Source organism: Eleutherodactylus coqui, chromosome 4, assembly GCF_035609145.1.
Source record: "Eleutherodactylus coqui strain aEleCoq1 chromosome 4, aEleCoq1.hap1, whole genome shotgun sequence".
NCBI classification, from domain to species: domain Eukaryota; kingdom Metazoa; phylum Chordata; class Amphibia; order Anura; family Eleutherodactylidae; genus Eleutherodactylus; species Eleutherodactylus coqui.
Window position 1 is genome coordinate 271,640,429 of NC_089840.1, and position 144,179 is coordinate 271,784,607.

A 144,179-nucleotide genomic window follows, 5' to 3' on the forward strand; every position below is an offset into this window, starting at 1 on the left:
ACCTGAAGGTTGCAAGTTCAATCCCCGCATGCGTCAGGTAGCCGGCTCTAGGTTGACTCAGCGTTCCATCCTTCCGAGGTCGGTAAAATGAGAACCCAACTTGGTGGGGGGTAATAAGTAATTATTACCTGAAAGCGCTGCGGAATAAGTTGGTGCTATACAAATACCAAGATTTATTTATTTTTATTTATACACCGCATATTAACGAAATCTGCTGAAAAGGTGATACCCACTATGATAGCACAAAATGGTATCTATGCCCAGCTCTTAAGCTCACCTGGCTTTGATCATTCTCATAGTGGTCAGAACAATAGTGATGTGGAGGAATCCAGTGAAGAACTTAAAAAAAATTAAATAAATAAAAAGCCTGGCAGACATCATTAGGATGGACAGAAGTACTTCAATTATCTACTGTTGTTCGGGGTCAAGATAAGAAACAAAAGGGGGGAAATGTCAGGGCACAAAACTGTTGAGTTTCAGAATGCAATAAGTCTATGTATTTCTTATCTGATTGGACTATTGGCCCTTATATAGAAGACTAAAACCTATGCTTTGTAGTGCCGGCTATAAGGATTAAAAGATAAAGAGAAGTCAATAGGAAGAATAGCAATACTAAATTATGTTAACATAAAGACATAGTTAGTAAACAGAAATCGTGTATAATGCGACAATAATATCCTGACTGCAGTTATTTTCTTGTCTAGATGAATCCTAAAAGATTTTGAGACAGTTTTGTAGATGTCAATAAGCCTGATGATCCCTAATCTTTGTAACCTTTGTAATAGTAACCTTTATATGATAACGCCCTCTTTTTTCTGTAATAAAAACTGTCAATGTCTTCAATTAAACAGAATTCTCTTTGGCGTTCTCATGAGATGCATCTTGATATAACATGGAGCGTTTTCGTGTTATTCATAGATATTGCTGGCAAATGTCTCATCACGGGCTTCCATATCTACCAATTTGGCACCTGGCAACGAGGTCATCAGATCGGTATCGGTGTGGTCCGATAACAGCAGAAACGGAAGACATACATCATGTACAGAGGTGGTTACAGTGGGCAGAAGGTCACTCTATTACGTGGGAATATTTGTTCAGAGATGTGTTAAATCACCAATATGCGTATGCCAAATCTTAAGAGTGGTGAGGATATATTGTGAAACTGTCTATTAGCCTTACCCACTGCTGTCTCTGTATTGAAAGTAATATTCTCTGTCGTTCACAATGACACCAATGTGGAAGGAGATATTCAGGACTACATTAATATATATGAATACTGTTCTGGGTGCCTCCAGGTGGAACACACATGATGGACAAATATGGCTACATTCCAAGTTAGGCAGGTTGCCTAAACAGAGGTTTGTTACTAGTTCACATGTAATGGGTAAGAGATTGGAAAATGTCAGCAGATACAATAAGGTAGCATTAAGTCTACCAATGATTCAATGATATTGTGCAATAGGACAAAATATTAACATGTAGCAAATAACATGACTTGCAAACGTACTATAGCAAGCCCCAAACACATTAGACATGCTAATTTGCAAACAGGTTGGGTTTTCTCTTGCGGGAATACTATATATACATATATCCCCACCAATGTGCCAGGGGGCCCCTGCGCCTTGTCACGCCTGAGTGTTTTTATGTATCAGAAACCTGACTATAATTTTAGACAGAAAAGGGCTGGGTTTGGGGGTAGATACACCCCCGCCCCTCTGCAAGAGGAAGCTGTATTTCCTCAGTTTTGTCTGCCTGTGTTTGTGTCATGTCAGCCTGCAGCTTGCTGTGTGTGTTGTGTCTGGTCAGCTTGCAGCTTACTGGGTGTTTTGTGTCCTGTGCTGCCTATTTTCTGTCTTGCTAGAGTAGGGACCGCAAGACACGAGAAGCCTTGAGCGCAGCCTTATGGCTTAAGTTCATTGTCCAATGTACAAACTAATCCCTCGCTTTTATATTCAGCTCTACCATCTGCTTTAGTGTGCGAGGTTTGAGTGGTGAGTGTGTTCATCATCTGTCAGTTACCAGTTTGTGCATCGGGTTTGTCTGTACTTGTCCTGGTTCTATGTACCACCTATTCTGGGAGAGCCAGGGACGAGGTTCCAGCGTGGGGCTGCCTTTATCGAGGCGACTGCTCTACTTGTAGGTAGGGCCTAGTCATCTTCCCTGCAGCATAGGGTCAGTTCCCCCTAACCCATGTGTTTCGGGTCATGTTTGTGTGGGTCCAGTGCTTAGTTGCCCACACGAACGTAACTACACCTCCATTTGGGATCTGGTCATTGTTGCAGTATCAATATTGTGGCAGCTAACACAGATAGGTCAGGATGGTAATGTAGGAGTTGAAATTGATATGTAAAGCCCAGGACAAGCAGAGTTTTTGCATAATGTTGAGAGGGTCAAAGTGCAAGCTAGGGTAAGGACAGGAGAAGACAGGAAAGCTGGGTGAGTCAGGCATAGATCAAACCAGGAACCAGTCAAAATATGATACCATCTTTGCAAAACCATACAAAAATCAATAGCTTTGGCACCATGCAATGGGAGTATGATGCCGTAAGTAACCGAGGAGTTGTCTGGATTGGCTGGGTATTAAAAAACTGGGTGCGTGTGCTGGACCTTTAATAGGTGGGATGGGCACATGCACCTAATCTACAAATGGCAGTGATGTGAACCCTGATTAAAATTTTTGCCGTGTCCTGCATCTGATTATGAGAAGGTCAGGGGTCATGACTGTCAGATGATGGTAGGTGGAGCTGCCAACCACGCCCACCAACTATGACACCTTTAGGAACTAAACCATTATCTTAGGCAGTGGTGACCATCCAGCTAGGATGTTGAGAGTTGTAGTTTTGTGACATCTGAAAAGCTTCAGTTTAGAGAACACTAGTGTGAGATATAGAGGATCCAAACAAAGCATAGCTGGAGAAGGTGACCATGACAGGGCCATTAAGAAGGGGAGGAGATTGGTAGGAGTGGTAAGGGAGAGAGAAAGGAGGATGGAGGATGGAGGGGGATTTTAAGGCCTCTCCCAAAAAGTTGTAACAAGCTATTCTTTTTAACATTTCTAGTCTAGCTTATTTTGGGCTTCTACTGGGTGGTGTTCCTGAAAGTGGTACTATTAATTGTGGAGAGCCATCTGCAGTTGTGCATGGTACCTCCGAGTCTGTGAAGTTGCGATTCAGGGTAATTGCAGGTGGCGAGTAGTTTGGTTGCCAGATCTAGTAGCTCCAATGACTTCCCCCCCTCTGACGTATTTGTTTGTAGTAGGCTGTTTGAGTAAGTTGGCAGCAGATATGCAGTTAATTATATATGTATATACTTTGATACGGTTTTATAGTTTTGCAAATATTTGTTAATAAAACGGCTGTTGTGGCCAATTCATTCAACCTGCGGCGCCTGTGTCACTTTTTGTAAGATGGAAAGGAGAATAGTGTCTGTAAGGGGTTGGTCTCTAGGGCTGGGGTTGTAACAGACTGATCTCTGCTATGCTCGTGTCATGAATATTTTAGTGGTCTTTCATTGAAGACCTACAAAGTGAATAGAGCTCAAGGCTATATCACAACGCTCAAACTGGAAAGTTTTGCAAATGAGCAACTTTGTATTGATTGCAAATTAGAAAGCACCAGATTGTTGGAGTATTTTTGTGATGTTGTAATGATCAATATTGTATTTGCTTAGATTCATATAAATACATGCATATTAATAGAGATGAGCGAGCACCCAAATGCTCGAGTCCGCGTTATTCGAGTCAAGCTTTTCGTAAAATTGTAGAGCTCTACTCCAGTAATGAACCCCATAGACTGCAATGGGAGACTTGAGCATTTTTATATGTGGGACGCTGGGTGCCAAGCTTTTTTCCCCCTAGGTTTTCTCTCTCTCTCCGCTGCGTCGCGGCCGGGAAAAGCCAAAACAGGCACGCCAAAGCCAAAAACTGGGGCGCGGTCGAACACGGCTCCACCATCGACTGGACCATCGAGTGCATGAAGCTTGTCAGAGTATGTTCGCTCTACTCTACATCTATATATATAAAATTGAATGTATGCGTGTCTGTCTGTGCGTGTCTGTTTGTCCTTTATGCGCTACTACACCATTCATCCGATCGCCATGAAACTTTGGGAAGTTGTTGAGTACACTCCTGGGAAGATTATATGCATAGTATATTTATGCTACGATAAATGGCGCGCGTGCGAGGCTCGACAGTTACGACCCCCCCACGTAGATCGTTCGATTTCCATCATTGCCACTAATTCTCTCACTTCCCGATGTTGTAGAAACATGAAATTTGGCACGAGCATTGATTATGTCATAAATAGGAAAAGGTAATGGGTCCCAACTCGATTATTCAATTCTATGCGCCAAAGAATTAGCATCCAAATTTTACGTACGGAATGTAATTTTCTCACATAGAAACTTGAAATTTGGCACGGGCATTGATTATGCCATAAATAGGAAAAGTTAATGGGTCCCAAGTCGATTATTCAATTCTAAGCGCCAAAGAATTAGCGTCCAAATTTTACGTACGTAATCTAATTCTCTCACTTCCTGATATATATAAATGAATGTATGTCTGTCTGTCTGTCTGTCTGTCTGTCTGTCTGTCCTTTATGCATTACTACACCATTCATCCAATTGCCATGAGACTTTGGGAAGTTGTTGAGTACACTCCTGGGAAGATTACTGGCATAGTACACCTATCCTGCGAGAATCGTCGACAGTTATGCCCCCCAGACAAAGATCGTTTGATGTTCATCTCAAGCACGAAGGCAAAAGGCATTACGAGCAACGGGATGAGTGTTCAACCAGAAAATGATGCATCCGCCAAACGTTTCGCAAGACAATTGCTGGATATTGAGAATGCTGAGGTAAAATGAAAGCTGTGCTGTGATTGGTTGCTATTTCTTATACTGCTGGGGTAACATGAAAGCTGTGCTGTGATTGGTGGCTACTTCTCATACTACTGAGGTTGCATGAAAGCTGTGCTGCGATTCGTTGTTATATATTATACCGCTGAGGTAACATGAAAGCTGCGTTGTGATTGGTTGCTATATATAATACCGCAGAGGTAACATGAAAGCTGCGCTGTGATTGGTTGCTATTTTTTATATTGCTGAGGCAGAATAAAAGTTGCGCTGTGATTGGTTGTTATTTCTCTTACTGCTGAGGTAACATGAAAGCTGCGCTGTGATTGGTTGTTATATTTTATACTGCTAAGGTAACATGAAAGCTGCGCTGTGATTGGTTGTTATCTAGATATATAAAAACGAATGAATGTATGTCTGTCTGTCTTCGCAGCAACGCGCGACGGGTAAGCTAGTATGAAATATATTCAGTTCCTGCTTCGGTGGGTCGTGAATGATGAACTGCTGAGTTCAGGGAATGTTTTACTGTAGTTATATAGAGAGCTGAGCAGATAAAAGAGATTTTGCTGGCTAGATGTTAAGATTTAGTGCAAAGTCGGCATTTAAAAGGAATAGTGGAAGTGAGTGATGTACAAGGAAATCTGATCTTAAATTGTTTTATTCCATTTCACAGATATTTTGTGTTTCTCATTCCAACTAAATCTGATGTTTAATTGTTGGCGATGGTATCTTTAATCCAGGGCACATAATTGCACACTTGGGTGTAAACACCAGGTTTCCCACTTTGTGCACAACCAAATCCCCATGATATTATTCCTTCGAGTTCTCCATTGCAAACCAGTGGACCACCAGCGTCACCCTGAAAAAAATACAGTATACATCAGTTTGGATGTAACATTTTTGTTTGACGTTTAACATAATGGTCATGTTACTTCTAAAGCTGGCCATACATTTCAGATAATGTTCAGCCACTATGCAACGAATCACCTGTAGGGCTGTTCATACAAAAAAACGCCACTATCAACAGTAAGGCCTCCTTCCCACGAACAGATTTACGCCGCGTAAATTTGCGGCAAAAATCCGCTGCGTGGCCCCCTGCTATTAGGTTCTATTGAACCTAATAGCACAATGCTCACGATGAGTAATTCCACCGCGGAATTACGCACCGCGATTTCTCCCGTCCTCACCCGCAGCATGCTCTATTTGCTGCGGGTGAGGACGGGCTGTCCGCGCTGACGGCTTCCATTGCAGTCAATGGAAGCCGTCCTTTCACGCTATCTCCCGCTGTAACCAGCGGGAGATAGCGTGAAAAAACGCTTCCCCACCTACCGCCGCAGCATCATTTGACGCGGCCAGCGCGTCAAGTGACACTGCCGGCCGCGTCACGTGACGCGGTGGGCGTGTCGCACGACACGACGGCGGTGGGCGGGGAAGCGTTTTCACGCTATCTCCCGCAGGTAAGTATAGGGGCTCTGGGGGGCGCCGTGACGGGCTTCACTGCGTAATATTACGCGGCGGAGCCCGTCACGCTCGTGGGAAGGAGGCCTAAAGAGGGTTATCGCAGAATGGGGGGAAAAGGTTTAGAGTGGTGTAATAACAAAAAGAAGTAATAATCACCTGCCTGCCCTGCTCCCATTCATCTGGTGGCCAGTCCCCTGCTGGTCTTCACATCCAGATACACATCTGTTACATTTGTGCAGGCAGTTTGAACAACAACCTATATGAACGCAATCTCAATAGAAGTCTGCTTGGGAAACAAAAAGGAAACTGCACTCAAGCGGACACCCTACACAGTAAAAGAAACCGAAACATAAACCGAAAATGCATACAACACAGACAACAACAGGTGGCCAAATATTTCCCAAATGTACTAATAAACAAGCAGATGGTAATATGAACAAGTATGTACGAGGTATTGGTTTGTATTTTGGCCAAAACATGTAAGCTCACAAACGCACGTCAAGGGTCGTCATCTTGTAAGTCCCTACTCTAACAAGACAAATAAAACCACAAAGTGGGAACCCTGCCTAAAAGTGGGATGATCATCCCAATTACGATGGACCCACACTGGAACCTAGGGAATCCTGGCTTGCCCTATGGTAACAGGCAGGAACACCAGACAATGACAAAATACATAACAGGTCTGTATACCTACAATTCAAACATAGGACATTGTTCACCCAAGGCATCTACACACCTACAGATGGACAGCCTAACAAGACAAGGCCCAAGTGTCCACCTACCAACAGATGAAGGGGACTCAACAAGACAAGGCTCGGGCATCTGCCAATCAAAGGGCAGGTAGGACAAATAAACATGGACTGGGCATCCTACTACCAACGGACAGGTGGAACAGACACAGGACGCAGTTCAGACATAAACCAAAATAGAACTTTAGACGAAGTTCAGAGAAGAGAAATATAGAGAAACCAAACAGAACCACATGCATGCCGACCACAAAAGCAGATGGACACAACCAGACACAAAACAAAGACAGTATGCATCCTAACACCCAGGTTTATTTAGGAGATGTAAAAGGTAGAAAGTGAGCGGCACCCTCTTGCAAGAGCAGCTGGTATTTATGTGCACAGACCCATGAAGATTGCCTGGCTAGAGAAATCTACACTATCAGCAAGCCAAATCAACAGCAACTGCAGCTCTGCTCCTGGAAATCCATAGAACTACAGTTCTCATTAGCACAATGTGACAACATCATGATGGTCATGTGATCGCTGCAGCCAATCACTGGCTTTGCTGCAGCAATCACATTACCCTATGTCCGGATGTGCACCTGGAGGTAAAGACCAGTGGAGAACTAGCCATTGGAGGAATGAGAATAGTCATGGAGCGTGGGCAGGTGAGTATTACTAGTTTTAGTTAATTATAGAAATTTGATTGGCATGCCAATTTTCAACAGGATGTATCAGGTCTTTGGTAAACTATGGTCGGCCATCGTCCATCCAAAATGATCCTTTATGCTATCTTTTGAAACGATGGTCAGCTGAAATGTCCAAAATTGGCTATTTCGGGTGACTATCAACTCATATATATGGCCACAATAAGGGCTCATGCACAAGGGCGTATTGGAAATCCGTGTTGCACAGATCTGTAATGGGACGTAGAAATCCATTTCTCTGTCTGCCTCTGATTTCATACAGAATGGTATGGAGGTTTGCTGTATGAATATGTGAGAAATAACAATACGCAGCTTGTTCCATCACATGCCATATTCCAGAGGAATAGTCTACTACAAGCTCATATGGTGCCAAATGAAGTTCCTTCTACTCCTCAATACAGAACGGTGTACCTTTACCTCCTGCAAGAGGCCTCACTATGGGATATTATATATAGAGTGACCTACCAAGCAGGCATCTTTGCCACCTTCCAGGAATCCAGCACAGATCATGTTGTCAGTGATAAGTCCGGGATAGGAGTCCCTGCAGTCCTTGTCAGACAGGATGGGAATATCAAGACACTGCAGGAGATCTGGGAAGTTAACTAGAGAAGACAAGACATCTTATAAGTAACAGGATATTAGACATTAATTCATTTATTATATACTAGCTGATATACCCAGCTTCGCCCTAGTTAATTTGGTACTGGTGTTTATCTGGTGTTCACACGGAAATCTTGGTTACTTTAGAGATACCGGAAAAACACATGTTCACCATTTTGCATAGTTCTCTGTGTTACCCAGGAAACACCGCGGGAGGTAACCATGCGACGTTTCCTTCATATAAAATGACATCAGGAAGTGAGAGAATTAGATTCCATATGTAAAATGTGGACGCTAATTCTTTTGCGCTTAGAATTGAACAATTGAGGTGGGACCGATTAGCTTTTATTATTTATGACATAATCAATGCTCGTGCCAAATTTCACGTTTCTATGACACAGGAAAGTGAGAAAATTACATTCCGTACGTAAAATTTGGACGCTAATTATTTTGCGCTAGAATTGAATATTCGAGTTAGGACCAATTAGCTTTTCCTATTTATGACATAATCAATGCTCGTGCCAAATTTCACGTTTCTATGACACCGGAAAGTGAGAAAATTACATTCCGTACGTAAAAGTTGGACGCTAATTCTTTTGCGCATAGAATTGAATAATGGAGTTGGGACCCATTAGCTTTTCCTATTTATAACATAATCAATGCTCGTGCCAAATTTCACATTTCTATGACACTGGAAAGTGAGAAAAATACATTCCGTAAGTAAAATTTGGACGCTAATTCTTTTGCGCATAGAATTGAATAATCGAGTTCGGACCCACTACCTTTCCTATTTATGACATAATCAATGCTCCTGCCAAGTTTTAAGTTTCTATGACATTGGGAAGTGAGAGATTTTGATTATGTACGTTAAATTTCGACGTCAATTCTTTTGCGCTAGAATTGAATAATCGAGTTGGGACCCAATTACTTTTCCTATTTTGGAGATAATCTATGCTCGTGCCAAAATTCATGTTTCTACGACATCAGGAAGTTGGAGAACTTTTGGCGAGTCAGTGAGTGAGTCAGTGAGTCAGTCAGTCAGTCAGGGCTTTCAGCTTTATATATATAGATATTCAGTAAGGCAGATTCAGAATATGAACCATTGAAATACTGTACAATACATGGTCTGTTATATTACAAGTGAGTCATTCTGCATCATTCATTGTATTGTGTAACAGATGCGGAAAACGGAATATGCCGTTTATGGAAAGGTTTTGCACAAGTTCAGTTAACCCCTTAGTGACCAGGCTTTTTTTTGTTTTTCCATTTTTTGTATTTTCCTCCCTCCTTTATAAAAAAATCATAACTCCTTTCTTTATCAATCACCGTCGCTGTATGAGGGCTTGTTTTTTGCGGGACGAGTTGTTTTTATTTAATGGTGCTATTTAATGTACCATATAATGTACTGAAAAACTTAAAAAATTCTAAGTGGAGTAAAATAAAAGAAAAAAACGACATTCCGACATCTTTCAGTGCATCTTGCTTCTACGGCGCACAAACTGCAACAAAAATGACATACGTTTATTCTATGGGTCAGTATGATTAATAAGATATCAAACTAATGTAGATTTTTTTTTTTTTTGCTACATAGTACTTTTATTGTTTATCAAAGATATTTAATTTTTTTTTAAGTATTTTCTGCGCGCAATAACTTTTATTTTTCTGTCGACATAATTGCGCGAGGGCTCGTTTATTGTGGAATGTCCTGTCGTTTGCGTTGGTACTATTTTGGAATGCATGTGACTTTTTGATCGCTTTTTATTGCATTTTTTTCTTGGAGACAGGGTGATCAAAAAAGCCCATTTCTGGCGTTCTTTTCCTTTATTTTGGACAACGTTCACCGTGTGGAGTAACTAATATGGTCCTTTGACTTTAACGGACGCAGTGATACAAATATGTAGTTTTGTTTTATGATTTAGATTCTTTTATTATAAATAAGGCAAAAGGTTTTTTTTTTACTTTTGCTACTTTCTTTAATAATTAATAAACCTTTATTGTTCTTAAATTTATTTTTAATCCCCAGAGGGGTCAACAACTTGCGATGCTTTGATCGCTCCTGCAGTATCATATAATGCCATAGCATTACGTCATACTGCAATCTGACAGTCAGTCTATCAATCCCACCACATGAGCATTCAGGAGGCCCCATCGTGGGGGGCCGTATGGGACCACCAAACATCGTTCGGGGGATTTAAATGCCACTCTAAGAATTGACAGTGGCATTTAAAGGGTTAACAGCCCCGATGAGCCGCTCAGCTTATCGGGGCTGTTGCCACCAGGTGTCGGCTGTAAGAAACAACCGGCGCCTGCGATCTATGAAGGGAGGTCACCCCGCGATATCTCTTTATACATAGGCCGCCGATACAGGCTATCAGAAGGAATAGCAGTGGTCACGAATGGGTTAAACAAGCAATGCTTTACTAAGCATGTGATAAAAGAATGCTATGGCAAGAACATATAACAGTATTGTTTACACACAATGTAACAGGTTACTAATGATCAATTAACACTATAACTCTATAGTCCATATCCTATGAATGAGATGCACTTAACCCCTTCCCTCCCCATGACATAAGGGTACGTCATGGGAGCGGGGTACTTCCAGCAAAATTACGTACCCTTACGTCATAGGGATAGCAGGAGATCATAGCAAATCTCGCGCTATCCCGCAACGGGAGCTGGCTGTCCCTAGTAGCTGGCCTTCCGCTACTACTGACAGCTAAATCTGTCCCTGGAGCTTGGGCTGTGTCTGTCGGCAAATGCTGCTTAAATCAGTCTGGAGCAGGTCCATAGCCACTTGTTGTAACCCAAGCTGGCAGATAGCATGGTCAAGGAAAGCCAAGGGCCAGTAATGGTTTGGTTTCTTTTGCAGTACAAGGGAGCAGACAGGTAGTGTAGTCAGGATTTAGCCAGAAGTCGGTAACGGTAGCAGCAATTGTGTAGGGAGAAGCTGTAGGTAGTAAGCTTGACTAAAGACACAAAGCACAATAGTCTCGCTTTGATGCAGTGGAAAGGCCAGGCTTATATAGAAAGTTCAATCAGGAGCAGGGAGGAGCCAGGACAGAGAACTGGATCAGGGGTATGGGAACCAGGCTAAGGTTCAGCAGGGGAGCTGTCCAGAAGGCTGGATAGCTCAGCAAAGAGAGAGCCACCGCTTGGAGCACAGGAGCTTCTAGGTTTGAGCCCTGACAGTAGCCCCCTTCTTCTAGGATGGCCTCCGGACATCCCAGGGGCCGGTTTTCCTGGATACCTGCTGTGGAACTTCCCCATGAGCCTCAGAGCATGCACATTTTGGTCCAGCTCCCAAGAATTTTCTTCTGACCAATAATCCTTCCACTGTAAGAGATATTGCAGTCTACCTCTGTGCATTCTAGAATCCAGGATTTTTTTCCATTACACACTCCTCTATCCCTTGAACACTCAGTGGTAGAGGAGGTGTCTGGTTTCTTCCTAGAAAGGTGTTATCAACGAATGGTTTCAGCAGCACCACGTGAAACACAGCATGTATTTTCAGCTCACTAGGGAGTTCCAAGCAGAAGGCGACCTGACCAACTTTCACAGCAACCCAAAAAGGCCTGATAAATGTTTGGCCCAATTTGGGAAAGGGCAAATGCATCCTCAGGTTTCTGGTGGATAGCCAAATCTGATCACCGACCTGGAAGGTAGGGGAAGTTTTACGGTGTCTATCCGCTGCTCCCTTATAACTAGAGATGAGCGAACGTACTCGCCCGAGCTTGATACTCGGGCGAATATTAGCGTGTTCGGGATGCTCGGTACTCGTAACGAGTACCACGCGATGTTCTGGTTACTTTCAGTTTCCTCTCTGAGACGTTAGCGCGCTTTTCTGGCCAATTGAAAGACAGGGAAGGCATTACAACTTCCCCCTGTGACCTTCAAGCCCTATACCACCCCCCTTCTGTGAGGGGCTGGGGAGATCTGATGTCACCCGAGTATAAAAATCGGCCCCTCCCGCGGCTCGGCTCAGATGCCTTGTGAGTTAGCTGAGGGACAGTGGTATCGTGCTGGAGCTGCTGTAGGGAGAGCGTTAGGAGTTAGTGTAGGCTTCAAGAACCCCAACGGTCCTTCTCAGGGCCACATCTAATAGTGTGCAGTACTGTGTTAGCACTGTATTGTTTTTTTTTTTTTTCAAAATTGGATCTGCAGAGCATTGCGCCCTGCAATAGGGACAGAAGTGGTGGTTAGGCAAGGAGAGTGTTAGCAGTGAGTGTAGGCTTCAAGAACCCCAACGGTCCTTTCTAGGGCCACATCTATCCGTGTGCAGTACTGTCCAGGCTGCTGTTAGCAGTGTTGCATATTTTTTTTTTCTTCTCAAAACCGGCTGTGCAGACCATTGCACCCGGCATTAATACTACAGGGATAGAATTGTGTAGGCAGGGCCAGAAGACATACATTATTCATTGAATAGACGCAGTGTGGCTTTTCCTTTGAAAAACAAGGGAAAAAATTCTATTTCGCCTGCCTCTGACAGTCCTCAGGGCTCTGGGTACGTGTGTGCTGCGTGCAGAACGTTAAAAAAAATCAGACGCAGCCAGCTACGTTTTACTGCAGGCTTGCACCAATTTTTTTCCTGCATGGGAAAACCCTGATCTGCTGTAGCGAATAACTTTGCATCACTGCAGTTCTGTGACACATTTGCAGGGCCACAACACAGTTATTAAACTTAGTAGTATTCATTGAATACACGCAGTGTGGCTTGTCCTTTGAAAAACAAGGGAAAAAATTCTATTTTGGCTGCAGGCTTGCGCCAATTTCTTTCCTGGCTTGGAAATCACTGGTAATACAGCATGCTGAGGGGTAGGGGTAGGCCTAGAGGACGTGGACGCGGCCGAGGACGCGTAGGCCCAAGTGAGGGTGTGGGCACAGGCCGAGCTCCTGATCCAGGTGTGTCGCAGCCGACTGCTGCGCGATTAGGAGAGAGGCACGTTTCTGGCGTCCCCACATTCATCGCCCAATTAATGGGTCCACGCGGGAGACCTTTATTAGAAAATGAGCAGTGTGAGCAGGTCCTGTCGTGGATGGCAGAAAGTGCTTCGAGCAAGCTATCATCCACCCAGAGTTCTGCGCCGTCCAGTGCTGCAAATCCGAATCCTCTGTCTGCTGCTCCTCCTTCCTCCCAGCCTCCTCACTCCACTACAATGACACATGCTCAGGAGCGGGAACACTCCCAGGAACTGTTCTTGGGCCCCTGCTCAGATTGGGCAGCAGTGGTTCCTCTCCCACCAGAGGAGTTTATCGTCACTAATGCACAACCATTGGAAAGTTCCCGGGGTCCGGGGGATGAGGCTGGGGACTTCCGGCAACTGTCTCAAGACCTTTCAGTGGGTGAGGAGGACGATGACGATAAGACACAGTTGTCTTGCAGTGAGGTAGTAGTAAGGGCAGTAAGTCCGAGGGAGGAGCGCACAGAGGATTCGGAGGAAGAGCAGCAGCACGATGAGGTGCCTGACCCCACCTGGTGTGCAACGCCTACTCAGGACAGGTCTTCAGAGGGGCAGGCAAGGGCAGCAGCAGGGCAGGTTGCAAGAGGCAGTGCGGTGGCCAGGGGTGGAGGCAGGGCCAGACCGAATAATCCACCAACTGTTTCCCAAAGCGCACCCTCGCGCCATGCCACCCTGCAGAGGCCGAGGTGCTCTAAGGTCTGGCAGTTTTTCACAGAGACGCCTGACGACCGACGAACAGTGGTGTGCAACCTTTGTCGCGCCAAGATCAGCCGGGGAGCCACCACCAACAGCCTCACCACCACCAGCATGCGCAGACATATGATGGCCAAGCACCCCACAAGGTGGGACGAAGGCCGTTCACCGCCTCCGGTTTGCACCGCTGCCTCTCCCCCTGTGCCCCAACCTGCCACTGAGATCCAACCCCCCTCTCAGGACACAGGCACTACCGTCTCCTGGCCTGCACCCACACCCTCACCTCCGCTGTCCTCGGCCCCATCCACCAATGTCTCGCACCGCACAGTCCAGCCGTCGCTAGCGCAAGTGTTGGAGCGCAAGCGCAAGTACGCCGCCACGCACCCGCACGCTCAATCGTTAACCGTCCACATAGCCAAATTTATCAGCCTTGAGATGCTGCCGTATAGGGTTGTGGAAACGGAGGCTTTCAAAGCTATGATGGCGGCGGCGGCGGCCCCGCGCTACTCAGTTCCCAGTCGCCACTACTTTTCCCGATGTGCCGTCCCAGCCCTGCACGACTACGTCTCCCGCAACATTGTACGCACCCTCACCAATGCGGTTAGTGGCAAGGTCCACTTAACTACGGACACGTGGACAAGCACAGGCGGGCAGGGCCACTACATCTCCCTGACGGCACATTGGGTGAATTTAGTGGAGGCTGGGACAGAGTCAGAGCCTGGGACCGCTCACGTCCTACCCACCCCCAGAATTGCGGGCCCCAGCTCGGTGGTGGTATGTTCGGCGGTGTATGCTTCCTCCACTAAAGCACCCTCCTCCTCCTCCTCCTCAACCTCTGTCTCGCAATCTAGATGTGTCAGCAGCAGCAGGACGTCGCCAGCAGTCGGTGTCGCGCGGCGTGGCAGCACAGCGGTGGGCAAGCGTCATCAGGCCGTGCTGAAACTACTCAGCTTAGGAGATAGGAGGCACACGGCCCACGAACTGCTGCAGGGTCTGACAGAGCAGATCGACCGTTGGCTTGCGCCGCTGAGCCTCAAACCGGGCATGGTCGTGTGTGACAACGGCCGTAACCTGGTGGCGGCTCTGCAGCTCGGCAGTCTCACGCACGTGCCATGCCTGGCCCACGTCTTTAATTTGGTGGTTCAGCGCTTTCTGAAAAGCTACCCACGCTTGTCAGACCTGCTCGTAAAGGTGCGCCGCCTCTGCGCACATTTCCGCAAGTCCCATACGGACGTTGCCACCCTGCGCACCCTGCAACATCGGTTTAATCTGCCAGTGCACCGACTGCTGTGCGACGTGCCCACACGGTGGAACTCTACGCTCCACATGTTGGCTAGGCTCTATGAGCAGTGTAGAGCTATAGTGGAATACCAACTCCAACATGGGTGGCGCAGTGGGAGTCAGCCTCCTCAATTCTTTTCAGAAGAGTGGGCCTGGTTGGCAGACATCTGCCAGGTCCTTGGAAACTTTGAGCAGTCTACCCAGGTGGTGAGCGGCGATGCTGCAATCATTAGCGTCACCATTCCTCTGCTATGCCTCTTGAGAAGTTCCCTGCAAAGCATAAAGGCAGACGCTTTGCGCTCGGAAACAGAGCCGGGGGAAGACAGTATGTCGCTGGATAGTCAGAGCACCCTCCTGTCTATATCTCAGCGCGTTCAGGAGGAGGAGGAGGAGGAGGAGGGGGAAGAGACAGCTTGGCCCACTGCTGACGGTACCCATGCTGCTTGCCTGTCATCATTTCAGCGTGTATGGCCTGAGGAGGAGGAGGAGGAGGAGGAGGATCCTGAAAGTGATCTTCCTAGTGAAGACAGCCATGTGTTGCGTACAGGTACCCTGGCACACATGGCTGACTTCATGTTAGGATGCCTTTCTCGTGACCCTCGCGTTACACGCATTCTGGCCACTACGGATTACTGGGTGTACACACTGCTCGACTAACGCTATAAGGAGAACCTTCCCACTCTCATTCCCGAAGAGGAAAGGGGTTCGAGAGTGTTGCTATACCACAGGACCCTTGCGGACAAGCTGATGGTAAAATTCCCACCCGACAGCGCTAGTGGCAGAAGGCGCAGTTCCGAGGGCCAGGTAGCAGGGGAGGTGCGGAGATCGAGCAGCATGTACAGCCCAAACAGTGCAACAGTCTTTAAAGGCCTGGACAGCTTTATGGCTCCCCAGCAAGACTGTGTCACCGCTCCCCAGTCAAGGCTGAGTCGGCGGGAGCACTGTAAAAGGATGGTGAGGGAGTGCGTAGTCGATCGCACGACCGTCCTCCGTGACGCCTCTGCCACCTACAACTACTGGGTGTCGAAGCTGGACACGTGGCCTGAACTAGCGCTGTATGCCCTGGAGGTGCTTGCTTGTCCTGCGGCTAGCGTCTTGTCGGAGAGGGTGTTTTGTGCGGCTGGGGGAATCATCACAGATAAGCGTACCCGCCTGTCAACCGACAGTGCCGACAGGCTAACACTCATCAAGATGAACAAAGCCTGGATTTCCCCAGACTTCTCTTCTCCACCAGCGGACAGCAGCGATACCTAAGCAATACATAGGCTGCACCCGCGGATGGAAGCATAGTTCTCTCTCACCATCCAAAACGGGGACATTTCTGCTTCATCAATCTGTGTATAATATTCCTCCTCCTCCTGAAACCTCACGTAATCACGCTGAACGGGCAATTTTTCTTAGGCCCACAAGGCTCACTCATATAATTTTTCTAAAAATTTTTTATACGTTTCAATGCTCTTAAAAGCGTTGGAACTTTAACTTGAACCAATTTTTCATTAAACTGGGCTGCCTCCAGGCCTAGTTACCACTTAAGCCACATTAACCAAAGCGATTAATGAGTTTCACCTGCCATCTTGGTTGGGCATGGCCAATTTTTACAGAGGTACATTAGTACTGTTGGTGCACCAATTTTTTTGGGCCCTCACCTACAGTGTAATCATAGCAATTTCTATGTTCTTCGCCTGCACTCATGGTACAGAAAGGTGTGTGGGGTTGGCCTACACTTTAGCTACATAAATGTAACTTGGGCCTTGGCTATACTGCAGCTACTGAAATGGAACTAAGACTGCGCTCCCACTATACTGCTGCTTCGGAATTGTTCCTGGGGCCTGTGTAGGCTGCTACTATTACTTAAATGGAACTTAGACTATGCTCCTCCTATACTGCTGCTTCGGAATTGTTACTGGGGCCTGTCTTGAGTGCTACTATTACTGAAATGGAACTAATACTGTGCTCCCCCTATAATGCTGCTAGTGATATGTTAGTGGGGCCTGTCCTAATGCTACGGCTGAAATGTTACGAATTCTGGGCTCTGCCTATACCGCTGCTAATAGTATGTCTCTGGGGTGTGGAAACAGAGGCTTCCCAAAGACATGATGGCGGCGAGGCCATTTCCCACCAACGCGGTTACTGTTAAGGTGCATATAACCACGGACACGTGGAGAGGACACGTAGTGCCTCAAAAACATCCCCCTCCTCCTCCAACAATGAAAACATTCTTGGCAAATGCCTTTGCATTGGTTCGTCTGGTGGCAGTCCAAGAATTTCACCTTTACCGACACAACAAGAGAGCCCCCCCACCATCCCCCCGCCACGGCCCACTTAATCCTGGCCACATTCCGAAAACCAACAAAATACAACCGTGCTACTAGGTCCGCAGTCACCACCACATTACCACCAACGCGGTAACTGTTAAGGGACATATTACCAGTCTGACTGGGGCATACAGACACCTTGACAGAATGAATAGTGTGTGGCACATAGGTTCCCCATTGCTATGCCCACGTGTGCAGCTCCTGATGGAGGTGGCACAGGATTGGATTTCTCATTGCTTCTGTACAGCATTGTGGGCTATCGCCCCACCACTTTTAAAGAGGGTCGCTGCCTAGCCGTGCCAACCCTCTGCAGTGTGTGCCTGCAGTTCCTCCTCATGGCAGACGCACTTATAAATAGACATGAGGGTGGTGTGGCATGAGGGCAGCTGAAGGCTGCGCAGGGACAGTTTGGTGTGCGCTGTGGACACTGTGTCGTGCAGGGGGGAGGGGGGTTGGGCAGCATGTAACCCAGGAGAAGTGGCAGCGGAGTGTCATGCAGGCAGTGATTGTGCTTTGTTGTAGCTAGTGTGGTGCTTAGCTAAGGTATGCCATGCTAATGAGGGCTTTTCAGAAGTAAAAGTTGTTGGGAGGGGGGCGGGCCACTCTTGCCGCTATTGTGGCTTAATAGTGGGACCTGGGAACTTCAGATGCAGCCCAACATGTAGCCCCTCGCCTGCCCTATCCGTTTCTGTGTCGTTCCCATCACTTTCTTGAATTGCCTAGATTTTCACACATGAAAACCTTAGCGAGCATCGGCGAAATACAAAAATGCTCCGGTCGCCCATTGACCTCAATGGGGTTCGTTACTCGAAACGAACCCTCGAGCATCGCGATAAATTCGTCCTGAGTAACGAGCACCCGAGCATTTTGGTGCTCGCTCATCTCTACTTATAACATTCCAGGGCTTCATGTACCACCTCCTTTAGCTTCTCCTGGGTTTCCTGTAACATCATTAGCCTGTGAGCAACCGAAGGAGTGGTAGTATTCACCGGGAGATTGGGAATGAGCATCGGATGTAGACCAGAGTTGGCAAACTATGCTGAGAGTTATTATAGACAAATTCTGCTGTTGACATTTAGTTCACCCAATCATCCTGAAGGTAGGAAATGAAACAGTGGAAGAATTGTTCAATAGGCTGGTTCGTCCTTTCTGTCTGGCCATTGGACTAAGGATGGAAGGTAGAAAACAAATTGATAGTATTTCCTAAGGCAGTACAGAAGCTTTTCCAAAATCTTGAGGTAAAATGCACCCCTCTATCAGAAACTACATCCACAATAAAATCCATTGATATTAATGCCCAAGGTCTAGAAGTGGTTGAAGAAGTCCTAAAGAAGGGGATTGTGGTGTCTTGTTTTGTGCACATGTTACACAGGAGGTAATATATTTTTTCACATTGTTCTTACAATTAGTCTACCAGAATGAAAGAAGCAATAGTTCAAGAGTCTTCATGACTCCAAGATGACCTGCAAGTTTAGAATCATGGACAAGTTTAAGATCTTCGAATCGAATAGAACCAGAGTCTGTTTTCCTGCATCCAAAATCCCTCCTTGAAAGAGAAAAAAAGTGTCATTTTGGTATTAAAGGAGATGTCTCGAGGAAGCAGTGATTTTTTTTTTTTTTGCCCAATCCCCCTAATTAAACATACATTACTAATTACCCCTGTAAATGACTTTCCTAGCTGGTTTGTACTTACCGTTCCAGCGTTTCAGCAACTTATAAAAGTTTCCCCAAGATGGCCGCCGGCTCTTTCCCCGTCGCTCGCTGCAGCCCGACGTGCGCGCTCCCGAGACGCTGCCAGCTGTGTCTCCATGGCAATCGGACGCCCTGCAGCCGCCGACCAGACGCCGCGCAGCCGCCGACCAGACGCCCCGCAGCCGCCGACCAGACGCCCCGCAGCCGCCGACCAGTCACCCACCGCCAGGCAGCAGGTAACCGGCGCTAGCCCCCGGCTCCCCAGCGCTACGCTCCCGGCTCCCCAGCGCTAGACCCTCAGCCCAGGTGAAGGCCCCGGAGCCCAGCGCTGGGCTCCGGGGCCTTCACCTGTCAGTGAACATCACCCCCGACCCATCACTTACCCGCCTGGCCCAGCGCTAGTTCCCCCCAGCCTAGCGACAGCCCCCCCCATCGCAGCGACAGCCCCCCCCGGCCTAGCGACAGCCCCCCCATCGCAGCGACAGCCCCCCCCGGCCTAGCGACAGACCCCCCATCGCAGCGACAGCCCCCCCGGCCTAGCGACAGACCCCCCCGGCCTAGCGACAGACCCCCCATCGCAGCGGCAGCCCCCCCCGGCGCATCACAGTGACGACAGCCCCCCCCCGGTGCAGCGGCAGCCCCCCCCCCGGCCCATCACTTACCTGGACGGCAGGACAGCTGGGCGGCAGGACAGCTGGGCGGCTTCTCCGGACGGCAGCTCCAGTTTCTGCACCTTCCTCTAACAGAGGAAGGTACAGAATGGCCGCTCCAGCGCGCTCCCGAGCAGTGACAGCTCATCTGCGCATGCGCAGAAGAGCTGTAGCGGGGAGCACACTGAAGCGGCTCGTGCTGAAAGGGGAAGACCGGACTGCGCAAGCGCGTCTAAAAAAGCAAGCTGCCAGCGAATTTAGACGGAACCATGGAGACGAGGACGCTAGCAACGGAGCAGGTAAGTGAATAACTTCTGTATGGCTCATATTTAATGCACAATGTATATTACAAAGTGCATTAATATGGCCATACGGAAGTGTATACCCCCACTTGGTTTCGCGAGACCACCCCTTTAATCTTTGAATTTTGTAAAAAAAATTCCTTTGAGTCAAGTATCCCCCCAAAATTTGGGGAAGACAAAATAGTACAGTCTGTATTGGATCCCCCCTGGATAAGGCATCGGCCTCGCCATTTCTTGAACCAGGCTGATAAGAGATGGTAAAATTAAATCTGAAGAAGAATAGGGCCCCACATACTTGTCTTTATGACAGTCTTTTAACTGTGCGGATAAATTCTAGATTTTTGTGGTAAGGACAATTGCAGGATGATTGGCACCTCCAACAGATGTCTCCATTCGGAGAGGGCAACTTTAGTGGCTAACAGTTCTTTATTTCAAATATCATAGTTTCCATCAGCAGGTGACATGATATGAGATAGAAATGCACCTTGGTGCAGTTGCACCCTGTCTCCAACTCATTGAGACAAGCAGAATCAGAGGTGTTCACATTCAATACAAAGGTTAATTCCAGATTTTGATGAACCAGTACTGGGGCAGAAGTCAACAGAGTTTTTAGTTTTTCAAGGTCACTTTGCGCCTCTGGAGACGATTAATATGGTTTGGATTTCTTTGTGAGCAAAGTGATTGGTAAGATGATTTTTGAGAAGTCTTTCATGAACCTTCAATAGAAATTTGCAAATGCTATAAAGCATTGATCGTGTTTTAGGTTTTTAGGGTCCATACTCAGACCAGCTAGGGAGATGATATTCTGGTTTGTTCAAACTCACATTTTTCCAGTTTGATATGAAAATGATTCTTTTGGAGATGTTCCAAGACTAGCTAGACATGCCAGCAATATTCCTCCAAGCAGTCAGAAAATATAAGAATCTCAGTGAGGTAAGCTGCAAGAAATTGATCCAAAAAAATCTAAAAATATGTCATTAATAAAATGCTGAAAGGTGGCAGGGACATTGCAAAGGCCAAAAGACATAACCAAGTATTCAAAATGTCTATATTAGCCTCTCTCAGATCGAATTTGGTAAAGATCTTTGCAGAATTGAGTCTTTCCAGCAATTCCAGGGTTAAGGGGAGAGGATAGTTGTTTTTATCTTTAATTTTGGATCAGAAAGATTACAAATTCACTCGAATGGAATGGTTGTTCCAGGGAGCAATTGTATTGGACAATCCTATGGCTGATGAGGGGGTAGTTGGTCGAATTTTTTTTTGCTGCAGACTGTTAGGTTGTTCTGGATTTTGTTGTTCTACGGGGATTCCAGGAGCACACCTGCATAGGTGAGGGTTAATTGAGCTGGCTGGGTGTGGTTGCTCCGGTCAGCCAATTCCCTGGGTCTGGGTGTAGATATTTACTACAGCCCCTCTGCAAGAGGAAGCTGTTTCTCCTCGGTCTTGTCTGCCTGTGTTTGTGTCGTGTCAGCTTGCTGTGTGTTTGTGTCTGGTCAGCTTGCTGGGTGTTTTGTGTCCTGTGCTGCCTGGTTTGTGTTTTCAAGAGTAGGGACTGCAAGACATGAGGAGCCTTGATAGCATCCTTGCAGCTTAGGTTCATTGGCCAATGTACGAACTAATCCCTCGTATTTATATTCAGCATTACTACCTGCTTTAGCGTGCAAGGTTGTGTGGTAAGTGTGTTTGTGCATTGGGTTTGTCTGTGCTTGTCCTGGTTCCATGTAAGAACCTATTCTGGGAGAGCCAGGACCGAGGTTCCAGTGTGGGGCTGCCTTTATTTAGGCGATCTCTCTGCTTGTTAGGTACAATCTTGCCATCCTCCCTTCAGACAGGGTCAGTTTCCCCTTCTGTGTTTTGTATGCAAGTTCTGTCATTTTCCGCAATCTGTCGGTATGAGAGCTATTCCAAATCCCTGGCCTTTGGTCACATTTGTGTGGGCCTGGTGCTTATTTGCCCACACGAACATAACACAGATATTATTGAATTGCTGGTACTGAGGTGGCAGCTTATCAGAATTCTTCTGACAATCCTCAGAGGCTTGAGTATATTTGAGAGCGGGTAGTGACATCTGACACTTTCCCTTAAAGTACTCAGGAGGAAAGGCAATAGTTCTTAAGTCCCAGATGATGGAAGGATTATTGGTAGAAAACCAAGGGATTCCTAGGATAACTGTAAACTTGGGAGAAGAACAAAGATGGAAACTGACTGATTGTGATCTGGTTCAATAAAGATTTCAAGTTTAATTGTCTTATGAATTACAGGCCCACGACGACAACGATGATCTATTCACGGTTTCCATATTGATGGCTACAGGTTTGGTTCAGCTTGTAATGTAATTGTCAGGAACATATTTAAAGACCATGAAATTCCCTCCAGCTCCCGAATCTAACATAGTAGAGGATTGTAATTTTTGGTCCCCGATTAGAACCTGTACGGGAATGACAAAGTGAAGAGATGGTAGACATTGCTTAACTTTAACTTGCGTTGACTGAAAGAATAAGCAGGGTGGCTCCCAAAAACCCGCAGTTTCTCTTTCTTACATTCAATAAGTCTCTGATCAATTTGAATATACAACCGAACAAAGTCATCCAAATTGTAAGGGATCTTGACTCTGGCAAGCTCATCTTTTACTGGTTCGGATAGTCCTCATCGAAATTGACTCTTCTGGACGGCTACTTTTCATGTCGTTTCCGTTACCCAGCAACAAAATTCTGCCCATATATTCAGCAACAGAGCATTGGAACCTACCCTCTGCTATGGCATAGCAGTCTGGGTTATCAAAGACTTGGTCCATAGCCAGAGGCATAACTTCAAGCTTCTGGGCCCTAATGCAAAATGTGTAACAGGGCCCCCCAATAAAATGCTTTATTCATAGTACTGGGCTCTCTATATGGAGAAGAGAGGCCTTGAGGGCACCCTAAGGCTCCTGGGCCCAGGTGCAACAGCATTCCCTGCACCCACTATAGTTAGACCCCTGTCCATAGCAGTAGTGAAGGCAGTGAGACTGTCAAGGAGGTTACTGCTGGTTTTGACATACAGCAAGGCCCATGCAAGCGCCTCATCTGAGTAGATTTACAATAAATAATACCTTCTTCCTGTTGCTGGTAATGGAGTAGGTTGTATTTCGAAATAGATATGGCACTGGTTCAGGAATCCTCAATAGTGGCAATAATCTCTACCAAATTCCACTGGTAATGGCATGCACAGTTCTGTAACCCACATGTTTCTCTTTATAATTCAGCATTCTTTCCATGGCAGGTGGCACAAAACTCTTTGAGCTCAACTACCTGTTTACTCAGGGTGGTCACAATTGACTTTCCATGTTGGGTGAGATTATTCTGTTACAATCTAGAGTGGGTTTGAAGCCTTGTGTTGTAACCCAAGTGGACAGATAGCATGGCCAAGGAAAGCCAAGGGCCAGTAACGGGTAGGTATCTGTTGCAGTACAAGGGAGCAGGCAGGTAGCGTAATCAGGATTTAGCCTGAAGTTGGTAACGGGTAGCAGCAATCATGTAAAGAGGAGCTGTAGGCAGTAAGCTTGACTAAAGGCACAGAGCACAATAATCTCACAACTGTGCAGTGGAAGGGTCAGGCTTATATAGGAAGTCTAATTAGGAGCAGGTGAAACTAAGACAGGAAACTGTATCAGAGGTAGGAAGACCAGGCTAAGGTCCAGCAGGGAAGCTGTCCAGAAGGCTAAATAGCTCAGCAGGGAGAGCTACTGCTTGGAGCACAGGAGCTCCTGGGTTTGAGCCCTGACAGTTTTCCTCTCAGACTGAGCTCTGAACTCACTATTTCCTGGTTATTTGTATAGAGGTGTAAACTACTCATGAAGCAGCATTGGAAGGGTTGACACTCCCTATGCTATCACAAGTTGATGGTAATGGACTGTTAAAGGGGTTGTCCCGAGGCAGCAAGTGGGTCTATACACTTCTGTATGGCCATAATAATGCACTTTGTAATATACATTGTGCATTAATTATGAGCCATACAGAAGTTATAAAAAGTTTTATACTTACCTGCTCCGTTGCTAGCGTCCTCGTCTCCATGGTGCCGACTAATTTTTGGCCTCCGATGGCCAAATTAGCCGCGCTTGCGCAGTCCGGGTCTTCAGCAGTCTTCTATGGAGCCGCTCGTGCCAGAGAGCGGCTCCGTGTAGCTCCGCCCCGTCACGTGCCGATTCCAGCCAATCAGGAGGCTGGAATCGGCAGTGGACCGCACAGAAGAGCTGCGGTCCACGAAGACAGAGGATCCCGGCGGCCATCTTCAGCGGTAAGTATTGAAGTCACCGGAGCGCGGGGATTAAGGTAAGCGCTCCGGTAAACTTTCTTTACTTCCCTGCATCGGGGTTGTCTCGCGCCGAACGGGGGGGGGGGGGTTGAAAAAAAAAAAACCCGTTTCGGCGCGGGACAACCCCTTTAATACTGATGTTTTTTGGCAATAGGCCTGGTAGTGAGGGCAGCACATTAGGTTTAGATAGCAGGCAGATGGCCAACTGTTTATTTAAATGTCATGCACTGTGAAGTTTGTAACACAATATGAATATTATTGTGCTATGAAACAATAAAATACAGGAAAAGCCAGATTTTAAAGGAAAACTATATTGTGGACTTGAGTTCCTGGGAGTGTTGCCCCCATCTTCTGAGGAAAAGACAGCAATCCGAGTGTAATTAATCCCCAAATTGCCACAATACATTCATGGGAAACAAAAGGCACTGGGGCAGAGAAGTCTGAAAATTAATGGAAAGCCCTTCACATAATGTATGACTTTTATTGATATAGAAATTAAAATTTTGGGCTACGAAACTGACAACAGACTTCCCTGCCCCAGTGACTTTTGTTTCCTATGAATATATTATGGCAATACAGGGATACAAACTGTAACACCCAATAACGTAACTGGTAGAAGACAGTTTCAATATCTCTCTTACAATGATTAGCTCGAGACAAGACAAATACTTCACCAGCAGTTGGGTTTATTACAGTTATTACTCATCAGAAGACCCGATTGTACTTGCCCCACATCCTAGACTGTCTTAACACTGGGGCTAAAGCAGCAATAGACATTAGACTAATGACTACATTAGAAAGCCACAGCCTGTAGAGAAATGTATTCAGCTAGGGCAATGGCTAAACTCATTAGAAATTGTACTATAAATCAAAGTATGAACCGAAATTTGATGTCACAGGGTTACAAAACCAAAAGCCTGAATTACTGATATAAGAATAGTACTAATGATCCTGCAGAACTATAAAAGCAGCAGTGGAAATAGCAACCCTAATATAATAGCAAATTTAGCAAATGTCAGCCCTGATGGTAGACTGACAAGAAAGATAGAAAAATAACAAACAGTATAGCTGTCAGCCCTGATGGTGGACTGACACAGTAAGTGTAGCATCTATATTGAAACTGTCTTCTACCAGTTACATTATTGGGTATTACAGTTTGCACAGTTTGTATGTTTATGTGTTGTCAATTTTTATGGCCCAAAATTTTAATTCAATTTCTATATCAATAAAAATCATTTTTAGAAGTCGTACTTTCTGTGAAGGGCTCTCCAATATAATACTACTGTGTGCCATCTAGTGACCTAACCATGTAATTAAAGTACTTTACTTGACCTTAACACAGCTTTCAACTGAGTCAAGTCTACTGTTTCTTAATGGTTCTATGTCAAATACCCTTAGATAACCTTAAAGTACAACATACCTGCAATCATATAGTGTGCTGCTTATTATAAGCATGGCACAAATGTTCATGCACATCAGCACAAAACTTGCATGATACTGTATATCTAGATGGTTCTTTTAATACAAAGCTATACAGACGCTATGAACTGAAACCATGAGGACCTTCCATGATCTATCTCTTTATACTATCCTCATGGGCTAGCTAGTGAGGTGCAATCTGGAAATCAAGACATGTGTCCCACGTGCTGAACACCAAGGAAGTTTGTCAATAAGCCATTTTTTGGCTAGGGTATTTAGATACAGGGTGAAGGCAGGTGGAATGCCTTTGTAATGATGAAACAGCAGACAGAATAAGCGTGGTTAATTAACAAGCCGATGTTAGGAGAGGAGAAGATGGGAAAATCTGAGTGGAACAGGCATAGATTAAAAACCATTAGAACAACTAGACACATTTGCACACAATAGAGACCGATTGCTTAGCCACCATCTAGTGCGAGAAGTCACCTTAAATAGCCGAAGATCTAGCAGCATTGGCTGGGACTGGAAAGTATGGTGCACACGCTGTCTCTTTAAGAGGTGGATCAGGCATGTACAATACCCTATGGAAAACAGAGACAGACAGCCTGGGATGCAGGAGAATGTGGGATCTGCTGCCACTGACAGATGCAGGAGGCCTGGGACCATGACCACTGATAGGAGTAGACAAGGGAAATTACCAGTCTCCCCATGACATAATTATCATAGCATTGTATCATATACTCTAATCATAGAAGATGAGCACATTGAATAAAAGTAAGCCAAATACAAAACACGTGGCAAAAGTTAAACCTAAACTTTTTGGGTTAGAGAAGACAATATAGAGGATCATACCTACCTCCATTGATAAGAGTGTTTCCCCAACCAGCGATTACACACTGACTACCGGCCCCATCACATTGACTGGGCAGGCTGATAGGTTGGACCCAGTTACTCATTACAGCGGGCTTGGAAAGTTTAATCAACATGATGTTATTAGCAAGCGTATAGGATTTGTAGTCTGGATGACGAATTATCTTTGCAGAGGAGATGACCTGTTCTTTTTTCTCCACAACCTCAATGTTGTATTTTCCAAGTCTGAGCTGTATACGTCTATGAGTTTAGAGAGTTGAGATGTTCAGTTACATGAATGGAGATTATAATAAGGGCTGTATATCTTACTATATCACTTACGACTTGTAGCAGTGGGCAGCAGAGACCACCCATTGGTCATTAATCAGAGCTCCTCCGCAGAAGTGGTAACCAGCAGTCAGGGAGACTATGTAAGGAATAGAGTTCGCTCCACAGGTGAAGCCTCCTATGATCCTTGCTCCTTGATTGTTGGGGAAAGCCGCTGTATTTAAACAAAGCATGTAGATTTATAGCATATAAACCATTAAACAGGTTTTCCAGGACTAAGATATTGATCCCGGGAGATCAGTGGGGCACTACTCAGGTCTCCACCGATCAGCTGATTAAAGAGACCACGGTGATGGGGTCAATGCTGCATCCTCTTTTCTTGAAGTCAATGGAAGCCATCCATCCCACGGCCCCTCTGCAATTGCAGAATGGTCGCGGGAGCCACATTATCGCCATAGCAAAGGTGCGGCACTGGCATGCCGGCCGGCACATCTGCAGCAGAGAAGAGTAGGTGACAGTGAGGTACGCTGGGGTCGACTGCCGGGCACTGGGTCAGATCCCACTGCGAGATCCTGCATGCCGGGTCCGACCCGTCCGTGTGCAGGTGGCCTAATATCAGCTTAATCCAAATCAAGTGAATGGGATTGAACTCACAGGTTTACCGCTAGGGGTCGCAATTGTGACCTGGCCCCTGTGCTAAGGGGGCCAGCCATATTCAAAATGCATGATGCTGCCCATGTGATTGGTGCGACCGGCGGTGTGTGGTTGTTGGAGAAGGGGAGGTGGTAACACCAATACAGTGCATGGAGCGGAGCCGGATGATGATGTCATCATCCTGCGGCTCCTGGAGACCTAGTGGACGGCATCTGAGCGCCTTCCTTATGCTGCGGCTGGTCACTAGTGAACGGCCAGAGCAGTACAGAGCAGCGGTCCAGTTCCGTGGTCACGACTCCCATTTCAGGTATGGTGGCCCCAGGACTGTGTCCTTCATCATGTCCTAGTCTGATGGCCCTGCTTTGTGTGCATCGTGAAACAAAAAATCAGTCACCCCCCCAGGCTAATATTCAGAGGTGCAGGGATTACACCTTTGTCTAGGTTTACTACAGGTTATCTCCGATCCATAGAATAGGGGATAAGGTACTGATTGGTGGGCTCTCACACCACTGAGAGACCCCTGCTGATCTTAAGAACAGGGGTCCCATGGGCCCTGTCCTCACTGCAGTGTTTTTAGGGCCTATCCACATTAACGTATTTGCGCTGTGTATTGCTCACACAAAATTTGTGCGCACAGTACGCAGTGAATGGAACCCATGGATTTCAATTGGTTTGTTTACATGCACGTATTTTGTGTATACATTTCGTTTAGAGCATGCTGCATATTTTTTTGCACAGTTTCCTGCGCATTTGTTCGTAAAAATAGCACATATTTAACTATTTAAACTAATTGACGATTGCAATCAATAGGAGCAAGCACCGGTATCCTGCTAGGGTCCCTTAGCGAACATTAGCATGTATTGAACGGTATGTAATATCGCTTTTTGCAAAGATTTTGAAAAAAAGTCTGTACTGCGCATGACCAACGGCGGTCTTCTGCAATACAGAACTAGCAATACACCGGGTCCCTGGCCGGGATCACAGCCGGATTCCACTGCGGGTTCCTGCGTTTGGAATCTGGATCACTCCTATGCAACCGGCCTAGGGGGCTACAAACAAATTTTCATGTAGTCCAGAAAATAAGTAATGTCTGGAAAGCTTATGCCGAGGGGCTCCATCATGTATGTAAATATGTTTTGCAGCTGTATGCAGCACGGTTTGGGTATGAGCACCGCTACAGGTTGGGGGGCCACAAGCTGAACTTTTACACTCAGACCCCCGAGCCTCTAGCTACGCCCCTGATTGAACTACCATGTCAGCAGTAGAGCCCCTATAAAGTGCACAGAGCTGTGTCGGCTATGCAGTGAACTAACCCACCAGAGAGATGATCAGTGGGTTCCCAAGTAGCAGACCTCCACCTATCTGATGTTGATGACCCATCCTGAGGATAGATCATCAATATATAATAAGCTCTGGAAAATCCCTTTAAGGGGTTGTCCCGCGTCGAAACGGGTTTTTTTTTTTTCAATAGCCGCCCCCCCCCCCCCCCCCGTTCGGCGCGAGACAAACCCGATGCAGGGGTTAAAAAAGAAAACCGGATAGTGCTTACCTGAATCCCCGCACTCTGGTGACTTCTTACTTACCTTGTGAAGATGGCCGCCGGGATCTTCTCCCCTCGGTGGACCGCAGGTCTTCTGTGCGGTCCATTGCTGATTCCAGCCTCCTGATTGGCTGGAATCGGCACGTGACAGGGCGGAGCTACAAGGAGCCGCTCTCCGGCACGAGCGGCCCCATTCAGAAAAGAAGACCGGACTGCGCAAGCGCGTCTAATCGGTCGATTAGACGCTGAAAATTAGACGGCACCATGGAGACGAGGACGCCAGCAACGGAACAGGTAAGTGAATAACTTCTGTTTGGCTCATATTTAATGCACGATGTACATTACAAAGTGCATTAATATGGCCATACAGAAGTGTATACCCCCACTTTGTTTCGCGGGACAACCCCTTTAAGTACATAAAATACTAAATACTGTAAGCACCCAAAAGCCTTGCCTGCGGTATTTAAATACTGGCCTAAAGCTAATTTCACATGGGCGAGTGCCATATTGAGCCGTGAAACATGCCCTGATATCGCACTCGCCAACATAAGATTTTCCTCCTGATGCGAGGCGTTGGTAAAAAAACACCTCACATCAGAAAATAAGACCTACCCCAAAAACAAGCCCCTGCCTTTTTTGGGATTGTCGGGGTGGCTTGAATTATAAGCCGTACCCCTAAAATAAGCCCTAGTTGCATTACATAAAAAAAGAGGAATACTCAATTCATAAATTCAACCTCCACGAAATGACGGCTAGGATTGGCTCTTTGAGCACCATGGCTCAGCCAATCAATGCAGCGCTCACAGAACTAACCACAGCCATCACTTTGTGGAGGCAGTATTTATGAATCCTGGAACCAGGAAGTGATCCTGTGTGGGTGGGTGAGGATTACAGGAACCACCTTGTGGCTGTGGAGAACAGCGGGAAGGACCTGAATCGAGCCTGCTGCGTAAGTAAAATAAGGCATTCCCCCAAAACAGGCCCTAGTGCCTCTTTTGGAGCAAAGATTTAAACAAGACCCTGTCCTATTTTCGGAGAAACATGGTAGTTGCCAGCCGTGTCGGAGGATCACGGAGTGTTTCACATTGTTTTTAATGAGTAACCTTGCATTGCAGTTGCTTACACCTCGCACGCCGTGCGATGCTTGGCAGACCCCATTGAAAACAATGGGCGATGAGTTCTAAGGGAGCCCCAAAGATAGGATCTACCGCAATGCGGGAAAAAATAGTTCATGTATTTGATCCCATTGAAAAGAATAGAGTTCATATTTGTTCGAGATTTGTGCATTTCGCAACGCACAAATCTCACATGATTTTCACGGTCATGTAAAAGCGGCCTAAGGTGGCAAACTAAATAGCGCAGCTACAACTCTGCAAACAGATGTCCAGAGAGGAAAGAGTGAAAGTCTCTACTACTCACCGGCCAGTCCTAGGACTGAGAGGAGGAGAAGACACTTCATGTTGACTGATTGAGGACACTTGAGGTGCAGAGACACCTTTTATACTTCAACCACCTTGTCTTCAGACTCCGCCAAATGTCAGTTTTCACACACTGTGTCTCTTGTGCCAAACCCAGGAAATTATCTGTTTGAGGAAATTTAGCAGAAGTTGGACTTGGCGTTAATCCCCTCCCATTGCGAACAATTTTCAGTTTTTTTATTGCTCTTTTTCATCCGTGTTTCGATGAGCCAACTTTATAACTAGAGATGAGCAAGCACCAAAATGCTCGGGTGCTCGTTGCTCGAGTCGAGCTTTCCGCGATGCTTGAGAGTTCGTTTTGAGTAACGAACCCCATTGAAGTCAATGGGCGACTCGAGCATTTTTGTATATGACCCATGCTCGCTAAGGTTTTCATTTGTGAAAATCTCCAAAACCTACGAAAGTGATGGAAACGGCACAGAAACGGATAGGGCAGGCAAGGGGCAACATGCTGGGCTGCATCTCAGGTTCCCAGGTAACACTATTAAGCCACAATAGCGGCAAGAGTGCCCCCCCCCTAACAATTTTTATTTCGGACAAACCCTCATTAGCAATGCATACCTTAGCTAAGCACCACACTACCTCCAACTAAGCACAGGCACTGCCTGCGGGACACACCGCTGCCTCTTCTCCTGGGTTACATGCTGCCCAACCCCCCGCACGACCCTGCGTCCGCAGCGCACACAAAAGTGCCCCTGCGCAGCATTCAGCTGCTGTCATGCCACACGCTGGCCTCATAGCCACACCACCCTCATGTCTATTTCCACGTGTGTCTGCGATGAGGAGGAACCGGAGGCACACACTGCAAAGGGTTGGCAGGGCCAGGCAGCGACCATCTTTGAAAGGGGGGGCGATAGCCCACAATGCTGTTGAGAATTGATAATAGATTGACGTTCGATCTTCATTCCAATCCTGTGCCACCTCAGTCAGGAGCTGCAAACGTGCTGCCAGCCCAGCACTTGTACACTTCTCCACAATGCAGCAAAACTCGGTGTGGGAAGTATGTGAGCGGCCCTTGGCTAGGCTCGGTCCCAGCAAACACCTTGTGTGGCTCAAGGTGCTGCGAGTGACATAGCAATGGCAAATCCATGTGTCCACAAACTACTCTTTCTGTTTGGGTGTCGGATACCTCATCGACAACGCAAGGGGTAAACCATTTGCACTCTGCACCCTACCGAAGTCTGTCAGTGTTTTGGGGACAGATAGGTAAAACACCTCAATGGGAAGTCTGTGTGCACCCACAGCATGGGTGGCTATCAGGAACCCACAGACAGTACATAAAGAAATCCCATTGCAGTGCCCCGGATAGCTAAGGTTACATGCGAGAAAATACATGTTGGCTTCGGCCCACACTCCATGCCCTAGACATTGTTTTTTTTTAAAGTGCCAGGCCGGTACAACTCCGCTATGGCAAGTCTGTGTGCACCCACAGCATGGGTGGCTAGCAGGAACCCACAGACGGTACATAAAGAAATCCCATTGTAGTGTCCCGCATAGCTGTGGTAACATGAGAGAAAATACATGTTGGCCTCGGCCCACAATCCATGCCCTAGTCAGTCAGGGTTTTTTGGGGGGCTAGATAGGTAGAACACCGCGATGGGAAGACTTAGTGCACCCAAAGTATACACACACCCCTGTAATATTCCTGTAGCAAAGGTACAAGCTGACCCCAGTAACAGTTATGTTGCAGAAGTCTAGGGAGACCCCAGTAACATTTCTGTAGTAACAGTATAGACAGACCCCAGTAACATTTCATTAGCAGAAGTATAGGCAGACCCCTGTAACATTTGCGTGCCAGAAGTATAGGCAGAACCCCAGTAACATTTTAGTAGCAGCAATATTGGCAGACCCCTGTAACATTTCAGTAGCAGCAGTATATGCAGACCCCTGTAACATTTCAGTAGCAGCAGTACATGCAGAGCCCAGTATTTGTAACATTTCAGTAGTAACAGTATAGACAGACCCCAGTAAAATTTCTGTTGTAACAGTATAGACAGAGCCGAGTAACATTTCTGTAGCAGCAGTATAGGCAGACCCCTGTAACATTTCTGTAGCAGCAATAAAAGCAGATCCCTGTAACATTTCTGTAGCAGCAGTAAAAGCAGATCCCTGTAACATTTATGTAGCAGAAGCATAGGCAGACCCCTGTAACATGTCTGTAGTAGAAGTAAAGGCAGACCCCAGTAACATGTCTGTCGCCGCAGTATAAGCAGACCCCTGTAACATTTCTGTAGCAGAAGCATAGGCAGACCCCAGTACCATTTTTGTAGCAGAAGTATACACAGACCCACACTCTCACCCTCACTTGGACCTCCGCGTCCGAGCCTGCGTCCACGTCCTCTAGGCCTACCCCTACTGCTCAGCATGGTGTATTATGAATAGAGCAGACACAGAGCAGTCTGAATAATTATGCAATTATTGGCATGCAGTTGGAGGATCACAGCGGTTATGTAACGCACACTGCAGTCCGAAAAAAATTATACACAAGGCTGCAAAAAGGCCTAGCTGGGTAATAGTGAGCCACTACAACTGCCAGCAGCCACGCAGTAAATAACACGGTCACAGGTAGCCCTAAGAAGGACTGTTGGGGTTCTTTTAGACAGGATTCTACACTAGCACTGTCCCCGCTTCACCAGTACTGCCCCTATACACTGTATAATTGGCTGCAGACTGAGAACGCAATAGTCTGCAGAGCCCCAGATGGAAAAAAAAAAAAAAAAAATTGTGCAAAACTGCTCCCAGCAGCCACAACAGTACTGCACAGAGTAAGATGTGGCCCTATGAAGGACCGTTGGGGTTCTTGAAGACGCTAACAGTAGCCTAAACTCTCCCTCTAGCAGGAACAGCAGGAATAGCACTCTCCCTAATCTCTGCCAGTGTGTGTCTGAGGCGAGCCGCGGTCACTTGATCTCCCCAGCCACTCACTGCAGGGGGGTGGGATAGGGCTGGAACGTCACAGCAGGAAGTGGTAATGCCTTCCCTCCATGTCTATTGGCTAAAAAATGGCGCTAAACATGCAGGGAAGGAAATGGAATTGACTCGAATGCTGCGTGGTGCTCGTCTCGAGTAACGAGCATCTCGAGCACCCTAATACTCGAGCGAGCACCAAGCTCGCTCATCTCTATTTATAACATTTTCTGACAACATAACCATATGAGGGTTTGTTTTTTTGCACGACGAATTGTAGTTTGTCAGTAATACCATTTAATATACTGAAGAAGTTTAAAATATTTTTAAGCTAAAAAAAATGCAATTGCACCATTTTTTGGGGGGTGGGGGTTAGGCGGGGATTTGCCTTTGCTGTGTTCATGGTCAGGCAAAAATTACATGTTTATTTCATTATGCAAGCCAGTACGATTATGGTAAGGCCAATTTTATAAATTTTTTAATGATATTTTACTACATCCCCAGTTCCAAAAATTTTGGTACGCTGTATAAAATGTAAATGTCTGGGAAATGAGGAGACCAATTGTTGCGATTTTGGGAGACAAATATTGTTCCAGGCTTCTAGCTGCTCAACAATCCTGGGTCGCCATTGCTGGATTTTTGATTACATGATGCACCGAATGTTCTCTAGTGGTGGAAGGTCTGGACTGCAGGTGGCCAGTTCAGCCCCTGGACTCTTCTTCTCTGAAGCCATGCTGTTGTGATGGAAGCAGTTTGCGGTTTAGCATTATCTTGATGAAATATACAAGATCTTTCCTGATAGAGACTACATCTGGATGGGAATATGTTGTTCTAAAACATCTATATACTGATCAGCATTGATAGTGCCTTTCAGGATGTGTAAGCTGCCCATGCCATAGGCATTAATGCAACCCCATACCATCAGAGATACAGGGTTTTGAACTGTGCGCTGATAACAAGCTGAATGGTCTCTCCTCTTCAGTCCACAGAAGCCGGCATCCATAGTTTCCAAAAAGATTAAACCCCTTTATTTATTGTCATTGCATCAAAATAACAAATCTCGTCCAAATGATGCAGAAAAATTTAGTGCAAAATTAACTTCATTACAGATTTTAACCCCTTAGTGATGGCCCTATAGTGTTTTTACATCCTGCAGGTGCAGGACATGTACGAAGGGGAATTGCGAGTCAACCTTCCTTCATACATCCCGCGTGTCTGCTGCTTATTACAGCCGACACCAGGCGGCAACAGCTGCGATGAGCCATGTCCACCTCCCCTGCAATGAGATCGCACGGAGCCGTGCAGGTGTCATGGCAGCCGGGGGCATTCTGAAAGGCCCCAGGGCTGTCATGGCAGAATGCCTATTAAGCCATGCTGTTGGGTGGCTTGATAGAATGCCTGCCCGATTGCAGTGTGATGTAATGCTATGGCATGACATGATACTGCAGGAGCGATCAAAGCATCATTAGTTGTGGTCCCCTAGGTGGACTAAAAAAAAAAAGTGTCAAACTAGATCAATAAAATTTTACTAACTGCCAAAAAAATAAAAATAAATAAAAGTTTAAATCACCCCCTTTTGCCAAATGTATAATAAAAGATTCTAAATAATAAAACAAAAATATATATTTGGTATCGCTGCATCTGTAAAAAGTCTGATATATCAAAATAACGCATTATTTACTCCACGTGGTGATGAAAAAAAATAAACGCCAGAAATGCACTTATTTGGTCACCCTGACTTCAAGAAAAAAAATGCAAAAAAAAAAAGAAAGGATCAAAAAGTCTTATGTATTTCAAAATGGTACCAATGCAAACTACATGATATCCCACAAAAAACGTTTGCGGTCAGAAGATGGCGGCAGAAAATAATTTAAAAAAAATTAAGTATCTTTGAAAAAAAAGTAGTACAGCAAAAAAAAAAAAAAAAAAAAAAAGCTATACAAGTTTGGTATCGTAGTAATCGTACGGACCCAGAGAACAAAGTTATCAGGTCATTACTGTTGCTGCTTGTGAGCCAAAGAAACAAGATGCACCAAAAATGTTGTAATTTCATTTTTTTCCATTTCTCTGTACTTAGATTTTTTTTTACGTTTTTCAGTACATTATATGGTACTTTAAACAGTACCATTGAAAAATGCAACCCGTCACTAAGTAAAATCCACAGCCTGACAAATGTTGGCTATGGATTTGAGAGCAGATAGGAAAGGTCACCAATAGGAAAAGTCTGAAAAGTCGCGGACATCTCCCTTAACTAAGCACCAATTAACCCCTTAGAATCTCTTAGAATTGTTAGGTTTAAGATCGTTGATCCAAGACTCATTTTATCTAATAACTCCTTAACAGCCATTTCTGATGTGACCTTTAAAAAGTCGTCATTGGGTTAATAAAGTGATTGGCTCCCCACTGGTTTACCTGTCATGTAGAGTCGGCGATCTCTAGCGGTCCCATAACAATGAATAGAATGGTGGCTGTATGCGTGGCACTGAGTCTCAGCTGGATACTCTGCATGACAGGTAAAACCTGCCACGAGACAGACCTTTTTTTTTTTTAATCAAATCTTTATTTGAAGAACATTGCACGGTACAGTAGAGTGCAAAATGTAAAATTACAGGACTGAAACAGTATGAGTTATGCAAGAATAACCACCAATACAATGATAAGAAGTACTGCTAGGTGAGACGTAGGAAATAACACAACCAACGCAGGTGTTCTCAGGTTGCTGTCATAGCTACTTTGATCTATTTGGGAATAAGACTGAAACTAGAACTTCTAAGGAGACCAGGTATTGAGGAAGTAATTATGGTTCCTCAGGCTCCAACTACAGAATTCGTCTAATCGAGCAATTTGTGAAATAGCAGTGTCTGGGGGCTTTTATTGAACCAATGAAAGTGAATTAGGAGTTTGACAGCCATTATAAGGTGCGTAGAAAGAGATCTTTTTCCCTAAGAGACAATCCTCTGAGGGGAGATTTAAAAGAACTAGTTCATGAGTGAGTTCAATTTGGGATGAGCAAATCTCGGTTATTTTGCCTTCCACATTGTGCTAGAATGCCAATATTAATCGACAACTCCACCATAGGTGGTGCAGGGTATCCAGTTCTCGTTCGCACTTCTAACACATCTCAGTAACACCTGTATGCATGGGCGCTAGCTTCGTCAGGGTCTTAAACCAGCTGCTAACCACTTTAAAGGCATTCTCCTTGGTGGTAACGCACCACAAGAACCTGTGGGATCTTGAGAAAATTTGTGTGACCTTGTGTGGGAGAAATGTAGTGCCTTAGTCACTCTCCCACTCGGCCATGTAATAAGGCTTTGTCGGAACTTGTTTTGAGAGAATACTTGTTATAAGGTTATGAGATCAGGCATTTGGGCATAGATGACATTGCCATGAGGGTCTCGTAGCAGGTTAGGGCTCTCACAGGGTTCAGGACCTAAGGAAATCTGTGCACATTGAGACAAAGTGGCTATAGCGCAAGAGGGACCATATGGGAATATTGTAGTTGGTCTGAAGTTGTGCGATGGATGGAATGTTTTGGTTACTAAAGAATTCTCCAACTGGAATCCTATCCAAGCTGTTCCATACACCTAAGGGGTCAACAAAATCTGGTGTAATGCAGAGTAGGATTAGGTGGGCTGGCATAAATGGGGAAATCTCTTGGAAAGAAGGGGAGACTGAGTTGCTTTTGTTCCAAGTCTTTATCACACACCCAAATGCATTGTCTAATTTTGCTGGGACTGGAGTGGTGGGTTTCCATCAGGATATTAGTTTGGAGGTTTTAAATTGGAAGTGCTGCCTGCACATGAAGTTGGGTGTGTAAGAGGGGAGAAGTTCCATGTACAGACGAAGCTGGAAGGACTGTTAGATATTATATGACATTCACAGTTTTAAAGACTTCCATAGAAAAGGAAGAGAAAAGTTTTCTGATATTCCTGAAAAATGAAGATGGCTGTTTAATAGGAAGGGATTGGAGAAGGTAAATTAGTTTAGGGACAATATAAGTTTTAAGTAAGTTCTTTCTTGCCATCCAGGAGATCATTGGGCTATGTAATGTTTTTATTTGGGACTAGCTTACCCGTCGCGCGTTGCTGCGAAGACAGACAGACATACATTCGTTTTTATATATCTAGATAACAACCAATCACAGCGCAGCTTTTTTAGGTTACCTCAGTGGTATAATATATAACAACCAATCACAGCGCAGCTTTCATGTTACCTCAGCTTTATAATATATAACACCCAATCACAGCGCAGCTTATATGTTACCTCAGCAGTATAAAATATAACAACCAATCACAGTGCAGCTTTTATGTTACGTCAGCAGTAAGAAATAACAACCAATCACAGCACAACTTTTATTCTGCCTCAGCAATATAAAAAATAGCAACGAATCACAGCGCAGCATTCATTTTACCTCAGCGGTATAATATATTGCAACCAATCACAGCACAGCTTTTATTTTACCTCAGCATTCTCAATATCCAGGAATTGTCTTGTGATACGTTCGACGGATGCATCATTTTGTAGTTGAACACGCATCCCGTTGCTCGTAATGCCTTTTGCTTTTGTGCTTGAGATGGAAATCAAACGATCTTTGTCTGGGGGGGCATAACTGTCGACGACGCTCGCACACGCGCGCGCCACCTATCGTAGGATAGATGTACTATGCCAGTAATCTTCCCAGGAGTGTACTCAACAACTTCCCATTAACTTTTCCTATTTATGACATAATCAATGCTCGTGCCAAATTTCAAGTTTCTATTACATCGGGAAGCGCGAAAATTCGATTACGTACGTAAAATTTGGACGCCAATTGTTTTGCGCTTAAAATTGAATAATTGAGTTGGGACCCATTAACTTTTCCTATTTATGACATAATTAATGCTCGTGCCAAATTTCGAGTTTCTATGACATTGGGAAGCGAGAGAATTAGATTCCGTACGTAAAATTTGGACGCTAATTCTTTTGCGCTTAGAATTGAATAATCGAGTTGGGACCGATTAGCTTTTCCTATTTGTGACATATTCAATGCCCGTGCCAAATTTCAAGTTTCTATGTGAGAAAATTACATTCCGTACGCAAAATTGGGACGCTAACTCTTTTGCGCATAGAATTGAATAATCGAGTTGGGACCCATTAGCTTTTCCTATTTATGACATAATCAATGCTCCTGCCAAATTTCACGTTTCTATGACACCGGAAAGTGAGAAAATTCGATTCCATATGTAAAATTTGGACGCTAATTCTTTTGCGCATAGAATTAAATAATCGAGTTTGGACCCATATGCTTTTCCTATTTATGACATAATCAATGCTCGTGCCAAATTTCAAGTTTCTATGACATTGGGAAGCGAGAAAATTCGATTCCGTACGTAAAATTTGGACGCTTATTCTTTTGCGCATAGAATTAAATAATGGAGTTGGGACCCATTAGCTTTTCCTATTTATGACATAATCAATGCTCCTGCCAAATTTCACGTTTCTATTACATTGGGAAGCGAGAGAATTCGATTCCGTACGTAAATTTTGGACGCTAATTCTTTGGCGCATAGAATTGAATAATCGAGTTGGGACCCATTAGCGTTTCCTATTTATGACATTCAATGCCCGTGTCAAATTTCACGTTTCTATGACATTGGGAAGCGAGAAAATTAGTTTCCGTACGTAAAATTTGGACGCTAATTCTTTGGCGCTTAGAATTGAATAATCGAGTTGGGACCCATTAGCGTTTCCTATTTATGACATAATCAATGCTCCTGCCAAATTTCAAGTTTCTATGACATTGGGAAGCAAGAAAATTAGATTCCGTACGTAAAATTTGGACGCTAATTCTTTGGCGCTTAGAATTGAATAATCGAGTTGGGACCCATTAGCGTTTCCTATTTATGACATAATCAATACTCGTGCCAAATTTCATGTTTCTACGACATTGGGAAGTGAGAGAATTAGTGGCAGTGATGGAAATCGAACGATCTACGTGGGGGGGGGGCGTAACTTTCAACGACGCTTGCACGCGCGCCATTTATCGTAGGATATTTGTACTATGCCTATAATCTTCCCAGGAGTGTACTTAACAACTTCCCAAAGTTTCATGGCGATCGGATGAATGGTGTAGTAGAGCATAAAGGACAGACAGACACGCACGCTCGCACTCAATTTTATATATATAGATGTCATTTCTCAGGGGACTTGTAGATAGTTAAGGTAAAAGACGAGAGAAAGATTCTTAATAAAAACTGGAGTCGACCTTAGAAACACGTCCTGTGCCTCTTTAAGAAAAAGGGATTGTGCCTACATCAACATTTTTCCTACATTTATCAGAAGAAGTTAGGCTGCTTCCTTCAGAGGGTGGCGCCAATATTGATTGCCCAATTGGAACAAAAGTAAAATCATTTGATACTGTAAAGGTGAATTAATCTAATTGATTTGATTAATTGCCCAGTCCTAGCTGGACCTAGCTGCATTGTAATCAATATACCTGAAGCTAACTGTTCAACACCCCACAGGGGTGACCCTGGGCACCTGACTAACGTGAAGAGCTGGGAGGGATAAGTGCCATCTCATCAAGATGGCACTTACAATGCTCTGGTCCCTGAGGGATGCAACGTGGCCAAGGACACAAGAGGATCACAGGCCAGCTTCCCCTATGATAGGCAATGCCAATAAACAGGATTTTTGGGGGGGGGGGGGGGGGGTAGTAGTACTGCTTTTGTGATGGTATGGCGGGCCATCACATACGACAGTCGGTCCCCCCTAGTAGTGGTACGAGGGACAATGACAGCTCAGCGCTATGTTCAGGACATCCTGCACCCACACATATTCCTCTCATGGCGGCTTCCAGTAGGATAATGCTCGGCCGCACACACAGGGGGGGGGCACAGGAAGCCCCCACAACATTGTCACACTTTGATGGCTGCCCAGTTACCAGGTTTATCACCAATAAAACATGTATGGAACCGTTTAGGATGCTAACTTCAACAGCTTGAGTTTGCATGATCTAGATGCTCAGTTATAGTAGTTAACATGGACCAATATCCCACAGGATACCATACAGAAACTGTATGCCTCCATGCCCGCTCGGATCACATCTTGTATCCAAGCTACAGGAGGTACAACAGGGTACTAGAGCCTCCATGCCCACCCATATCACATCATGTATCCCAGCCAAAGGTGGTACAACAGATTAGAGCATCCATGCCCGCCTGTATCACACCTTGCATAAGCTAAAGGGGATAACAGGGTACGAGTCTTCCTTTATTGGGGAAAATTGAACCCTTAAATGATCCTTCTGCTCTGATATTGTAATCACTTACTTATATGAACATTACAGTCAAATAGAAATTTTCATTCCATTCCAACAACTCCTTCTAGGGGAGAGGTTTTGTTTTTAACAATGTGTGTGAGTGTACAAGCGCTCAGCAGAGTGCAGCAGGAAAAAGAAATGTTAAGAAATACAAAAAAGTGGTGTGTCTACAGACACTGGGACACCCCCACAGCTACAGGCCATAACTCATCATGCAGTCTCAATCAGACAGACTTCGATAAATGGCTGTCCCATCCAAACCGTAATATAGGTGCTAATGATATAAAGTGCGATACATTTCTGAGCTCCAGCACATCCTCCTTCATCAGGCATCACTATTTCTATACACAGTGCTAACTTTTACATTAGGGAGACAGTACATAAACCAACCTGGTCAGTGTGGTGTCACTATAATGGGTAAAGCGAACCAGAAGTCCAGGTAAAACCTCGGAACTTCTGGTGAGAGACTCCACAAGTGGTAACCATGATACAAATGGTTAACTGGCTAACTGGCTCAAGGCCAGTGCATTGAGGGGCCCATCATAATCGAGTTCTCTATACTGTGCACAGCCACAAAGGAGCTATCCAGGCAGCACCCGCGAGGAGACACCAGGGTGGAAGCTGAAACATTGCTCTTATCTCTGTAGAAGCCAGTGTTGAAATTACAGGTGTAACTTTCAATGAAATTACTAAGACTCCAGCCTGCATTCATGAATGGGTGAGTGTTGCCTCCGATTGGTCACAGTGCTCAAACAATCAGTGGCAGTCCATTTAAACTCACGGCTGCTGAATACTCCTCAGAGCAGTGCAGGAGAAGAGTCGGCTGGGCATGGCTGAGCCGCGGAAGCTGAAAAAAGGATGATAAAAAGGTTAATCACCCTTTTTCTTGTTTTTCAGGGAAGGGCTTATATTTAAAGCCCTTCCCTGAACAACAATTACAGGATGCCGGCAGCTGGATCCCCTACTGCAGCTGTCATCTGTAACAGCTGTGGTAGGGAATTCTTTATTCCCTGCAGGGATGAAGAATTCCTTTGCCGCATCTGTCACAGATGTGGAAGGGAATTATTTTTCCTTGCGGGAATGAAGGAAACATCTGCTGCATGTGGCAGATGTGTTCATCTCCCGGGGACAAGGCAGCGGTGGACAGGTAAGTAAATTTTTTTTTTTAAACACTAAAATTCTTGTCTTTCTGGGAAGAGCTTTACATGTAATGTCTTCCCTGAAAAACAATTCAGGGGTGCCGGCAGACCATTGCCTTCAATGCGGCTCCATTGAAGACAATGCGTGCATTCCCTATGGTGCATGCATGTCCTATCTTTACAGGCACGCACCTGTAAACACACCATAGGGAATGCATTGGTTCTGATAGAAGCGTGGTTTTGTGCGCGCGTATGCACGCACAAAAACACGGTCGTGTTAAGCAACCCTTAAGAGTGTGGCAATGCAGCGATATTTTTTTAAACATTTTTTTTCCCCATTTTGCACCTCTAAGAAATGTAAAAGTTATACAGCAGATTATCTGTACCCCAGAGTAGTGCCATTTAAAAATACAACTAGTCCCATGAAGAAAAAAATTCCTCATAGGGCTAGAAACATATGTTGTGGCCCCAATCTGCTTACAGGACACATGGCTAGGCCTGTAATGAAGGGAACACACCATTGGATTTCAGGGCACAACTGTATAAATTCCAGGCCCAAGTGCAGAATTATAGAGTTATCAAGCTGCTAAAACGATACTTACCCCCACAAATTTGTGCAGAAAAACAATTGACACTAAGAATACTGTTCTCTTTTGGCATTCCTTAAATCTTAAATGAAAATAATGTAAACTGTGGTATGTCTCAAAACAGGGGTAATCATGATGGCCTTGTTGGGCTGGACACATGGGCAACAAAACCAGGTATCCTTCCCCATGCTTGCTGCAAACCCAACACTTTTTGGGGGGACATTTCTTGACCTCAGTGGTAGGGATGGGGTGTAAAAACATAGCACTCTGAGCCTTCACATCTCTTCCGACTCGTAAGCTTGCTGAGGCGAGGTGGCCTCAAACAGAAGGCGCTCAACAAGCTGCTCCTGGAACTGCAGGAAGGTGAGAGTTGCCGGGGACTTTAAATTACATAGGCATTACAGGTAGCGATCTGAATAAGGTAGATCGCTACCGTTCTATACTAGGACTTGGTATGGCTGAAGCACCAGGTCAGACAGGTCTATACCCCCCATAAACACAGGGCCAACGTGTTCTCGTAGCCCAGCCACCTAGGATGTGAAAACATGTATGGGTGGTCACTAAGGAGTTAAGGACTATATTCAGCTCCCGCTGTGGTGGGTCATGGATGATGAATCTGCAAGGAACGTTTTAGTTGTACGGAGAACTATCAGATTTTGCAGGTTAGCTCTTACAATTGGGTACGAAGTCGGCCTGTAAAGGACGAGTGGAAATGACCAATATGCAAGTAATGTGAAATCAGATCTCAAGTTGTTTTATTGCACTTTACACTTCTATACATATATTGCGCTTCTCATTCCAATCAAATCTGATTCTTAATTTTCGTTGATGGTTTCCTTTATCCAAGTAACGTAGTTGCAAAATTTACTGTAAACACCAGGCTTCCCACCTGCACAGCCAAATGATGCTATTCCTTGGAGAACTCCATTGCAAACCAAAGGACCACCGGCAGCACCCTGGAAGATACATAAGATTCCATGTAGGTTATCTTTACTTATTACATCATGGCAGGCCTCCCAGCTGTCCTGGATTATTTTTTTGAGGGGGGGGGGGGGGGGGGGCAGGCGACAGCATCAGATTTGGGGCACAGACCTGCATTCATGAGTGTCGGGGGGGGGGGGGGGGGGTAGGTCAATATCTGGCATCCTCTTGCCATAGCAACCCATCAGTACACCATGATTAGATTGCAGCATGTAGGGGATTAACAATATGGATTGCTGTCTATCAACACTGTTGTAGCAGGAGGCTGGCTATCAGTAACAGCCAGTTCCTGCTGCGGGATGAAGTGGGCTTTGCTTCTGAACCCGTGCTATCCACAAGATGGTGTTAAAAAGTGGAAAAATTAGACTGTTTCAATTCTAAAAAGGACCCGATACATTTTAGCGATTTTACGCATGTGGCGGTTGTCGCCCTATTTTTCGTTTTGGTAGTCAAAATTTTCGCTGTATTAGTTTTTCCCGTCACATATTGATCTATTTTAATGCCTAATTTGTAGGTCATCTAGATAAGTAATATTGGTAATTCCTATTCCTGAGAAACCCATCAGGTCAATCATACCTTTGGAAAAAAAAACTCTAGGCGTAGTGATATACCAAAAAGGCAGACAGAAGTTGAAAATGGACGATTGTTGAACCCATTTTAACCGCAAATCCAAGATATTTTTGGTACGTCAAGTGGATGGGGATATGGTAGTATGCTTCTTTGAGGACAATTGTGCACATGACACTGCCCCAATTAATCAGGGAAATTGTAGACCTGATAGTCTCCAATTTAAACTTAAACTCAAAAATGTACTGATTAAGGGACTTTATATTAAGTATGGCACAATAGGAACCGTTGGGTTTGGCAACTAGAAGCAAGGAGATGTAATACAGTTATCCCATATGCTTTGAAGGAACAGTTTTTTGGTTAAGTGCAAACTCCCTGCTGTAATCTTTATTGGAGAAGAGGGGATTGGTCAGGTGCAACAAAAAAAACTTCTAGAGGGAAGGGACAAGCATTCTATTCTTTTCCCCTGGAGATGTAATCTGCAACACCCAACACCCAGGTATTCCCAGTTATCTGGTTCTATCACTTCCGAAAACAGAGAGCCCAACTCCCACTGGATTTAGCTGTCTTTGGGTAAAGAGGGAGCTCCTAACCTTGCCTTCTTTCAGGTAGTACCATCTACCCGTTTTGCCCTTGCCTTTATGAACCCTAGGCGGGCACACCTGCTTACAAAAGGAAAGATTCCTCTTGTGTAGGTAATAGGTGGGGAAACCTTTATCTCATGCTTTCTCAAGAATCTTGTCTAGTTCTGGCCCAAATAAATATCCCACCTGGAAAGTAATAGCCTATTTTTAGGCGATCAGTGGGGCTGTTACTTCCTCTCAGTAATCTGGATGTAAAGGACATATAACCCTCAGCACAGGCCCTTTTTGCTGATCTAGAGGGGCCTGGCAGAGGCTGGTTCCACTTTTAGTGCCTAAACTTCTTCTGACCATCTGACGGAGATTATCTATTAAGGATTCTTGCTCCTCCCGGACTATGTCGCACAGTCCACACACACACTCTTTGGTGGCCGCCTTCCTCTTATTTTGGTCTCAAAATCGGAAGCCTTAAAAAATACTTTCAGATCTCCTAAAGGATTGTGATGCCTGTATATAAGTTATCACAGCTCATCTAACATCCAGGTTATGCAACATTTTCTCCCTATGTGACGTCCGAGCCTAGTGCGCCAAGGTGTGGGAGACCACAAGGTCTGTAGAAGGGTTGTCACAGGTGGATCTATAACCTCTCCCAACAGTGGCGGTAATGGTGCTCTGCTTGGGGGGGGGGGGGGTTGTGCAGTGACCCATGGAATATACTGTAGTATGGGTGGCAGGAAGGCCTGTTTTGTCACGGTGATGCCAGTACTCCAACTGGACTCTCATGGTGGGTGGACTGACAATCAAATAAGTGAGTTGAGTACAGTAATACGTTAGTAGTCTGGGAGTACAGATTTACTGACTTTGGTATTTTGCAATATAATTGAATTCATAATTTTCCACAAAGATACTTTGAGCAGTTACATGAAGATTAAGTACTAGGCAGGCAATTGAATACAATGACAAATACAGTAATATTAACTTGTTTAGGACCTGACTTCAACACCCTCTCCTTTTTTTTTTTTCTTCTGAACTGATTTTGCAAGACAATTTGCCCACTAGCTGAAGGATTACTTTGAGTTTAGTGAAGTGTAGATGCAGCAAAGTGCAAAGTAGCTGTAAGGCTAATCCTGGCTTTGTGTTCACCGGGTAGCTATGACTTACTGTTAGTTGAAGGCCAACCCTCAGAAAGGCTCTCCCTCCCTCTATGGGGGATGCCACGAGAGTGGGTTTACGCCATGCTCAACCTTGGGAGAAGACGTGCTGCACTGCTGACCCGTTTCTGTATGAGTACCTCCTCTAACACGACTGACTGCAACTTCTCACACCTGTCTGAGTTTGCCCAAGTGCTCACTGTCACTCCCTTTTATCTTCTGTTTCTTTCCTGCACCTTTCATGTTCCTTCTACTTTTGCATAGGGACTTGTTTTGCTGCTTTCCCGCCCTTGGACTCTGCACCAGTGAGATTGAATCTGACTATCAGAAAATGAGACTGCATCAGGCTAAGCTCTAGGCTTTAGAGAGAAGGGGAGTGTGGGAGATGGCTGAGAGGTTTGCCATTTTGGTATATGTACTCTGTTAGCTGTGAAGATGTTAAGCTTGAGGACATTACTGGAACCTCTAGTTTCTAAGCTCTGGGTGAAGGGACCATCTCCCCCTCCTCCTCCCCCCCCCCCCCCCCCCCCATGTCCATTAAAGGAGCAGTGTATTGTGGCCAAAACAGGTCTGACTAGTTTTGACAAGTGGAAGACTTCTACAAGGGCGCCACTTACAGCTGCATGGCAAAAAGGAATGTCTTTAACACAAAGTATAGAAAATGACTGGCGAGAAACAGGAAGTATTCATTTTGGACAGCAAGTCAAGAATGACTAGAGCATGCTCAAAGGAGGCTCCTCCTCAGTAAATGAGCTCACAGCTACCTCACAAATACCTCTTTATGAGACTGACCTAGCAGCACACTAAATGTTATTATAATGTACCCACCTTTTCTGTGTTTGAAAAAAACTTATATAAAAGTTTTACCCGTCTAAATAAAGGTTAGATCCCTTTTGGTGTCCACTATGTAGACATGTGTCCATTGGGGGGGGGGGGGGGGGGGTTGGGAGGGTCTCTGGGCCTGCATAGAATTCAAGTCTAATATGGCACCCACAGTATATCAAATAGCGAAAATTGCGCTAACAGGAGAAACAGGGTCTTGCCTACAGATGGTACCTTCTTTGTCCATGGATGGCCCATAGACAGGTAGAACAGGACAAGTTTTGGTGTGAATGTTCTGTAGGACCTGCTGGGCCACTACACCTACTGTTTTTAAAGTTGACAGAGGGAGGGTGATATAATCTCCTGCTCTCTATGAAAAGAAGAATTCTTGGCATCAAAAGGAGGGTTTCAGTTTTAAAATTATACGGTCAGTCTGATGTAAGTGGCCTCTTAAACTCTTCCTGTCCCGGGAAGGTCAAAGGGCAACCTCCAGTAGTGCTGTTAGGATAGACAAAATGGAAAAAAGGAATGGTGTTCATGGTGCAGTGAAAAGGTCATGTTATATTTATGCCGTGGGTCAGTAAGATTCAAAGGATGTCCAAAAAAAATGAAAAAAAATATTAAGTACTACATTAAAAGAAACTAAAATACCTTTTAAAAAAAATGTTTTTTGTTGATAATTCTTGATCCCTGTACCTTTTATGTTGATGGGGTTGTGAGAGCTCACTTAGGTGACCGTAATTTTATCACTTTGGGGAACATACAGCCTTTTGATCACTTTTTATTCAGCTTTTTCCTTGGAGATAAGGTAAGCAAAAAATAAAATAAAATACAATTCTGGCATGGTGAGTTTTTTTTGGGCAGTGTTTCAATATGTTGGATTAATGATGTGATATTTTAATAAACTGAGCGTTTACAGACAGTGATAGTCAACGACTGAGAAAAGGAAAGGGGTGGATTTAAACATAATATTTTTTATTTTCTTAATTAAAAAATAAGTTCTTTATGTTACTAGATTACTTTTTTTAAAAAGTCTCGAACAGGACGCTTGCAATTGTTTTATCACTAACAGTATACTGCAATACCATAGTATTACTTTATACTGTATTCTGACAGGTATTCTATTAAGATGTGCTACAGGCATGTCTTAATATGCAATCAGTCTAAGCAACCCTAGGGGCCTTCAAAAGGCCCTAAGCTCTCATAACACCTACATGGCACCCTATAATCTCATCAACGAGGCTGTTTGGGACATCTGAGCCTGATTTAAATGAAACGGTCAGAGCTTATAGCAGCATTTTAATTGTTGAGAGCCATTATTGGGGTTATCACCGATTGCTGCTGTTCCTGCCAGGTGTTAGCTGTCAAAGATTGCTGGCACCTACCATGTATGAAGCGGGCTCAGGGGCTATGCCGGCTCCATAAAATGACAGCAACATAGGCGGTATAGGTCAAGTGCATGTAGTAAAGGGGGCTAATGGCACATAGAACTCTACTTCCCTGTATATATCCATTTCAGGCAGAAACATATGGAGGTTTTTTGGATGAACCTATGAGAAAGTAGCTGGTTCTAGAACGCCATATTACAGAGGAATAGTCTACAAGAAACTCTGAAAGAGTATGGTACCCAACTCCTTAATACAGAACCGAGTGGATTTGCGGTGTGCGTGAAGCTTCACCATGGGAGATATATAAAGTAGCTTTCTTACTTGGCAGGAATCCTTTCCCCCTTCCAGGAAACCAGCACAGATCATGTTACTAGTAATTTGTCCAGGATAGGCTTTGTTGCATTCACTGCTAGACAGAACGGTTGCTTCACCACACTGCAGGACATTTCTGGATTTATCTGGACAGGACAAGATGGAGTAACAGGATATTAGCCGCGGTGTGGACATTACACACACATACATGGGATGTACAGAAAATAGACCGGCGGAAATACAGGTTCTGTTATGTTAGAAGTGAGTCATCCTATATCACTCACTATATTGTACTATTACATGCCGTCAAGTGACCTGACCATATCAAAGGACTTCATTTATCCCCCACCACCAAAAAAATTGCTTCACAAGCACTCTGTACTACTCGATTGCTGCTAAGCAAGACTATTAAAAACCACCAAAAGTGTTTGATGCATTTTTTAATTGTGTGCAGTTATATACAGGTAGATGTATAACTTATACCAGCCGTAGATAGATACAAGCGTGAGATATGAGGTAGATCGCTATGGGAAAGAGAAAGATACGGATTACTTACCGGTAGTCCCATTTCCAGGAGTCATCCCGACGGCCCCATTACATATGGAGGTTGCCCTCTGACCCAGGTAGGGACAGGAAGAGTTTAAAAGCACCTCCCTTTCCACCCATGCTTTAGTGACTTATAAATTATTACAGTGGACAATGTTTACTAAACCAAATTTTACCTTTATTCAGTCATATTTACATTTGAACATAAACTAAAGGGAGGGAACTATGGGCCGTCGTGATGACTCCTGGAAATGGGACTACCGGTAAGTAATCCGTGTCTTTCCAGAGCGTCATCCCGACGGCCCCATTACATATGGAGTATACCAAATTATACGTGGCTCTAGGGTGGGACCACTGCCTGAAGGACTTTACGTCCGTAACTCAGGTCTTTGTCCGACTGGACGTTAACCCTGTAATGTCGGGTAAATGCATGTATACTAGACCAGGTGGCTGCTTTGCAAATCTGCTCGGCAGACGCCTGGCCTTTTTCTGCTCAAGAGGAGGAGAGAGAGCGTGTGCAGTGGGCTCTAATTTTCCCTGGAGGATCGAGACCCCTGGCTTTATATGCCTCTTGGATGGCGGTCTTGATCCACCTCGCAATGGTGCTCTTAGATGCCGTCTTTCCTTTTGCCGGCCCCCGAAATTGGATAGAGAGGTGGTTATTTTTACAGAAAGAACGGATGGCCTCTAGGTACGCTAGAACGGCTCTCCTAACGTCTAGGCTATGAAATGCTCTCTCGTTGCGGGGATTTTGACAGAAGGAGGGCAGAGTGATAGTCTGCTCTCTATGAAATTTTGACACTACCTTCGGAAGGAAGGCTGGGTCTAGTTTGAAGGTAATCCTGTCGCCTTGTATTACCATGTATGGTTCAATACAAAATAATGCTTGTAAATTCCCCTATTCTCCGAGCCAAAGTTATAGCAACTAAAAGGGTAACTTTTAGCGTGAGTAGTCTCAAGGAGAGTTGTGAGGGGTTCGAAGGGGGGGGGTTGGCAAAAGCTAGTTAAGACTATATTTAGGTCCCAGGTAGGAAAAGTTTCTCTAACAGAGGGTCGAAGCCGTTCTGCCCCTTTGAGAAACCTACGCACCCAGCGGTGTTCTGCCAAGGGGAAATCTAGGTAGGACCCTAGTGCTGCTGTATGAACTTTAAGGGTTCTAGGACCAAGGCCTTTTTCTAAGCCTGCCTGTAAAAATTCCAGGATTACAGGAATGTCAGTCCCTGGGATTTTCCCTGGCTCTATTTTACAGAAATCTGCGAATTTCTTCCATATCCTATCGTAAATAGCTGTCGTGATAGGTTTTTTGTCAGGGTAGTAATTACATTATGGGAGAGTCCCTTCCCACGCAGTATCATGCTTGTAGCATCAATGCTGCTAGCTTCAATTTCTCGACCCCCGGGTATGTTAGCGGGCCCTGGAGGAGGAGATCTTCCGCGGCAGGTAGTAGGAGTGGACCCCGGATCGTCAAGGCTTTTAGCAGGGGATACCAGGGCCTTTTGTCCCACATAGGGGCGACTAATATGACTAACGCCCGTCTGGTTTGGATTTTTCTGAGGGTGCGGGGGGGGGGGGGGGGGGATCAGTGGGAAGGGAGGGGGGGGGGGGGTTAAGGCGTAGGCTAGGTCCATGTCCCAGCTTTGGGACAGGGCATCTATCCTGCATGGATTGTCTCTGGGGTCCCGGAACTTTGAATTTTTCTTCGTGGTGAACAGGTCTATCTGCGGCTCTCCCCACTGGCAGATTAGTTGGTTGAAGACTCGCTGGTTCAGTCCCCATTCTCCTGGATGAATGCTCTGTCTGCTCAGGAAGTCGGCAGCGACGTTTGTGGACCCTTTTAAGTGGATCGCTGAGAGGGACAGCATGTTGGACTCCGCCCAGCGGAGTATCTTTGTTGCAGGTGTGGGTGTTGCGTTCCCCCCTGGTGACGAACAAATGACAGAGCTGTCATATTATCTGTTAGAATTTTGACATGCCTTCCTCTTATAAGGGGTTCTGCTGCCTGAAGGGCCTCCCAGATAGCCCTTAGTTCTCTGAAATTGGATGAGCGTTTAGCTACTTGGGGGTCCCAGATTCCCTGTAGATTTAGGTCGGCTACTTGCGCTCCCCATCCCGTTTTGCTGGCATCTGTTGTGATGGGTACAGTAGATTCTTGTGACCAAGAGGTACCTTTGCTTAGGTTCCTCTGTGAGGTCCACCAGCGTAGGGACTCTTTGACTCGGACGGACAGGCTCACCTTCTTATCCAGGGATGTCTGCCGTTTGTCCCAGTTGGCAAGGATAAATCCTTGTAGTTGCCGGGTATGGGCACAAGCCCATGGGACTATCTGAATGCCCAGCACCTTCATTGTTTCTCTAATGGAAACCGTCGTAGCCTGACAGAGGGAGTTTACTCTTTGGGTGAGATCTTCCTTCCTAGATGATGGAAGCTGGGATTCCTGGATGTGGGAGTCTAGTAATACACCCAGGTACACCTTCTGTGTACCAGGGTTCAAGTCGGACTTCTGTTTGTTGACTATCCACCCTAAACTGTTTAGGGTGGACAAGACCATGGATAGGTCTATACGCATGGTCTTCTCCATCCTTGACACCAACAAAAAGTCGTCCAGATATGGAAGTATGCGGATCTGGTTCCGCCTGAAGTAGGCTACCATCTCTTATGATTTTCGTGAACACCCGAGGGGCGGTGGAGATTCCGAATGGAAGGGCCGTGAATTGATAATGTTGGATCTTGTCTCCCTCCCACAGAGCAAATCTCAGGTGCTTGTGATGGGCTACAGTTATTGGGACGTGGTAATATGCATCTTTGAGATCTATGGTGCACATTACATTATCTCGGTTTATTAGTGAGACAATAGATCTTACTGTTTCCATCTTGAATTTTTTGTACTAGATAAATTTAGGGCTTTAAGATTAAATATAGTCCTAATGGAACCATTTGGTTTTTTGATTAGAAATACGGGGGAATAGAATCCCTCTCCCCTTTCGTAATCAGGGACTTGTGTAATGACCCCTAGGTCCTTGAGTTCCTGTACACCTTTTATGAGGTTCCCTTGTTCCTGTAGGGACCCGGGGGAGGTTATGAGGAATCTCCTAGGGGGTAGAGAGTGGAACTCAATTTGGTACCCTGCTTCAATTATTCGGAGTACCCAGGGGTTAGACGTTACCCCTTGCCACTGGCTTAGATAGCCCGCTAATCTACCCCCTGTTTGTTCAGGGGAGGGTTGGACTTCCTTACCCCGACCTCCCTTGGGGTACGACCATCTTCCAGTCTTCCCTTTAACTTCGGGAGGTGGCTGGCGTGTCCTCTTCGGGAAGGATGGTTTCCTGAAAGGTTGTCTGTTGGGCAGGGTCTTACTCTTGTCGCCGACTTTTTCCAGGCTTTTGTCCAGGACGGGCCCAAACATATATTCTCCTTGGAAGGGGATGGCACAGAGCTTGTTTTTTGATGTAATGTCTGCGGCCCAAGTCTTCAGCCATAATGCCCTTCTCGCTGAGTTGCTGAGGACTCCGGTTTTTGCCCCGTATCTCACCGTCTCCGCTGATGCGTCAGCCCGGAAGGCGGTAGCCATTTTTAGGAGGGGGGAGACAGCTGGCCAACTCCTCTCTGGGGCCCCGATCCTTTATGCAGGCTTCTAGCCTGTTTAGCCAGAGCACCATGGATCTAGCCACTGAGGTTGAGGCTATGTTAGCCTCGATGGTGAGGGATGTTGCCTCCCAGGCTTTCTTCATTAATCCGTCGATTTTTTTATCCATCGGATCGGATAGCTGGGAGGTGTCCTCGAAGGGCAAGAGGGTCCTCTTGGCCACTTTTGCAATTTGGATGTCCAGCTTAGGGGTCTCCCTGTACAGGCGGACGTCCTCGGTAGCGAATGCGAGCCGGTTTCGGATTTCTCTTGGAACCGTTATCCTTTTTTCCAGTTCCTGCCATTCGTCTGTAATCACTTACTGCAGGGTCTGGTTGACCGGGAACATGATCTTTCTCCTGGACCGGAGGCCGCCAAACATCTCATCTTGGATTGTCCTTGGCGGGTTATCCTCCTCGATTTGCATTGTTTCCCTCACCGCCTTGATGAGGTGCGCAATGTCGCTTGATGAGAAGTAATATTTCCTCTCATCTTCTATGGGAACTGGTGGGTCCTCCAATTCCCCTTCAGACGGGAGCTCCAGTGATTCACCGGAGATTGATCTCGCCGATTCGGTCTGTCTAGGTCTTTTAGGGACCCGTGACGGACCTGGCTGGGCCTGGGGAAGGGACGCCATGAAAGCCTGCAGCTCTTCCCTAATCATGCAGCGGATAACAGATTTGAATGCTGCTTTCTCTTCTGCGAGAATTTTCCCCGTGCATTCCTCGCATAGGGGTTTTTTATAGCTCTCCTCGAGCCTTTTGTTGCAGAGGACGCATTTTTTCGATTTTTTCCTCGGGTCCGTTTTCTTTGGACCCTCCTTATCCATCTATCCATGATAAGTGGGGGAGAGGGGAGAGAAGGAGAGCATATATGCATCTGCTGTACAAGTGATCATTTTGCGCATTCTTTTTTGGCATATAGCCTACTTACAGTTGGTAGGGTGTCAATCTCTCCCTCACGTGCTGAGCTGTCGCGGGTAGACATACTCACATACACTTGTCTGGCAGTCAGCAGGATCCTCCATGGAGTTTAGCCTGCTTATATGGGGAGGATTTTCAAATTTGGCGCCATTTCCGGGTTCTCGCCGGTAGCCACGCCCCCTATGTTGAGCGCGTGACATCACCGCGCCGGATGACGTCACCGCTATGCGCCCGAGGTCCAGAACATGCGATCCGCACGAGGGAGATCAGCGCTGCTGAGGCGACTTATTGCTCAGTCGGCGGCGCAGGTCGGGGGATGCAGGGACTCGTGAGTGTGCGGCCCCGACCTCTACCCCTCCAGGGGGACCGCACAGCGTGCGGTAAGTATTCCTTCGGTAGGTTTTTTCTTCCTCCGCAGCTGTCTGGAACTGCTCCTCTATCCCACCGTAGGGACAGGAAGACACTAAAGCATGGGTGGAAAGGGAGGTGCTTTTAAACTCTTCCTGTCCCTACCTGGGTCAGAGGGCAACCTCCATATGTAATGGGGCCGTCGGGATGACACTCTGGAAATGGATATTAGATAAATAGATACAGACAGATAGATACCCCAAGGTCCAATCAGCAGGAAGATTACATTATCATCCCCGCTTCACTCCATGCTGTGTCGTGTGTCTGCATCTCCCTTCCCTCCTTCCTGAGTCCTCCCTCCCTGACTCGTACTGTCAGCCCGGACCACACTAACCATGTCGACAACGAAACCTGAATGTGTATTTGTATATGGCGGAGGGTGGCCTTTGGGCCCCCTTAAGTGCAGGAGCCCGGTCGCCATTGTGACGCCTATGCTTTGTGTTACAACAGTGTTATATAGTGCCCTTCTGGGTCACCACACTACTTGTCAAAAGTTTTTGAATATCTAAATTCTTTGAGTTTTTATTGATATTTACAGTTTAAGGTCTCAAAACTACTTAACTACGCATGCAACAAATTGAGATGGAATAAAGATAATGGATTAACTTTGACTAAATTAAATCTAGATTTTTGACTCAAAGTAGCCTCCTCTAGCTGATATAACAGCTTTACACAATCAAGGCATTCTTTCTTCAGTTGCATTTAGATATTGTTCATAAGTTTCTTCTCAACGTTGTTGAAGTTGCTGCAATTGTAAGTTGCTTGGCTTTCATGCTTTTGTCCATTTTATCCCAAACAAGCTCAATGGGGTTTAAGTCAGGAGACTGTACAGCCCATTGCATTTTAAGTCTACTGAATCCTTCTTGTCTTTAGTAGTTCTAAAAATAACCTAGAAGTATGTTTTGGATCATTGTCTTCCTGCATTAGGAATCCCTGACCAACTAGGCGTACACCAGAGGGTATTGCATGGAATATCATAATGCTGTGATATGCCCTTTTTGTCCAGTGGGCCACTCATCCTATGCAAGTTGCCAACGATGGATGCAGCTGAAGAGCCCTAGACCATAATGCTTCCTCTATCCTTGACAGTTGGCGTCACACACAGGAGGCATCCTTGCACCTACTTGACAGAATACAAGAGCCCTATGTGTTGTACTAAAGATGTCAAATTTTGATTGTCCATAAGACCTTCTACTCTTCAGTAGTCCACTGCAGGTGCCGTTTGACCCAGGCAAGGCTTTTTATTGTACAATCTTAGCAGTCGCTTTTCTTACTTTGTCTGACCTGCAGATAGAAGTCTTCTCTTTACAGTTGAGATGGAAACTTATTTATCATTTGCTGCATTAAGCTGTGCTTAAAGATTTTGGGCTGTGAGGTGACGATCATGCAAACTATAGACCCTCAAAACCTTGTCATCCGATTCTGTAGTGGCATCTTCCTGTTAGTACGAACTCCTATACCCTCAAAAGGCACTTGGAAACTAAAGGAAACTCCCTTCCAACTTGGCTTTCTTGGTAAGTTCTCTTTAGGACAGATCTACACCTCCAAGGGTTACAATTGTCTTCGTTGCTTGGTTAATTGACCTTTTCTTGCCATTATGATGGCAATGCACTTTGTCCTGAAGGGCAAAACTGTCCAATCCTGCCTTAGAGGGAGTTGTAATGCAGCCTGATCCAACGCTGGTCATAGATTCATAGGGTTTGAAAGTAACATAAAAAAGTTGACACCTGTAGGAATAGTTTACATCCAATTTCAAACCATAATTTGATTTCTGTGCTGCAGAGCAGCTGTTCTTTATGATTTTAATCAAAGGGCTTTTTTCAAGGAACCCATGAATTGATGTTTTTTACTTTTCAAGTTATAATATTTAAGTTTAACGTACTTTTGAACTATCACATTTTATTGTCTGGATTTGAGCTATGTTTATGTCAAAACTGGAAAATTGAGGTGTTCTAAAATTTATAAAAGGTAGTGTATAGAGATGAGCGAACGCGTTCGTCCGAGCTTGATATTCGTGCGAATATTAGGGTGTTCGGGATGTTCGTTATTCGTGACGAACACCATGCGGTGTTCTGGTTACTTTCACTTCCTTCCCTGAGACGTTAGCGCGCTTTTCTGGCCAATTGAAAGACAGGGAAGGCATTACAACTTCCCCCTGCAACGTTTAAGCCCTATACCACCCCCCTGCTGTGAGTGGCTGGCGAGATCAGGTGTTCGCCTAATATAAAAGTCGGCCCCTCCCGCGGCTCGCCTCAGATGCGGTGTGAGTTAGATGAGGGACAGTGCTGTTTATACCGGAGCTGCTGTAGGGAAAGAATTGGTAGTTAGTGTAGGCTTCAAGACCCCCCAAAGGTCCTTATTAGGGCCACTGATAGCTGTGTGTTGGCTGCTGTTAGCAGTGGGATTTTTTTTTTTCTCAAAATCGCCTCTGCAGACCGTTGCACCTGGCATTAGGGACAGAAGTGCTGCATAGGCAGGGAGAGTGTTAGGAGTGAGTGTAGCCTTCAAGAACCTCAACGGTCCTTTCTAGGGCCATATTTATCCGTGTGCAGTACTGTCCAGGCTGCTGTTGGCTGTGCTGCATTTTTTTTGGGCTTCTCAAAATCGCCTCTGCAGAGCATTCCACCCTCCATTGATACTGCAGGGAAAGAATTGTATAGGCAGGGCCACAACACAGTTATTATTCATAGAATATACGCAGTGCTGCCTGTTGGTGGGAAAAAACTGAAAACAAATCTATTTGTCCAGCCTCTGTCCGTCCTTACGCCTGTGGAGACGTGTGAGCTGCGTGAAAAACATTGCTAAATCATACGCACCCAGCTACGCTTTACTGCTGGGTTCGCCATTTGCTTTCCTTAATTGGGAAAAAAAATACCTGCTCTCCAAGAGTTATAATAACTCTGCTACCCTCACGTTCTGTGACACATAAGCAGGGACACAGCACAGTTATTAAACTTAGATAATTCATTCACTAGAGGCAGTGGGGCCTTTCGTTTTCCAAAAAGGGCAAAAATTATATTTGGCCTGCAGTCTTGCGCCAATTTATTTCCTGCCTGTGAAATCAAATCACTGGTAATACAGCATGCTGAGGGGTAGGGGTAGGCCTAGAGGACGTGGACGCGGCCGAGGACGCGGAGGGCCAAGTCAGGGTGTGGGCACAGGCCAAGCTCCTGATCCAGGTGTGTCGCAGCCGACTGCTGCGCGATTAGGAGAGAGGCACGTTTCTGGCGTCCCCACATTCATCGCCCAATTAATGGGTCCACGCGGGAGACGGTTATTAGAAAATGAGCAGTGTGAGCAGGTCCTGTCCTGGATGGCAGAAAGTGCTTCGAGCAACCTATCGTCTACCCGCAGTTCTGCGCCGTCCACTGCTGCCAATCCGAATCCTCTGTCTGCTGCTCCTCCTTCCTCCCAGCCTCCTCACTCCACTACAATGACACCTGCTCAGGAGCGGGAACACTCCCAGGAACTGTTCTCGGGCCCCTGCTTAGATTGGGCAGCAGCGGTTCCTCTCCCACCAGAGGAGTTTATCGTCACTGATGCCCAACCATTCGAAAGTTCCCGGGGTCCGGGGGAAGAGGCTGGGGACTTCCGCCAACTGTCTCAACAACTTTCTGTGGGTGAGGAGGACGATGACGATCAGACACAGTTGTCTTGCAGTGAGGTAGTAGTAAGGGCAGTAAGTCCCAGGGAGCAGCGCACAGAGGATTCGGAGGAAGAGCAGCAGGACGATGAGGTGACTGACCCCACCTGGTGTGCAACGCTTACTCAGGAGGACAGGTCTTCAGAGGGGGAGTCAAGGGCATCAGCAGGGCAGGTTGCAAGAGGCAGTGCAGTGGCCAGGGGTAGAGGCAGGGCCAGACCGAATAATCCACCAAGTGTTTCCCAAAGCGCCCCCTCGCGCCATGCCACCCTGCGGAGGCCGAGGTGCTCTAAGGTCTGGCAGTTTTTCACAGAGACGCCTGACGACCGACGAACAGTGGTGTGCAACCTTTGTCGTGCAAAGCTCAGCCGGGGAGCCAACACCAACAGCCTCACCACCACCACCATGTGCAGACATATGATGGCCAAGCACCCCGCAAGGTGGGACAAAGGCCGTTCACCGCCTCCGGTTTGCACCCCTGCCTCTCCCCCTGTGCCCCAACCTGCCACTGAGATGCAACCCCCCTCTCAGGACACAGGCACTACCGCCTCATGGCCTGCACCCACACCCTCATCTCCGCTGTCCTCGGCCCCATCCAGCAGTGTAGTTCAGCGCACCGTTCAGCCGTCGCTTGCGCAAGTGTTCGAGCGCGAGCGCAAGCGCAAGTACGCCGCCACGCACCCGCACGCTCAAACGTTAACCGTCCGCATCGCAAAATTCATCAGCCTTGAGATGCTGCCGTATAGGGTTGTGGAAACGGAGTCCTTCAAAAGTATCATGGAGGCGGCGGCCCCGCGCTACTCAGTTCCCAGTCGCCACTACTTTTCCCGATGTGCCGTCCCAGCCCTGCACGACCACGTCTCCCGCAACATTGTGCGCGCCCTCACCAACGCGGTTACTGCCACGGTCCACTTAACTACGGACACGTGGACAAGCACAGGCGGGCAGGGCCACTACATCTCCCTGACGGCACATTGGGTGAATTTAGTGGAGGCTGGGACAGAGTCAGAGCCTGGGACCGCTCACGTCCTACCCACCCCCAGAATTGCGGGCCCCAGCTCGGTGCTGGTATCTGCGGAGGTGTATGCTTCCTCCACTAAAGCACCCTCCTCCTCCTCCTCCTCCTCTGTCTCACAATCTAGATGTGTTAGCAGCAGCATGTCGCCAGCAGTCGGTGTCACGCGGTGTGGCAGCACAGCGGTGGGCAAGCGTCAGCAGGCCGTGCTGAAACTACTCAGCTTAGGCGATAAGAGGCACACGGCCCACGAACTGCTGCAGGGTCTGACACAGCAGACCGACCGCTGGCTTGCGCCGCTGAGCCTCCAACCGGGCATGGTCGTGTGTGACAACGGCCGTAACCTGGTGGCGGCTCTGCAGCTCGGCAGCCTCACGCACGTGCCATGCCTGGCCCACGTCTTTAATTTGGTGGTTCAGCGGTTTCTGAAAAGCTACCCACGCTTGTCAGACCTGCTCGTAAAGGCGCGCCGGCTCTGCGCACATTTCCGCAAGTCCCACACGGACGCTGCCACCCTGCGCACCCTGCAACATCACTTTAAGCTGCCAGTGCACCGACTGCTGTGCGACGTGCCCACACGGTGGAACTCTACGCTCCACATGTTGGCCAGGCTCTATGAACAGCGTAGAGCTATAGTCGAATACCAACTCCAACATGGGCGGCGCAGTGGGAGTCAGCCTCCTCAATTCCTTTCAGAAGAGTGGGCCTGGTTGGCAGACATCTGCCATGTCCTTGGTAATTTTGAGGAGTCTACCCAGGTGGTGAGCGGCGATGCTACAATCATTAGCGTCACCATTCCTCTGCTATGCATCTTGAGAAATTCCCTGCAAACCATAAAGGCAGCTGCTTTGCGCTCGGAAACGGGGGCGGGGGAAGACAGTATGCCGCTGGATAGTCAGGGCACCCTCCTGTCTATTTCTCAGCGCGTACAGGAGGAGGAGGAGGAGCATGAGGAGGATGAGGAGGAGGGGGAAGAGACAGCTTGGCCCGCTGCTGACGGTACACCGGCTGATTGCCTGTCATCCTTTCAGCGTGTATGGCCTGAGGAGGAGGAGGAGGAGGAGGAGGAGGAGGATCCTGATAGTGATCTTCCTAGTGAAGACAGCCATGTGTTGCGTACAGGTACCCTGGCACACATGGCTGACTTCATGTTAGGATGCCTTTCTCGTGACCCTCGCGTTGCACGCATTCTGGCCACGACGGATTACTGGGTGTACACACTGCTCGATCCACGGTATAAGGAGAACCTGCCCACTCTGATTCCCGAAGAGGAAAGGGGTTCGAGAGTGTTGCTATACCACAGGACCCTTGCGGACAAGCTGATGGTAAAATTCCCAGCCGACAGCGCTAGTGGCAGAAGGCGCAGTTCCGAGGGCCATGTTGCAGGGGATGTGCGTAGATCGAGCAGCATGTACATCCCAGGCAGTGCAACAGTCTTTAAGGGCCTGGCCAGCTTTATGGCTCCCCACCAAGACTGTGTCACCGCTCCCCAGTCACGGCTGAGTCGGCGGGAGCACTGCAAAAGGATGGTGAGGGAGTACGTAGCGGATCGCACGACCATCCTTGGTGACGCCTCTGCCCCCTACAACTACTGGGTGTCGAAGCTGGACACGTGGCCTGAACTAGCCCTGTATGCCCTTGAGGTGCTTGCTTGTCCTGCGGCTAGCGTGTTGTCGGAGAGGGTGTTTAGTGCGGCTGGGGGAATCATCACAGATAAGCGTAGCCGCTTGTCAACCGACAGTGCCGACAGGCTAACACTCATCAAGATGAACAAAGGCTGGATTTCCCCAGACTTCTGTTCTCCACCAGCGGACAGCAGCGATACGTAAGCAATACGTAGGCTGCACCCGCGGATGGAAGCTACGTTCTCTCTCACCATCCAAAACGGGGACATTTCTGCTTCATCAATCTGTGTCTAATATTCCTCCTCCTCCTCCTCCTGCTCCACCTCCTGAAACCTCACGTAATCACGCTGAACGGGCAATTTTTCTTAGGGCCACAAGGCTCACTCAAATAATTTTTCAGAACAATTTTTATAAGTTTCAATGCGCTTAAAAGCATTGGAACTTTAACTTGAACCAATTTTTCGTTACACTGGGCTGCCTCCAGGCCTAGTTACCACTTAAGCCACATTAACCAAAGCGATTAATGGGTTTCACCTGCCCTCTTGGCTGGCCATGGCCAATTTTTGGGATGTACATTAGTACTGTTGATACAGCAATTTTTGTGGGCCCTCGCCTACAGTGTAATCAAATTAATTTTTAGCCCACCTGCATTACAGCTGACGTTACCTCAGCTGTGTTGGGCAATGCAATGGGATATTTCTATGTACCGCCGGTGGCTTCCTGGCACCCACCCAGGCAGTGGGTCCACAGGGAGTTAAACCTACATGTGTCCACTTGTAAAGAATCCCAGTCTGACTGGGGCATGCAGTGTGGGCCGAAGCCCACCTGTATTACGCACGACATTACTACCTCAGCTGTGTTGGGCAATGCAATGGGATATTTTTGTGTACCGCCGGTGGGTTCCAGGGAGCCACCCATGCTGTAGGTGCACACTGAGTTTTTAATACATCTGTACACTTCTAAAGAACCCGTCTGACTGGGGCATGCAGTGTGGGCCGAAGCCCACCTGTATTACGCACGACATTACTACCTCAGCTGTGTTGGGCAATGCAATGGGATATTTCTATGTACCGCCGGTGGCTTCCTGGCACCCACCCAGGCAGTGGGTCCACAGGGAGTTAAACCTACATGTGTCCACTTGTAAAGAATCCCAGTCTGACTGGGGCATGCAGTGTGGGCCGAAGCCCACCTGTATTACGCACGACATTACTACCTCAGCTGTGTTGGGCAATGCAATGGGATATTTTTGTGTACCGCCGGTGGGTTCCAGGGAGCCACCCATGCTGTAGGTGCACACTGAGTTTTTAATACATCTGTACACTTCTAAAGAACCCGTCTGACTGGGGCATGCAGTGTGGGCCGAAGCCCACCTGTATTACGCACGACATTACTACCTCAGCTGTGTTGGGCAATGCAATGGGATATTTCTATGTACCGCCGGTGGCTTCCTGGCACCCACCCAGGCAGTGGGTCCACAGGGAGTTAAACCTACATGTGTCCACTTGTAAAGAACCCCAGTCTGACTGGGGCATGCAGTGTGGGCCGAAGCCCACCTGTATTACGCACGACATTACTACCTCAGCTGTGTTGGGCAATGCAATGGGATATTTCTGTGTACCGCCGGTGGGTTCCAGGGAGCCACCCATGCTGTGGGTCGACAGGGACTTCACAATAGGGAGTTGTACCTGCCTGTGTCTATGAATTAAAAAGCCCGGTCTGACTGGGGCATGCAGACACCTTGACAGAATGAATAGTGTGTGGCACATAGGTTCCCCATTGCTATGCCCACGTGTGCAGCTCCTGATGGCGGTGGCACAGGATTCTATTTCTCATTGCTTCTGTACAGCATTGTGGGCTATCGCTCCGCCACTTTTAAAGAGGGTCGCTGCCTAGCCGTGCCAACCTCTGCAGTGTATGCCTGCGGTCCCTCGTCATGGCAGACGCAATTCTAAATAGACATGAGCGTGGTGTGGCATGAGGGCAGCTGAAGGCTGCGCAGGGACACTTTGGTGTGCGCTGTGGGGGGGAGGGGGTGCGGTTGGGCAGCATGTAACTCAGGAGAAGTGGCAGTGGAGTGTCATGCAGGCAGTGATTGTGCTTTGTTGGAGGTAGTGTGGGGCTTAGCAAAGGTATGCCATGCTAATGAGCGCTTTTCAGAAGTAAAAGTTGTTGGGAGGGGGGGGGGGGCCCACTCTTGCCGCTATTGTGGCTTAATAGTGGGACCTGTGAACTTAGGATGCAGCCCAACATGTAGCCCCTCGCCTGCCCTATCCGTCACTGTGTCATTCCCATCACTTTCCTGAATTGCCCAGATTTTCACACATGAAAACCTTAGCGAGCATCGGCGAAATACAAAAATGTTCTGGTCGCCCATTGACTTCAATGGGGTTCGTTGTTCGAAACGAACCCTCGAGCATCACGGGAAGTTCGTTACGAATAACGAACACCCGAACATTTTGGTGTTCGCTCATCTCTAGTAGTGTAGAGTGCTTCATGTAAAAGCACAGTATAAGGGATGAAGAACATTGGCATGAAATCTAATGGTAGTGTACTGTATGTATGGTTCCCTTAATACAGAGTCATATAATCTCAACAGGAATGGTGAATACCTTCCAAGATGAGGCAACTGATGTAAACTGGTAGACGTTTCTATGAGGTGGTACCAGAGGGTATAGTCAAAGATGTGGTCATAGAATAAAGCCAGGATCAGGACAGGCAGAACACCTTCATGCAAATTAACACAAAACTTGTATGACAATGTTTATATATCCTTTTAGTACAGAGCCATACAGATTATGAACTGAGATGAGGACCTTCCATTATCTATTACTTGGTACTATCTTCAGGGCCTAGCTAGTGGGGTGCAGTCAGGAATCAAGGCATGTATCCCAGGTGCTGGGCACCAAGGTTTGCCAACAACCCATTTTTTTTCTTGGCTAGGGTATTTAGGCAGATTGGGCATGCAAAAGAATCCTATGGAAGTCAGATAGGCAGCCTGGGGTCCAAGAGAATGTGGCATCTGCTGCCAATGATAGATGCATGGGGTCTGGGATGGTGACCACTGACAGGTGTAGACAACGGTGGTTACCAGTCACCCCATGACATAATCATAACATTGTGTCAAGTAGTCTAATAGAAGATGAGCACATTTAATCAAAGCAAGCCAAAGATTAACCTTTGCCATAGGTTCTCTTAACCATTTTGGGTTATAGAAAATCTAGAGGACCATACCTACCTCCATTGTGAAGTAGGTTTCCCCAACCAGAGGCTAAGCACTTGGTACCGGTCACACCACATTGACTGGGTAGGCTGATATTTTGGACCCAGTTATTGAGTATAGTGGGTAGGGAAAGTTTAATTAACATGATGTCATTCTCATGTCCAAAGGAATTGTATCCTGGATGACGAATTATCTTTGCAGCTGAAATTAACTGTTCTGTTCCTTCCACAACCCCAATGGTGTGTTCCACAAGTTTGACTTCGATGTGTCTACGAGTGAAGAGAATTGAGAGGTTTAGTGACAGGATTGGAGACTGTAATAAGGACAATATATCTTATATCACTTACGATTGGTAGCATTGGGCAGCAGAGACCACCCATTGGTTGTTAAACAAAGCTCCTCCGCAGGAGTAGGAACCAGCATTCAGGGAGACTAGATAGGGAATAGAGTTTGTGTCACAGGTCAAGCCTCCTGCGCTCCTTTTTTCTGCATTGTGGGGGAAAGCCGCTGTATGTAAACAAAACATCTAGATTTATATCATAAACCATTAAAGGGTCTTTCCAGGATGAAGAAATTGATCATAGCAGATCAGTGGGGACCCCTGCTGATCAGCTGATTGAAGAGGCCATTGGGTGAGTGCTTCAGCCCCTTAGGCATGTAATGTCACATTCATCAGTCACATGGCATAAGAGTAGCCCCATCACAATCAAGTCAATAGGATTGAACTGTAATGTCCTCAGCAGAGCCCCTATAAAGTGTACAGAGCTGTGCATGCTATGCAGTGCAGTTGCTGCAAAGCTCACCCACTTCAGACAGCTGATCAGTGGGGTCCCAAGCAGTGGACCTCCACCCTTCTGATGTTTATGACCCATCCTTATGATAGATCAGTATATTAGCTTTTGAAAACCCCTTTTAATAAAGTTCTACCAAACTGAATACTGTGATGCCCCTGTAAATACCCCAAAGCTTTCCTAGGATTCTTAAATACTTGCCTAAGGTGGCAAACTATATAGTGTAGCTGCAACTCTGCAAACAGATGTCCAGAGAGGAAAGAGTGAAAGTCTCTACTACTCACCAGCCAGTCCCAGGACTAAGAGGAGGAGAAGACACTTCATGTTGACTGATTGAGGACACTTGAGGTACAGAGATGCCTTTTATACTTGAACCACCTTGTCTTCAGATGCCGCCAAATGTCAGTTTTCACGCAGCAAGTCTCGTGCCAAACCCAGGAAATTATCTATTTGAAGAAATTAAGCAGAGGTTGGATTTGGCTTAATCCCCTCCCATTGCGAGCAATTTAGAGTTATTGGTTAAAGTTTGTTCATCCCAATTTTTTTTTTTTTACAATTATATAAGGGCTTGTTTTTTTTTTTTTGCAGAACCAAGTTGTATTTTGCAATGGTACCATTTAATGTACTAAGAAAAACAAAAAATAAACTTTAAAGTATTTCTAAGGCCCCAGTCCACAGACATGCATTCGCCGGCGGTAAACTGTCAGCGAATCACGCTAGCCGACGCTTTCCATAGCATTGCTATTCTCTGCTCGCAGCGGGCAATTCACAGCATGCTGCGAATTGCCCTGATTCTCCACAGCCAGCCTATCTATTAGATAGGGCTGACTTGCAGAGATTCGGCGACAACTCCTGCTCCCGGGCGGCAGAGCTCTGCCACAGGACTCCGCAACGCCTGTGTACAGCCGGCCTAAATTGGAATAAAATGCAGTGGCACCTTTTTTGGGTGGGGGTTGATTATGTAGAGTTCATGGTGAGGTAAAAATTACATGTCCATTTTATTCTGGAAGCCAGTATGATTAAATTTATGTTTTTTTACTTCGAAGCCAGTTCCAAATTTGTCATATTTTAGTCACAATATATCACAGAACACATCAGAAAGGAAAAAGTGAGACGTTTTTCCATTTCATAGGGAAAAAAAAAGTTGGGCCAGGTCTACCATGGTGCCAGTGTCCAGGAAGTGAGTTAGGGGTCATTTACACAGGACAATCACACAAATATCATGCAAGTTTGTTTGTTTTAATAAAATTTGTCACATCTAAATGCACAGCCACTATTTGATTACAGTTTATTGGTCTCATGTTCAGCATAAAAATCATTGCTGGATCGCTGACTGAAAACGTTTTTATGTAAAGCGCTGAGTGAGAAGCTGGAAAGTGACTTCCCCATCTAAATGCTCTGCACAAGCGCCAACTACCTAGCGGTGGTTTTGGGAGAGGAATGTTGTCCCTATTCTTGTCAGATGTAGGTTTCTCACTGCACAGCAGTCCTGGGTCATATGTGCCAGATTTTGTATTTTATAATGCATCAAATGTTCCCTATTAGTGAAGGGTCTGGACTGCAGGTGGCCGGTTCAGCCCCAGACTCGTCTGTGAAGCCATGCGCAACACTCCAGAGGGGTGACCCTGGGCACCTGGCTAACATGAAGAGCTGGGAGGGATGAGTGCCGTTTTGTCATGGCAGCACTTACCAGGCTCTGGTCCCAGAGGGATGAAATGCAGCCAAGGCCAAAGTGGGACTGTAGGCCAGCTTCGACACCTCTATGAAAGGGAATGCTGCCAATAAATGGGATGGGGAGTAGTAGCACTTATCATTCGTGACGCCACTGTTCCCACACACTGGTATGCTACGTGGTGGAGAAATGGACAGAGACTTGTATATAGGACTTTGGGTCTATAGGAACAGTTAGGGCTGGTATAACTTTAGATAAACTTTTTATAACAGGTAATGCAGATACAATTCACTGTAAAATGTTAGCAGGCTAAAGCTCAGAGGTAGCGAGGATACACGGGATGAATACGATCCTACAGTCCACATTATTTGTATGGCCTGCTCCTGCACTGGGAGCAGTCCAAAGGAGTAAGGGGGTGGGTAGGGTTCACTCAGCAGACAGTTATTAAAAAAGGATTAGCCAATAAACCCCCTCGCATGGCAGATGCGTGGGTGTCCAGTGAAGTACCTCTCTGCGGTGATCCTAACTATGGACGGCTGCAGAGAAATGCCTGTAGTGTGAACTGGTACCTTGTTTAGAACTTTTTGAAAGGCTCTCTGATGACGGGACTCACTCCTCTCACATCCACTCCAAACGCTACAGGATTTTGCTCCTCTTCCTCCATCTTCACCTACATGGAAGCTGAAGGTGCTTCCGTGTGAGCACTGTCGCAGGAAAGGTGGATCTCTTGCCGCTCTCAAACACACATTTATAACCTCACCTGTACCACATGACAAGACAAAGTGTACATCTACATGCAGGCAGTGATTTTATTACTGTTACCCTCTGAAGCACCTAGGGTTGCCACCTTTGTCACGAAAAACCACTGGCCATGATTAAAAGGGGGCATGGCTTGTGGCGTGGCCTATCACCGCATTTTTGCTGCATTAAGGCCCGGCACGAAGAGCTGGACACTCACCCTGTGCTCGGTCCCCTCACTGCAACACACACTGGATGTAACAGGACAAGGTTGCACAGAACATCTACATAAGACAAAACATGTATGACATTTATGGAGGGGACCAGGATGGTGTTCTGGGCCACTATACATGCTATTCTGATGGATGAAGTGTGGTTTAGCATTGTCTTACTGAAATATACAAGGCCTTCCCTGAAAGGGACGTTATCTGGATGGGAGCATATGTTCTAAAACCCCTATATACTGCTAAGCATGGATAGTGCCTTTCAACATGTGTCAGCTGCCGATGCCATAGGTATTAATGCAACCCCATACTATCAGAGATGCAGGCATTTGCACTATGTGCTGATATCAAGCTGGATGGCCCCTCACCTCTAGAGTAAGCAGAATGGAGTGTCTGGTTTCCAAAAAAAAAAAAAAAATTTAAAATTTTTATTAATCTGACCACAGAACAGTTTTCCACTTTGCCTCAGTCTTTTAACCCTTAATGATGTGGCCTTCCCAATATCCCCCCCCCCCTTTTTAAAAATCGTAACTCCTCTATTTATCTCGACGTAAATGGCTGAGGGCTTGTTTTTTTTGCGGGATGAGTTGCATTTTTTCAATGGTACTAATTAATGTACCATATGATGTACTGAAACTTTAAAAAAAAAATTCTAAGTCGAGTAAAATGGAGAAAAAAACCCCACGACATTCCGCCATCTTTCAGTGTGTCTTGTTTCTATGTCACACAAACTACACCAAAAACGACATGAAAACTTTATTTTATGGGTCAGTGTGATTGCTACGATGCTAAAAAAAAACCTTAATTTGCTGTATTACTTTTTATTTTTTTTCAAAGGCATTTAATTTTTTTTAATTATTTTCTGCCGCCATTTTCTGCGTGCAGTAGTCTATTTTTTTCTGTCGACAGTTGTGAGAGCGCTCATTTTTTGTGGGCATATCCTGTAATTTATGTTGGTACCATTTTTCATATACATCTGACTTTGATCGCTTTTTATTGCATTTTTTTTCTGGGAGACTGGGTGACCAAAAGTGCATTTCTGGCATATTTTATTTTCTTTTCAGACCACGTTCATCATGCGCAGTAAATAATGTGTCACTGATAGATTGGAGTTTTACAGACGCAGCAATACCAAAAATGTATTTTTGTTTTAGATTCTTTTATTATAAATATAGAAAAAGTTGTTATTTTTTCTTTAACCTTTATTTTTTTTAAATATTTGGTAAAGCTTTATTCTGATTTTCACCTTTTATTAGTCCCCACAGGGCACAACAACTAGCGATGCTTTGATAATCGCTCCTACAGTATGATGTAATGCTATAGCATTAAATCATATTGCGATAGGGCAGGCATTTTATCAAACCGCTCCACAGGGCAAACTATCTAATGTGTTGTGGATTTTCAGTTTTTCACACTTAGAATTGAATAAATCGAGTTGTGACCTTTACTTTTCCAATTTTGGACCTAAGGAATGGTTGTGCCAAATTTCAAGTTTGTACGACATCGGGAAGTTAGAGAATTAGTGTCGAGTCAGTCAGTGAAAAAAAAATGGCTGAGTATTAAATGGTTGAATTCCCGCTTGGCTGTCTTTTTGGTGAGTAAAAAACAAACACCCCTGAAAAAAAAAAAAAAAAAAAAAGCTTTCTGCCCCTTCCATGAAGTTGAATATATCGACTTGATAAAATCTGTTAGTGACTGCCATAGATCCGATATGCCCACCACCATATCTCTCATAGGTCTAAGGTTTACACACAAAAGATTTCCTACATCCGCTTCCACACCAAGGAGAAAAAGCTAAGTTGGTTTCATTTACATAATTTTTTACTTTTCTCCTCTTCACTCCTTGCTTTCAACTCCCCCTCCTTTGATAGTTCTACCACATGTTCATGAACTACTAAATCCTGCAGCAGAGAGGATACAGATTTTCAGCTTCACAGAGCAGATTCCAGCTGCCCCCAGAGGTTTATAGAGAGGCAAGATGTAGAGGGAGCAGAAGACTTCTTGTCATGATGACTCCCATACATAGCACACAGAGAAGGGGAGATCCTGCTCTCCCTACCTATCTGTAGCACACCCTCAGAAGTAAAAACAGTATCTTTGTAGGCATGTGCCTCTCTCCAGGTCTTCTTACTCCTCCTCCCTCCATCAACATCTGTAGTCAACATGTAACCTGATAACTCAGTGAACTGAAGTGTCTGTACAGATGTTATCAGTAAATTAAGTAAATAAAAAAAAAATTGCAGTTGGAGTGGAGTGAGCCTGATAAGCTATGGTACATTACAAATTTAATTGTCCCATGTAGTACTAGCGTTATTCTCAGTGCCGGCCATATGGACAGCAATTTACATGAATATAGTATATTTATGACAAAAGGGGAAGTGTATGCACACACAATCGGACACCATTTACACCTAACAAACCAAATATCCTATCACCTAAGAATAACAGAGGTTACACCAAACAGACTGAACATGCAGGGAAAGCAGGGCATCAGACCATACACCACACCAGTTAGACAAATACTTACCAATATACTAACACAAGGCAGCTGGGTATATTAAGTGTGAGATATTGGTTAGTATTTTGTACAAATTACATAAGCTCACAAGCCAACGTCAAGAGTCCTCATTACCCTGTGAGTCCCTACACTAACAAGATAACTAAGCCACAGGGGAAACCCTGCCTACAAACAGGGTCATAGTCCCAATAAGAACGGCCCCGCATAAAAACCTAAGGAACACCTGTCTCGCTTTAGATAGGAATAGGCACCAGATAAGGACATACCAGCAGGTGTCTGCACAGCTACAGACACTGAATAAGAACAAGACCTTGTTCACACCAGGTGTCTGCACACTTCAATAAGAGAAACCAAGTAATCCTGTACATATGATACATTTTAATGGCTAATAAATATATATGATGTTATAGCGAGCTTTCAGACCTCTCAGGATCCTTCTTCAGGCATAATGAAACCTGTCTGGACGGGGCATATATAAATACAAATGTAGACACGAAAAGGCACAGACATAGCGAGAATAATATGCAATTGAAATACTACCTGACGAGCAGAGAAATAAATACTTAATCAGTCCACTGTTGTGGAATGTGACAGTTTTGTAATCACTCAATTGGTGTGAAAGTCCCTCAAATTTGGAGGTTGCCAAGAACACAGAAGGGAAGGATGCAGCATATGGTATTCAGACAGTCATCCTTGGGTAGGTTATGATGGCATTTCTTTGTGGTTTTTCTTAGTACCTCTAGCTGTAAATTGTAGGTTACTATTGGAGGTACACAATTGTTTACCTACAGACACAGGGGAATCCCACCCTGAACCTCATGCATGTACACATTTACAGAAAAATACATAGTTAAAACATCCACACCCACAGATGTAAGGGACTAAGGTGTCAGTCAGATATCATGCCCATCCAATGGAGAAGGGACTAAGGCAGTGATGACGAACCTTTTAGAGATAGAGTGAAAAAACTGCAACCCAAAATTCACTTTATCACAAATTGACAACACATCAGGGGGCGCGGCTTATCACGACATATGATTTTACCTGTTATAAAAAGGACAGGGCTGTTTCAAAATAGACAGGGTGCAGATTTTGAATACAGGAATGCTGCAGAATTTGTCATGGAAATTTCTGCTGAGGACATTCTGCAGCATTTCTGCCATGTGTAATCATACCACAGCAGTAATAGTAACCCCCACAGCAGTCCCAACAGTAATAGTGACCCCCACAGTAATTTGTGAGCCCCAGTGGCCCCAACAGTAAAGCTATTAACTACTGGGGCCAATATAGGGGACACTATTACAAATAGTATCCCCTATATCAGCCCCAGTAGTAAGAGCACCACCCTGAGACCCACTGGCATACCGTGAGGGGAAGCAGGGGTTGCAATGGCGACCCGACCCTTGCGCTGAGGGGGCCTAGGGGCCCCGCTATATTCAACATGCACAATGTGTGCATTACCGGAGCTGTCAGCCGGAATCTAATTCTCTCACTTTCTGATGTCATTTTATATAAAGGAAACCTCCACCATAAACATGGTTACCTCCACGTGGCGTTTCCTGGGTAACGCAAAGAACCATGCAAAAATGGTAAACAGAACCGTATAGCGCTGGAAGGACTCCATATTTGGTGCCAGATCTGTGCTGGAATCTCCGTCCAGAGGTCCCAACACAGATGTGAGACCAGCCTTACACCAGCATGGCTGATATCACTGTATACAGGAGATGTATAGACTTATATACGGTATACCCAGGTTGTATATACTTATATACGGTATACCCAGGTTGTACCAGCTGTACATATATAATTATATACTTTACACATAACTGAAAAACATCAGAAACCTGCGTTCAGCTTAAAAACCACATGTGGTCTTTAACCCCCTAAATGACACGGCCCATTTTTTCTTTTTCCATTTTCATTTTTTCCTCCCCCCTTCAAGGGAAAAAAACAAAACAAAAACACACAACTCCTTTATTTATATTGTGCAGGACAAGTTGTATTTTTCAATCTTGCTATTAAGGGCTCCTTCCCACAGATGGATTTCCGCCGCATAATACGTGCCGAAAATCCGCAGCGTTGCCCGCAGCTATATGGTTCTATTGAACCTAATAGCACAATGCTTACGTTAAATCACCCGTCCTCACTGGCGGCATGCTCTATTTGCCGTGGGTGTATGCGCGGACGGCTTCCATTGCAGTCAATGGAAGCAATCCATCACGCTATCTTCCGCTGTAGCGTGAAACTGCTTCCCCGCCCGCTGCGTCATGACGCGGCCTGCACATCATGTGACGCTGTGGGCATGTCAAATGATGCGGCCGGCGCGTCACGCGTTCTATTGCGCATGCGCGCCGAAGCATCATGCGGGACAGAAGGCTCCGGAAGTATTGGGGTCTCGGGGGGGCGCCATGATGGGCTCCGCCGCGGAATTCCGCGACGGAACCCGTCACGGCCGTGTGCAGCCGGCCTTAAAGCACTATATAATGTACTGAAAAACTTTTAAAAAGTTCTAAGTGGAGTTAAAAAAAAAAAAAAACAAAAACAACGAAATTTCACCATCTTTCAGTGCGTCTTGTTTCTACGGCGCACGAACTGCAACAAAAGCGTCATAACTTTATTCTATGGGTCGGTACGATTAGTACGATACCAAACTTGTATAGGTTTTTCTTACTGCACTAGTCTTTTTTTCAAAGACATTTATTTTTTTTTCAATTATTTTCTGCGGTCATTTTGTGCGTGCAATAACTTTATTTTTCCGTCGACGTAGTTGTGCAAGGGCTCATTTTTTGCGGGATGTCCTGTAGTTTCCGATAGTATCAATTTGGAGTAAATACGACTTTGATCGCTTTTTATTGCGTTTTTTCTGGCAGACAGGGTAACTAAGAGTGCATTTCTGGCACTCTTTATTTTTTTTTCCGGACAACGTTCACCGTGCGGGAAAACTACTTTGATAGATTGGACTTTTACGGATGCGGCGATATCAAATATGTATTTTACGATTTAGATTTTTTTAATAGATATGGCAAAAGGAGGGCAATTTAAACTTTAAGTTTTTTTTAATTGTAAAAAAAAAAAAAAAAAAAAACTTATGACTTTACTTTAAAGTCCCCCTGGGGAACTTTAACATGCGATGCTTTGATTGCTCCTGCAGTATGGCATATAATACTGCCATTTAACAGAATGGGGTTCATATTCATGTGCGATTTGTGCGTCTTGCAACTCGCAATTTTTGCGGCCGTGTGAAAGCAGCCCAAGACATTACCAACAGATTTTTATGTAGTCAAGGAAAGGAGTCCTGATGAGAAGGCTTACGCCAAGGAGCTACATCATGTTTGTAAATTAGCACGGTTTAGGTACACATGGAGGAGACCCAGCTGGACTTTTGCACTCGGGCCCCTTAGCCTTTAGGTACGCCCCTGCTGAAACCCATATACTCACCCCCTCCTCCTGGTTGAAGTGCCGCTGCTCCTCTGCTGGCACTGATCCCAGATGCAGACTGATTTCCCCCCCCCCCCCCCCCCCCCCACGCGACGGAGCAGGGGCCAAGGCGCCAGCCAGCCAATCAGCCCCCCCCCCCCCCCACACACGACGGAGCAGGGGCCAAGGCGCCAGCCAGCCCCCACGCGATGGAGCAGGGGCCAAGGGGCTAAGGCGCCAGCCAGCCAATCAGCCCTCCCCCCCCCCCCCCACGCGACGGAGCAGGGGCCAAGACGCCAGCCAATCAGCCCCCCCCCCACGCGACGGAGCAGGGGCCAAGGCGCCAGCCAATCAGCCCCCCCCCCACGCGACGGAGCAGGGGCCAAGGCGCCAGCCAATCAGCCCCCCCCCCCCACGCGACGGAGCAGGGGCCAAGGCGCCAGCCAATCAGCCCCCCCCCCCCCCACGCGACGGAGCAGGGGCCAAGGCCCAGCCAATCAGCCCCCCCCCCCCCCACGCGACGGAGCAGGGGCCAAGGCGCCAGCCAATCAGCCCCCCCCCCCCCCCACGCGACGGAGCAGGGGCCAAGGCGCCAGCCAATCAGCCCCCCCCCCCCCCCCCACGCGACGGAGCAGGGGCCAAGGCGCCAGCCAATCAGCCCCCCCCCCCCCCCCACGCGACGGAGCAGGGGCCAAGGCGCCAGCCAATCAGCCCCCCCCCCCCCACGCGACGGAGCAGGGGCCAAGGCGCCAGCCAATCAGCCCCCCCCCCCCCACGCGACGGAGCAGGGGCCAAGGCGCCAGCCAATCAGCCCCCCTCCCCCCCCCCACGCGACGGAGCAGGGGCCAAGGCGCCAGCCAATCAGCCCCCCCCCCCCCCCACGCGACGGAGCAGGGGCCAAGGCGCCAGCCAATCAGCCCCCCCCCCCCCCCCCACGCGACGGAGCAGGGGCCAAGGCGCCAGCCAATCAGCCCCCCCCCCCCCACGCGACGGAGCAGGGGCCAAGGCGCCAGCCAATCAGCCCCCCCCCCCCCACGCGACGGAGCAGGGGCCAAGGCGCCAGCCAATCAGCCCCCCCCCCCCCCCACGCGACGGAGCAGGGGCCAAGGCGCCAGCCAATCAGCCCCCCCCCCCCCCCACGCGACGGAGCAGGGGCCAAGGCGCCAGCCAATCAGCCCCCCCCCCCCCCCCCACGCGACGGAGCAGGGGCCAAGGCGCCAGCCAATCAGCCCCCCCCCCCCCCCCCACGCGACGGAGCAGGGGCCAAGGCGCCAGCCAATCAGCCCCCCCCCCCCACGCGACGGAGCAGGGGCCAAGGCGCCAGCCAATCAGCCCCCCCCCCCCCCACGCGACGGAGCAGGGGCCAAGGCGCCAGCCAATCACCCCCCACGCGACGGAGCAGGGGCCAAGGCGCCAGCCAATCACCCCCCACGCGACGGAGCAGGGGCCAAGGCGCCAGCCAATCACCCCCCACGCGACGGAGCAGGGGCCAAGGCGCCAGCCAATCACCCATATGAAAGTATAAAGGGCAGCCAATGTCTGGAAACACACCTGACAGAGCAGTAATGGTGAAGGAGCCACAGGACATGCAAACAAGGGAATCAGGTGTCAAAATTATCTTAAGGCAGAGTGTGGGAGACCAGCACAAACTAACCTGACAGCATGCATGCCTCCAATCACCAGAGTTCTGAGAGAGAATGGCTAATAACCTGCACCCTCTAGCTGATACTTATGTGCACAGACCCGTGGTGATTGGCTGGTTCTCCAAATTAGCCACACCTACAGCAGTGAACTCCTGGAAGTACATAGTAGTACAGGTACAAGGAGCACAATGTGACAACTGGTTTATGCAAAGTTCTTTATATGGCCATGCACGCTCTGTGCTTGTCATTTTCCTTACGTTTCCCAATTTATGGTAGAGTTTATTGCAGAGTTAGAGGGTTTCACATGTTCACACATAACGATTTTCAAAAATGCCTTAAAAGTGAGTTTGTCTTCTGGCAGTAAGCCTCTCATTACAGGAGATTATAGTGTTAAAACATGCCAAGTATATGCTGAGGCCACCGTAATGCCTCGCTTGTCTTTGGATTCGGTCTGTTTAAGGCTGCATTCACACGAACGTATATCGGCTTGGTTTTCACGCCGAGCCGATATACGGCGTCTTCATCTGCAGGGGGGGGGGGGGATGGAAGAGCCAGGAGCAGGAACTGAGCTCCCTCCCCCTCTCTGCCTCCTCTCCGCCCCTCTGCACTATTTGCAATGAAAGGAGGCGGGTAGGGGGCAGGGCTAAGTTCTGAGAATTAGCCCCACCCCGTTCCGCCTCTCCCCATTGCAAATAGTGCAGAGGGGTGGAGAGGAGGCAGAGAGGGGGCGGGGGCTCAGTTCCTGCTCCTGGCTCTTCCATCCTCCCCCCCCCTGCAGATGAGGACAACGTATATCGGCTTGGCGTGAAAACCGAGCCGATATACATTCATGTGAATACACCCGAAAGCAGTTTTTGTTTCTACGTAAATAAAACGTAATCACTACATAAAAAAGCAAAATAACGATTAAACCCCTTTAATTCTAATCATTGCATCAAAATAACTAATCTTGTCCTTCTGTGCAGAATTAACTTCCTGCAGATTTTAAATCTTCAGCCTGACAATTCTTTGCTACAGACTTGAGAGAAGTTAGGATAGGTCATCAATAGGAAAAGTCCGCAAAGTCTGGACATCTTCTATACCTGAGCAGCGCATCCACCTCTACCGCAATTAACCCCTTATAATCTCTTAGAATCTTTAGGTCCAAAAAATATCAGAGCCGGGATCCATTTATCTGATGACCACTTAACAGCTATTTCTGATGCACGCTTTAAAAAGGGTTAATAAAGGGATTGACTCAAGACAGGTTTTACATGCATGCGTGGCACTGAGTCTCGGCTAGACATTCTGCAGGACAGGTAAGACCTGCGTGAGACAGCCCTTTAACCCCTTAGTACTGCAGCCTGTTTGCACCTTAAGGACCAACTAGTTTCTCAGTTTTCTTCATCGTCGCATTCCAGGAGCCATAATTTTTACATTTTTCCATCGACATACCTGTATAAGGGCTTGTTTTTGTGTTACATGTTGCTTTTTTAATCACATCATTTTGGGGTACAGATAATGTATTTAACTTTTATTATTTTTTAGGGTGCATTCACACGAACGTATATCGGCTCGGTTTTCACGCCGAGCCGATATACGTGGTCCTCATCTGCAGAGGGGGGAGGATGGAAGAGCCAGTAGCAGGAACTAAGCTCCCTCCTCCTCTCTGTCTCCTCTCCACCCCTCTGCACTATTTGCAATGGGAAGAGGCGGGACGGGGCATGGCTAATTCTCGAAACTTAGCCCTGCCCCCGTCCCACCTCCTTTCATTGCAAATAGTGCAGAGGGGCGGAGAGGAGGCAGAGGGAGCTCAGTTCCTGCTCCTGGCTCTTCCATCCCCCCCCCCTGCAGATGAGGACCACGTATATCGGCTCGGCGTGAAAACCGAGCCGATATACGTTCGTGTGACTTCACCCTAAGAGCCTTTTTATAGGCCAAAGGTGAAACCACTTTTAGGACCTCAGGTGACAAGACCATTCATCTAATCACCCCACAACTCTCATTATTTACTTATCTACTTATTTACTTATTTACTCTTATTTACTTATTGGTTTTTTGGATTTCATTTTTACGATGTTCAGCATACAGAGTAAATAACATGATAACATTATTCTCGGGGTCAGCAAGACTCCAGTGATACTGAGTTCATGTACTTTTTTATGTTTTGTTATTTTTGTATCTTAAAACCACTTTTTTTTTTTAAAGATAGCAACCCATCGGACCCCAAGATCATATTGCAGGGTCAGGAGGGTGACAGAGGTAGCCATCTCCCTTTGTCAGCCCTTTACGTGTCATGGTCACTTTGACTGTGGCGTGTAAAGGGTTAAGCAGTAAGGATCAGACGTTTCTTGCTGTTAGAGCAAGTTCCAGGCTATCTTCCGGCAGCTGAGCACCTGCTTCACCTGGTGCAGGAAGCCTGTGTCATACTGATGCAGTGACCGACCCAGACGTAGGAGGTACTGAGTAGAGAGGGGCGAAATGAAATGGTAGTCACAGTGGCTTTTCTGCTTCTTCTGGCAAAGTAGTAAAACTAAATGGCAGTCTTGGGGTCAGACTACAGCAGAGGTAAAAACAACAAATAAATAGAGATGAGCGAGCGTACTCGGAAAAGCACTACTCGCTCGAGTAATTTGCTTTATCCGAGTATCGCTGTGCTCGTCCCTGAAGATTCGGGTGCCGGCACGGGCGGGGAGCTGCAGGGGAGAGCGGGGAGGAACGGAGGGGAGATCTTTCTCTCCCTCTCTCCCGCCCGCTCTCCCCTGCTCCCCGCTGCGACTCACCTGTCAGCCGCAGCGGCACCCGAATCTTCAGGGACGAGCACAGCAATACTCGGATAAAGCACATTACTCGAGCGAGTAGTGCTTTTCCGAGTACGCTCGCTCATCTCTACAAATAAACTAATAAAAAATAAACATAAATATAGGTAGTTGCGGAATTTGATAGGGTAAGATGTTACTTTGTCGTAACGCCAGTCCATATATGGGTAGGGACCCATTCCAGATAAAAGCTAAAAATACAAAAAAAGGATAACTAAACAATAACAGACGCAGCAGTCCTTGTTCCTGAAGCGTTAGTGTGGTACCTCAGTGCAGGTTGTCGGTGATGAGAAGAGACATCAGACTGTAGATGGTGAAAACAACTTATATGCTTTTATTTGTAAGGAGACAGAGTCCTTGGTTGCTCAGTAGTTACATCGTTTGCATTATATTCACTTGAGGTAATACAGCGTCTCATAGAGTAACCCCAGACGCATGACATACGCTGAGGAGCTGGGAGGGTAAAGTGTTGGCTTGTCACAGCGGCACTTACCAGGCTCCCTCCCAGAGGGAAACATGTAGCCAAGGCCAGGGCAATGCAAGGCCTCTTCCAGACACCCCTGGCATGGGGATGCCCAATAAAGAGGGTAACAGGTGCAGAAGAATTTGTCACGTGTGACGCCACCATCCCGGTACCCTCCATTGGCGGGCAAATAAATGAGCCACAGACAGTTTAAGTACCTCAGGTCCCCAGGAACGATCAGGGTCTGGAAATAACTTTACTGGAAACTTTTTTTTAGTAGTACAAGGCATAAATTCACAAGCTATACTAGTGCAGGTAAAACAGAGGATTTGAGGTCAGGGAGGAAACTCAGGATGACACTGGTCCTGCTGTCCACGCTATCTGTCAGGTACCGCTCCTGGAAGGGAAACACTTCAGAGGAGGAAAGGGGTTAGGTCACTCCAGACACTCTGACAGAACAGTACCTCCACTGGCAGTCCCAGACTTCAGAACACGCGTGTGTGTAAGACAAATGATTGCATACCTCTGCACTAGGCCTTGACAGACTAGACTTGCTCTCTGCTCACTCTCTCTCTCTCTTTTTTTGAGGCTCACTTAGAATTGAAACTGAGGACATACATTCCGGGAAAACCTCTCCTCTTCTTCCATCTTCAACACATGAGGGGTGAAGGTGCCCCCATGTGCCTCTGTATTCGCTCTTTGGTAGGACTCAAGATGGAAGACCTTTTCCCGCTATCAAGCACTCACATTTATACCCCCTCTCATACCATGTGAAAAGATAGAATTTAAGCATTCACAGGCAGACAGCTCATATTTTGCAGTCATTAACCCATCACATGCTGCAGCAGTGCAATACACACAACAGAACGACAAGACATTTTGCACAGTGCATCAAGACAAGACATTACATGTATGACATTATGGAGGGGGGCAGGAAAGCATGTACTGGGCCACTACAGTAGGTCATAGACTTTAATTACACTTGCAGACACCAAATGTTGCTGAATCTTTTCTTGGGAATCTGACATTAGATTCCAGCTTTTCCTCCCAGGCTTTGACTATTACTTGACCCTGGGATTACTGACTCGATTTCTCTTCTCCCTCTGTCTCTCTCTTCTCTCTCCCTCTCTGTCCTTTTCATTCCTCTGCCAACTCTGCATCAGAACTTGGTATAGTACTCACACTTTAGATGTTACTTCCCACACCACTGGCTAGAGTAGATGGTCGCCTTCTTCCTCCCCGGTCTCTATCTTAGGTTCCTCTGGACTAGACTTTCTCCAGGCCTGGAATAGACTCTCTTTAGAAGACTTTGTTAAAAATGTTCTCCTTGTAACTCCCCATCTCTGGCTGTCTACTCTCCATGGACTCCAGGACCTTACTGTCTAACCCCACCCACTCTCTATCCTTTATACCTCTACTGTCTACAATCCTAAACTAAAGGTAGGCTAACTAGCCAATCCCTATACTAGCAAGGGGTGACTGACAGGTATTGGAGCAGGTTAGGGTGAATCGTGTACAGTCATACAGTACTAGGTAGTGAGAACACCAAACATTAACACATTGTTGACCATTCAAAGTCATAAACCCATAATTATACACATTTATACATATATACACATAGATTTACATTACATAATACTAGAAATGCTGTGGGACCCCAACTCTGGGCTACTACACTGATGAGGTAGCAACGTTAAAAGGTGCATGCATCAGAATAAAGACCCTTTACAACTGCTGTCAAAAGTAGCATGGGCAGTGGTTAAAGGGGTTTACAGGCTGTACAGTTAGCAAATAGTTAACAAACTGACTCTCCTTTGTGGTACTGCTGTCTCAGAGTGGCTTCAGACGATCGTGTATTTTGTACGTGCATACCCACGCACAAAAGCACGCGTCTATTAGCCCCAATTCATTCCTTATGGTGTGTGCACATATTTGTGTTTTACAGGTGTATGCCTGCAAAGATAGGACATGCATGCACCATAGTGAATGCACGCAGTGTTTTCAATGGAGCCGCAGCTGCTGCCGGCTGCTCCATTGAAAACAATGGTCTGCTGGCACCCATGCATTGTTTTTCATGGAAGGACTTTACATCTTAGCCCTTCCCTGAAAAACAAAAATTTATGAGTAAAAAAAAATAAAAATTTAAAAATAAAATATAAACTTACCTGTCCCCTGCTGCCATGTTACCCGCGGGGATGAAGAACACATCTGCCACATGCAGCAGATGTTTCCTTCATCCCTGCTAGTAAAAAGAATTCCCTGCTTCTAAATCTGCCACATCTGTGACAGATGCAGCAGAGGAATTCTTCAATTCTCTACCGCAGCTGTCACACATGAAAGCTGCGGTAGTGGATTCTCCTGCTGGCACCCCATCAATTGATTTCAAAGAAGGGCTTTAAATATAAGCCCTTCCCTGAAAATCCAGAAAAAGTGCTGTAAAAGACAAAAAAATAGATATCTTGCTTCAGTTGCTTCAGTTGTGGTACAGGCAACCCCCAAATTTGAGAAACTCTATAATTAGGAGTGCATAGCCCTCCGACACACAAATAGGAATGTATCCCTGTAATGTTAGGAGCTGTAGGACTTGCTCACATGTACTGACCGTGGACAGGATACGGATCCCCAACACACAGCAGGACTATAAGATCCCAGGGACATTCACATATTCCACATCTGATGTTGTATATCTGATCCTGTGCAGGTAATGTCCTGTTGGGGGCCTTTATGTCAGAGAAACAGGACAAAAACTGAAAGCCAGGATGAGATCTCATCGCCACACGATTAAACAGAGAAAGACAGAATTCCCTGTGGCCAAGCACTTTTGTAGTCACGGATGATAGGGGCCAAAAGGGGCTGAAGGAGTTAATATATGTTGCTTATCTAAATGAATACATTGCAAATATATTTTCATGTGTAACAGAACTCATGACTATTGAGAAACAGGCCTGCAGACTGACCTAGTGGAATCAGGAAGTTCACAAGAGCAGGTGTCCTGGAATTTAGCAAGAGATGGCTTAACCACAAAAGAGAATTATCAGCAATTTCTTAAAGATGTGTTTGTCTCAGTCATATATCACAAGTCTAAGGTGTATGTAAAAGTCATGAGTTTAAGATGTATGTAAAATCACGAGTTTTTCCTTGTTTAGCCACGAGGGGGACTGGCTATAAAAACTAAGAGATACAGACAATAAACAGAGTTCATTGCTTCACCATATACCGTGTGTAATGGTCAATGCTTTGCCTCTCAAAAGAGCGCTCAATCTGATACCTAGGTCAATTTGGAACCGGACAACATCCCTGACCAGTCTGTTTGTGCAGACTAACCCTCGACACGGACACAACATAGAACACATGAAAGTTATTATACTTTGACCCAATGTCCACGGGCAGGTTCGATTTGAAGTCAATGAAAGCCGTCCAATACCCGACACACCCACAGCTGACATTGCGGACGTGCCACGGATCCACGGGACAGCAGGAGTATTTAAAAAAAAACAAAAAAAAACGTACTGTGCATGTTGGACAACGAGCCATGAGGACCATGTGCAGTACAACAAAACCGAAAGTGAAGAGATCTCCATGGACGCTGCCGGCAGGAAAATTCAGATACGCAGGGCTCACTGGCTGTGGGCAGGAATCCAACCCGCCCGTGGACATGAGGCCTTAAAGGCAAATCACAAAGCCATGGAAAGATTTGGGAGTACAAATTCATAACAACTTTTGACACTTTCAACAGAGGGTTAAATTGTTTAAGGGATTCATGCGTAAATAGGAAGTATGAGACATCTATCGCACAAAGAACACTCTGGGCTGTTGACCCCCAAATGGGGCCCCTCCATAATGTTATATGTCTGTCTCGTGACATTGTCTTCTCAGTGTCTTGTTTGTGTTATGCATCAGATTTATGTGTATTGAATGTTTGCAGGACTTAAAAGGTTAATGTCTGGTATGTTCTGTCCTGTTTGGAAAATGTAACGTTTTGTGTGTATCGTTTTTAGTCATGTGATTGTGCCGTGTGTGTGTGTGTGTGTGTGTATATATATGTGTGTGTTTGCAAGAATGCAAGGAGTGAAGTAGGGTTAAGTAGGGGGGAGTAGGCATGGAGGAGGCCGAGTGATGGCCTGATGCTCAGCCTGGGCTTAACCAACCCAGGAATCATCTGCACTTCTGGTGAGTGCTGGGAGTGAAGCCAATCACTCCATAGTGAGAAGACGAAGAAACAGTAGAGAGAGAGAGAGTGGGAATCACACAGATAACTTGGACTGTGGATTGTCCGAATACCCTGAGAATCCTCCCTGTTGCACCACTTTGGCTTGTTATATCTGTACCAGGACTATTTGTTGGAATTTAAGCTCAAGAGTTTGCAGTAAACGGACAGAGCCGGCCATTCCCGATTCTCATCCATCCTGTGTGTGGACTATTTTATTACATCTGGGAGATCTGCTGCAAATGACGGAACGGTGGAGTTACAACTGACAACTGGACTACAGGTAACCTCCAGTTACTTTCCCTGTGATCTCCACCAGCAGCACTTTAGTTGGTTCCCGAGCTACCCCCAGGGGAGGAGATGGGACAGCCCTGTGACAAGGCCTTTCTCTACCCCGCTTTCTGTGGGCCCGCGCCTCAGACGCTGCATTAGCCTTAAAAAGGTATTATATCTATAGGATTACTTGGTTTCTCTTGCTGGGAACAATCCCATAGTACAAACACACATGGCTTCGCCAATGTACTTTTTACTGCATTTTATATTGCCACAGAACTGTCCCGTGTGAACGGAGCTTTCACACGTCTATGTGAGGATTTTGAAGCATGATTCAAATGGCTTAAATCAACTGCAATTCTGCATCAAAATCCTCAATGAGACTTGCGGGTTTTGTTGCGGAATTTACAGTGGCAGAAAAATCTTATAATAATTCTGCCCCATGTGAAAATGTCCTAATACTATGTCACAACCAAGATGTAAAGGGTTAACATGCTGACCTGCTGTGCCTGGGTTAAACCACCAAAGCTGGACCGTCCTGGCGTTCTATATCATCAGTACCTGCTGCTATGTTTGCAGGTAGTGGTACAGCGGCGTCACCACCCACGGAACAGGTTTCACCAGGGAGGCTGTCCAAGAGAGCTGAGCTCCAAGGCACACATAGCAGGTCAGAATGACAGCCCTTAGGTAAAGTTGGGAGAGGCCAATATTGATTGCATAATTGGGACAAAAAACAAAATTATGTGACACTGCAAAAGTGAATAAATCCAATTAATTTTGATTAGTTGGAAATAACTCCTAACTGGAGGTTACTGCACTGTAATCACTATCACTGAAAGTAAAACACAAGATTTTGCAGCGACTTGGTTGCGACTTTCTCTCATTCATGCAATTTTTGGTCACAATGCGGGCAGACGAGATTCACAACACCCATGTGAAAGAAGCCTTATAGGAAGCAGGGTTTCTACTGGTAGCACATAGACATTGTGCAATCAACAAAACAAGCACTTGACTGTCAAGGGGCTAACTAAACAGCAGTGATCATACTATTAACATGCAGCAATGGTCAGCAAACAGCAGAAGCCCACCAGCATAGATGTGCTGACGCCAGACTCTGACTACCTGAACTTGCAGTCTTTAATGTCCCAGTGATTATCTCAGTGGACCCAATTGAGCTCACTGGGACTTAGAAGGAAGATCTGTGATAGAGTTTTATCTCACCCAAGCTGAGCATTTGGGTGAAATGTACACTCCTTCCAGTACTTTTCCTTGTACATGTCTACATATCCCCCCTCTTCTCCAGACCAGAGGGCTGGCCAACTCTAGCCACCATGCAGAGCACCCTAGATAAGGCATCAGCATTACCCTGAGACTTGCCGGGTCTACACTCAAGGGCAAAATTAAAGTTCTGTAGTGACAAGAACCATCTTGGCATCCTTGCGTTTTTCGCTTTGCTTTGCTTCATCCAGGTTAAGGGGGCATGGTCAGAAATCAACCAAATTTTCTACCCAGGAGATAGTATTTTAATGCTTTCATTTACCACTTAACTGCTAAACACTCCCGTTCCACGATGGTGTAATTTTTCTCGGCAAGCGAAGCTTCCGACCTAAATATATATAATTAGATGTTCTTCACCATTTATCGATGGGATAACCCTGCACCCGTACCCGTGTCAGAAGTTTCTGTCTGCCCTATAAACTCTTTGGTGAAGTCAGGGGTGATTAGCACTGGCTGTTGACACCAAGTGGACTTCAGGTTCTGAAAGGCCTTCTCTGTCTCTGGAAACCACATTACCATCACTGACCTCCGACCTTTAGTCAAGTCAGTCAATGATGTAGCTATGGAGGCAAACTTTGGCACAAACCTATGATAATACCTTGTGATGCCCAGAAAAGCTCTGACCTGCTTCTTAGTGAAAGGTCTCGGCCAACTCTGTATGGTGTCCATTTTATTGACCCATGGTTTGATTACACCTCTGCCAATGATGTAGCCAAGTTATTTGGCTTCCTCCAAGCCTAAAGCGCATTTTTTCAGATTTACGGCCAGGCCCGCATCTACTGTTGCATCCAAGACCGTCTGTACTTTGCAAAGGTGACTTTCGCAATCTGCACTGTAAATGACCACATTTTCCAGGTTTACAGCGGAATAGTTACGATGTGGCCTCAAAATCCGGTCCATTAACTTCTGAAAAGTAGCCGGCGCCTGTGCAATCTGAATGGCATGTTTTTGTATTGGAACAGACCATCAGGGGTGGCAAATGCGGTTTTCTCAAGGTGTTTCCCAGTATAGTGTATATAGAACACCATATGTGGGTAGTACTCATAGAATAAACTAACTGAATTTAAAAGAAGGGACTACTCTATATATAAAAATAATAATATATGGTTAGTTATGGGGATTATAGAATAAAGTTAGCATGTCTTTTTTGTTACAGTGTGTACGCCATAGAAACAGGACGCACCGAAAGATGGCAGAATTTTCAGTACATTATATGGTACATTAAGTAGTACCATTGAAGAAAAAGAAATGTCTGACAAAAACAAGCCCTCAGCCATCTACATTGATGGATATGTAAAAGAGTTATGATTTTTTGAAAGGGGGGAGGAAAAACCAAAAATGGAAAACAAAAAGGGCCGCATCCTTAAAGGGTTAACCCGTTCATCTCCCAGAGTGCATAGTTGTGTCTTGGGTAGCTGAATGCTGATAGCTGCTGATGACTTAATTCTGGCATTTAAATGCCGAGGTCGGTGTTTTTGCAGTGTTCACACTGAGAAAAAATACAAATGACGTTAATCTTATTCTTTGGGCGTAAAGGGTGTCTTAAAATTGTTGAAACGCCCTCATAGAATGAAAACAAATTGGCAGACGGTGATCCAATTTTGCATAAAAGCTGTGGGGAAAGGGGAAAACCTGTTAGGCCCTGTAACTGAAATATCAGCCATTTTGAATGTTGCAATCTTGAATTCAACTCTGATTTTTCCACTGGGAAGGTAGGTGTGTAATATATCAAACTAGCAGAGAATGTCACCACAAAGTCATGGTGTGCTTCATTTTACCATAACCGTATTCGTTCTCAGTGTTTTTTCTTTATTACAGGCAATGATAGTGTTATCTCAAGCAGAACATGTTGAGATCATCCTTATCATCTGCAATTTGTAAGGATACAATTTATGGCTACAGGCACACTGATTACAGTGATATGTCTGCTGTATGTATCTGGGCAGTAGTTTGGGAGAAAAGTGCATTTTTATTAGTAGCACCCAGATACAGAACTAGTCCTGCATATTCATGAGCTGTAGGCTAGCTACACCCACTCCAGTCTTCAGCCAATGATCTGCAGTTTTTTTTCGCTATACAAGGAATAAGCAGAGAGCAATTGTTACGTCTGCAAGGAGGTAGAGCACCATGCCTCAGAATGGACACAGGGCGGTAAACTCACACCAAAACATTAAGGGAAAGGGAACTGTAAACTGGACTCATGGACAGACATAGCATAAGGACTGAATTGACAACCAAAACACACACCAAACGGACCTGCATACATAATCAGATGGAATAGCTATAAAAGTGCAAGGTATTAGTTTGTGAATTGGCCAAGTCACTTAATCCCATGAGCCCGCTTCAAGGGTCCTCATTGTCTCATCTCATTGTTTCACTGGATCCCTACACTTCCACGTGAAACCTGCCTACATGTGGGGCGATTGTCCCGACAGGAACGGCCCCATGCTGGAACCTAGGAACCTACCTTGCCCTAGATGGCAAACCATCCACAGCAAGACAGAATATAGCTCACATCAACACGGTAGGGATTTGCACGGAAGACAAAACAGGACTGTTCATAGCTCATGTCCGGCCACCTGCACAGACACACAGAACATTGCACTATTCACACAAGGAAACACAGACGCCATAAATGGAGAAAACACCAGGGTATTGGGAAACCAGTAATCTTTAGCCAGAGGGCTGGTATATATGAGCAGCAGACCAGAGGGATTGGCTGGCTGGAGAAATCCACACCCAGCCAGTTCAATTAACACACACCTGTGAAGCTGTGCTGCTGGTAACCCATATAAAACAACAAATCCCAGCAGCACAACCTGACAACAATCAACCAATGGCTGGAGGACTGGGTGACTGTAGCTAGCCTGCAGCTCATGAATATCCAGGACTACTTTAAGCACTCCTCTATGCATGCATTACTAAAACTATTGCACAGATCCACACAACAGACACATTACTACCTTATGCTGCCCTCAGATAGGGGGTGCAAAAAAATGGTGATAGAGTCTCTTTATTTTTGGGAGACCTGGGAGACACTATTACTCCTGGGGCCACTGAGAAGGGACACAGTTACTAAAGGGATCACAGAGAAGGGGTACTCTTACTATAGTACCACTGGGAGGGGGCACAATTACTATTGGGGCCACAGAGATGGGGCATAATTACTAATAGAGTCACTGTGGCTATTCAAGCGCACTTTAAAGTGAACTGTCCACTAATTTAGCCTATCTGGAAAATTTTAACTAGTATGCAATATTTTTTATCTTCTTTTCTATTGTCTAAACCGGGTGTGTCTTATAGTCCAAAAAAATCTGATATATGGAATATATTTTTTCCTGCTGTAGTTGGTCATGGATGAGGCCTATTTTAGATCTACGGAGAAATGAGCAGATAAAGAGTTTTTGCAGGTTTGATCTTATGATTTGGTGCAACATTGGCATCTAAAAAGAATAGAAGTGAGTAATGTGCAAGTAATAGGAAATTAGATTTTAAATTGTTTTATTGAATGTTACATATATTTTGTGCTTCTCATTCCAGCTACTCAAATCTGATGTTTAATTGTTGGCGATGGTTTCCTCAATCCAGGACACGTAGTTGCACACTTTAGCATAAACACCAGGGTACCCACTTAGTGCACAACCGATTCCCCATGATACTACTCCTTGGAGTTCTCCATTGCAAACCACGGGGCCACCAGAGTCACCCTAGAAGAAGTACAGTATACATCAAATGGAATGTAACATTATTAGTTTACATTTTACATAATGGTCATGTAAGGAAACAGTTATTTCTAAGCTGGCCATACATTTCAGACAATGATCAGCCACCAGCCGATTGACCTTCCACAGGATCGTTCGTACAAATGATCCCACCAGCAAAAGTAAGGAAGATTATCCATGGAGAGAACAAAACTGGTGCAGAGTAGTGTAATAAAATAAAAGAAGTAATACTCACCTGCTCCCTCCCCTGCCACTTTTGTTCCTCTGGCAGACAGTTCCTCAATGGTCTTCATTTTCCAGTTGACATTGTGATGGTCATGTAGCCACTGCAGGCAATCACTGGCTTTACTGCAGTGATCACATGACCTCATATTAGAATGTGCATCAGGAGATGAAGACTAGTGGGGGACCAACCGTTGGAGGCACAAGAGTGGCAGTGAGCAGGTATTTTTTCTTTTATGTTAAATTTGACCAATATTCCAAAGGCTCAATGAGGTTTTGACAGATCTTGTCATACACTTGCAATTTAAGCCACAGTCAGTTGAAATTTTCCAAACAGGACAGATCAGGTAAGGTGACCAGACGTCCCGATTTAGGCGGGATAGTCCCGCTTTCCGCCAGGACCCCAGCGCTACAGCCATTTGTCCCACTTTCGGGACGTCGGGTCACCATTATAGTGACTACCGTTCGAGGTGCTGCAGCTGGCAAAAGTGTGTGCATCCGAGATCTTTGTTCCCCCCTCCCCTCACCTGTCATCTTTGGCTCTGCAAGAAAGGTAAAGAGGGGGAGGAGGCGCTGCTGCGGGCGTCATTATTACTGCTGGGGCTACTGTCAGGATCACTATTACTACTGGGGCTACTGTCAGGGTCACTATTATTGCTGGGGCCAGAGCTGAGGTCACCTGTTATTTTTTGTGGCTACTGTGGGGGGCGGGGGTCACTGTTATTGCTGAGGCTGGTATAGGGGAGCACTAATACTGTTAGGGCTATTGTGGGGTCACTAGTATTGCTAGGGCTGGTATAGGGGAGCGATAATTCTACTAGGGTTACTCTGGGGGTCACTGTTATTGCTGGGGCTTATATAGGGGAGCAGTAATACTACTGGGGTACTGTGGGGGTCAATATTATTGCTGGGGTTGGTATAGGGGAACACTATTACTAGTGAGGGTACTTTGCACATGGGAGCATACCTCTAGTTGACTTGTTTACACTTGGCAGAAATGCTGCAGAATATCTGCAGTGGAAATTTCCCATCTAAAAACAGTCAAAATCTGTAGTGTTGGTGCAGATTTTGAATGAAAATCAGTATCCGCAGATGATTTCATACTATGCGGCGCTCCCCCCTCACCTCCTCTGAACGGCGTCCTGCTGTCAGCGCTCCCTGGCTTCCAGTTCCCTGCAGCATGGTCCGGTGTGTGGCACCGCTGGTCAGGTGATGCTGGTCAGGTGAGGCCACTACGGGTCACTGGTAACCAGAAGCCGGGGAGCGCTGACAGTGGGAAGTCAACGGAGGTGAGGGGGAGCGCCGCATAGTGTGAAATCAGCTGCAAATATGTGGCTGATTTCCTGTCAAAATCCGCACCAATGTTACATATTTTGACGCATATTTTTGGATGCAGAAATGCTACATAAGTTGCTCCCTGTCTCTTTTTGAACCGGCCCTGTACTTTTTATAATGACGGAGGTAAAATCATATGTTGTGATAAGCCCCTCCCCTGACCACACCCCTTTGTCCAGCTTTGACCCTCGGAAAATTTGGTCACCTTAGATCGGGTCTTTGGTAAACTATTGCTTGCCATTGTGAACATTTGTGCCTGTTACTTTTTCAAGTGATCCTCACCCAAAATGTTCAAATTATCTTATGTATATGGCCACCTTTAAGGATTCATGCACATGGCCGTATTGCAAATCAGCGCTGCACAGATCCACAATTGGCATTGAAATCTCCTCCTCTGTATGCCTTGGATTTTATGCAGCATCATATGGCAGTTTTCAGAATGAATATGTGAGAAATAACAATGCATGGCTTGTTCCATCACATGCCGTATTCCAGAGGAATGGTCTACTAGAAGCTCCAGAAGAATATGGCTCCATATGGTGCCACCAGAAGTCCTAATGCTCCTCAACAGAACCGTGTACCTTTTCCATGTGCATTAAGCCTCACTATGGGAGATGATACATAAAGTGACTTGTTTCTTACCTGGCAGGAATCCTTGCCACCTTCTAGGAATCCAACACAGATCATGTTGTCGGTGATTTGTCCAGGATAGGAGTCCTTACAGTCCTGGTCAGACAGGATGGGGGCATCAAGACACTGCAGGAGATCTGGGTAGTTAACTAGAGAAGACAAGACATCTTATAAGTAATAGGATATTAGCAGTGATGTGGATATTATTTCATATACACTGTATATTTTACAGGCGATCTGCAGAGCATGAACCAGTCAAAATATAAGGTCTGTAATATCACAAGTGAGTCAATCTACATCATTAACTATAATCAATGGGAACACCACACTGCTCTTCCATTTCCTGCTTTTCTCATGGTTAGGACTGGATGCGATGTCCTGGAAGAGCAGTGCAGAACTCCCATTGATTTAAATCAGAGTTAAAACAGTAATCCCACTTCCTGTGCTGATGACCATGCCCAGCCCGCTGCACTGACAGTGGGCCAGATGATCAGCTGATGGATGGGGGGTCATGAGTGGCAGATCCCCATTAGAGATGAGCGAGCATACTCGCTAAGGGCAATAACTCGAGCGAGCAATGTCCTTAGTGAGTACCTGCCCACTCAGAAGAAAAGATTCGGGTGCCAGCGGGGGTGTGTGGTGAGTTGCGGGAGTGAGCAGGGGGGAGAGAGGGAGAGAGATATCTCCCCTCTGTCGTCCCTCCCGCCCCCCCCCCCCCCCCCGCTCTTTCCCACCACTCCCTGCCCCCCTCCGGCACCCGAATCTTTTCTTCCGAGCGGGCAGGTACTTGCTAAGGACAATGCTCGCTCAAGTAATTGCCCTTAGCGAGTATGCTCCCTCATCTCTAATCCCCATCCATCAACTATTCATGATCTATCCAGAGGATAGGCCACCATTGAAAAAGAGGGCAGACAACCTCTTTAACACAACTTTTTAAGTGAGTTGACTCAAGTTCAAATCTATAAAACTTTATTGACAGGGCCAAATAAACATTAGCCTTGCCAAAACCAGTGGAGAGTATGAAGAATAGGGGTGCGGAATTAGGCTGAGGATTTGGAGGATAAACACACATCCAGGGTAGGGAGTATAAAAGTCCAGCCTAGTGTTTCTTGGTGGTTCTACATACAAATTACACTTAAGTACCCCATACTGGCAATCATATAGTGTGCTGCAGATTAAAAGCACAGCAAAAATGCTGATGCACATTGGCACAGAGCCTGTATTTATAGTTTCTTTAGTATGGAGCCATACAGTTTCCATGAACTGGAACGATGAGGACCTTACATTATCTATCACTTGATGCCATCCTCAGGGGCATAGCATGTGAGGTGCATCCGGGGCATATGTTAAAAGTGTTAGGCGCCAGGAGGTTTGCTTGTGGTTTGCTGATTTTGTTTTGGGAAAGATCTGGGGCTGCACCTGGGGTTCTTCATTTTTCACCCTTTAACCCCACCAATCGGTATCTGGTCTTCAGTGTGCGAAACCCCAGACAATTATGGCAGAAAAAGTCTTGGTTATGAGGCAGCTGACACAAACTGGTAGGAGTTTTTGTAATGCAGTACCCGAGGTTGTAGACTGAGATGTAGTCTCAAAACAAAGCCATGGTCAAGACAGGTGGAATACTTTAATAACGATGAAACAAGCTCAGAGTCAGGGAAGTCAGCAGGCAGAATAAGCATGGATAATTAACAAGTCGAGGTCACGAGTGGAGAAGACGGGAAAAGCTGAGTGAAACAGGTAGAGATCAAAAGCTAGGAGAACTATTAGAACAACTAGCCATGTTTGCACATAATAGAGACTGATTGCTCAGCCACCAGCTAGTGTGAGAAATTACCTTAAATAGCCCAAGACCAATAAGGATTGGCTCGGGACTGAAAAAGCTGGGTGCACATAGTGGCCTTTAAAAAGTGGGCCAGGCACAAGCAAGCAGCCTATGGAGAAAGGAGGCAGCCAGCTTGGGAGAGAGAAGAATGTGCCATCTGCTGCCAATGACAGATGCAGAAGGGTGGGGACCGCATTCGCAACAAGAAGAGATGAGGTAAGTTGCCGGCTGCCCTCAGTGGCATACCAATTATCATATCATAACATTGTACCAAGTAGTCTAATCATAGAAGATGAGAACATTGAAAAAAAACAAGACCGAAGCCAAAGATAGAATGCATGATAAAAGGAAAGCCTAAACTGTTTGGATAATAGAAGACCATATAGAGGACCGTACTCACCTCCACTGCTCAGTGTGTTTCCCCACCCGGAGATTAAGCACTGGGTTCCGGCAACATCACAATGTGTGGGCAGGCTGATACTTTGGATTCTGGCGTTGAGAAGAGCGGGCTGGGAAAGTTTAATCAACATGATGTCATTATCAAGCAGATAAGAGTTGTATTTTGGATGACGAATGATCTTTTCTGCTGAAATGAACTGTTCTGTTCCTTCCAGAACCTCAATGTTGTGTTCTCCAAGTCTGACCTCGATGCGTCTATGAGTGAGGAAAGTTAAGATGTTTAGTCACATCATTGGAAATTCTAATATAGACTGTATGTCTTATCATATCACTTACGACTTGTAGCAGTGGGCAGCAGAGACCACCCATTGGTCATTAATCAGGGATCCTCCACAGAAGTGGTAACCAGCATTCAGGGAGACTTGATAGGGAGCAGAGTTCAATTCACAGGTGTAGCCTCCTACAATCTTGTCATCGTCGTTGTAGGGGAAAGCCGCTGTGTTTAGAAAAAAAAACGTCTAGAATTATATCATAAACCATCAATAATCAATATAGTTCTTCCAAACTGCATACTGAGGTGCTCCCCAAATACCACCAAGCCTAGCCCAAAGAGTATTTAAATACTGGCCTAGGGCACAAGCTGAATGCCCTGCAAACACATGTCCAGTTAGACCTTTGATTTTAGGTGAGTTTCTACTATAAATACAGATTTGCTACATATAAGTCAGTGGAGCCTGAAATGTTGGAATATGAATCCATATTTTGATTGCTTTTCTTACATGCAGTAAATATAGCTCAATAATATAAAAATTTGCCCAAAGCCAAAACCAGAAGTGAGCATCAGAAGTAGTGTTGGGTGAACTGACCCAGTTGAACCCTGTTTTGGGTCGAACTTTACTAAAGGTTTGGTTTGTCATGAACCCAAAACGATCTACCTAATACAGAGTTCTACTGGTTCAGTTCACCCAACACTACTCCTGAACACTGGTGTGTAAGACTATCTAAGAGCTATAAAAGCTCTGCACAACACTCTCAGGGTGTTATACAGGGCCTTTATGACTAAGACAGTGTTATACATCATCTTGAGGGGTTTTCATGAACTTCTGGTTCAAACCAATTTTGCAAAAGTTTGGTGAACTGATCGAGTTAAACGTTTCAAAAGTTCGCTAATCACTAATCAGGAGCCTGTATAGGCAACACCATACAGTGAAAATAAGCTAGGAGCAAGGAATGATAAGTACTGTAATTAGGGGTGTGGTTTCGAGTCTTAATTTTGGAATTTGGCCGGCTGTCTGACTAAATATTTGGTCCTAACTGGGGTCTGATAAATTTAGACATGTGGTCTTGGGTGTTAAGTAAAGTGACCCTCTAGAGCTGCAACAAAATTCTGTCCAGGGACCCGAGGGGGGAGATACAGTATATTGCCAGCTGTATATTTTCTGTGCCATTGTCCCTCGGATCTACTGGTGTTCTGTCCTTGTTTTTGGTCTTGCAAGATGGCTGCCGCAATCTTCCGCCTATCTAGTGAATACTGTGCATCGTTAGTCTGAAGCATTTCATGCTACTCTCTGATTAACCAGCACCGAACACGTGAGAAACCTTGGCTAATCAGAGAGCAGATGCAGTGAATCTATATTCTAAGGGCCCATTAAACACGGGACGACCTGTCGGGCGCTCATGCGATGGTAAGTTGAGTTTAATAGACAACAATTAGCCAACAGACTTCCTTTGAGATCATAACAGTGCTCCTGGAAGTGCTAGAAATCAGTGCTACAGATCTCATCAAAATTCCTGCTCTATTAACTGAATATGTCTGTGTTGTTAGTACTGCGTAACATTTCAGCATTTGGGGCCCCGCTTTCAATTTTGCCCAGGGCCACACTCAGTCTAAAACTGGCCATCCTCCCCTCAGGTTCCTGAACAGAATTTTATCTTAGGGTCTTATTTAAGGGTTTGGAGTCTGAATTAATATTGGGGCTAAATCTGTGGTCTGTGTTCATTTAGAGGTCTGGTCCAAGATTTGAATTAATTTAGAGGTTTTGTCTCTGGATTTCCAAAGAATATGCCACTATTAGGACTTACAGTCCTGTATAAGGTGGAAATAGTTTCCAGAGAAATATCATCAGCAATGCAGAGTTTTTGTAATCTTAGGTATTCTAGACTCTGACTTTAGTTGTAGCCCTTCTTAAAGTGATATCATAATGGCCTAAAAGCGTAAAGAGGATAATTCCCTACTCACCAGCCAGTCCTAAGATTGAGAGGAGGAGAAGACACTTCATGATGACTGAGTGAGGACGTTGGAGGGGCAGAGAAGCCTTTTATACCTCTCAACCATCTTATCTTCACACTCCACCACATGTCTGTTCTCACGGAGAGAGGCTCATGGGCCAAATCCAGGAAAAATCTATTTGAGGAAATGTTGCAGAAGGTTGGAATTGGTTTTAATTGTGGATAATAAGCAATTAGTTAGTCTCACCTCGTTCTAGTCTATTTTTCGTATATTTTAGATGTTAACTTCTTCTTAGAGTCACCTTGGGGGCTTTCAATCATCCATGATCATTTGCAAAAATTTAATTCCAACCAACTATGTAGATTAGAATCAATTTGCGGCTGAGGTTCCATCTTTTCCTGAATGTAATCAGTCAACCAGTGCTTGTGCTATTTGTCCCAGACCATATAAGCTTGCGCATTACTGTTTATAAATGTACCATTGGAGGGTCTTCACTTGGAAGTGGCTCATCTTGGGGAGAACAATTGGCTTTATCCATCTAGCACTAAATTTGTAACCTGAATTAGTCATAGTCATAATTTCTTTCCATGCTTTTTTCATCTCATCGCAATTTCATCAGTCTTCACAGTAAGTTAAAGTTTCCACCTTCGGTTACCTCATTAATAGCAATGTGTTTCAAGCAGTTAGTTTCTCAAGGTATCTGGCTCATGACTCCCGTCTAACATGTTGATCTTGGCAACCATACTAACCTGCTGTCCTAAATGGTTTATCAAACTGTGATGAAGGACATGCTGTCTAGAACATGTGTGCTGGGTGGAAAATGTGATACACTTTATGAGCTTTATCAGAATGGAATGAAATGAATGAATGGAATGAAATTTTCTATGTGTCATTGTAATGATGATATAAGTAAGTGATTACAATATCAGAGCAAAAGAATAATTTGTCACGAAAAACTTCCCCAGTAAAGGGAGGCTCTAGTACCCTGTTGGGCCACCTCTAGTTTGAATGCAAAATGGGATACGGGTGGGCATGGAAGCTCTAGTTGGGCTGCCTCTAGCTTGGATGCAAGATGTAGTAGAGGCAGGCATGGAGACATATACGTTCCATATGGTATCCTGTGGCATATTGCTCCCGATTTGCTGAACCGAGCCTCTAGATCATGCAAACTCATAGGATGTCGAAGTTGGTGTCACCAGTGGTTCTATACATCTTTAACTGGTAAATTTGGCAGCCAGGCAGACCACTAAAGTGTGTCAATTTTGTAAAGGCATTCCTGTAACATCCTTGTGTGTGCGGCCGAGCATTATCCTTCTGGAAAATGCTTCTTAGAAGCCCTGCCATGAGAGGAACACATGTGGCTGCAGGATGCCCTGGACATATCATTGTCATTGTCCCTCATACCACTACTGACTGATTGTTGTATGTGATGGCCCCCCAGACCCTCACACCAGCCATGTGAGCAGTGTGCTGATCCTCAAAAAATTCATAATTGCAGTGCTTATCCCTAGGTCTCACGAGAGGAACACGGCGTTGCCCAAGCTAAACCTAGATTCATTGCTGATGACAACCCGGTTTCACTACATAGCAGTCCAGTTTCATCATCCATGGCATCACTCAAAATGGAGGTGACAGTGGATGGTTATCAAAAGCAGTACAAGTAATGGGAGCCATGAGACTAAATGGTTCTGACAGACACAGGGGCCTGTAACAATGGTGCCACCTGTCTCTAGATAATGGAGAACAAAACAATTGGAGTCACCAGCATATTGCTAGGGGTCACAGTTACATCCCGGACACTCAGCAAATGGGGGCCAGTGGGACCCCGACATATACTGTCTTACTGCCACCTCCCCTGGGCCAGCTATGGGTGGCATTCAGGGAGGGGAAGGCTGTTACCCAGGGAGCCGGCACCTAATTACAAGCTGCAGACATTCCTGGTGCGCAGAGCTCTCTTCCACTGAGAGACGGAAGTTATGATTGGTCACACAATTACCAAAAACATGAAAATCGTACATTTTTTCCTTCTGCTTTGCTTAGATTTATTCAAAAACTATGCCTCTCTCCTCCACTCCGGCGTTTGCAATGGGAGGGGGTGGGGCAGGGGCAGAGCTAAGCTCTGTTCTGTCCAGCCCACTCCTATTGCTGGCTATGGACAAGGGGCGGGGAGGGTGCAGGAGCTTAGCTCCCTCCCTGTCCCACCAACTCCCATTGCAAACCGCTCGGAGGAGAGGAGAGAGGCAGAGAACGAGGGAGGGGGAGGGAAGGGGGGGACTGCTCAGATGGAAGCATATATCGGCCGGCCCGTGAAAATGCCAGCCGATATATGCTCGTGTAAATAAGCCATAAGGGACTACAAACAAATTTTCACCCAGGCCAGGAAATTTTTGGAAAGCTTATGCCAATGAACTCGATCATGTATGTGAATTTCTTTTGCAGATATATGCAGCATGGTTTAGGTATGGGTATGGATACACATACTGGGGGGGGGGGGGGTGGAAGTTTGCTCAAGCTGTACTTTTGCACCCAGATCCTGATCCTTTAGATACGCCTCTGGTTAGAGTTGCTTGTGCTTGCCAGAGGATCAGACAATCTTTTCTACTAGTAGTCTGTGGAGGGAATCCTGAACCCGGTCACCTTGTGTGTATTCCCTTATGTACCTAATGAATAGTCTGGTCAGAATGGCCCAAGTGGGGGGCAATTAGTCAACATGACCATCCAGCTTCTCGTATTTCAATCATTTACCCCCTCAAACCTTGTTAACTGGATGAAATCTCTTTGATTGCATCGTAAAGGCATGTCTAGTGGTCAACAAGCTCTACACAAGTGGAAAAAGAGATCCTTCACACAAAGGTAGCCTCTAAGAGCCTTTTTATAGGCCAAAGGTGAAACCACTTTTAGGACCTCAGGTGACAAGACCATCCATCTAATCACAACTCTCATCATTTACATATCTGCCTGAGATTTAACTGCATGCCGAGTTTTGCTGCAAAACGACAACTTCCTCTAGGGACTGGATTTCATTTGGCCATAGTTTGCATTTATTCTGAGTAGAAAAAAGTGTTAAAAATTGGGTAATTATGATAATTCAGTTTAGGTGAGTTCAGAAAGATATTATTGATCACTTCTTCCCCAAGCTTCTAGTGATCAATCTTTCATCATTGAATCCCTAGTCATCTTTGGATCTCGGTACTCTAGGAACTGTGAGGCAAGTCTGACATCCCAATAAGATGAGAAATACCTTGTGATTTGTTGTCCAAAAGAAGACAGATATACACACAATTTATTAATGTAGAGAACAAAAATATGAATAATGAAACCAAAAAATGGGGGACCCAGAAATCTGACCCTGACCTACTAATGTGATGAAACTCTACCTTAAAAATAGAGCACTTGCTCCAATGAGGGCAACCCCACATCAGGAACCTGGGGCAACCCTGACTCTCCCTAGTTAGAAAACAGGGATGATGTTTACTGCAGATAATAACCAAGGATATGGTATAGATGGAAACAAGCAAGGACTAGATGAAATACAATAGTATAATAGTCAGAAGATAGATGTCACAACATCCAAAATATCCAAAATGCCAAACAGACAATGACTATCTGACAATGAAGGACAGTTGCTACCAATGTGATCAGAAACACCTACAGACTGTACGTGTTGTGCTGGCTGGGATCTGTTGTACCACATAAGTTTCTAGCAGCACAGCCCCACAGGTGTGGAATGATTGAGCTGACTGGGTGGGGTGTTCTCCTGCTAGCCAATCACCACCGGTCTGGTTGCAGATAAATATCTTCCTTCTGCAAGAGGAAGCTGGTTTCCCTTCACTCTAGGCTTTGTTGGTTTTGCATGCCTGTACATGTGTTGTGTTTGAACATGGGCTAGTCCAGTGTCTGTGCATGTGGCCAGACATTAGGTAGAAAGTCCTGTTGTGTATATGCTGTGAACAGTGTCATGTTCTGTATGTCTGTGCAGGTGGCTAGACATGAGGAGTGAACAATCCTGTTCTGTGGATAGTGTGAACAGGGGCTAGTCCAGTGCTTGTGCAGGTGGATAGACAATAAGTGTGGATAGCGCTGTTCTGTGTATATGGTCTGAACAGTGTCATGTTCTGTCTGTGCAGGTGGCTAGACATGATGAGTGAACTGTCCTGTTCTATGTGGTTGTGGATCTGATATGTATGAACCCTAGTATGTTGCTGTGGAATTTGTGTTCTGTGTGCCAGTCTGTTTCTGTGTATTAACCCTTAAGGGATATTCAGGCCCGAGGTTCTAGTGCAGGGCCGCCTCTATCGAGGCGATTGCCTTGCCTATTAGGTAGGGCCCTGCCATTCTCCCTGCAGCTTGGGGTTAGTTGTCCTGCTAGTGTGGGGACCCACAAGGCAACGAGAAGCGTTGATCGCGGCTTGCGGGCCTAAGTATTTTGGCCAATATATTAACCAATACCTCGTACTTTGATAGCTATTACATCTGCTTATGTGTACAGGTATGCATGGCGAGTGTGTGTCGTCAGTCGGTGTTACCATGAGGCCACTCAAAGATTTGTTTTTGGTAGGCCTGTCTGACGCAGTAAAAGATTTATTGCTGTCCCATCCATCACCCTGTACTTTGAATCAGGCTATGGAATTCGCAGTCAGAGCTGTTCGTAGCTAGAATACCGTCAAGAACGTGATGCTAAGTCTCTGGCGACTTCTACAGCCTGTACCCCATTGTCAACCCACGGAGCTGATGGTATGGAAGTGGACCATTTGAGTCCTGCAGAACGGAGGCGGTTCCGGGTTTCAAACCAACTCTGTTTCTACTGCAGCAAGGCTGGTCATCACATTGCGTCTTGCCAGGAAAGGCAGATACAGAAGCAGCAGGAAAACTTCAGCTCCTAGGTGACTATCAGGAGGGTCATCTAGGAGGTCAGATACTCCCTAAATTACTGGTGCCTTGTAGTGTGTCTTACAAGGCTTTTCACAGGGTGGGACAGGCCTTTATTGATTCTGGGTTGGCCGCAAACCTTATCCATTTGCCGTTCGTAAAACCACTGTTATCAAGTTTTACTGCGTTAGGTTTGCCGATCCACTTTACCAGTATCGATGCAACCCCTATGTCCTCAGGGGTAGTGCAGTGAAGGACACCAGAACTTTGGTTCATGGTTGGCGCATTACATTCAGAGGTTATTTCATTTCTGGTCAGAAGATGTCCGTAGATTTCATTCTGGGATTGTCGTGGCTAAGGACGCACAATCCTCAGTTCGATTGGACTACTCTGGAGCTAGTTCAGTGGGGAGGGTGCTGTCAGGATTAGAGATGAGTGAGCATACTCGCTAAGGACAGATACTCGAGCGAGTATCATCCTTTTCGAGTACCTGCCCACTCGTGAGAAAAGATTCGGGTGCCTGCGGGGGTGAGCGGTGTGTTGCGGGAGTGAGCAGGTGGAAGAGGGGGGGGGAGAGAGAGATCTCCCCCGCGCTGCCCCCGCCCGCACCCGAATCTTTTCTCCCGAGCGGGCAGGTACTCAAAAAGGACGATGCTCGCTCGAGTATCTGTCCTTAGCGAGTATGCGCGCTCATCTCTAGTCAGGATCCACTAGTGCCTGTTACATTGTGCTCAACCGATACTTTTAATATTCCAGACTATTTACGGGATTTTCAAGATGTGTTCTCTAAGAAGCTTTCTGAGGTGTTACCCCCACACCACGAATGGGATTGTAGGATTGATCTGGTCCAGGATAGTCCCATCCCTAAGGGGGCCATATTTAATCTGTCGGGTCGGGAGCATGAGGCTCTTAAATCCTATATTTCAGAGGCTTTAGCCAAGTAACATATCAGACCATCAAAGTCATCAGCTGGAACAGGCCTATTTTTTGTTGAAAAGAAAGATGGGTCTTTGCGGCCTTGTGTTGACTATCGGGCTTTAAACAAGATCACCATAAAAAATCAGTGCTCGCTCCCTCTGATCCCTGATCTGTTGAATCAGGTGATGGGAGCACGCTGTTTCTCCAAGCTTGACCTTCGGGGGGCTTATAATCTTATACGTATTAAGTCTGGTGACGAGTGGAAGACCGCGTTCAACACCCCTTTGAGGCACTTCGAGTGTCTGGTTATATCCTTCAGGTTATGCAACGCCCCTGCGTTTTTTCAGGGGTTTATGAACGCGGTCTTCCACGATTATCTAGGGGTTTTTATGGTTGTCTATTTGGACGACATTTTGGTGTGCTCGTCGGATTGGGACACGCATGTCAGACATCTCCATTTAGTGTTAGAACGGCTACGGGAGTACCAATTGTATGTTAAATTGGAGAAGTGCTCATTTGGGGTCAAACGTGTGTCATTCCTTGGGTATATCATTACCCCAACTGATGTGTATATGGAGACAGACAAGGTTGTGGCAATCGCACAATGGGCTAAACCAGATAATTTGAAGGCTCTTCAGCGCTTTCTTGGGTTTGCCAACTTTTACATAAAATTCATCAGAAATTTGTTAGTGATTGCACAACTGCTGACTGATCTCACGAGAAAAGGAGCAGATGTGACGTTGTGGTCTCCGGAAGCTTCAGAAGCGTTTGAGCAAATTAAGAGGGCTTTTTCCACTGCACCGGTGCTTGCTCAGCCTGACCCTCAGAAGCCCTTTTTTGTGGAGGTAGACGCTTCGGAGGTGGGAGTGGGGGCAGTCCTCTCCCAGGAATTGGGGGGCCATTCAGGGTATAGTCTGTGTTCCTTCTTTTACCGTAAATTCAGTAGCGCCGAACGCAACTACGATGTTGGGAATAGGAAACTGTTGGCAATAAAATGGGCATTTGAAGAATGGTGTCATCTTCTGGAGGGGGCTTGATACCAGGAGACAGTCTTCACCGATCACAAGAACTTACTGTATCTTGAGAGTGCTAAGCGTCTTAATGCGCGGCAAGCCAGGTGGGCGCTTTTCTTCTCAAGATTCAATTACAGTCACGTACCTGCCAGGATATAAAAATGTGAAAGCTGATGCCCTCTCCCGCAGTTTCGGGACTCCGGAGGTTAAGGACTCTCCTCCGGAAGGCATCCTCCCGCCCAGTGTCGCAGTGGCAGCCCTGACACGGAACCTTCCGGCTCAGCTTCTGAAATATCAACAAGAAGCCCCGGAGGGGGTTCTGGCAGGGAAGTTATTTGTACCGAGGTCTCTGCGGTTGTTGCTTGTGGAAGAATCTCATTCCTCTGCTTTTTGCAGGGCATCCAGGGGTCCAGGAGACTCTTGGGCTATGTTCCCAATTCTACTGGTGACACGGCATGGCACGGGAGGTCCGGGAGTTCATAAATCAGTGTTCAACTTGTGGTAAGAGTCGCCGCAAGAGCCCTGAGGGACCGTTAATGCTGCTGTCAGTACCTGGTAGTCCATGGTCGCATGTGTCCATGGATTTTGTCACTGACCTGCCTCTGTCACAAGGTTGTTTCACCATTTTGGTAGTTGTTGACAGGTTCTCTAAAATGGCCCATTTTGTTGCTTTTAAAAAATTGCCATCTGCCACTGAATTAGTGAAGATTTTCATTAGAGAGATTATAAGATTGCACAGAATGCCGGTCAATATAGTTTCAGATCGGGGGGTGCAATTCGTGGCCCAATTTTGGAGGGCCTTCTGTAAAAACTTGGGGACATCCCTGTCTTTCTCATCAGTGTTTCATCCGCAGACGAATGGGCAAACGGAATGTAAAAATGAAGACCTAGTACAATACTTGTGTCTTTTTGTGGGCGAGAGGGTCAGTCGGAGGGTAGAGTTTTTATCTTTGGCCGAAATTGTCATAAATAATCGTATCAGTTCTGCGACGGGGGTGTCACCTTTCTTCTGTATGTTTGGTCGGCATCCCCGGTTCCTGACTTCCATTCCAGTACCTACAGCTTGTCCCGCTGTTGATGTTGTTACTAGTGAGTTGCGGGAGGTCTGGAATGGTGTGCACAAGAATCTGGAGGAAGCAAGTGGTTGTATGCAACTACGTAGTTGTAAAAGGTCCACTGTGTCGGAGCTATTTGAGGTCGGTCAGAAGGTTTATCTGTCCACGAGGAATTTAAAATTAAAGCTCCCCTCGGTAAAGCTTGTGCAGCGTTTTATCGGTCCCTTTGCCATAATGCGAGTCATTAATCCTCTAGCTTATGAGTTGGATTTACCGAGTTCTTGGAGGATGCATAGGGTGTTTCATAAATCCTTTTTGTCTGTTATTGGTTCCGCTCCGTGTGTGTCTGACTTCGGTCCCGCTCCAGTGAAAGTTACCTTGTCTCGATCCAGCTCTGCCAGTGTTCTGTGGTTTTCCTGTTGTGTTGGTTTATCCTATCGGCCTAGCCTGTCGGTACTAGTAAGTTGTCATCTGCATAGGTACGGCGGTTCCTTCCTGTCCTGCCACTAGGCAGCGTAGGGTCATTGTTGGCGGCCTGGACCTGTCCACCTTTGGGGCTACCTCCAGGAAGGGACAGTGAGGGTCAGGGAGTCCCATGCCGTGCGTACCTGTGCCCACTACTAGTACTGTAACAGTCGATTCCTCTTTGTATCTTGGTCATGTTCATATGGGCTCGGTGTTTGTTTGCCCACACGAACGTAACACAGACTAGAAGTATAAAAGAAGGAGCCAGAATAAATGTCCACACTCTGATTGGTCGACTGGGACACACACCTCCAAGCCAACCACTCCATCCACACACCCTCAAAGAAGTGCTCATGTTGGCATCCATCTCCGAAAAGACACTTGAACATGTGCCGGTGTGTGGATCACATGGGCCAGGGTTGATGCCGTGGCGTTACCCTAGGTCCCGATCTGACATGCCCAGCAAGCCATGACATCACTGTTCCATTCACCCCATTTAGAGCAGATATACCATATATGTGATCTTGTGTTTTTGTATTTAGTCTCTGCAAGTAGGGATATGCTTAAAAGAAACAATTATAGTGTCTCATACTGTCTAATAGATGATTTACTGTCTAATAGATGGCTTACTGTCTAATTGATAGCAACTACTCTACTGTATGATTCCCATGGCTCACTGTCACGGGTTCGACTGAGTACTGTTCAAGAATCAAAATCCATGATGTAGAGTACGTCTAGGTGGTTGAAAAGAAGTGCTGATATGTTATTTTTTGGATAGGGTTTTTCGGCAATCTGTGCCCCCTGGAACTAATACCATATTTGGTGAGCAGTGCCCTGTGCGACTATACGGGTCACATGTAGCTAAGGCTGGTCATAGGTATAGCTGTAACTCTTTTTGGGACAGTAATTTGTATATAGTCAAGACATAAACGCTGGGGGCTGGGACAATGTGCCTCATCTGTGTTTTGCTGATGGGAAAATTTAAAAGGTTAAAGGATCTTTATCCACTTGCAAAATGTGACATTCAGCATATTAACAATTCAGAGTCTGGGACATGTGATCAGCGGAAGTTTATTATAGAGAATATGGTAACATCTTAACCTCCAAATCTTAAATTACAGTCACAGTCTCCTTGTTCCTTGTCTTGTACTTTAGTTGTTAGCTATGGTTTCATTAATCCAGTCAACAAACTTGCAGACCTTGGCATAGACACCGGGATAATTGGGCTGTGCGCATCCATAACCCCAGGACACTATTCCATGAACTTCTCCATTGCAGACCACTGGGCCACCAGAGTCACCCTAGGATGAAGGACAGGAAGAAGTTATTTAGATTGTTCAGACTTTATAATCTAAAATTTCCATACTAAATTTCCAATAATAATGTAAGATTTAGCTCAACACAATAAACAAGTCTATATGCCTCAGAGGTAAAATTAAGAGTACAGTGGATTTAAAAAGGCTTAGAGCTGTATAGGTTCATGATTTGACAGTTTATATAGAGATCCAAACTGATTTAAAAAATTGAGCAAATATTTAGTAGATCACAGAACTTATTCTCTAATGTTCCTAAATTATATCCTGTATTATACTCCAGAGCTGCACTCACTATTCTGCTGGCAGAGTCACTGTGTACATACATCACTTATCCTGTATTATACTCCAGCGCTGCACTCACTATTCTGCTGGTGGAGTCACTGTGTACATACATTACTTATCCTGTACTGATCCTGAGTTACATCCTGTATTATACTCCAGAGCTGCACTCACTATTCTGCTAGTAGAGTTACTGTGTACATACATGACTTATCCTGTACTGATTCAGAGTTACATCCTGTATTATACTCCAGAGCTGCACTCACTATTCTGCTAGTGGAGTCACTGGGTACATGCATTACTTATCCTGTACTGATCCTCAGTTACGTCCTGTATTATACCCCAGAGCTGCACTCACTATTCTGCTGGTGGAGTCACTGTGTACATACATTACTTATCCTGTACTGATCCTGAGTTACATCCTGTATTATACTCCAGAGCTGCACTCACTATTCAGCTGGTGGAGTCACTGTGTACATACATTACTTATCCTATACTGATCCTAAGTTACATCCTGTATTATACTTCAGAGCTGTACTCACTATTCTATTGGTGGAGTCACTGTGTACATACATTACTTATCCTGTACTGATCCTGAGTTATATTCTGTATTATACCCCAGAGCTGTACTCACTATTCTGCTAGTGGAGTCACTGGGTACATGCATTACTTATCCTGTACTGATCCTCAGTTACGTCCTGTATTATACCCCAGAGCTGCACTCACTATTCTGCTGGTGGAGTCACTGTGTACATACATTACTTATCCTGTACTGATCCTGAGTTATATCTTGTATTATACCCCAGAGCTGTACTCACTATTCTGCTAGTGGAGTCACTGTGTACATACATTACTTATCCTGTACTGATCCTGAGTTACATCCTGTATTATACCCCAGAGCTGCACTCACTATTCTGCTGGTGGAGTCACTGTGTACATACATTACTTATCCTGTACTGATCCTCAGTTACAACCTGTATTATACTCCAGAGCTGCACTCACAATTCCTTTATTATGTTATGGGAATCTAAATTCACCTGACAGGAGTCCTTTCCACCTTCTGGATAGCCCAAGCAGATCATGCTGTCTGTAATCTCCCCTGGGTAGGATTTATTACAGTCTTCTTCAGATACAATAGGAACGTCCACACACTGCAGGATGTCCGGGCTAACAACTAAAAATTAAAAACATTCTAATAAATGGAATATATCTCTTGGAAATAAGAAAACTCAAAAAACTTGACTTTTCAACTTTTATGAGAGAGTGTTGTGAGCATGCTCTAACGTGCTAATACTGTTGTACATGGAGAGGGAGGAGGAGCTGAGCTCACAACCTACTGTGAACAGCTGATCTTGTGTAATTTGTCTCCAGCTTCATAAGAAAGATGTTATGTAACTTTAATTGCAACCCTGCCCTTTATTGATAATGAGGGCTGCTAATTAATAAATAGTCGTACCAGTCACTTGAATAGCTGATACAAAACTGAATGCTGTGTGCGAGTGTGAAAAGGTCTCAAAAACTCAGGAGACTCCAAAAAGACATTTGCACCAAAGACTAATGGAGTAGGATGCACTGAAGCATTGCTTTATTTTAGTCGGCAATAAAGGACCCACGTATAGACAGAGATGTAGTGTTCTCACATATAAACATCAATGTAGCAAACTTGTAGTGACATTTCAGACTACTGCATCCTTTATCAAGCTACTAATGATGGAGGCAAAGTTTTAGGGAAACCCTACATGTACTGGACAAGTTCTAAAGGGGAGGGGTGCGATAGGAAACGCCCCTAGATAATCCTATAAAGCACATCATGATGGATTTCTAGGGGCTTTTCTCATTGCCCCTCCACCCACACCCCCCCACTCTACAACTTATCTGGTATAAGTAGGGTTTCCAAGAAACTATTCCGTATGAGCTTGAAAATGGACACTGTAGTTCAAAACATCGCTACAATTTTGCTACACTGATAATGTGAAAACACTACAGCCAGGGGCATAACTATAGAGGATGCAGGGGATGCGGTTGCACCCGGGCCCAGGAGCCTTAGAGGGCCCATAAGGCCTCTCTTCTCCATATAGGGAGTCCAGTACTATGAATAAAGCATTATAGTTGGGGGCCCTTTTACAGGTTTTGCATTGGGGCCCAGAAGCTTCAAGTTATGTCTCTGTGCAGCATGGTTTAGGTATGGGTACGGGTACAGATACAGATAGAGAGGGGGTCCCAGCTCACCTTTTGCATCAGGGCCCCTGAGCCTCTACTTACGCCCCTGACTACAGCTTTGTCTATTTGTGAAACTTTTATTGCCGAATGAAATAAAGGAAATTTTAAGTGCATCCTACTCCATAAGTCTGTCTTTTTGGAATCTCCTGAATGAGACGGCTACTGACATTGCCTCAATGTACGCAGTACAAGCTGAAAAGTAATAGGAAATGTGGAGTTATTGTTATATGTCTTATACATTGCGACAATGATCGGCAATGGGATCGTTCGTACAAATGATCCCACCAGCAAGAGTAAAGAGATTTATCTGGGAAGAGGAAAAAAAAACTAAAAAGTTATGCTTATCCTTCAGTGGCCAGTTCCTCACTGGTCTTCACTTCCTGATGACTGCTGCAGCCAGTCATGGGCTCTATAGTAGCCGCCACATGACACTGTGTCAGCATGTACAACTACAAGTGATGATTAGCGAGGAACTGGCCACCAGAAGAATGGGCGCGGGAGCAAGTGATATTATATCTCTCAGGCTAATAGAGATAAATTTGTCCAGTATGGTAAACCATCACCAAAGTTTCACCAATGTCATACTCTTAAATTTTCTGCCACGGTTGGCCAAAAGTTTCCAACAAGACAGATCATGTCTTTGGCAAACTATTGTTCACTATCGTCCATCACGAACGATCATTCATTTTATTATTTCAAGAAATGGTCGTTCAAAATGGCCCAAATTCGCTATTTTAGTTGGCCATTATCTTATGTGTATGGCCATCTTTAGAGTCATAGACCTAGGCAAAGTCCGTAACTTACGTCCAGTGTAACCCCAGCCAGACACCAGGCACATGGTCCCTGCAGATGGGCTACTTCCAGGGGGACAGTTTTCAGGAAGCTTGATGGGTTGGACTACATCGCTGAGCTCAGCTGGCACTGATAGCTTGATTAACATGATGTCATTATCAATCAAATAAGAGTTGTACTTCGGGTGTCGAATGACCTTTTCGGAGTCAATGAATTGTTCTGTTCCCTCTGAAACTTTTATATTATACTCTCCAATTCGGGATTGAATTCGTCTAAAACGAGAAGAAATTGTTATTGGGTAAGGTACGGCAACAATTTGTATGGTTTCTAATTAAATATTTAGAATAGGCAACAAAACATCTTGGAGAAGACCACCCAAAGATGCAGTAATAAAATGGTCTTCTAGGGGAAGGTCCTCCTAAAAACCCCTTTGAGGTGAATGGAGCTGGTCATGGCAATGCTGAGCTAATGTCAAACACTGATGAACAAGATTGGCACTCATCAATCTGACCTTCGCACAGGGCAATTCAGACTCTTGTAGGGGACGGACGATGATGGCTAATACGACTGTTCGTCCTCGGAAGAGTTTTATTACTATCGGCAGAGTATCCCCAAGTCACACAGAGAAATGTGATGCTGACAACAAATATTTTGGATGATGCATGTCAGATGAAATCACCTGATGAGTAATTGGTGGCACCTTCACTTGGCCCAATGATCAGGCAAACGAACGTTCCTAGGAATGTTCTCACCTGATCATTGGGCCATGTGAAGGCCCCTTTATGCCTCTTTTACACTGTCAAATTTTCTGTAGGAAGAAGTGGCATTTGCCATTTTTCCAAGTCAATCAGAGCTCTTTCTGCTCCATTCACATGGAGCAATCACCATATTGTATGTCCCCAAAAGATCACTGGTGCGATCGTTCGTCCCCAAACAGTTCCATTAACCTTAACAGCACATAACTGTTTACACAGGGTAATATGCCATCAACAACCAATAATTCTTGGTGCCATATGAAATATGCGATCACCTGACAAATTAGCATCTGCTTGCTGGCATCTTCACACAGGGAAATGATTGAGTGAATGAACATTCGGTTAAAGATTCTTTTCAATTATCATTCCATGTAAAAGGACTTCTCAGGACTATTCACATTGCATGTGCATTGCACAATATGACAGAGGTATTTGGTTGAAATTCTGTATACAGTAACTCCCCAACTTACATGAAAAAAGCACTTTTTGGGCATACATTGAGTCAATGAGCCCCTGTGAAAGTGTTTAGTGTGTGTAAAAAGCTTTCTTGGTGAGCAACCCGAATATAGAATACAAATACCCTTAGGCTTTTCTTTCTGTTGATCGGTGGCGGTCTAGCCTCATACATACAATACTTGCCTATCCTGAGGAAAGCCCATCATTTTAAAGTCTTGGACAGGGTTATCCAGAGATTGAAATGCTTACTTAATTCAGTCCCTTCCAGCGCCTCCACTTCCGGCCCTATTCCGACACCAGGTCAGGTGGTATAGAGCTCCCTCCACCATCCCAGTGTCGCAAATGTTATTGCAAGGGGCTGGCTGTTTGGTTCATTTCATTAACTAAGCCAGTGCCCTTCCTTGTTTCTGTATCAGCCATGACAGAGAAGGGGGCTGTCTTAGTTATTGATATGAGCCAAACAGACCAGCCCCTCCATCACTATCAATGAGAAGGCAGGAGAAGACTCCATACCACGTGACTCAGGGATGGAAATGGAGGTGTTACCACTGCTGGACCCAGACTGGATCGGTTGAGTATTTCGATCAATGAATTTAAGTTTTAGTGAAATGGGAAGTTCTCAATAACTTTTAGAATATCTTTCGGACATCCTGCCCTCTACTGGAAATCTACTGATCCCTTACAGAACTTACGATTTATAGCAATGAGCAGCAGACACCACCCATCTTTCGTTGATCAGGATCCCTCCACAGAAATGATAGCCGGAATTTAGAGACACCTGATAGGGCACATTGCAGGGATAACCGCCAACTATCTTATCATCATCGATGAAGGGGGTTGCCACTGAAAAAAAGAGAATTGTTTATGAAGTTGGGAGTTGGACAGCCTTCTAATAATGTTTACATGACTTACTATAGTAACACTGAATTCATACTAATTTCCATTTACCAAAAATAACCTGCCTGAAAATTCCCAAAAATCCCAAAATATAATTAAGAAATGTTTAAGATTCAACTAAATCTTCCAACTAGGATATAACAAGAGTTAACCTACCAGCAAGGCCCAGAAGAGACAGGACTACGAGGATCTTCATCATCAAACGAGAGTCTCCAATGACTCGGAGAAGTCTCTTTATACTTTGGTTTATCAGTAATGTTATCGTCTCTCTTGTTGGTTCACATGCTCACTGCTAATTGTGTAATACGGACCAGGTGGCTTAGCTAGACTTTGCCTACAGAGTAAGCAAACAATAACTTCATACTTAACACACTAAATATAGAGCTGCACATTTAAAGGGCTGTCCAGCATTTAACTAATGGTGATCTATCCTCAGAAGAGGCCATCAATAGTAAAGTGGTATGAACGACTATGTGAAAACGCAGCCGATCAACTCTTTGCTTCTCCAAGGCGCTCATACACAGAGCTGATGTGTGCCGGAACCATGCAGCTCCATTGACTCTACATTGGCCATGTTTGGTCTTGCAATCAAAGTTTCCATTCACTTTAGTGCAAAAGCAAGCTGGGCCACGACATGGAGAATGGAGCTATATGCTCCTGGCACATATTAGTGCTGAACATGAGTGCACCAGCTCAGTAAACAAATACTAAGCAGCAGTCTCAGACACAGGCAGCATTATACTATTTACAGTACATTCTTGTACATAGGAGGCAGAATTATAGTAGTTATATTCTTGTACATGGGGGGCAGTATTATAGTAGTTATATTCTTGTACATAGGGGGCAGTATTATAGTAGTTATATTCTTGTACATAGGGAGCAGTATTATAGTAGTTATATTCTTGTACATAGGGGGCAGTATTATAGTAGTTATATTCTTGTATATAGGAGGCAGTATTATAGTAGTTGTATTCTTGTACATAGGGAGCAGTATTATAGTAGTTATATTCTTGTACATAGGGGGCAGTATTATAGTAGTTATATTCTTGTACATAGGAGGCAGCATTATAGTAGCTATATTCTTGTACATAGGGGGCAGTATTATAGTAGCTATATTCTTGTACATAGGGGCAGTATTATAGTAGTTATATTCTTGTACATAGGAGGCGGTATTATAGTAGTTATATTCTTGTACATAGAGGGCAGTATTATAGTAGCTACATTCTTGTACATAGGGGCAGTATTATAGTAGTAATATTCTTGTACATAGGGGATAGTATTATAGTAGTTATATTCTTGAACATAGGAGGCAGTATTATAGTAAATATACTCTTGTACATAGGGGGCAGTATTATAGTAGTTATATTCTCATACATAGGGGGCAGTATTATAGTAGTTATATTCTTGTACATAGGAGCAGTGTTATAGTAGTTATATTCTTGTACATAGGAGACAGTATTATAGTAGTTATATTCTTGTACATAGGGGGCAGTATTATAGTAGTTATATTCTTGTACATAGGGGGCAGTATTATAGCAGTTATATTCTTGTACATAGGGGGCAGTATTATAGTAGTTATATTCTTGCACATAGGGGGCAGTATTATAGTAGTTATATTCTTGTACATAGGGGGCAGTATTATAGTAGTAATATTCTTGTACATAGGAGGCAGTATTCTAGTAGTTATATTCTTGTACATAGGAGGCAGTATTATAGTAAATATACTCTTGTACATAGGGGGCAGTATTATAGTAGTTATATTCTCATACATAGGGGGCAGTATTATAGTAGTTATATTCTTGTACATAGGAGCAGTGTTATAGTAGTTATTTTCCTGTATATAGGGGGCAGTATTATAGTAGTTATATTCTTGTACATAGGGCGCAGTATTATAGTAGTTATATTTTTGTACATAGGAGTAGTATTATAGAACTGATATTTTTGTACATGGGGGTAGTACTATAGTAGTTATATTCTTGTACATAGGGAGCAGTATTATAGAATATATTCTTGTACATAGGGAGCAGTATTATAGAATATATTCTTGTACATAGGGGGCAGTATTATAGTAGTTATATTCTTGTACATAGGAGGCAGTATTCTAGTAGTTATATTCTTGCACGTAGGGGGAAGTATTATAGTAGTTATATTCTTGTACACAGTAAGTAGTATTATAGCAGTTATATTCTTGTACATAGTGGGCAGTAATATAGTAGTTATATTCTTGTACAAAGGAAGCAGTATTATAGTGGTTATATTCTTGTATATAGGGGCGGTATTATAGTATTTATATTCTTGTACGTAGGGGCAATATTATAGTAGTTATATACTTGTACATAGGGGGCAGTATTATAGTAGTTATATTCTTGTATATAGTGGGCAGTATTACAGTAGTTATACTCTTGTACCTAGGAGCAGTATTATAGTAGTTATATTCTTGTACATAGGGGGCAGTATTATAGTAGATATATTCTTGTACATAGGGGCAGTATTATAGTAGTTATATTCTTGTACATAGGAGGCAGTATTACAGTTGTTATATTCTTGTACATAGGGAGCAGTATTATAGTAGTTATATTATTGTACATAGGAGGCAGTATTATAGTAGTTATATTCTTGTACATAGGAGCAGTATTATAGTAGTTATATTCTTTTACATAGGAGCAGTATTAAAGTAGTTATATTCTTGTACATAGAAGAAAGTATTATATTAGTTATGTACTTGTACATAGGAACAGTATTATAGCAGTTATGTTCTTGTACATAGGTGGCAGTATTATAGTAGTTATATTCTTGTACATAGGGGGGCAGTATTATAGTAGTTATATTCTTGTTCATTGGGGGGCAGTATTATAGCAGTTACATTCTTGTACATAGGGGCAGTATTATAGTAGTTTATATTTTTGTACATAGGGAGCAGTGTTATAGTAGAAGTATTCTTGTACATAGGAGCAATGTAATAGTAGTTATATTCTTGTTAATAGGTGGCAGTATTATAGTAGTGATATTCTTGTACATGGGGCAGTACTATAGTAGTTATATTCTTGTACATCGGGGGCAGTATTATAGTAGATATATTCTTGTACATAGAAGGCAGTATTATGCTAGTTATATTCTTGTACATAGGGAGCAGTATTATAGCAGTTATATTCTTGTACATAGGGGGCAGTATTATAGTAGTTTCAATCTTGTACATAGCTTGCAGTATTATAGTAGTTATATTCTTGTACATACGGGGCAGTATTATAGTAGTTATATTCTTGTACATAGGGGTCAGTGTTATAGTAGTTATATTCTTGTACATAGGGGCAGTATTATAGTAGTTCTATTCTTGTACATAGGGCAGTATTATAGTAGTTACTTTCTTGTATATAGGGGGCAGTATTATATTAGTTACTTTCTTGTATATAGGGGCAGTATTATAATAGTTATATTCTTGTTAATAAGGGCAGTAATTTAGTAGTTGTACATAGGGAGCATTATCATAGTGGTTACATGTTTGTACATAGGGGGCAGTATGGCAGTAGTTATATTCTTGTTGTATGAGATTCCTTAATAGGAAAATCACCTATTAGTGAATTTTTAGATTCACAGATTCTGATTTATTTATGAATCCATATACTAGGGATGAATAGTTGTATTTAGGAATACTGAACCTCCATTGTTTTCCTACAGCTGTCCCTAGTCTTATCTTTGCTTACCATCCTGAGAAAAACCTACGGCCGCAGCTGTTTTATAAGTTGACCTCCGTTCTATGTTGAATCATACCTGAAATAGCGAAAGGTCAATTTAAAAGCATTGATGCCTCAAATCGTTGTATTTTTTTAGAAGAGGCCTTAACTTACTGCAAGAAGCATGGAAAGAATCTGCAAATTGCCATATGTGTTGAACTAGGCAAATTAAAAAAAAAGATGGTGAACTGAACATCTGGTTGTAACTTCATATTCATGGTTTTGTTAATATTCAGATGGATTTGAGAAATTTTCTAGTCACCATTTGCATTTCTAATTTCTGCTATAGGGCTGTTACTGTTTGGATATAATATAGAGGTGTGCATCACGGACCCCATTCCACCAAGCTAATCAAACTCTGTAGTATATTTGCCCCACGTAGCAAACCTATGCGGTAATCTGGTTATCATTGGTAATTCTCTCAGAACAACATCATAGACACAAGTCTACAATGTAGAATTAACATCAAGAGGTAGACATAGAACCTATTTGAGCTTGTGGGGGCCCTGTCTTGTAGTCTTCTTTACAATAAGACCTTGCTGTGATGTACTGTGTCATCAAGAGGTGACTCTAAAAGCCCATTTACAGGCAACGAATATTGCTGAAAAGCCAACGTTCGAGTGATAATCGTTGTGTGTAAATGCTCTTATCTTTCACTCTTCGGCTGATCGATGATTTTTAGGTGAGCATAACATCCATCGTTCAGCCGGAGAGAAGAAAACACAGACCACATGCTGTGTCTGCTGTCCATGGCACTGTATTCTCCATGGGAGCGCTGATTACATTGTATTCAATTTGCAGCTCCAAGTCAGAACAAAGGAGCTGAATGCAGAGAACAGACTACCTGGTGTATGTTGCATACAGCTACAGGAGGCTCATGTACATGCAAATAAAGGTGATAAGCTGCTAATGGAGATTAGTGTCTATTAGCAGTTTAAGCTAAATAATCGCTCAACCTTTTGAACGATTATCTGCATGTAAATGGGCCTTAAAAGGAGAGGAGCCTTCTTGTAGGAGAGGATTCTTCATATGAGTATATCAGATGCTGAATAGCGTTATCTCCTCTTCATCCAAGAAAATTGTTCTCCATCAGAATAACTGGATATCCATTGCAATAGGTCGACAGTCAGACATATTGTACAAAAGTAGTTCCTGAGTAGTTCTCCAATGACGAGATTGCAAGGTACCATCCAGGAATCAATCACCGCATGCACCGGCTCATCAGTCACACACGTGCCTCAAAGCATTATACTGTGGAAATAGACCTTTATGCCAGAGGAAGAGACCTTGCCATTATAGATTCATTCAATTACTATGAATCTTATACATAAATAGGAAACAGCACAGCTTTTGCAAGCTAAACATTCCCAGATCCTTTAACCGTTCTTTATAGGACATGATTTGCAGACCGCTCACCATCTTGGTAACTCTTCTCTGAACTTGCTCCAGTTTGTCTATGACTTTTTTAAGGTGGGGTGCCCAGAACTGGCCACAGTATTCCAGATGAGGTCTGACTAAGGAAAAGTAGAGAAGGATAATGATCTCACGTGATCTAGACTCTATGCTTCTCTTAATACATCCAAGAATTGTGTTTGCCTTTTTTGCTGCTGCATCACATTGTTGACTCATGTTCAGTCTATGATCTATTAGTATACCCAAGTCTTTTCATATGTGCTGCTGCTTAGCCCAATTCCTACCATTCTGTATGTGCTTTTTTCATTTTTCTTGCCCAGATGTAGGACTTTGCATTTCTCCTTGTTAAATACCATTCTGTTAGTCGCCGCCCACTGTGCAAGCTTTTCTAGATCTTTTTTGAATCCTCTCTCTTGTATACTCTCTCCATAGTGTTAGATATCCCTCCTTGCTTTGTGTCATCTGTAAATTTTATCAGTTTCCTCACAATTCTTTCTTTCAGATCATTTATAAAAATGTTGAACAACACTGGCCCTAGGACAGAGCCTTGTGGTCCCCACTTGATACATTCTTCCACTTGAATGTGCAGCCATTTATGACCACTCTTTGAGTACAATCACTCAGCCAGTTGTGAATCCACCGAACAGTTGCCTTGTCAATCCTATATTGTATGATGGCTAATCCTGAGGATAGGCTATCAATAGTTTACAATTGGACAACCCCTTTAAGAGCACACATTAATTGGTTGAAAAATCAGACAAGTTAGAGGAACGAGTGATCGAGAAAGGTTCTCAGCACAGCTTAGAGCTGATTTTAAAGTGACCCTCTGGTTTTGGGACAAAATTTTATCTGGGGATAGGAGGGGGCAGTTATATTACTTGCTGTTGGTCTTCTTTACTGATGCCCCTCCGAACTGCTGATTATGGGTCACGTTTTCAGCTATCTAGGATAGCTGACACAATCTTCACACTACCTAATCCTCACAGTGCATTGGTAATCTTAGACTACCAACTCACTATACCTGCTCTCTGATTGGCCACCACTGCTCATGTGAGCAGTGCCAGCTAATCAGAGAGTAATACGCAGTTTGCATTAGATAGAAAATAGTGTCAGCTATATTGGACCCTGAAAATGGCATCCCTCTCCAGTGCATCAGAAAGACATCAGCAGAGATTAGCTACTGCAGGTAATATGCCTCCATCCAGTTTCAGGCCAGAATTGTATCTTGAGACAGGAGGGCCGCTTTGGAGTACAGTTGATATCTGATTTTTCTACTGAGATTTGATGTCTATTATCCAATCACATATTTAATGTTGCTAATGCCGATGTACAAAGTAGCAGAGCCTAGTTTGTCACTTCTTGCAGAGTCAAGTTTATCATTTGGCACAATATCACAAGGTGCAACAAAGCAAACATATCAAGACAAATTCATCTCTGGAAGAGGTAGAAAAATGAATTCGGTGTCCCTCCAACTGGAGCCAATTATTCACATTGTAGGCAGAGATTTCATGTTTTTATTTTACTATGGAACAAGATTATCACGCAAAACTGTTTAAAAATCCAGACCCTGTGTGATTCTACAAAGCCTCATTTGTGTTCATTCACTTTATTGATCCATAGATTCCAAGTCGAATAAAGCTCTCCATCAACTAGGTAGAACTAGTTGTATCTCATAGTGTCTCGAATCCATTGGATATAATTGCAGACCATGGTGTAGACATGGGGACTGTTTTTCACATCACACCGGTTTCCCCAGGACACAAGTCCTTCCAATACGTCTTTACACACAAGAGGTCCACCCTCATCACCCTAGAAAACAAAACACGGCCGATCATTAATACCTTTGTCGTATTCACTAGTTATGGGGTAGCTTTACCAATGATATAATTTTTTTAAATGCTGCAGATATGATGGTTTCCTAATATCCTAGAGCAGCACTACATATTTTAGGTCCTTTGTTTTTCACACTGGATATGTATATGTTTGCAAGCGTTAAGCTTTCTGCTAATGTTTGCTATCAATTGTTCTATTGATGTTACTTTAAAAATGGAGCCATCTTGGTTATGGTGATGGTGGTGGGATGTGATGCAACAAAAGTCTGTGAGAGGAGTGGCCGTTAATTACGAATGGCCCTCAGTGAGATTAAAAGGCTAGGTATAACATAGTAACATAGTGTGCAAGGCTGAAAGAATCATGTCCATCCAGTTCAGTCTATTACCCCTCCAGTATTGATACAGAGGAAGGCAAAAAAAACTCAATAGGTGTAAGCCAATTTTCCTCAATTCCAATTCCAATTTCCAAGCATTAAGCATAATGATGTAATTTAGAAAAGGAAGAGTGCGTGAAGGGAGTGAAGTTAAGCGCTGGCTCTGGAACAAGTTATCTCCAGTCTGTGAAACAGTACTGTAGTTCTGTTATACATACCAGCTTGGCTTACACAGTGGCCCCTACAGCTGCACAGTGTCTGCAGATCCCGTATCACCAGAGCAGACCCAGTCAGGACTCCGGTACAAGGACTTCACATATTGCTGTTGCCCTCCACCGTCATCATTCAGGCTGTTACTATACACCACTGGGTGGTTTGGTAATTTCCTTTGAGTTAACAAAACTAAAGTTTTGGCTTAGATGTTGTCATTGAATACCTCAGTTTACTACCAGGTGGCCAACTCCCAGATACCCCATTGACAGAGGCCATTATCAATGGTACATGGTTCACCTTACAGAGAAATGTGTCTATTAGAGGTACGTGACACCAGTGCCCTGACAACCACCAAATGGCTTGACCAATGTCTTGAACCTCATCGCACGTTACATGTTCACTGGCTGTGTCCTATTGAATCCTCCTCCCTTATTCCATTTTAAATTGTTTGATCATGCACATTAGTGCTGTCTCTGTCAGGCCCATAGAAAATAAATGACAACTGTAGGCATGTTTTCAGCTGGTCTGCTTGGATATACCAGGAAATCACACAAGGACATATGAGTAGCAGGACAACAAGCCTGAAGCTGGCCTTTTAAAGGGGTTCTTCTCTCTAGACAATCTCTACTTTTGAAAAGGTTACATTAACAATAAGCTGATTACAAACTGCCCCCCCCCCCCCGCTAGGCCCCCCAGCTATCAGTTTGAGAAATCTGCAAGTAAGTGTTTAATCTTCCTACAGCACTCCCACAGGGAAAATGAGGCATTACACAGTATCATTCACATAAGTGGGCTGTCTATGTGTAAGGTCTCTGCCCTTCCTTTCGGCTTCTGTCCAGCGCTGAGAGGGTTACCCAGCGCTGAGAGGGTTACCCAGGTCTCTGCCTCTCAGTTCACCTGTGGGGTAATTAGGCATTACTCCCCTATTTAAGGTGAGCTGATGCACTTCCTGGTTGCCTTTGAATTGTTCTTTGTCACTCTCTGACAATCAGCCTCACTGGTCATTCTGTCTGTGTGAGCTCTGCCTGCCCACTCTCTGGGTTCTGTCTTTCAGTCTGACTTCTGTCTTGTCCTGTATTGTCTGTGTCCTGTCTGCCTCTCTGCCCTGGGTCTATTTCTGTATGAGGCTTCCTTCAAATCTGCATTTACTTCTTGTCCTGCATCTGTCTGAGTGCCAGCCCCGCCTGGTTCTGTCTGTGTGCCAGCCCCGCCTGGTTCTGTCTGTGTGCCAGCCCCGCCTGGTTCTGTCTGTGTGCCAGCCCCACCTTGTTCCATGTATTACCCCTTCAGAGACAATCAGGCCCGAGGTTCCAGCATGGGGCTGCCTTTATCGAAGCGATCGCTCCGCTTATAGATAGGGTCCTGCCATCTTCCCTGCAGGGTCAGTCTCCCTTCCTGTGTTCTGCGTTCTGTCTATGCCTTCCCAGTTCTGTTTGTATTCCTGTTTCTGGGTTGGTTCTGTATTCCTGTCTACAGTCCGCCTATCTGAGGAGTCAGCTACCAACCACTTCAGGACTGCTATCAACCTTGGGGGTTGGTCCAGTGGATTCCCTTAATCCGTAAGTAGAAAACTAGCTACGATAAGCATGGTTTGGTTGTCCCATTCTTCCGCTGTTCAATGTGCTCTCATCTATGCTCCATTTTCAGCCCCAGTCCAATAATCCCCCAGTTTATCACCCAGCCACCATGTCTGCCCAACAGATGTCCAAGCAAAGTATTCCTCATGTTCCGAGCCTCTGACCCATCCATGTCCACTTCAGTCTTGTTATTTCATTCATTGTACATGAGGATGGAAGAACTGTTTATGTGATGTTGTGCATGCACAGAAGCCATGCTATTAAAATGAACTGCAGAGCCGAGTGGTGACCAGGTTGGGGGCTTGGAGCTTTCCTTTCAAAGAAGTGCACTCCTGAGATACCAGCCTCAAGGTGAAAAAATATGCTTGGAAGGAACTACACAAGCACAGTCACTAAACATTGGTCAAGCTCCATGACAACAAGCAGTAAACCATAAAAATACTCAGGCAAGCACATCGGGGGAAAAGGGCATTTTTGAAAAAAAAAAACAACCTAACGGGTGAGAGATTAATTTTTACATTTGGAGCACATTTAAACTATATTATCCTCATGGTATAAGTTGGCTTGATAAGGATGCCCCTGTGTTTTGAAACGCGTTGCCACCACTTGTAACCCCTTACTTAGCAAATAAATATTCAAACTTTCTAAACTTCTGGATGCAACCTGCTGGATCATTCTCCTGAATGGGCTACTGATGAACGGTGTACCATCAGTAGGAAGGGGATTCTGATATCCCCCTCCTTCAAAGTAAGTTTCTTGCTTTGCCTACCTTGAATTCTTTTTGAAGCTGTTTTAGGTTTGATTATGTATGGCTCCTCTATGGGCGCAAATTTTTTTACTTTTGCTTTGTTATATCATCCTCATGGTATATTAAACCACAAGCCCTCAGACAGCTACACTGATGGAAAAATGAAAGAGTTATGATTTTTTTAAAAGTGGGGAAGAGAAACCAAAAAAAAAAAAAAAAAGGCAGCGTCTTAAGGGGTTAAGAACATAAGCACTGCCTGTGGTCAAGCAGAAAAGTAGCTATAAGTAGACCTCCAAACTGGGAAGACTTAAAGGTGTTATAACCCCATGTTTATAGACCCCAACATGTAGGCATAGTAGCAAGGTTCATTACCTTACAAGGGGTAAATCCACCGACGTATCCAGCACACAGCATGTTGTCAGTAAGTCTTCCAGGGTAGTAAAAGTAACAAGTAACATAACTGACAATGGGGCTGTCCAAGCACTGAAGGGTAGAGGCTGGATAATAGGCTGCGGTAAAAGAAAGAATTCAATTCATGACGATCGTATTCCTCTCACCAACTAAACTTCTCCAACCACTACATCCACATATGGTTTCCCACTTTTTTTTTTACAGTGTTCACTGTGCAGATTTGATAACGTGATATTTCAATAAGTTGGGCTTACCAATTGAAATACCACTTTTCTACTTACTTTTATGTAATGACTGGGAAAATTGTGGTTTTAAACTTTTATTATTTTTATTTTAGTAATTAAAGTAAATTAGTAATTCATTTTTTTTGGTATTTAAAACAAACTATATTTTTTAATCTCCATAGGGTAGTTGAGCTTGCTATTGTCTTGTAGTGTACAGGGCTGTACACTCCCTAATAGAATGTGGACTCTGATGTAATGTCTCTTTAAGATTTGACTGTTGGTCAACAACACGTTGTCTTTAAAAGCTCAACCTAGGTATTAGTCCGGTATCCAGGAGATAGGCTGCCTGTAATTCGTGGATAGATCCTATGCACGGGTTGGTTGTCAGAAGTTGGTAGAAAAGACAGGGGAGGAATTTAGTTGTCGGGGAGCAGCTGAGACTAGGATAGAAGAAGGAAGATGGAGTGCTAGCAAGAAGGAGCAGGAGCTGAGAGACTGCAGTGGGAAGGAGGAGAAAATGTGAGTACCTAAAGTTATGTAATATCCTCAGAGAGAGTGAAAGGAGCTAAAGTACAAGAGAGGATTCAGAAGACTAGAAAAGAGAGACAGAATCAGAAGAATCAGCAAGGACCTAAAGTAACTGCAATGCACTAGAAGAGAAGGTTTGTAATTGAAAGAATAGAAGAAACAGATAAGAGAGAAAAGCAGGAGGGCAAAGCATAGAGGACAGAAAGAGCCCATCAGTGTTCAGATAGGATGTCTGCACTTCATGCCTGCACTTATTCAATTCGCCTAAAGTAAAGTCTACGTCAAAATAAAGCAATTCTGATTGTAATGAAGAAGCTGGAAAGTCTTTTCTCTAAAGCAATAAATTGTTCATGTTTTCACCATTTATTCTGCCTCCTGGAGTCCCTTCCCACCACCGAACATCTGCACCGAGGTACCACACTACACTTCAGGGGAAAGAAACGCTTTATTTTTCCCATTTTTGTATTATAATTTTGTCCAGCACGAGTCTCGGCCTGTATGTGGACTAGCGTCACGAACTTGACAACTTACATCTTGCGCTGCCCAACTTCGCAGGTAGCACCCAAAAGCCAAAAACTAAAATTATTTTGTTTCCCAACTTTACACCATCTTCTGCTAGTGAGGGAAAGCAACATAGCCACCATGACCATCATCATAGCTTATCTCACAGCCCACCTCACAGCGGGTATGGCAGTGTAATACAATGCTACAGTTTTACATTATATTCTATACTCTATTTGGCCTCATGAGTGTTAAGGCAGCAGAATGCAGTCCTAAGCTCTCACTCACGACCTGAAGGTTGCGGGTCCAATCACCGCTTGGTTCAGGTAGCTGGCTTAAGGTTGACTCAGCCTTCCATCCTTCCAAGATCAGTAAAATCAGTACCATGGGGGGTAATAAATAAAATGACCTGAAAGTGTTGCGGAATAAATTGCTGCTATTCAAATAACAAGTGCCTATTCTGACAGGGGGTCCAGCCGTGGGAGCCTTGAGAAGACTCACAGCTGCCAGGACATGCGGAAGGAACCTCGCAATCTTATTGCTGGGGGCTATTCTGGACCCCCAAATGCCATTGTCAGAATTGACAGTGTCATATAAAGGGTTAGCAGTTGTGATCAGTATTTCCAATTACAACTGTTACAGGTGGGTGTTAGCTGATAAAGACAGCCAGCCCATGCCATGTATGGAGTGGGCTGAGCTCCTGAGCCTGCTCCATACATGGATACCCAATGTGCACTGTACATGTATTCCATATGTCAAGGAGGGTTTAAAATGGGACCTACTCAGATTAACATATTACAGATACTACTCAGTAAAGTCCACCAGACCCCAAACACCTGGAACGGGAGAACTTGATGTTTTTTTTTTTTGTCCCCATTTTCGGTAATTCCTCCCTCACTCGTTTGGTAGTGTTGTAGGACCTATGGAGAGTGGATAAATTCTGATCATCTAATAAAATAATGGTACAGTCAACCTCTATCAGTGTGAACAAATGGGCTACCTCTATGGTACATATAGTGAACCCTCAATAATCCCTTCTTGACATGCCCCTTAAAAATGGTCCAGCTGTCCGAGGCAGCCATTTGTAGTAATGGTGAAATCTAGAGATGAGCGAGCACCAAAATGCTTGGGTGCTCGTTACTCGGGACGAACTTTTCGCGATGCTCGAGGGTTCGTTTCGAGTAACGAACCCCATTGAAGTCAATGGGCGACCCGAGCATTTTTGTATTTCGCCGATGCTCGCTAAGGTTTCCTTGTGTGAAAATCTGGGCAATTGAAGAAAGTGATGGGAACGACACAGCAACGGATAGGGCAGGCGAGGGGCTACATGTTGGGCTGCATCTCAAGTTCCCAGGTCCCACTATTAAGCCACAATAGCGGCAAGAGTGCCCCCCCCCCCCTCCCAAAAACTTTTACTTCTGAAAAGCCCTCATTAGCATGGCATACCTTTGCTAAGCACCACACTACCTCCAACAAAGCACAATCACTACCTGCATGACACTCCACTGCCACTTCTCCTGGGTTACATGCTGCCCAACCGCCCCCCCCCCTCCCCCCCACAGCGCACACCAAAGTGTCCCTGCGCAGCCTTCAGCTGCCCTCATGCCACACCACCCTCATGTCTATTTATGAGTGCGTCTGCCATGAGGAGGAACCGCAGGCACACACTGCAGAGGGTTGGCACGGCTAGGCAGCGACCCTCTTTAAAAGGGGCGGGGCGATGGCCCACAATGCTGTACAGAAGCAATGAGAAATAGAATCCTGTGCCACCACCATCAGGAGCTGCACACGTGGGCATAGCAATGGGGAACCTATGTGCCACCCACTATTCATTCTGTCAAGGTGTCTCTGCATGCCCCAGTCAGACCGGGCTTTTTAATTCATAGACACAGGCAGGTACAACTCCCTATTGTGAAGTCCCTGTCGACCGACAGCATGGGTGGCTCCCTGGAACCCACCGGCGGTACACAAAAATATCCCATTGCATTGCCCAACACAGCTGAGGTAGTAATGTCGTGCTTAATGCAGGTGGGCTTCGGCCCACACTGCATGTCCCAGTCAGACTGGGGTTCTTTACAAGTGGACACATGTAGGTTAAACTCCGTGTGCACCTACAGCATGGGTGGCTCCCTGGAACCCACCGGCGATACACAAAAATATCCCATTGCATTGCCCAACACAGCTGAGGTAGTAATGTCATGCTTAATGCAGGTGGGCTCCGGCCAACACTGCATGCCCCAGTCAGACTGGTAATATGTACCTTAACAGTAACCGCGTTGGTGGTAATGTGGTGGTGACTGCGGACCTAGTAGCACGGTTTTATTTTGTTGGTTTTCGGAATGTGGCCAGGATTAAGTGGGCCGTGGCGGGGGATGTTTTGGAGACACTACGTGTCCTCTCCACGTGTCCGTGGTTATATGCACCTTAACAGTAACAGCGTTGGTGGGAAATGGCCTCGCCGCCATCATGTCTTTGGGAAGCCTCTGTTTCCACACCCCAGAGACATACCATTAGCAGCGGTATAGGCAGAGCCCAGAATTAGTAACATTTCAGCCGTAGCATTAGGACAGGCCCCACTAACATATCACTAGCAGCATTATAGGGGGAGCACAGTCTTAGTTCCATTTCAGTAATAGTAGCAGCCTACACAGGCCCCAGTAACAATTCCAAAGCAGCAGTATAGTGGGAGCGCAGTCTTAGTTCCATTTAAGTCATTGCAGCAGCCTACACAGGCCCCAGGAACAATTCCGAAGCAGCAGTATAGTGGGAGCGCAGTCTTAGTTCCATTTCAGTAGCTGCAGTATAGCCAAGGCCCAAGTTACATTTATGTAGCTAAAGTGTAGGCCAACCCCACACACACTTCTGTACTATGAGTGCAGGCGAAGAACATACAAATTGCTATGATTACACTGTAGGTGAGGGCCCCAAAACATTGGTGTACCAACAGTACTAATGTACCTCAGTAAAAATTGGCCATGCCCAACCAAGATGGCAGGTGAAACCCATTAATCGCTTTGGTTAATGTGGCTTAAGTGGTAACTAGGCCTGGAGGCAGCCCAGTTTAACTAAAAATTGGTTGAAGTTAAAGTTTCAACGCTTTTTAAGAGCATTGAAACATATAAAAATTGTTTAGAAAAATTAGATGAGTGAGCCGTGTGGCCCTAAGAAAAATTGCCCGTTCAGCGTGATTACGGGAGGTTTCAGGAGGAGGAGCAGGAGGAGGAGGAGGAATATTAGACACAGATTGATGAAGCAGAAATGTCCCCGTTTTGGATGGTGAGAGAGAACGTAGCTTCCATCCGCGGGTGCAGTCTACGTATTGCTTACGTATCGCTGCTGTCCGCTGGTGGAGAAGAGAAGTCTGGGGAAATCCAGGCTTTGTTCATCTTGATGAGTGTTAGCCTGTCGGCACTGTCGGTTGACAGGCGGGTACGCTTATCTGTGATGATTCCCCCAGCCGCACTAAACACCCTTTCCGACAAGACGCTAGCCGCAGGATAAGCAAGCACCTCCAGGGCATACAGCGCTAGTTCAGGCCACGTGTCCAGCTTCCACACCCAGTAGTTGTAGATGGCAGAGGCGTCACAGAGGACGGTCGTGCGATCGGCTACGTACTCCCTCACCATCCTTTTACAGTGCTCCCGCCGACTCAGCCTTGACTGGGGAGCGGTGACACAGTCTTGGTGGGGAGCCATAAAGCTGTCCAGGCCCTTAAAGACTGTTGCACTGCCTGGGCTGTACATGCTGCTCGATCTCCGCACCTCCCCTGCTACCTGGCCCTCGGAACTGCGCCTTCTGCCACTAGCTTGTCCGCCAGGGTCCTGTGGTATAGCAACACTCTCGAACCCCTTTCCTCTTCGGGAATGAGAGTGGGAAGGTTCTCCTTATAGCATGGGTCGAGCAGTGTGTACACCCAGTAATCCGTAGTGGCCAGAATGCGTGTAACGCGAGGGTCACGAGAAAGGCATCCTAACATGAAGTCAGCCATGTGTGCCAGGGTACCTGTACGCAACACATGGCTGTCCGCACTAGGAAGATCACTTTCAGGATCCTCCTCCTCCTCCTCCTCAGGCCATACACGCTGAAATGATGACAGGCAAGCAGCATGGGTACCGTCAGCAGTGGGCCAAGCTGTCTCTTCCTCCTCCTCCTCATCCTCCTCATGCTCCTCCTCCTCCTCCTGAACGCGCTTAAATATAGACAGGAGGGTGCTCTGACTATCCAGCGACATACTGTCTTCCCCCGGCTCTGTTTCCGAGCGCAAAGCGGCTGCCTTTATGGTTTGCAGGGAAGTTCTCAAGATGCATAGCAGAGGAATGGTGACGCTAATGATTGCAGCATCGCCGCTCACCACCTGGGTAGACTGCTCAAAGTTTCGAAGGACCTGGCAGATGTCTGCCAACCAGGCCCACTCTTCTGAAAAGAATTGAGGAGGCTGACTCCCACTGCGCCGCCCATGTTGGAGTTGGTATTCCACTATAGCTCTACGCTGCTCATAGAGCCTAGCCAACATGTGGAGCGTAGAGTTCCACCGTGTGGGCACGTCGCACAGCAGTCGGTGCACTGGCAGATTAAAGCGATGTTGCAGGGTGGCAGGGTGGCAGCGTCCGTGTGGGACTTGCGGAAATGTGCGCAGAGCCGGTGCACCTTTACGAGCAGGTCTGACAAGCGTGGGTAGCTTTTCAGAAAGCGCTGAACCACCAAATTAAAGACGTGGGCGAGGCATGGCACGTGCGTGAGGCTGCCGAGCTGCAGAGCCGCCACCAGGTTACGGCCGTTGTCACACACGACCATGCCCGGTTGGAGGCTCAGCGGCGCAAGCCAACGGTCGGTCTGCTGTGTCAGACCCTGCAGCAGTTCGTGGGCCGTGTGCCTCCTATCTCCTAAGCTGAGTAGTTTCAGCACGGCCTGCTGACGCTTGCCCACCGCTGTGCTGCCACGCCGCGCGACACCGACTGCTGGCGACGTCCTGCTGCTGCTGACACATCTAGATTGCGAGACAGAGGTTGAGGAGGAGGAGGAGGAGGAGGGTGCTTTAGTGGAGGAAGCATACACCGCCGAACATACCACCACCGAGCTGGGGCCCGCAATTCGGGGGGTGGGTAGGACGTGAGCGGTCCCAGGCTCTGACTCTGTCCCAGCCTCCACTAAATTCACCCAATGTGCCGTCAGGGAGATGTAGTGGCCCTGCCCGCCTGTGCTTGTCCACGTGTCCGTAGTTAAGTGGACCTTGCCACTAACCGCATTGGTGAGGGCGCGTACAATGTTGCGGGAGACGTGGTCGTGCAGGGCTGGGACGGCACATCGGGAAAAGTAGTGGCGACTGGGAACTGAGTAGCGCGGGGCCGCCGCCGCCATCATAGCTTTGAAAGCCTCCATTTCCACAACCCTATACGGCAGCATCTCAAGGCTGATAAATTTGGCTATGTGGATGGTTAACGATTGAGCGTGCGGGGGCGTGGCGGTCTACTTGCGCTTGTGCTCCAACACTTGCGCTAGCGACGGCTGGACTGTGCGGTGCGAGACATTGGTGGATGGGGCCGAGGACAGCGGAGGTGAGGGTGTGGGTGCAGGCCAGGAGACGGTAGTGCCTGTGTCCTGAGAGGGGGGTTTGGATCTCAGTGGCAGGTTGGGGCACAGGGGGAGAGGCAGGGGTGCAAACTGGAGGCGCTGAACGGCCTTCGTCCCACCTTGTGGGGTGCTTGGCCATCATATGTCTGCGCATGGTGGTGGTCGTGAGGCTGTTGGTGGTGGCTCCCCGGCTGATCTTGGCGCGACAAAGGTTGCACACCACTGTTTGTCGGTCGTCAGGCGTCTCTGTGAAAAACTGCCAGACCTTAGAGCACCTCGGCCTCTGCAGGGTGGCATGGCGCGAGGGTGCGCTTTGGGAAACAGTTGGTGGATTATTCGGTCTGGCCCTGCCTCCACCCCTGGCCACCGCACTGCCTCTTGCAACCTGCCCTGCTGCTGCCCTTGCCTGCCCCTCTGAAGACCTGTCCTGAGTAGGCGTTGCACACCAGGTGGGGTCAGTCACCTCATCGTCCTGCTGCTCTTCCTCCGAATCCTCTGTGTGCTCCTCCCTCGGACTTACTGCCCTTACTACTACCTCACTGCAAGACAACTGTGTCTCATCGTCATCGTCCTCCTCACCCACTGAAAGGTCTTGAGACAGTTGCCAGAAGTCCCCAGCCTCATCCCCCGGACCCCGGGAACTTTCCAATGGTTGTGCATCAGTGACGATAAACTCCTCTGGTGGGAGAGGAACCACTGCTGCCCAATCTGAGCAGGGGCCCGAGAACAGTTCCTGGGAGTCTTCCCGCTCCTGAGCATGTGTCATTGTAGTGGAGTGAGGAGGCTGGGAGGAAGGAGGAGCAGCAGACAGAGGATTCGGATTTGCAGAACTGGACGGCGCAGAACTCTGGGTGGATGATAGCTTGCTCGAAGCACTTTCTGCCATCCACGACAGGACCTGCTCACACTGCTCATTTTCTAATAACCGTCTCCCGCGTGGACCCATTAATTGGGCGATGAATGTGGGGACGCCAGAAACGTGCCTCTCTCCTAATCGCGCAGCAGTCGGCTGCGACACACCTGGATCAGGAGCTCGGCCTGTGCCCACACCCTCACTTGGGCCTACGCGTCCTCGGCCGCGTCCACGTCCTCTAGGCCTACCCCTACCCCTCAGCATGCTGTATTACCAGTGATTTCCAAGCCAGGAAAGAAATTGGCGCAAGCCTGCAGCCAAAATAGAATTTTTTTCCCTTGTTTTTCAAAGGACAAGCCACACTGCGTGTATTCAATGAATACTACTAAGTTTAATAACTGTGTTGTGGCCCTGCAAATGTGTCAGAGAACTGCAGTGATGCAAAGTTATTCGCTACAGCAGATCAGGGATTTCCCATGCAGGAAAAAAATTGGCGCAAGCCTGCAGTAAAACGTAGCTGGCTGCGTCTGATTTTTTTTTAACGTTCTGCACGCAGCACACACGTACCCAGAGCCCTGAGGACTGTCAGAGGCAGGCGAAATAGAATTTTTTCCCTTGTTTTTCAAAGGACACGCCACACTGCGTCTATTCAATGAATAATGTATGTCTTCTGGCCCTGCCTACACAATTCTATCCCTGTAGTATTAATGCCGGGTGCAATGGTCTGCACAGCCGGTTTTGAGAAGAAAAAAAAATATGCAACACTGCTAACAGCAGCCTGGACAGTACTGCACACGGATAGATGTGGCCCTAGAAAGGACCGTTGGGGTTCTTGAAGCCTACACTCACTGCTAACACTCTCCCTGCCTAACCACCACTTCTGTCCCTATTGCAGGGCGCAATGCTCTGCAGATCCAATTTTGAAAAAAAAAAAAAAATACAATGCTAACACAGTACTGCACACTATTAGATGTGGCCCTGAGAAGGACCGTTGGGGTTCTTGAAGCCTACACTAACTCCTAACGCTCTCCCTACAGCAGCTCCAGCACGATACCACTGTCCCTCAGCTAACTCACAAGGCATCTGAGCCGAGCCGCGGGAGGGGCCGATTTTTATACTCGGGTGACATCAGATCTCCCCAGCCACTCACAGCAGGGGGGTGGTATAGGGCTTGAACGTCACAGGGGGAAGTTGTAATGCCTTCCCTGTCTTTCAATTGGCCAGAAAAGCGCGCTAACGTCTCAGAGAGGAAACTGAAAGTAACCGGAACACCGCGTGGTGCTCGTTACGAGTAACGAGCATCCCGAACACCCTAATATTCGCACGAATATCAAGCTCGGACGAGTACGTTCGCTCATCTCTAGTGAAATCCCATCTATTACGCCTATCTGGAAAGGCATTGCCTAAAGCAAACCCAGTCTTTAGCTTTATATCAGTTCTGTCCTTACCATCAGTAGGTGATGTGTTTCCCCATCCAGAGACAATGCAGGTAGAGGTGGTACCCCGGCAATCTGAAGGCAATGTCCCTGTTTGAACAAAAGGACTTAAATTGGCTCTTTTGGCCAGTTTGATCAGCATGATGTCATTATCCAGGGTCTCTGTATTAAAGTGTGGATGCTTGATAGCCTTGTAGACATCGATGACCTGCTCAGTGCCTTCATACTTCGTTATGTCATGTTCTCCCAGTACAACCTGAAAATTGCTGCAAATAAGTGATAAAATTGAGTGCTTGCTATAATACAAAATACACATATATAAAAATAAGATGCATAGAAGGTCCCATAGCAGAATGTGGTCACCCCACTCCCTCCCCCACCTACCCTACTGTTAGGGGGCCAACCTGTTGGGATACTTGAAGATGCGTGAACAAGTCATCATTATAGCTGACATATTTATAAATATTAAAGTAAAATGTTATGTTTCATTGGCCAAGTTGTGTAAGAATACCTCTGGATCACTTTACTCTGGACAATTTTCTGATTGGTAGTCTTCAGGTCACCTGACAGAGTAGGGCTGAAACGGTTGTTGTGGTGCATGTTCTGAGAGGACTGGTAGTTTGGGAGGAGCTCAGGAGGAGTGAGCACAGCCCCCCAAGTCTACTCTACTGGTGGAAAGAGGCAGCTACATGAATTGAGAGGAAGCTGCTCAGGGCAAGGAAGAAACACTCAGTAAGAGAGCTTAGAGCAGTGGGTCACCAGTGTCTTCAGAGGACATGTCAGTACTGCTGGAGGGAAAAGAAGCAGTGATGCCATACCTCACTTCCAGGAACCTACAAAAGCTACAGAGAATGCCAATGGTGGTTATGCAGCTGCTGAACTTAAACAACAAGCGTAACTAGAGATCGATCTCTAGGGGTAGGACTACAGTGCACACTTATAAACAACTTAGAAGGAACTACAACTTCCAAGTGGTTGACCACCACTATTTCAAGCCTGGACTTGTTACTGCCTTCATTTCTCCTGTTGTGGATTGGAGAGTGCTCCCCATCATGGCTGGTGGTGCGACATAGCTTCAGTATGGCACGGCAATGACAGATGGAGATGGGGCAACACTTTTTCTAAAATTAAAATAAACTTTTACTTAATGAACTGGTTAACTAGTTACGCTCTATAAGAGGGAAATGGTACTTTTACTGTTAAATATTTTCAACCGGAACTTGACACTTACAGCATACATCTCTACATTACTCATGGCCTTATAAGTTTCCTCATTTACCGCTTAGGTGTCTTCAAACCCCTTTTAGGTGCTCTCCTTGGAGAGAGACAGTGCCCCTCCCGACCCACTCCCCCCTTAGGTGTGTCCACACACCTTCTGGGTTCTCTCTTTAAGTAGAGACAGCACCCCTCCTGACCCACATCTCAGAACTCCTCAGCATGCATGGTGCAGGGTACATCCCTGTTACTTTGCTCAGAGTGAGAAGGGATTTCAATCACCATAATTTGCTCTTACAATCCTAGTATTGCTGCATACTTCTGTACTACCTTGTTACCCGCTACTTTGTCCACGTGGAATTTGTATTTTTTATTTAATCTGTGTTTTGCTGTTGTGAGGGATTAGCGTTAGGATAGGTAGCAGCGTGGGCATCCGCGACCAGAGACAGTGACACCGGGCAACAAAGTTCTTTGGTCCAGGCTTTGCCTGGATTTATTGCAGCATGAACAAACAAAACAGGCCTTGACTTCAGGCCAACACAAAATAACACCTGCTTGTCTGAGCGCTCACTAAAACAGAGTCCGGCCCTGTCTACTCACTTGTCAAAACCAAATGCTTGCGGCACACAGCCAGTCCAGTCCTCAGACCTCTGGAGGTCTCACCATACACCTTTCCTTGGTGTGGAGGTTAGGGGTGTCACCCTGTCAACCTCGGGCCTCTCAGCCCCACACTGGGCTAGCCGGGCTCCGGGCTTCGGACTCCTGGCTCCTGACTCCACTGAGCCCTCTCTCTGGCTCTCTCAGCCCCCTGTGTCTCTGTGACCTGCAGGCCCAGGTTTTTATGAGGCCTGTTACCAGCCTCACCTGGTACATGGGAGTGGCCATCCCACCCTTCACTTTGACCACTCCAGGAAAAGCCAGCCCGGACTATGTGGCTTGGAGCCACTTACCAACTACAACGTGTCAGTAACTTAATGTTAGTGACACACAACTGCCAGCTTCCTCCACCGAGCCCAGGCCGCTCGTTGGCACGTTTCTGCCCAAGGTGCTCCCTAAAGCCACATATGAGCACTCTAGGTGAAACATGTCTGCCCTCCAGCACTTTGCCAGTCACTGTCTCTCACATTGTATACACATGAGCATGCCACATACAGTTGCCAATGAGAAAAACATGTTTTTTCTAAATGTACACCTGCTGCCTTAAGTGTTTGCCCTTCAGCCTTATTCATTGTCATCAAAAATACTATTTTTAAAGGGAATTGCAGCCTTTTGGATTGAAAAGGCAAATCCATCAGTATTATCGGAATGTGTTGAATTAAAATACTTTCTCCTTTTGCTATTCCAGTCAAAGTAATGGCTCTTACAATATTTCACCCCAGGTGTGTAATTTGTAATCGTGTGCTGTTGCACAGTTTTGGCACATCAAGATTACGCATTAATAGGATCGGAACACTAACTTTTAACCTTAGCTTATGGGAAGGCATTCCTGACAATTCCAAAGAGTTAAGGAACTCTACAGGGTATGAGGTGTTCAGTATCCATAACATTATCCACCCACAGATACTCTACAATTTCTCCTTCGACTTGTCAAATACGTTTTCATTCATCTGTCCTACAGTTTGATTAGTTGGTGCCAAAACTGCCCTTTGACACAATCATTCTTCATACCCCATATTAGGTTGCAGTTGAGAATAAACCTTGCAAAATCTGTCTATTTGTGTCGTATAGCCCAGCCTTTATTTCTTAAACTGCTGAGGTAAAGTAAAGCTGCGCTGTGATTGGTTGCTATGGGCAAAACAGATTTAAAAAAAAAAAATCTCAATCCATGTTTATGTGTTTTGTTCACGTTTTAATCCCAGCAGCGTCAGGTATCCCTGCTAGTTTAATAATCACATATGTGCAGCAACGACATCTGCCCCCATGTGTCTGCTTATTTGTGTAGTCATAGCTTATGATGTGCACCTCTTCCCCTTCACCTCGCGCACGGTGCGGAGGTGCACCTGCGCATCACCAAATAAATCTGTCTTGTCGCGCGCCATAAATTTGGGGGATAAAACGTAGCCTATGTCCTTCTTCAGGATACAGGCTACCTCCCTGCCAAATTTTATGAAAATTGATTCAGTGGTTTAGCCGTGAAAAGGTAACAGACAGACAGAGTTACCATCGCATTTATAATATTAGTATGGGTTCTCATCACTGAAGGTCTTCGGCATGTCAACCCCGCGGCCTAATGCACCACTGATGCCAAAAACCCTTGTGTTGGAAATTATTATTTTTTTCTAATTCAAAGTCCTATACCTTTTTTATTTTTCCATGGACGGAGCTCTATGAGGGCTTATTTTTACAAGACGAGCTATAGTTTTTATTGGTACCATTTTTAGGTACATACGGCATTTTTGATCACTTTTATTGTGGTTTTTGGGAGGCAAAATGAAAAAAATAAGCATTTCCGCTTTTTAGGTATTTTTTTTACGCTTTTTGCCGTGCAGAATAAAAAGCATGTTCAATTTATTGTATGTGTCATTATGGATATGACGATACCAAATATGTGGGATTTTAATTTTTTTTAAAAATTATGCTAATATGGAAAAAAGCACAAAAAGATTTTTTTTTTAAACTTTTTTTTTAACATTTTTCTGTTTTTTCTACATTATGTTTAGCTTTTTTTTACACTTTTTATGTCCCTGTCCCAATAGCAGCTTTGATTGCTATGATAAAGCATGGCAGGACTTTTGTCCTACAATGTCTTATCGCTTGTATTAGCGATCACGGGCAATTGCAATGCAGGATGCCTGTATCTGGTGTCCTGTTGCCATGGCAACCTGTTGGGCTCTCCGCAATTTCATTGCGAGAGTCCAATGACACCACAGAGGGAGCACGCTCCCTCTGTAAACCCTTTACATATCGCGATCTACATAGATTGCGGCAGGGAAGGGGTTTACAGCAGGGGTCGCTGTCCCGACAATGGAGGTCGGTGGCAGCCGGCTCCTGCTGACGGATAGTGCAGGATCTCTCCTGATCTTGCAATATCTGGTGGACGTAAATGTACGTCCTGTTGTGTTAAGTACCGCCCTGCCAGGACGTACAGTTACGTCCTGTGGCATTAAGGGGTTACGAAAAAAGAAATACTGCAAACTGTGTCTTTATGTCTCCAGTTTCTCTGCTGTATTTTGGGCCCTTGCGTAATACCACAGCCACACTACATTACCGTCAACAGTTTGCAGTCTTCTGCATTTATACTCCATCTATCCTCCCACCACCTGGTCTTTAGTGCCAGCTTTAGGCTTCTGAAACGCCTTCCTGACCCCACCAACCTGGGACGGAAAAGAGTACACTCCGTACCCCCAGATGCTTAGACTCTGCATTACACCCCATGCACCCTCCGAGTTGGAAGAGTTGATAGAAATTCAATTTCATCTCTACAAACTGGATATGTCACAGTAGGGTTCAGTTAAGTCTCTAAAACATAGCTTTTATTGAAAAACTAAATAAAAAGGAGTTTGTAACACAAAGTCCTAAACTCTAGACACAAATACACAAATAAATAAAAAACTGCACCCCTATGTCAAATGAGGGGAAAGCAGTATATACGTTGCCTAGGAACCGATATTTTCTCCCAACGGAATTAAAGTTTCTATTTTTGTTCTCCGTGGTATATATCCTAGAGCTAGTTGGATAGGCTCGTTAAGAATGGTGTTCCAGCTTGTATAGACAGCTATAGATATTCAATAGATGGGGATACAAGTCCCCCATCTATTGAATATCTATAGCTGTCTATACAAGCTGGAACACCATTCTTAACGAGCCTATCCAACTAGCTCTAGGATATATACCACGGAGAACAAAAATAGAAACTTTAATTCCGTTGGGAGAAAATATCGGTTCCTAGGCAACGTATATACTGCTTTCCCCTCATTTGACATAGGGGTGCAGTTTTTTATTTATTTGTGTATTTGTGTCTAGAGTTTAGGACTTTGTGTTACAAACTCCTTTTTATTTAGTTTTTCAATAAAAGCTATGTTTTAGAGACTTAACTGAACCCTACTGTGACATATCCATTTTTTCATCGAGGTGTTCGTCCTGCAACTGTGAAACCCCCCCCCCCCCCCCATCTCTACAAACTGGAAGGTTTAACTTACCTTTGATAACACTGCGCAGAAGTCAGAACCCACTGATCTGCAATGAGGGCTCCTCCACAGAAGTGCATCCCACCAGCCTGCAGGGACGCCTGGTAAGGTCTGGAATTCTTCTGACAGGAAAAACCCTGGACAATCCTGTCATCATCACCTCCAGAACGATTGGAGAAGGCTGAGAAGAATCAATATGAACATGTGATTATCTATTTCATATCCATCTAATCTATCTCTCCATCATCTATCATTTTATATATTCTTTTGATATTTTTGTAGTGCCAAGGGACCATTCTGACCCATATAATATATATAGCGCATGCTATAATGCTGTAATAATGATCCAAACAGAAGTCATGGCACAAATGTGAATGGAGCCAAAGCATTATTGGGGCTTGTTTATTATCTGGCTTTTTCTAGAAATACATCATCAAGGGGTTATAATTTTGGCACCAGTGCCAAAATTGCGACTTTTTGAAGAGTTGTACTGGCATCGATGCTTTTTTAGAAGTTGGTGGGGATTAACTCTAGAGGTGTAACGGTCCTGTTCTAGGTCGGAGTCACTAGATTGTAACTAGTGTGCATCAGTAGCGTGGTCATGGAAAGCCGAGGTCAGTGCACAAGTAGTATCTGTTGCAGTACAGGAGGAACAGGCTAGTAGCGGAGTCATGGAATGCCAAGGTCGGTGCACAAGTAGTATCTGTTACGGTATAGGAGGAGCAGGCAAGTAGCAGAGTTGTGGAATGCCAAGGTCGGTGCACAAGTAGTATCTGTTACGGTATAGGAGGAGCAGGCAAGTAGCGGAGTCGTGAAAAGCCAAGGTCGGCGCACAAGTAGTATCTGTTACGGTATAGGAGGAGCAGGCAAGTAGCGGAGTCGTGAAAAGCCAAGGTCGGCAAACAAGTAGTATCTGTCAATAAATGAAGAAGCAGGAAGGAGGGGAGCTCAGTATAGAGGTGGTCTTCTCAAACTTTGGTCTTTATAACAAGTTTCATTGTTGAGTTGAAATGATCCATGCTCTTCAACGTCTTTTCTCTAGCACTGTAAATAGAAGATGGCTACCCTGCCCCAGGGCTTGAGCAAGAGTAAGGGTGGCTTTACATGGGACAACTATCCTATCCATAGCTGGTCAAAATAGTCACTAAAGTGAGTTGCTAGTGTTCAGACATCTGTTCTTTGTTTATATTCAGCGATTATTTTTCACTTCTATTTCAATTTCAGTCTTTAAAACAAGAGAGAAAAGAGAGCAAAAAGAAAGAAATAGTGGAGAGAGAAAAAAGAAAGAGGGAGCGATAAAGAGGGGAAATAAAGATGCGAGAGAAGTAGAAAGTTGAGAGAGGAGAAAGAGGAAAGAGAGAGAGGAGCGATATAGAGAGAGGAGAGAGAGGGCGAGATGGATGAGAAAGGAGTGAGAGAGAAAAAAAGAGACGGTGTGATACAGAGAGGAGAGAAGGGGAAGAGAAAGAAGAGAGAGATGGGGCAGAAGAAAAAGAGCAGAGATAGAGAGAGGAAGTGATAGAGAGAAGGAAGGTGAGGGAAGAGAGGGAAAGAAGAGAAAGAGGAGAAGAGAGAGAGGGAGTAATAGATGCGGTTGAGAAAGGAGAGATGGGGTGAGGAGAGAGAAGGAGCAATAGAACAGAAAGAGAGGGGAACAGTGAGATGGAGAAAGAGGAGAGAGTGGGAGGAGGGGAGTGAGAGAGAGTAGTGGAAAAGAGAGAAGCAAAGAGTAAAAAAGGAGAAAGAGAAAGAGGAGAGAGTAAACAATATAGAGGGAAAAGAGAGAGGCAAGAATGGGGAAGAATGAAATGGAGACAACTAGGGAAAGAAATGAGAAAGTATGGGGAGAAAGGAGAGAGATGTGGAAGAGAGGAGAAAGGAGTGAAAGAGAGAAAGTGATTTAGGGAGAGGAGAAAGAGAGAAGAAAGGGGGAGCGATAGAGAGGGGAGGAGGGAAAAGAGAGGAAGAGTGAAATGGAGAGGAGTAAGTGGGGGGAGAGGGAGAGAGAAAGCAAGGAGAGAGAGGATAGAGAGAGAAGAGAAGAGAGAGACAGTGGGAGAGTAGAAAGAGGTGAAATAAGAAGAGTGATACGGAGAATGAGGAAAGAGTGGGGGAGAGAGAATAGATAAGGACAGGAGAAAGAGAGGAGAGAAAGGAGAGGGAGAGAGGATGGTGACTGAGGGATAGAGAGCAAAAAGAAGAGTGAAGCAGAGAGGAGAAAGAGATTAGACAGAAGAGAAAAACCAAGGGAGAGACAGGAGAAAGGAGGGAGAAAGAGAGAGAAAAAAGGGATCAGAGAGAAGGAGAGGAGTGTGATTGAGGAAAAGGAAAGAGTTGGAGGAGAGGGGACAAAAAGGAGAGAAGGGGAAAAGAAAAGAGAAAGATGGGAGAAAAAGGAGAGGGAAAGAAAGGAGAGAAACCGAGGGATAGAAAGGAGAAAGGGGGAGAGTGAGAGAGAGGAAGAGTGTGGCGGAGAGGAGAAAGATGAGAGAGAGAAAAGAGAGAGAAGAATAGAAAGGGAGAGAGAGGGGTATCACTAGTGACTAACTAACTTATTCTCGCCCCCCCCCCCCCTCCCTTGGTGGTCATGTTTACACAAAACGACAGTTGCTCACATTCGCGGTTATTCAGACAACAATAGTGATCCCGTGTGAAGCCAACAACAATGTATCTTCCAGCACAGCAAGATTCATTAAAATCACTTTATTAATTACATGGATTAAAACATAAATGCTGACAAATGCTTCTGCTTGGGTACCAATGCATTTCCAGCTTACGAATACTTGTAGTCATGGCAAATCATAAAGTGACACTAAAACAATTAAAACTCATGTCAGCCAATGATTGCTGCATTAAAAGTCACACGACGTTAAATGAGCAGTAATACACTGAATGGTACCAATCTGCAATACTATGAAATGTGTCAAATGTAAAAAGCCATATATATTAATATAGATACAGTAGGTCATTCTTATAATTTAAACCCAAAGGATGACTTGTCTCCAGCTGAAATATCCAAAAGGCTTCATATCGGCGAAGGTGTTTAAAAAGGTTATCCGGTTGTAAACTATCGATAACCTATCCTAAGGATAGGTCATCAGTAGTAGACAAGTTGGGATCTGCTGCCTGGGACCCCCACCAATCAGCTGTGTGCCAGGCCAATGCATCCGTGTACTGAACTAAGATCTGAAAGAAGCAGACAGCTCTGTTCTTACTGTAGTGGCCAGGCTTGGTATTGCAGGCCAAGTTTTCACTGAAATGAATGAGAACTTTGCCTGCAATACCAAGCTTGGCCTTTGCTTTGCGAATGGAGCAGTCTACTTCCTGTGGAATTCATTTCAGTACACAAGTGCACTGGCCTGGTGCACAGCTAATCATAGGTGTCCCAGACAACAGATACCATTTATCTACTACTGATGACATTCTGAGGTTAGGCCATCGCTAGTTGTTGAATGGATACCACCTTGGCATCCCCCAAGTTTCCATGCACCCTCACCACTCCGCACATGAGGATTTTGAAATTAACTATACACAGGTGGGCTCACAGGAGTGAGTATCCGTAAGTAGGACTAGAAAGGCGTTGCATCCAGGTGGACATGGAGTCCTTTGTGGAGCTTCATCCATTTAGGAAATATGCCGTGGGGTAATTGATGATTTAGTTTGCAGTAATTATTGCATCATTGTTATATCACGTTGCCTACAGGAAAGAAATGTCCTCCGTGAGCCAATTGTAGTACACAGCAGAAATGGAATATTTCATCCTTAATAACTTACCGCCCGCTACAAGGACAGCGATAAACGCAAGACTTCTCATTATGAAGACATGAGATGCTGCAGCCACAAATCATTTATATGGCACTGAGCGATTAATGTACAAGATCAAGGTCACCAATTATTTTTGGCAGTTTTTGGCTAAATGACCAGGTAAATAATGTTTATACGCAGATGGTTCCGCTTATTTCTTTCCCATATGATAAACCGTACTTAAGGGTGACTACCCACTACAGTTTTTTTTCACAGCGAAATTCGCGGTGGTTTTTTTTCTGCAGGGGTCTATGGGACTTGTAATGTTAAAATCGCGATCGCGCAAAATCGCGATTTCACGGTAAATTGCGATTTTGCGCAATCACTATTTGCAGGAAAAAAAAACTGTAGTGGGTAGTCACCCTTAAGATTTTTATTTTGAAACAGAACATTTTATTGTCCGGAGGGGAATTATAATTGGGGAAAGTCTTGATTGGCTTAGAAATAAAATTGACCCTATTTTTGAGTTAGTCCGACATGGTTTTTTGGCAAAAAATCACATGAAAATTGAATTTCCCATAATGCCTGCTACGGAGATCAGCATGCAGCCAATCAGTAGCCAAGGTGCTTTTATGATGTCACCAAATGTGTCTTCCACTTTACATATGGATAGCAGTTTTATTGAATGGCCGCATCACATGATCTAGCCATATATAAAATAGGCATAGTGTAACCAGTGCCCATTTTAGAGTTGAGCACAGGACAGAGAAGCTGCATCATATTTATATGCCTATATAATATGTAGTCTGTTGTTAGGACCAGATATTCCACAGAAATTATATTACTGCTGATGTAAAAATTTGTATGCCAAGGTTATATTAGAGGCAGCAGAGAAAGAAGTTGCATTTGCTTATATGTCTATTTAACACGTGGCCTGTTGTTAATAGGAACAGATATTGCTACTGGGAGTGGAAGCTTGAATACCAACATAAAACTTAAATGGGGATCTATTGGAGGGAGCAGAACAAGCAGCTGCATCACGTTTATATGCCTATATGAAACATGGTCTGCACATTGGGAGAGGGTATATTTCTGCTGCTATCACCATATATAGCAGCAAAGTAGATAGACAAACTGCACTTTGGTGTGGGGAATATTGCAGCTATCTGTTTGTGTCCTCAAATGTCATTTAGGTTCGCCACTCTGGCCACTACAAATTATTTGCAGGCCTTACACAGCTAACAATGGGGTTTGGGGAAATCAATTACACTGCGTCAAACAGGGACACTGCACAAATATCCATGTTGTGCTGTGTGACCTTCTGTTATATCGTGCTGCCCAGGGATTGCAGCTTATTTAGTTGGCGGTGGTGTTTTGTGTTATTATAAAACTAAAGTAAACCAGACAGGGAAACAGCAAATACACACAGTGTATGTCAGTGGCCTCAGAAATCAAAGTCGCCAGTTCGGCCACCGTGAACTATTTGCAGGCCTTACGCAGCTAGCAGGGGTTTTCTGCGAACTACAAAGTTATCTAATAAGTTACATAAAACTATACTAACAAGTAAACAAAAAAATCTCTTTATAACAATCCAGAAGCCACTTTTAGAACACATTTTGGGGACATAGATTGGTTTAGGATCGGCAAAGGCATCCGACAGAGCTGCGTCCTCTCACCCTTCTTGTTTAACCTATATGCTGAAGTGATCACGTGGAAAATGGACCAAGACAAATTGGAAATCGGGGTGAGAATAGGTGGAAGAAACATCAACAATCTCTGTTATGCAGATGACACAACTCTGCTTGCAGAAACAGAAGCCGGTCTGAAGCAGCTGATATGGAAGATTAAAACTTAAATTGAAAAAATAGGCCTCCACCTGAATTTGAGGGCTTAGTCACACGGGCGCACTGCAGATGCGGACGAATCTCCGCACTGCCAGAATAAAGAACATGTGACCGGCTCCATTGACGGTCATGTGTTCTTTTTTTTCGGCGCTGCGGGGAGTCGTCCGTCCTGAAGTGCGGCCGTCTTCTTCATGCAGTAAGGGCTCAGTCACACGGGCGCATCGGTGCCTGTGTACGGGTGCCTATGCGCCCGTGTGACTAAGCCCTAAAGAAGACTAAAATTTTGACAACTGCAAAAAAATCAACAATGATGTCATAGAGTGCGTGCGAGACTTCATCTTCCTTGGCTCAAAAATTGAGCAGGCTGGAGAATCTATGCCAGAGATAAAACGTAGGACAGCATTGGGGTGAAGTGCTATGCTAAACATGGACAAAATCTAGAAAAGTAGGGATATCGGTATAGCAACTAAATGCAGGATAGTACAAACCACCGTATTCCCCAGAGCCATGTATGGATGTGAAAGCTGATAGAGGGAGGATTGATGTGCTTGAGCTGTGGTGCTGGCGAAAGCTGCTGTGTATGCCCTGGATGGGGAAAGGAACAAACACAAAAAACAGCTGTAGCTCAAGAGCTTTTCATAGAGAAGGTCCATGCTTGGCTGTTCTGTTCACCTGGTAGAATTTGTCCTTTGCAAACTTTATGACATTGCTTTAACCCCTTAGTGACGGCCCCATCGGGATTCTATGTCCTGGCCGGCTGGGCTTTATTCCTAGAGGACGTAGCATTATACATCCTCTAGGAATGACAGCCCTGCAGGCTCAGGACGTGATAGTTCCATGCTGCCGGTTACCGGAGGTAGCCGACAGCATAGAGCTTTCATCCCGGGCCGCGGGACCGCACCCCCGGTAACGTGATCGCCAGTATCCACCGGATCTCGGCGATCGCGTTAAAGTAACAGAAAAGTTCAAAACAATTAAGATTTCAGCTCCCCTTATGGATCGGATCTGTAAGGGGAGCTGAGAGTACTCACCCCCGCTCCTCCACAGCGTCTGGCATCTTTACTGTTCTCCCCGGCCCTGCTGCCAGCGTCTGCGCATGCACGCCAGACGCATTACGTCACGCGCATACGCAGAGAGCCGGGAGGCCCGGGAAATTTAAAAACTCCCTGCTCCTGGCAAGAATGAGTAGCCGAGAGCAGGGAGCTGTCACCGGGAACTGCTGTATGTGGCTCCCGGTCACATGATCGCTGCTATCCAATGGATAGCAGCGATCATGTAAAAGTAAAAAAAAGTTTAAAAAGTGTAAAAAAAAAAAAAGATAAAAAGTTTGTTTCATCTCACCTCATAGATCATATCCATGAGGGAAGATGAAATTAGGTACCTTAAGCCACCAGATTTATCCGCGGACCTTGCCCGGCTTCTGCGCATGCGTCCGTCGCCAAAATGGCGGACGCAGGCACAAAAGCCGCAGATTGGCGCAGTAATTTAAAATCTCCCCGTACCTGGCTACTAAATGTAGCCAAGAGCCTGGAGATTTCATGGGGTGCCACGGTACGCTTTTCCCAGTCACGTGATCGCCGTTATCCAATGGATAACGGCGATCACGTAAAAGTAAAAAAAGCTCAATTTTCACCTCCCGTCACGGATCGTATCTGTGATGGGAGGTGAAATTACTCAAATAAGGCCACCGGTGAGGTCCCCTGATGGGACCTTCCTCCAGTTTTGGCGCATGCGCCCGTCACCAAAATTGCGGACACAAGCGCAGAAGCTGGGGAGGGCAAGAGGAAATTTAAAATCTCCTTGCTCCTGGCTACTAAAGGTAGCCAAGAGCTTGGAGATGTCACGGGGACCGCGGTCAGCAGTCTTCGGTCACGTGATCGCCATTATCTAATGGATAATGGCGATCACGTAAAAGTCAAAAGACAGTTAAAGTTTGATGCTCCGTTCAGTTTGGGCCCCATTATGCATCCAGACAGAAAATTAGGGCCACAATGGGTATGTTTCTGAACACGGGACAAATGGGGGTATACATTTTGGGGTGAAAGTCTTCATTCCTATTTATGCTGTACAAAAAAGACTATTTTTAAAATGACAAAATTGCCAAAAAAACGAAAATCATAATTTTTTCCTTCTGCTTTGCTTCGATTCATTTAAAAACTGTGGGGTCAAAATACGCAGTTCACCGCTAGATAAATGCATTAAGGGGTGTAGTTTTTAAAATGGGGTCATTTGTGGGGGTCCTCTGTCGTTTTGGTCGCTCACGGGGTCTACAAGTGGGCAATGGGGCCTAAATCACCTTCAAGCAAAATGTCTGTTCTGAAAACCACCCGCTGCTCCTTTTGGTTAGGGCCCCATTGTGCATACGGACAGAAGATTAGGGCCACAATGGGTATGTTTCTGAACACGGTACAAACGGGGGTATCCATTTTTGGGTGAAAGCCTCCATTCATATGTCTGCTGTCCAAAAAAACTGTTTTTAAAATCACATAATTGATAAAAAAAACAAAAATTGTAATTTTTTTCCTTCTGCTTTGCTTTGATTCATTCAAAAACTGTTGTGTCAAAATACGCAGTACACCCCTAGATTAATGCGCTAAGAGGTCTAGTTTCCAAAATGAGGTCATTTGTGGGGGTCCTCGTGTTTTGGCCGCTCGAGGGGTCTACAAGTGAGCAATGGGGCCTAAAACGCCTTCAAGCAAAATGTCTGATCTGAAAGCCACTCCCTGCCCCTTTCGGTTTGGGTCCCGTTGTGCATATGGACATAATATTAGGGCCGCAATGGGTATGTTTCTAAACACGGCACAAACGGGGGTATCCATTTTGAGGTGTAAATCCTCAATTTTATGTGCACTATAGAAAAAAATTCTGTGTTACAAATTACGTATTTGCAAAAATATGAAATTTTATTTTTTTCTACTCTAAATTGCATTAATTCCTGAAAAGAAACTGTGGGGTCAAAATACTCCTGACCCCCTCAGTGAATACACTAAAGGGTGTAGTTTTTTAAATGGGGTCATTTGTGGGGGTATCTATAATTCTGACACCTATGAGCCTTTGCAATCTTGGCTTGGTGCCGGAAAATAAAGTGTTCCTCAAAATGTTGATAAGTAATGTTAAATTTGTACGTCTCCTAAATGGTTAAAAAAAACAAAAGTTTTTTAAACGTGCATTCAGAATAAAGTGAACAGATGGAAATATATATCTGAGCAAAAATTTATACAGTATGTTTGCACATATTTGAGATATTACAGTTGAAAATGTGAAAAAGACAATTTTTCAAAATTTTCCCATTTTTGGCGTTTTTAACAAATATACACAAATTCTATGGGTCTATTTTTACTACCTAAATGAAGTACAATATGTGGTGAAAAAACAATGTCAGAATCACTTGGATATGCAAAGCCTTTACGGAGTCATGATATGTTAAGTGACACATGTCAGATTTCCAAAATTTGGCTCCGTCACTAAGGCGCAAACAGGCTTTGTCACTAAGGGGTTAAATAAGCACCACACTAAGGGATGTAACTATAGGTGATGCAGGGGATGTTGTTGCTCCTGGGCCCAGAACCCTTAGTACGCCCATAAGACCTATCTTCTCTATATAGTAAGCCTAATAGTATAGTTGGGGCCTTGTTACAGATTTTGAATTCGGGCCCAGATGCTTCAAGTTATACCTCTGACCACACTTGCTGTCTTCCTTGGCACAATTTTGAATCTAGGAGACCCTGCGTGGGCCTACGTTTGTTTTCAGTAACACCTATACCACTCTACACAATTTTGACCAATTTTTGGAAGGAGCATGGTATTCCATAGATGTGTGGCTATATTCCCATACAATTTGGGGGGCTTTGGTTGCATTTGCTACTTTCTGGAGGACAAAATAGTGAAACTGATTTTTAGTGCCATTGACTTTAATAGGAGTCGAAATTAGCCATCCTGATTCACGATGATTTTGGTAAAATCGTCCCGATCCTGACATAAACCAAATATTCCACTAACCGCTCATCACTAGTTAAGATATCATCCTTTGGTAAAGTGTCAAGTCGTAGAAAAAGAGTTCTGGTTACACTGATATGACTTAACTTTACAGAAGCCATTGAAAAAGTCAAAGTACCATTTGCAGCAACTGTGCATTTAATGCATTAACGTCTGCTACATCTGTGACATGTAGAGATGAGCGAGCACCAAAATGCTCGGGTGCTCGTTACTCGGGACGAAATTATCGCGATGCTCGAGGGTTCGTTTCGAGTAACGAACCCCATTGAAGTCAATGGGCGACCCGAGCATTTTTGTATTTCGCCGATGCTCGCTAAGGTTTTCATGTGTGAAAATCTGGGCAATTCAAGAAAGTGATGGGAACGACACAGCAACGGATAGGGCAGGCGAGGGGCTACATGTTGGGCTGCATCTCAAGTTCCCAGGTCCCACTATTAAGCCACAATACCGGCAAGAGTGCCCCCCCCCCCCCTCCCAAAAACTTTTACTTCTGAAAAGCCCTCATTAGCAATGCATACCTTAGCTAAGCACCACACTACCTCCAACAAAGCACAATCACTGCCTGCATGACACTCCGCTGCCACTTCTCCTGGGTTACATGCTGCCCAACCCCCCCCGCACGACCCAGTGTCCACAGCGCACACCAAATTGTCCCTGCGCAGCCTTCAGCTGCCCTCATGCCACGCCACACTCATGTCTATTTATAAGTGCGTCTGCCATGAGGAGGAACCGCAGGCACACACTGCAGAGGGTTGGCACGGCTAGGCAGCGACCCTCTTTAAAAGGGGCGGGGCGATAGCCCACAATGCTGTACAGAAGCAATGAGAAATATAATCCTGTGCCACCGCCATCAGGAGCTGCACACGTGGGCATAGCAATGGGGAACCTATGTGCCACACACTATTCATTCTGTCAAGGTGTCTGCATGC

General features: G+C 45.5%; 5 protein-coding genes across 8 annotated transcripts; all 5 read right to left on the minus strand.

Annotated features, from left to right (window-relative positions):
* Window positions 1-5,517: 5,517 nt before the first annotated feature.
* Window positions 5,518-30,836, minus strand: LOC136626355 (anionic trypsin-like). Of its 2 annotated transcripts, XM_066601342.1 has the most exons (6): window positions 30,700-30,836; window positions 27,141-27,300; window positions 26,806-27,059; window positions 26,436-26,620; window positions 8,212-8,348; window positions 5,629-5,709 (listed from the first exon to the last, which is right to left on the minus strand). In XM_066601342.1, exons 1-5 carry the CDS (start codon window positions 30,737-30,739, stop codon window positions 8,253-8,255), a joined length of 735 nt encoding a protein of 244 aa, XP_066457439.1. In that variant the 5' UTR covers window positions 30,740-30,836; the 3' UTR covers window positions 5,629-5,709; window positions 8,212-8,252. The 2 variants fall into 2 exon arrangements, with proteins under 2 accessions (XP_066457438.1, XP_066457439.1); XM_066601341.1 differs by lacking the exon at window positions 26,436-26,620 and having other exon boundaries at window positions 5,518-5,709.
* Window positions 30,837-43,424: 12,588 nt separating this feature from the next.
* Window positions 43,425-82,826, minus strand: LOC136626360 (cationic trypsin-3-like). 3 transcript variants are annotated; one of them, XM_066601346.1, is made up of 6 exons: window positions 82,740-82,826; window positions 64,571-64,732; window positions 63,843-64,002; window positions 63,511-63,764; window positions 48,503-48,639; window positions 43,425-43,647 (listed from the first exon to the last, which is right to left on the minus strand). In XM_066601346.1, exons 2-6 carry the CDS (start codon window positions 64,608-64,610, stop codon window positions 43,507-43,509), a joined length of 732 nt encoding a protein of 243 aa, XP_066457443.1. In that variant the 5' UTR covers window positions 64,611-64,732; window positions 82,740-82,826; the 3' UTR covers window positions 43,425-43,506. The 3 variants fall into 3 exon arrangements, with proteins under 3 accessions (XP_066457443.1, XP_066457444.1, XP_066457445.1); XM_066601347.1 differs by lacking the exon at window positions 82,740-82,826 and adding an exon at window positions 74,510-74,547; XM_066601348.1 differs by lacking the exon at window positions 82,740-82,826 and adding an exon at window positions 66,528-66,654.
* Window positions 82,827-87,001: 4,175 nt separating this feature from the next.
* On the minus strand, window positions 87,002-93,926 carry LOC136626353 (trypsin-like). The gene is made up of 5 exons (XM_066601339.1): window positions 93,887-93,926; window positions 91,984-92,143; window positions 91,649-91,902; window positions 89,439-89,575; window positions 87,002-87,224 (listed from the first exon to the last, which is right to left on the minus strand). Exons 1-5 carry the CDS (start codon window positions 93,924-93,926, stop codon window positions 87,075-87,077), a joined length of 741 nt encoding a protein of 246 aa, XP_066457436.1. The 3' UTR covers window positions 87,002-87,074.
* Window positions 93,927-103,252: 9,326 nt separating this feature from the next.
* LOC136626354 (anionic trypsin-2-like) lies at window positions 103,253-109,222 on the minus strand. The gene is made up of 5 exons (XM_066601340.1): window positions 109,069-109,222; window positions 108,708-108,858; window positions 106,817-107,076; window positions 104,830-104,966; window positions 103,253-103,498 (listed from the first exon to the last, which is right to left on the minus strand). Exons 1-5 carry the CDS (start codon window positions 109,109-109,111, stop codon window positions 103,349-103,351), a joined length of 741 nt encoding a protein of 246 aa, XP_066457437.1. The 5' UTR covers window positions 109,112-109,222; the 3' UTR covers window positions 103,253-103,348.
* A 6,456-nt stretch (window positions 109,223-115,678) lies between these two features.
* On the minus strand, window positions 115,679-137,290 carry LOC136626695 (trypsin-3-like). The gene is made up of 5 exons (XM_066601712.1): window positions 137,212-137,290; window positions 133,679-133,847; window positions 128,337-128,590; window positions 119,173-119,309; window positions 115,679-115,865 (listed from the first exon to the last, which is right to left on the minus strand). Exons 1-5 carry the CDS (start codon window positions 137,288-137,290, stop codon window positions 115,716-115,718), a joined length of 789 nt encoding a protein of 262 aa, XP_066457809.1. The 3' UTR covers window positions 115,679-115,715.
* Between the last annotated feature and the right edge of the window lie 6,889 nt (window positions 137,291-144,179).

What these genes read in the sequence shown, in the direction of transcription:
- LOC136626353 (XM_066601339.1), bottom strand. Translation starts at nt 93,926, where the DNA reads ATGAAGTGTCTTCTCCTCCTCTCAATCTTAGGACTGGCTG. An exon ending in GCTGCCCACTGCTACAAGTC is followed by an intron (nt 91,903 to 91,983) that starts GTAAGTGATATG and finishes CCTCACTCATAG; the next exon opens with ACGCATCGAGGTCAGACTTG. An exon ending in GTGGCAAGGATTCCTGCCAG is followed by an intron (nt 87,225 to 89,438) that starts GTAAGAAACAAG and finishes TACTTCTTCTAG; the next exon opens with GGTGACTCTGGTGGCCCCGT.
- LOC136626695 (XM_066601712.1), bottom strand. Translation starts at nt 137,290, where the DNA reads ATGGATGAAGCTCCACAAAGGACTCCATGTCCACCTGGATGCAACGCC. An exon ending in ACTTACGGATACTCACTCCT is followed by an intron (nt 133,848 to 137,211) that starts GTGAGCCCACCT and finishes GATTCTTCTCAG; the next exon opens with CCTTCTCCAATCGTTCTGGA. An exon ending in TCTGCGCAGTGTTATCAAAG is followed by an intron (nt 128,591 to 133,678) that starts GTAAGTTAAACC and finishes ACTTATTTGCAG; the next exon opens with CAATTTTCAGGTTGTACTGG.
- LOC136626354 (XM_066601340.1), bottom strand. Translation starts at nt 109,111, where the DNA reads ATGATGAAGATCCTCGTAGTCCTGTCTCTTCTGGGCCTTGCTG. An exon ending in GTCTCTTCTGGGCCTTGCTG is followed by an intron (nt 108,859 to 109,068) that starts GTAGGTTAACTC and finishes TCTTTTTTTCAG; the next exon opens with TGGCAACCCCCTTCATCGAT. An exon ending in GCTGCTCATTGCTATAAATC is followed by an intron (nt 107,077 to 108,707) that starts GTAAGTTCTGTA and finishes TTCTCGTTTTAG; the next exon opens with ACGAATTCAATCCCGAATTG.
- LOC136626355 (XM_066601341.1), bottom strand. Translation starts at nt 30,739, where the DNA reads ATGAAGTGTCTTCTCCTCCTCTCAGTCCTAGGACTGGCCG. An exon ending in AAACACTCTTATCAATGGAG is followed by an intron (nt 8,349 to 26,805) that starts GTAGGTATGATC and finishes TGTCTTCTCTAG; the next exon opens with TTAACTTCCCAGATCTCCTG. An exon ending in GTGGCAAAGATGCCTGCTTG is followed by an intron (nt 5,710 to 8,211) that starts GTAGGTCACTCT and finishes TATTTTTTTCAG; the next exon opens with GGTGACGCTGGTGGTCCACT.
- LOC136626360 (XM_066601346.1), bottom strand. Translation starts at nt 64,610, where the DNA reads ATGAAGTGTCTTCTCCTCCTCTTAGTCCTGGGACTGGCTG. An exon ending in CTTAGTCCTGGGACTGGCTG is followed by an intron (nt 64,003 to 64,570) that starts GTGAGTAGTAGA and finishes GTTTACATACAG; the next exon opens with CGGCTTTCCCCCACAATGCA. An exon ending in GGGGAAAGGATTCCTGCCAA is followed by an intron (nt 43,648 to 48,502) that starts GTAAGAAAGCTA and finishes TGTATCTTCCAG; the next exon opens with GGTGCTGCCGGTGGTCCTTT.